The sequence below is a fragment of the Brachyhypopomus gauderio genome, unplaced genomic scaffold (assembly GCF_052324685.1).
Source record: "Brachyhypopomus gauderio isolate BG-103 unplaced genomic scaffold, BGAUD_0.2 sc43, whole genome shotgun sequence".
Lineage (NCBI taxonomy): Eukaryota > Metazoa > Chordata > Actinopteri > Gymnotiformes > Hypopomidae > Brachyhypopomus > Brachyhypopomus gauderio.
The window spans coordinates 1,839,661-1,961,709 of record NW_027506869.1 but is presented as its reverse complement, the minus strand read 5'-3'; the positions used below and the strand labels follow the sequence as shown (position 1 = coordinate 1,961,709).

Here is a 122,049-nt window from a genome sequence, read left to right as displayed (position 1 = left end):
ACTGTAACTGAATTCAGGACATAAATAGAGGTGTTGAAGTGAAAATGTTCTCAAATATGGCCTGTCTGTGAATACACTATAGTTTGTAGTATTTACTATAACATACTATTTAGGAGTGAACTATGACATGTTCATTCCATTACAATGCTTTTGGCTCACAGATGGAATGTATGTAGAGTATTGTGGAGTAAACTGTAATAATTTTAAGGTGGGGTCAAGTTCAAATACAAGCTGTCTCCACACAGCCAAGCAAAATAACACAGTCCTCCTTAAAAGCACCTGATATGAATGCCCTGCATTCTTCTGCACCATACCTCTCTTAGGAAACTGTTAGTCCACATTATCCTTGTAGGATTCGCTCGTCAGCCTCTGATTAAAGTTTGTGTTCAGCCTAACTAATAATATTTAGTTATTTAGAATATTTAGAGAAAGGCCAAACTGTGCACTTACACCTCTCTGTTCATGGCGCCCTTTGAGGAACTATGCAGGTGCTGGTCTCCGGGAGCTACCTGTGAGGACAGTTACCTGGGTGATGGGTGGGACTGTGCCACCTGATGCTCTCTGCCAGTCTGCCGGCACCTGAAGGGTCTTAAAGCCCTCGGTTTCGTTCCATTCAGTGCGGTAGGCCGTCAAAGGCAATTCTGTGAACAGCGAGCCAGTACTTTAGGAAACAAAAGCAGCACTGGTGTTCTGAGACGAGGAAGCAGGGGGAGAGAACTTTTCAGAAGAGAGTATCCTCTACAATGTGTTGGGCCTTCTCAAACCTCACAGCAGCAGACAAACCTCAGAGTATCATATTTTAATTACATAATCTTTCAATGACCGTCAAAATGAAGATGAGCTTTTACTGTGATGCAGACAAACTTCTACATTACAAAGAGGCCAGATTATGAACTTAATGATGAGTCTGAGTGTTTTGTTTCAGGGGTCTGGGTGTGTCCTGAAGGTGCAAAAGTAACTGATAGCCATGACCATTTTCTGATGTCCTTGCTATGACAGAATATAAACAACTCTAAAAGTACCACATTCTTGGCTAAGACATTTTAAGCATGTCTTAAGTTTTTTTGCTCCCTTAAGGCACTGCTAAGATCTGCTGGAAGGCCCTTCTTCACATCTGCTTCTAGGTAAGGACAGTAACCTGAGATGCGCAACAGTAGCCTCCTCTGAATTCTAGCGGTCCGCTAAACCTTACAAATTATTGCTACGTCGTCTCATAACTCCACGGCCGCCCGCTTTTCTTTTTTTTTACCCCCCTTTTCTATCCGCGCTGGCTCGCGAGCTCCAAGGCTGCTCACAGCGCGCGCGCTTTCGTTCCAAAGGGGGACGTCTGTGTTTGATAGAAGCCAGCTGTCGCCAAACTACACCGGGGCCCCCGCGTATTTGCATTGCTAAACAGCCCGTGGAGTGGGCCGAGCAGGGGAAATAGAACATTTGCAATATAAAAAAATATATATATATTTCTTTGCAAGACACTCCCCCTTACTATTGGTCGATGCTCGAAGAGGATTTCTTGCCTGTGGTCTGAAGAACGGCCGGAGCGGGTAACTAAAACCAGGTGTCGACTTTCGGGGGGCGGCAAGGGCGCCACTTTTTGCGCATTGGTCCGAGGAGCAGTTACAATAGGTAGAAAGAAGAATTATCCTTGTTCCTGTTGGAAGGAATTTACAGTCGTTTTTGCATTTTTTTTTCTTGAGGGGAACCACAAGGATCCATAAAAAACATGTCATTTGAAGTACGTGGCTTGAGTTCCTCAGCCTACGAGAGGTTAGTTTATCATTCCGGATCTTTAAAAATGCAATTATTTGATTTCAGTCCCACAATATACTTTATTTCCGTCATGTAATTTATGAATGTTAATGTAATTTTAAAAGGGTATGCTCGATGAACCTGGTCAGTGTCCAACCATAGGATATTCATCTAAATGAATGGAGCATTTTGGTGTGTGACCTGTTGCTGTGGTGGCCTTACTGTACGACGGTGTATGTCCCTCTACAGGATGTTGACAGCTGTGATAGTTTTATTATGCTGCAGTCAGTCTGTAAAAAGTCAGGTAAGTGTGGCCTCGCGCACGTCTCGCGCATGTTGGACCCGTCTCTTTCGCTCTAGTCTGGCACCGTTATGTGTGTGTCGCAACGAGCTTGTTTTCGATGTCCTCAGATTGGTTTTCAAGATTTACATAACTGATTTCGACAGACTGTAACGAGAAATGATTGCAAACTCCACCATTTCACGTTTGTGATTCCACATGCATGCCCCTTGACGCATATTAACGTTTAATGTCGTATCTGGTCCATCTTGTAACGTACTTTTCAATTTCCGCAGAGGTGCACGGAGGGGTTTACCTACGAGCGCCGCGCCAGACAGTGCATCGGTCAGTAGGTCAAAGATTTGAACGCTGAGATGATCGACACACTCAGGTGAAGACATAACGCGTTGCTTCTCTCGTTGCAACGCAGATATTGACGAATGCCGGACGCTGCCAGATCCTTGTCGGGGCGACATGAGATGCGTAAACCAGAACGGAGGTTACCTGTGTCTCCCGCGCACTCTCTACTCTCAGTCCTACGAAAGAGTCGAACAGCCGTCCTACCCCGAAACGTCCTACCCCGAAACATCACTTGGCTTTCCCGAAGTCTTCCCTCCCCAGACTCCCATAGGCCCCGGTCCCGGTCCCGGGCCCGGCCCGAGCTATCCGATAGTGAGTCGGCCCTCCGCTCCTTGCATCCTTGGCTACACACTCGGAGAAGACGGCACGTGCGTAGGTGAGGCATTGCGTCATTGAAGTTCGTGCATTAAAGTTCGTGACGTCGGCAGAAGGGTTGCACAAATACACATCACAGTACTGATCGGCTTTTAAGACGCATTCTCTCAACATATGGTTAGATTTTAGTGATTTGTGCATTCACAGTGTTTAATATGTAGAATAAGCATCAGCATCAGAGTTGTGCTAAACAGTAGTGGCACCATTTCAGCCTCCCCCCTCTCTCTCTCAGCCTTAATGGGAATAAACTACAAACCCAAGGGCAGAAATGTGCCTCCAGGAGGGGTGTAATGCGATACCTGCCCGGCTCGCTGGACGTCTCTCCTCCAGGTTACACGAGGCCGAGCTGTGTTTTTAGCGCGTTTAAGTGGGTCACGTGTGTCTCAGACGACGCGCAGACATCATAAATGGAAGGGCTGTACTTTATTCATATCTGTGGTGGTCTGTGAGTCTACAGCCGAATCGCCTCGACTTAAAGACTTTAGCAGAGTCTAAGCTCGCACTAGCTCGTGTGTTTCCGTGCAGCCGCAGGACGCTGTACATTGAAATGTTTCCATCTTAATTAGACATCATCTAACAGTTATCATATTTGCTGTGGGTTGTTCAGGATAGTTAAAATGCATCTCGTGTTCTTGTATTAAGGAATAGCAGAAACAATTGAAAAATACCACCAGTCGACTAAATTTAATCACATTCATGATGAACACTGGGGTATTATAAAACTTGATCAACATCAGTAAATCACATCTTTTTGTACCTGTTAACTTCTGATTGAAGAAAATGTTTCATTTTGAAACGCCCATTTCCTTGGAATGGAGGGTCTGTCTGCAATATCTCAGGCGGCGGTACGGTTGTCTGGAAATTGTGGCTGGATCTGTGTGACGTATGGCATGACTGATTTCGTTGTAATGGCCAGTGATGGTTTTAAAATGTGTGTTTCGGGGTTCTAAACTATGTGCTGTGTTTTCGTGGCTGAAGGGAGAATCCCTGTCCTGTTCTGTACCTGCTCTCTCTTTCCTGTCTACCATCTTTTCAGGTCACTTTCTCAGGTTTGAAGCCCATTTTTGGAAGGTGTAGCCCACATGCCATAAAAAGGGACACGCACACTCCTTCTCTCATGTGCACACACACACACACACACACACACACACACACACACACACACACACACACACACACACACACACACACACACACACACACACAAACATATATTTCCACAGAAACCCTGTTGGGCCAAAGCTGCATACTCTTGAAGTCAAGTGGAAATGGTTAATAGATGGAAAATGGAGCCAGACGTTCAGCTCAGGCTGGTAGTTGAGTTTTGAGACAGATAATCACCTCTTTTGGGTATTAGTGGGAAATCGTAGGCTTTTTTGGGTCTTTAAGCCTTGTTTGGGTAAGCCGTGAAAGATCCCACACTCAGACACCCGCTATTTCTGCATGTGCTCTTCCTCATGCCAGCTATGAGGTCATGAGATGTTGAAGGACACTTCCCATTGGCACCCGGGCCTTTCCTGAGTGATATGGGGTGGGGCCTTCAACTGTGGGACTTCAGATTTGTGTGTATGTGTGTGTGTGCGTGTTGGCTGTGTGGGTTGAAAGATGCATTTATGGGCCAGAAACAACCCAGACCGCAAGCATGCCATGCCTTATCTGTCAGCCATGGCCCCGTCTATATGTGTGTGTGTGTGTGTGTGTGTGTGTGTGTGTGTGTGTGTGTGTGTGTGTAGCCTATGTGTGTGTGTGTGTGTGTGTGTGTGTGTGTGTGTGTGTGTGTGTGTGTGTGTGTCAGTGTTGCATAGAGTACAAAACTAGGAAAAGGTTCCATTGTTTTCAGTGGTGCTCAGCTACAGAAGACAAAAGCCCAGTTCTGAGTTCCTGAACCCGTCCTGACTGTAGCCCCTGCAAGCCCGCAGTCTGAGAGCAGTGCAGTCTGGGCTTGAGTTCTAGAATTTGCCGAAGATTCGGTCTCGCCGCAGCACCTGCGTGCTCTCCACAGGCCGAGAGCCTCCGTCTCGTTCATTCGGTCTGCGGGAGGTCCGGGGGCGCGCCCGGCTCGCGGGCCGATGATGTCATCGCTGAGGTCGTGAAGCCTGAAGGTTCTCTTTGTGCAGTTTGGGCAGGCCATTTCTCATCAGTGTGTGGCATGAGCTGCTAGCCACCAGGGCAGGAGAGCGCGTGTCGTAGCCCAGGCCAGAGCATCGAGAGACGGGGGCACGCTTCACTTCACCGGCCGCTGGCGGGAAGCCCCTCTTAAATCTCTTAAATCGGAGCGCGTTGAATAAAGCACTCGGAACAAACCGCCTGGTGAAATACTTCAGCGTGCTTGCAAATGCGACTGATAAGGAATCGGTTGTTATGAAACACGTTTATATTAAACCATGCATGACACACCAACCACTCTCTTCTTCCACGATGTGTGTTCTGCCTCGCTGTATACATTCACTCTAGCAACAGTGGTGTAATCTTTAAACATGCGTAGGTGTTGCTTGACTGAACCACCAGGAGGGGAGACCTGCTGCAAAGATGACGGTGTTGTGTAATGGATTCTGATCATTCTTCCTTTAATGATAATCTCTTTATTTTTACATGAGGTAAGCAATGCGTTCAGGGAGGGAGATATGGCCCTTTCTTCTTTAACTCTGACAACAGGCTCTGTGTGGCTGTTCCCAGCTTGCTAACAGCATCACCTAATCGATCTTTAACCTAAACTGTGATTTGGAAGCGAACCAATAACTATATACTCAGTGATGACCTCTCTCTCTCTCTCTCTCTCTCTCTCTCTCTCTCTCTCTCTCTCTCTCTCTCACTCTATCTCTTTCTCTCTCATATTCTTGCTCACTCTCTCTCACTCTGTGTGTGTCTCTCTCACTCCATCTCATTCTGTCTCAATCTCTTGTTTCACCTACCCAAGTGGTCATCCGCTGTCTCAGTTTACCCCCACAGGTCATGAATGTTTACCCCCACAGGACAAGTTTTGTCCTGTGCTCTCTTTAAGTCGGTCTATATAAGGAGGTGAACTGAACCTTTCCGAAAGAGCCCCGCCTCCCCCGCCTGCCCCGCCTCCCCCGCCTGCCCCGCCTCCCCCACCCGCCGCCTCCTCTCTGCACATCTGGCCCCCCCTGTGCCGTGTCCCTTTGGTGCGCATGGGACCCACATGTTTGCCCTCCACCCCTTACTGAAGTGTGCACTCCAAAGTGCTAGCAGGTGTTGCTATTGGAACGCAGCCCAACTGTGGGTCTCCCACGCGCCTCCCCCCCCCCCCCCCTGTGTGTTTAGGTCTGGCACCCAGTGCAACCTGCTATCAGCCACCAGGTCAGCCTGTACAAACAAGAGTAATTATCTACAGTTAACACACACCCCTCCTCTCATACACGAACACACACACACACACACACACATACATACACACGTTTCTTTTTAAATGTGTGACTTCACTGTCTGAGCACCAAATGTGTAGTGGTCTTTTTTTGGGTTTGCTATGCCCACATATGGACATGCGCTGGTTGGGGGGACCCGGTGATAAGAGAAAGAAAAAGCGAGAGAGAGAGAGAGAGAAAGAGGTAGAGAGAAAAAGAGAAAGAGAGGGGGACAGAAAGTTGAAACTCTGGGTCCAAGTTCCATTTTTGGAACTACATTGTGTAAGTGTAGTTCATCCTAACATGACTGGTGCTAATTACAAGGCTGTGTATTCCAAGCCTAGCGAGATTCAACTTTACGAAGCCATAACAATGGTATGTGTGTCCTGTGTTACTGCGCTTGGCCCGAGATCATTGCTGGGGGTTTCGTCCATGCCTGCGAAAAGAACTGTACCTTTGATAGTTAAACACTAGAATCAGTGTTTAGCCGTCTCTGCCCTGTGGTGGTGAATAAGGACGTAAGAGCTAAGGCTGAATCTCTGATAACAACATCACCTCTCCTCTTCCTCTCCTCTCCCAGACATCGACGAGTGTGAGACTGAATCCCACCAGTGCAATCCCACCCAAGTGTGTATAAACACGGCGGGCGGATACACCTGCTCTTGCACCGAGGGCTATTGGCTGGTGGCCGGGCAGTGCCAGGGTGAGTGACCACACCACCACCCAATCAGGGAGCGGTAACATGGACAGAGTTGCTGCCTCTGTCACAGAAACGCTTGTAGAGCTACATGATATATCATTTGTGAACCGTTATCACAATATTGGCCAAAGTGATAATATCGCTGATCATAACCTTTTTAAATTATCAATGAGCATATGGATAAATTTGACCCAACTAATGTACAGTATTTGGATAAGATTAATGTATGTTTAGTCATGTCAGGACTTTTAAGGCAATCACAGTATGTAGTAACATAATCATGATATAATGTTTTTGTCCATACTGAGCAGTTAATGTATACCACAAACCTAGACTGAAGCCACTGAGAGGTTCTGTTCTGTGGATTAATAAACCAGAATTTTGGAGTGACCCATTTTTTTCTTTGGTAGACACATAACAAATTACAGTAAACAAAACATCTTCTAAATAAAAATGTAACTCTAGATAGAAAATTCATAAAAAATAAAAAAATGGTTATTTCTAGGTGTGAGATTTCATGATGTTAAACAGAGCCTCTTTTTCTAGATTACATAAATATGTATATCTCAATAGATAGATAGATAGATAGATAGATAGATAGATAGATAGATAGATTGATTGATTGATTGATTGATTGATTGATTAATTGATTGATTGACCGTAATTCACCAACTCATTCGGGCCTGATTGAGTATGTGAGAAGCATAAAACATTAGAAACATCACCATTAGAAATATCACTTCCTGTCACTTCCTGTCACATCCTGTCACTTCCTGTACTGCTATGGCTGCTGGACTGTTTGCTTTCTCCCATCATTATTTTATGTGATTCTAAATGCCCTCTCGTACAGATATCGATGAGTGTCGCTATGGTTACTGCCAGCAACTGTGTGCCAACCTGCCAGGTTCCTATTCCTGCTCCTGCAATCCAGGATTCAACCTGAATACCGACAGCAGGACGTGCCAAGGTACACACACACACACACACACACACACACACACACGTACATGTACATGTATGTGTGTGCACACTCTCGATATGTTTTTCTTGTTTCCTTATCTAAGACATATTAGTAAAGCTAATTAACACAGATTAGTCATGCTAATCTAACAAATTTGGCTCTAGTTCAGGTGTTCTTGAAGACCTTGACTAGCTAGATAATTTTTTATTGAAATTGTATTCTGCATCTGTCTCTCTCTCTGTCTCTGTCTGTCTGTCTCTCTCTCTCTCTCTCTCTCTCTCTCTCTCTCCCTCTCTCTCTCTGTAGATATAGACGAGTGTGAGACTAACCCCTGCACCCACGGATGTCTGAACTCGTACGGCTCCTTTATGTGCAACTGTGACGAGGGCTTCGAGATCGCTGCTGACGGAACGACCTGCATCGGTGAACAGAGGAGGACGCGGTGAAAAGAAGCGAGAGGAGGAGAGGAGAGAAGAGGAGGAGAAGAGAGGAAAGAGAAGGAGGGGAGAGGAGGATAGAGGAAAGGATGGGAGGAGATGAGATGGGGAGAGGAGTGGAGGAGAGAGGAGCGTAGGGTGAAGGAGGAGACATAGACATAAGAACATAAGGGCCAAGTGGCAGGAGAAGGGAGAGATGGACAGTCTGATTGGAGGAGGGATAGACTGAGATAGACTGGATGAACAGATGAGGATGGAGGGATGAGAGAAGAGAAGAACAGGAAAGATGAAAGAGAAATACTCCTTTGTAAATTAAATTCAGGCGCCTGAAGCTTTAAGATGTCACACATGTGGGTTAGGTCTGTTAGAAACGTGCAAGTGTGTGTGTGTGTGTGTGTGTGTGTGTGTGTGTGTGTGTGTGTGTGTGTGTGTGTGTGTGTGTGTGTGTTCTGAAACCCTGTTCTCTCACGTCAGATCTGGATGAGTGCAGTTTCTCGGACTTCCTGTGCCAGCACACGTGTGTGAACACGCCAGGCTCGTTCTCGTGCACGTGCCCGCCCGGGTACTATGTGTTTGAGGACGGCAGAAGCTGTGAAGGTAGTCCACATATTCATAACACCCTGGAAAGTAAGGGGGCGGGGTTAACTCTCAGTATGACCTCACTGAGTCACTTAAGGACAGCATGGTCTGTATAATTGTGTTGACCTGACGTGCATTACCTGTATGAAGGTGATTGTGCAATGTTAGTAATGTTTTGGAAGAATAGTGTAAAATTCCTCTTGACTGTTTATAAATGTGTGGCAATTCTTATTTGTGTTATGCTGCATGTTTTGTAAGTGTGCAACAATTTATAATTTGGTGCTGTTTTGTCTGTACTGGTTGTTGATGGTGATTCTGATGACGTGAACTTTGACCTGACCCCTGACTAACTGTTGTGTGTTTGATTTTGAAGACCTCAATGAATGTGAGTCTGGTAACAACACGTGTACAACAGCACAAGTGTGTTTCAATTTCCAGGGAGGGTACACCTGCCTGGACCCCCTCATATGTCCTCCCCCCTACATAGACCTGAGCGATAAGTGAGTTAGAGATGAAAACACATCAGGAATGTACATAGAGGGCGTGTGCTACTCAAATAATACTCCAATAACCTCCAATAATACTGAAAATGTCTTACTTTTGGTGGTAGCTCAGTTTTCTCTCTCTCACTCTCTCTCTCTCTCTCTCTCTCTCTGTCAGTCAATGCATGTGCTCAGCAGAGAACCCTCTCTGTCGAGAGAGACCTTTCACAATTCTCTACCGCCACATGGACCTGTCCTCTGGCCGCAGTGTTCCCGCTGATATTTTTCAAATGCAGGCCACCACACGCTACCCAGGGGCCTTCTACATCTTCCAGATCAAATCTGGCAACGAAGGGAGAGAGTTTTACATGCGGGTGAGTTTCGGGAGCACGCAGTTGACCACGACTTTGTTCCACTCCCCCTGAGATTCTAGAAGGTTCTATAATAGGTTGAGGATTACAGAATCTGGAACAAAAAGCCTTTGAACGGTTAATACCAGGCGCAGACTGCATGATAATATTTTTTGTTACTCAGTGGTCACTGCAACAGGTTTTGAGATTATAGTGTCATAACTCCTTGCTGTATCTTGGTTGGGAGACTTGCAACACTACACATTTGTTATAAATCAATCTTCGTTCACTTGCTTACACACATTCGTAGGTAAAGGAATTGTTTTCATTGCTACAGAAATGCTGTGTGATGTCGGAACTTTGTGTTTTAAAAAGAAAAATCGATTGCAGACCTTTTCCTGGGTGTCAGGCACTGGCAAGAAGAAGACTGTATGGCATAAAGAATGAGCTAAAATGTTGTGAACATTATATAAATCTAGCTAGCTACCAGGTTCACTGGATGTCAACAGAAGGTTTTGTGGAGACTTATTTGTATACAAAATGTATTTGGTTTTGGGAATTGCATACACTGCATTAAAACATAAATGAATGTATGATATGTTTTAATATCAGGTTGTTTCACAATCACTGTAAGTGAAACCAAGCTGTTAATCTATCAATTACAACAAAATCTTGACAAAACTGAGATGAATTAATGTAGTTTGACACTGGAATGACACTTGATATAGGTGTACATTTTTCACATTTTATCTACTGTTATATAAGTAACACCCATTTAGAGGTGTGTGTGTGTATGTGTGTATGCAAGTGCCCATGTGTGTGTGGCCAGTAGAGGGAGCCATACACATATGAACAGCTGGAACATTCACCCAGAAATCTCACCTTTGTTTCATAATTCAAATTTACTTTGTGTCTTGTCTGTCCAGTGCACAATAAGCAACATGTGGTCTGGACAGACATTGTATTTCAATAGCTTGACTGCTCCAGAATACCACAATTAAAATATATTGCAACTGATCACTTTCTTTTCTCCACAGCAAACAAGCAATGTCAGTGCCACGCTGGTTTTGGCTCGGCCAATCAGAGGACCCAAGACAGTCGTCCTGGACCTGGAGATGGTCACAGTCAACAATGTCATCAACTTTCGGGGCAGTTCCATCATTCGCCTCACAATATTCGTCTCTGAGTACCCCTTCTAAAGCCCTGCAGATAACCTCTGACCTTCCACTTGTCTGGGCCTCTTACCTCCATCATGGACTTCCTGTTACTGCATTACCCATCAGGCAGCTGTGTTTGTTCATATCTGTTCTACAGTTGTGGACTGTATTGTACACCCTGGCCCCTCAACAGGAATGCGGTGTTGCACCAGTTTGTGCCTTTTACCAAACTGTGCCTTTTTCATAATTGAAGTTAAATAAAGGTTGCCTTTCTTAACCTCCATATCCACTTCATCCACCCACTTACATCCACTCAGAAGGATATTTATGTTTTTTCTTTAGTATTGTGATTTTATGTTTGCATTTGTGTTTGTCTTTTAGGAAATCATTTCCTCGTTCTTAAAGGGGCGTTTCACCACACCATCAGACACCCGATCCATTTGCTCCAGTAAACTAACTGTGAAAGTGAACTTACGTGAAACTTGCATAAAGTTTGCAATTGTGTCAGCTCCCAAATTTTGAATCATGAGTCTGTCAAACTGGAGCCTCTCCTCATGTAGGCCTAGTCAGACCTTTGACCACTGATGAAGGCTGTTTCTGTCATCATCTCCCATCAGCTTGTCCAGTCATGATTCTCCTTTACGTCTTTGTGGTTTACCATCTATCCCATGGATCATATGTTGTGTATCTTTTTTATTTGTTGGTGTAACAAGAGAGCCTGGTCAGTCAAATAAAGATGAACTTGATGACCTGAAAATCTGTTGAATGTGATTTAATCAAATTTTAATCAAATACCTAAAGGCAGGTTAATCTTGTGTTTTCACTTATGTTCTATATTCAAGCTGTCATAGTCCTTCGGCAACTGTAGAAAGTGAGTAATTTGGTAGGGTATTGTTAACATATAATTAGCTCTAATAAGCCTGGCTTCTGAGTATGGAGCCTATTTTAATCACTTGTTTTAATTAGGCCTTCTGGCTAAGTTAGCTAAGCTAGCTAGACAGTTAAATTCATGAGTCGTTCCACAGAAATGAATAACTGAAAAAAAAATCTGAAATCGTCTCTTTCGGGTAAAAAGCAGGGCATTTTCAATGTAACTGAAATATCCGTTGTGGTCAGAATTGCATGTGATTGAATGGTGTGCTGTTTACTTTCTAAAATAAAGATAGTTGCATTACACTGCCAGACCAAATGATCGGTGTGATACAGGTGATTAGTTTCAACAGATAAATAGCCATGCTTTGTAAGCATTAATTCATCAGACATAAAAAAATTCCACTTGCAAGACAAGAACTGTTATCAGATGCAGGTGAAAACATTGCTAGGAAGAATTATACAGTTAGTACTTATTGTAATATAGCAACAGTTTTATTGATGAGTGGGTTATGGCCAAATCATTATATTGAAGCTGTAAAATATATGTTACTAGGTGAAATTAGCATAAGAAGTGCAAATGCTATTTTTGTGTATATTGAAACATTTAGTGTAAATTGCATTAGACTTTATTTGCGTAAAGTGTACGTGGTAACATTTTGCTCACACACACACACACACACACACACACACACACACACACACACACACACACACACACACACACACACAAAAGACAAGAACCCAGCGGACACTATGACCCAGTCCCGGGGCAGAGGTGCATTTGCTGCCGAGAGGCTTCCAACTGCACCTGTAGAAACGGCGCGCACAGCGCGTGCGTTCCACAGACCTGACACCAAAGCAGGTGTAATCGGTCCTCGGGGATGGGATTAATCGATTATTATTGTATCCTGCGATTATTGTGTACGATATTTGCACATTATACATGTTGAACAGACGCTATGACAACCGGTGACTTACTGAAAGTTTTTGTCTGGTGGAAATTCAGGTAACCACAACATATTTAATATTATTAAGTCGTTGGTCTGAGAAAAGTTATGTTTATAGTAGGCCTACATCACTTATGATTATTTATTTTATCAGGATAACCAGCTAAACCTTGGAGAGGAGTTCAAGCATTATTAAGTGAAAAACACCTAAGGGTTGGTTATCTTGAAGTCTTCAGTATGGCAATGGAATGTATTAAAAACTGCTGCAAGATTTTTATGACCAAGGAAGAAGAACCTCGCGTTCAAAGTAAGTCTGAACTCTTACTCCTGATATTGCGGGATGTTCGTAATTAACTTTGCAAAACAACCCAAATGATCGCATATAAAATCTTAACAGGTGTGGGGTGATACTTTTTTGTCTTTTGCTATATCGTGGATCTATGATTGATTCATTTCGCTCGTTGCAGTAATCGAAGCGCGAGTCCCTGAAAAAGTGACGATAGATACCGAAGGTAAGAGAATAGGCGTCTCGGAGGATTACCTCCTCTCCAAACTGCCCCCTGATGGCAAAGATGTCCCATTCGTCCTCCCATCCACCAGACCGTCCTACGTGCAACCCCGAGGGTCTCAGTATAATAATTTTCAGAGCGGGCTACACGGTGAGACAAAATTTTCAAAACCTCTCTCATGTTGAGTATAGATGCAAATATATGCAAAATCAAAAATATATGTCAATTTCCTGAAGGTTCGGCAAGGGTCACATATGCAGAGAGGAAGGCAGAACTTTCTGCTACCAGCCCGGTCGTATATGACCCCAGCGGACACTTTCTCCCTGGTAATGTGACCAGCCATGCGTCCCCAGGGTCCGTGAGACGACCCAATAAGAGAGGCTCTTCTCCCCTCCATGTTTTGGGTAGGTCACTGGTACCTCTTCACACAGCAGGGACTGCTGTCCTACACGTAGCAGCATCCTCTGATCAGAAACTCTCACAGAACCCTTTTGGTTGGGGTTCTAGTTCTAGAACCCTTCACAGAAGCAGGATGGAGCCTGTGCAGTCCAGTTCTAGAACCGGATGGGTTTTTTGTGGACCTCAGACCCCCCCCCCCCCCCCCCCCCCATGTGTCCTTACAACCTCCTGCAAAAGTGCAGGACTTCATTAGATCTTGTTGTAATTAAAGACTTCAGCGTCCTCCAAGGCCAGTTCAAGGACCAGTCCGCCATGATCCTGGCCATGGTGGATCCAAATTCCGAAAGATCCTCCGAAAGATGAGGGTCCGGAAATGATTAAACCATAAAATAAACGCACTCGTTAGGTCCATATGGTGTCTTTTATCATTCCTCTCCTTTATGGCCATTGGTAAAGAGTCTTTTTTTCATAAAGTAAACAGGCAACTCTGTAGATTATGTAACTGGCTAATCTTATATAATTTTCCAGTGGCACCCCGATGCACGCCATTCTCCTCTCAAATATTTACCCTCTGCTTAATGGCCTCCTGTGCTCCATATGGCCATTCCTCAACATAAGTCCACTGTTGTGCGTTATGCATTCTCCTAAACAATAGTCCAGGTCATATTGTTAAGTAAACTATGGTTTGTGCATTTTCTGTGTTCTGCACTGATTAAGGAAATAAAGCCTGCTTGTTGGCATTGGGAACAGTGTTCATCTCATCGATTTGTTATGTAACAGATGTTGGTGGATGCATGAATCACATCTGTCATTGTGCTGTTCACATTCTTTGGGTAGTGCTCAATTTACTCAGATCTCTGGTTGTTTGTTTTGTACTCTTTAAATCAACACTTAACCACATTTTGATGGTTACCTGACGTTTCCAATCGAAACTAAACCCACACTAAACTGTGTCCTAACCACATGGCAGTCAGAAGCAAGCAAAAACAATGTTTGAATTTAGGATGTAACGGATCGGCACTGATATGAAAGCCAGTCAGACCTATTGTGAATGCAGTGCCATGTGGGCATTAGTGCCATGTGGGCACCTTTGTGAACATCAGTATGGGAATTAGTGTGGGTATTGGTGTGGGTATGGGTGTGGGTATTGGTGGGTATGGGTGTGGGTATTGGTGTGGGTATTGGTGTGGGTATTGGTGTGTGTATGGGTGTGGGTATGGATGTGGGTATTGGTGTGGGTATTGGTGTGGGTATTGGTGTGGGTATGGGTATTGGTGTGGGTATGAGTGTGGGTATTGGTGTGGGTATTGGTGGGTATGGGTGTGGGTATTGGTGTGGGTATTGGTGTGGGTATGGGTGTGGGTATTGGTGTGGGTATTGGTGTGGGTATGGGTGTGGGAATGGGTGTGGGAATGGGTGTGGGTATGGGTGTGGGTATTGGTGTGGGTATTGGTGTGGGTATGGGAGTGGGTATTGGTGTGGGTATGGGTTTGGGTATGGGTATGGGTGTGGGTATGGGTTTGGGTATGGGTGTGGGTATTGGTGTGGGTATGGGTGTGGGTATTGGTGCTGATCAGTGTGTTAATCAGTGTGTTAATCAGTGTGTTTCTCTTGTAGCCTTTGATCAGAGCGGGAGACAGAGGCTCTCCTCCTCCATGTTGGATTTGAGTGGCCGTCAAAGTCCCCACTTGCAGGTAAATGCTCACACACACACACATGCACACACAATCACATATATGCACACAAATGCCCACACACATAAACATTCACGCCCAAGCACATACACAGACACACACACGTGCACTTGCACAAATACACTCACATGTGCACACACACAGACCTCTGTACATCTCCACTTCCTCAGTCCACGTCACAAGATTAGCGTCAGTGAACAAAGCCAAATCAAATGACTCCCGTGTACTCAGCTGTTGATTGCGTTGTGTAAAGGTCATCATCTTCTTCTGTACCTTAAAAAATACAGACTGAATAACATTGTTTTAAAAACATGACTTCATAAACAGATGTTTGTGCAGCTAGCATATTGCTTACTTTAAAATCAGATTTGTTTCTCCTAACTGTAAATACCTCACCGACACGTGACTGGCTTGGACTTGTCTCCTTTCTTCTGGCTCTGTTTAGCTGGGAGGGAAGAGACTCTTGACCAGAGTGTATTTGCTTTTAGTGGAGCTGAAGTGACGTTTCCATGCAAGAGGACATTTTGAATGGGGGATAAATTACATGGATGCTGAGCGTTTGATCCAAAGTCAGGTGGTACTGCCCAGGGTGGGGTCTCTTTTCTTTCAGCTTATGTAAATGATATTGGGTAGGTTCGTTGTAGGTACTGATATTTTAGCAAGTCTTCAACAGTGACTTAATGTCTCAGTCCAGGGGCCACACTCAATCTCTCTCTCTCTCTCAAACACACACACATACACACACACACACACACACACACACACACACACACACACACACACACACACAGATGTAAACACAGCTGCTGTACATTGTTTGTAATAGTGGGACGTCCATTATAGTTCTGAAATTGGGCTCTCATACCCAGTCTAAGGGGGTCTGTGATAAAATGTGTCTAGTCAACAGTGTATACAAATGCTCATCTGTGACACAAAGGCTAACACCTACTGTTCCTGAATACAGAGGGAGAGAGAGGGAGAGAGAGAGGTTGAGGAGGGTCATGTGGAAAATGTGTCTCGTGTTACGGTGGTGGTTAGGGTTGTTCATTCATTCATTCGTTCCACCCCCCACATAAACACACACACACACACACACACACGATGCGATGCGTCTGTAGCACCCAGTGTTCAGGCTGGGATGGCACTGCATGTGGCCTTGACCTGAATGGTCCCTCTTGTCAGCAATGAGCAACACTTGGACCAAACAGCGGAAAAAACAACTTCCCATTAAAAGACAAACAGATTTGAACAAATGCAGAGGAATGTGGAAGTCATTTATGAGGCTGCACAGTTGGCAGACAAATGCTGCTTGGTTTTTTCTCTCTGCTCAGGGGTTTACGAGCCCCCCGTGTTGAGACTCCAGCGTTCCTCCTGTCCCCCCCAGTAACGGCCCCCCTGTCTGTGTCCACAGCGCTACGATTCTGTGTCAAGCGTCCCGAGCAGCACGTCCTCTTTGCAGGACTCCTACGGGAGCAGCCGTAGCCTAGGTAACCATTCACTGCAGGACAGCATTCCCGGAAGGTCCCGTTTCAGGAGAATCCTCAGACACTAGTGCACTGGACTTATCTGACAAATCTCTACTTCATTTTACTCCCTATTATTATTATGAACGTGACCTTCTCTTTCCATATACTACACACACATATGTACATACACACACACAGACAGATTTTAAAAATAAACTGTTGGATTAGAAGAGGACAGGTACTGTGCTGTCAGATCACACAGGAGGGTGTCTAAGATAATCCTCAGTCCCAACACTGTCCAACCCCCAACACAAACACACACACACACACACACACACGCTTTTTAGGATACATTTGTAACCTTCCCTTTATGCATCCTCCCTAGCCTGTGTATATTCTTTTCTCATGATGTGTGTGTGTGTGTGTATAGAGTCCATAACACTCTCTGGTGATGAGAGGGAGCGTGAGCTGGGCAAAATGTGTGTGCGGTTGAGCTATCAGGAGCCAGTGGAGCAGGTGTGGATCACCCTGGTGCAGGTAGGATTACAGCCCAGGCCAGTGGAGCCTTCCTGGGACACAACGCACCTTTGTGCCCCCTCTGCCTCCCAGCTCAATGGAGCTTCTGTCCCACAGATGGAAAGAGAAATCTACTGCATCTCTCTCCACTTCATGGTTTTCTCCACTCCCCTTTTTTCATTGTTTTTTTACCTTCTGTTACTCTCCCTCCTTCTCTCTCTTTCCTGCTTACTTAAGTCCCCTGGCTCTTTCATACACACTGAGGCAAAACATACCCATGACTGCATTTGCATTTTTGAATGGAATGACATCTCAACATCTGGCTGCAATGTTTTATTTCTTAATAAAAAAAATATGTTGAATTTTCTATTTCCATTTAATCTCAGTGCCTACACAGTTTTTCCGCTCTTGGCTTCCAGGTTTTATGGTATCTGCTTCTTTCCACTTCCAGGTTGTGCCCCCGTATTCAACATTTTGTCTCCTCTCTCTCTCTCTCTCTCTCTCTCTCTGTCAGTGTAAGGACCTCGGTGTGCACACAGAGGGGGTGGAGCAGCAGAGGGTTGGGGTCAAAGGGATCATTGCCATGGCGAAGCCTGTGCAGTTTAAGACTTCAGTGAAGGAGGCAACCCCAGTGAGTGCAGTTGTAGTACACAGGCTTACATCACCAACAACACTCCAAATATCTCTATCACCAACAACACTCCAAATATCTCTATCACCAACAACACTCCAAATATCTCTCTATCACCAACAACACTCCAAATATCTCTCTATCGCCAACAACGCTCCAAATATCTCTCTATCGCCAACAACACTCCAAATATCTCTCTATCGCCAACAACACTCCAAATATCTCTATCACCAACAACACTCCAAATATCTCTCTATCACCAACAACACTCCAAATATCTCTCTATCGCCAACAACGCTCCAAATATCTCTCTATCACCAACAACACTCCAAATATCTCTCTATCGCCAACAACACTCCAAATATCTCTCTATCGCCAACAACCAGTGGGGAACCGTCAGGGCCCTCTACGCCCTCTCAGAGGGCCTAAAATATTCTTAAAGCATTATATATATAATTATCCAATTTTATTTTATCTACTTACAGTTTGACATTCGACATCTAAACAATTACAAAAATATAAGCAAATAAAATATTCACCCGTGTCTATTCAATCTGTGTTGGAAGGTGAGGGGTTGAGTGGAAGCCTGTGAGCCTGTGTCTCCCCCTATCAGGACTGTGATGCCCGCTGTTCGTTTACAGAGGGCCTGGCAGTTATAATTCAGCGCAATACCAGTTTCAAATGACAGCAAAATTGACCAATCATATCTTCTCTCTTAGTGGGCGGGCTTAACTGTATGATAATTTCCGCCCGCTGTGGCGACGCTAGCTGTCGTTAGCACCATCGCTAGCTAGTTTCGATTCATCCCTTTGACGTCCTCGTGCGCGTTGTTTACATATTCCGCTTCCGAGAACCACGGAGCTGTGAACCTTATTTTGTTTGGAAACTTATTTTGCTTAAGATGTTATCTAGTACAGATATTATTGTTTATTGCGTTTTTAAAGCTGTACTGTCGTCTCAGTTTTTCTTTATTTAGTTTATTAAGAAAGGAAAAAAAAATTTCGGGGGGGAGGGGGGGGGTAGCGGGCCCAAGTTTAAAGGTCACGGTTCGCTACTGCCAACAACACTCCAAATATCTCTATCACCAACAACACTCCAAATATCTCTCTATCACCAACAACACTCCAAATATCTCTCTATCGCCAACAACACTCCAAATATCTCTATCACCAACAACACTCCAAATATCTCTCTATCACCAACAACACTCCAAATATCTCTCTATCACCAACAACACTCCAAATATCTCTCTATCGCCAACAACACTCCAAACATCTCTCTATCGCCAACAACGCTGCAAATATCTCTCTATCGCCAACAACACTCCAAATATCTCTCTATATCTCTCTATATTTCGCACACCACAGATTTGCAGTTTTGTACAGTACACGCTTTAGTACGGACTTCTCCTGACGGTCGCTTTGTGGTAGATCAGTGCTATTACTGCAGTTACAGTAGATGTGCAGGGCTGATCTAAAGGTTGGGTGCTTATACCAGAACACACTGTTCCTGAAAATATGTATATTTAATTTTTCACGTTTTTCATGTAATACTTAGGAATAAGAAGAAAATATGGTTTTACTCAATAGAGTCCCACACAGGATATCCACAAGTCAACAGTGTATACACAAATGCTAACACCTACTGCTCTTGAGTACAGAGAGAGAGGGAGAAAGAGAGAGAGGGAGAGAGGGAGGGTCATGCGTGTTCATGCTCTGGGCGTTTCTCTTGTGTGTCTGCTTTGCTTATCTGATTACATAACGAGTTCCCATTCCGGCCCGACAATCCACCCGTCATTGTTCCAACTCGGAGGGACCGACTGAACAGCGGCGCTAAATTAACTTTATTTGTGTGTCTCCTGGTGAATTCTCGGGCTTGTATTCTACACAGCGATGCTTTTGCTGCATTTCCTGCTAAACCTCGACTGGGTCACGTCACAGAGAAACAGTTCTGCAACTGTTTAGTTCTGCAACCGATTCGTTTTCAGCCACTGAGCTGCACACAGTTGATGTCGCAATCATCTATATCATTTTAATTACAAGGAGACTCCCTCAGAAAACCACAACCCTGGGACACAGGTACCCCATGCCCATCCTACTTGGTATTGCTACAACCGATTGTAAACATGGATGTTTTTGCATCACTTTTGTTTTACATTGTAAAGTTTTATAACTCTTTATAGCACCAAAACAACAACAGCTGTAGATTAGCTAGCCCTATCAGTGGTAACATGAAGCAATATTTCTCCTTCACCTGCAGCTGTCACCCACTGTCATACCAGGGCTCCAGGGGTTAATGGTCTGGATACCTTGTTGGCCAGCAGCTCTTTGCAAAAAAGATCATAAATTCACAGCGTCATTTTCCAGTTGGCCAGTGTGAGGAGGTGAACTCTAGGAGAATGATTCCAACGTGCTCCCTCCTGCTGGCTGTTTTTGGAACACTTTTATTTGTACTCCCATGCTGATGAACAAACTAAGATTTCTGCGCAGGTCCCAGTTAAAGATCGCGGTGACGTTCACACAGGGGGCCACCCACTTGTCCTCCCTGGGCGGATATCACGCACCGAGACCGGAATTTTATTTTTATCTGAGTTCAGGCGATACCGATTGTTTGCGCAGCGTCAAGTACACGTGTGACCGATAGTGGATAACCTACAGCATCGCCATAAATAAAACACGCGGTTGAAGAGTTAAAGCTAGCTTTAACCCTTTAGTCTCCGTGACGGCTCCACGTGTGATTCAACGCGCCCGTGTCCTCTCTCTTCTTCCAGGACGTGGTGTTCATGGAGACGTTCGTCTTCGCCCTGGGCCTGGAGCAGCTGCGGAGTGCCGCCCTCGTCTTGCGCGTGCACACGCACGTCCCGCGGAAGCGCACGCTGGGAGAATGCGCCGTCTCCCTCCGGACGCTCTGCACGCAGGAGACGCAACACTGGCTGGAGCTCCGGACACCCTGCAAATCACGCGTGGGTGGACACAGACACACACACACACACCTGCGCTGGGCCCCTCTCTCCAGCGTGTCCCCGCCCCCCAGGCCAGTCTGCACTCAGATCCCTGCGCTAAACCTCAACAGGCCTCGACTACTTAGTTCAAAGTAGTCTGTTGGCCTGGAAAACATTTTTCAGTCATACATAACATAGGCTTTAAGTCATGCTCGGGTTGACTGTCCTAGACTTTGGCATTTAGATCGTGCCAGTAACGGAGTGAGAACAGGTAACGGAGTGACTACAGGTAACGGAGTGAGGGAGTGAGAGAGTGAGGGAGTGAGAGAAGGGCACGAGGAAAGACGGGGACGAAGACCTCGCAGACATGACCAACGGCAGTCAGAATGTCACCATAGTAATGTGTTGAGCAGAAACACAGTGCACAGTATGACAGCCCCTCTGCCCAGTTTGCTGTTTGGTTGGCATGAAGAGGAACATGGTTTAGGTTAGACATAATGAGGTTTCCACAGTAATTATGCACAACGTTTTCACGATCGTTACTGTCATACAGTTTCTTCGTCTTTTAATGTACATTCCAAGCGTGTGTAAAGATAGCGGTCAGATACTGAGCAAGTAGTTAATGAAGATTACTGGCTCAACGGGAGTGCTCCATCTGTTTTATTGTTTTATGTTTTTATGATGTGATATTGTCCTGTAGATTTATGGCTGTGTATCGTTTGGTAAGTGGTTGTAATACACAGTGCTTCCTGTTCCCGGCACTCACAGATACTGTTAGGTGTTTTTCAGGTTTGTGAGTGTGTATGTGTGTATGTGTGTATTCAGACCCTTCATGTGACAAAAATAAATAGAAAAGAAAAGTAATCATTTTTACCGATCTGGGACAGGAAATGAGACCCCCGACAGTAAACACGAGCCACGCACAATTCAGTAGTGAACGCAGGCCACAGGACCAGACATGGGCCGAAACTGGGTCACACGTCCTGCTTTGTGAAATCAGTGTGTGTGTGTGTGCACTCACAGCAGGGAGAGTGTGTGGGGGTGCCCTGAAAAGCCTGCCCGGGCCGGCCAAGTCCAATCGAATGCAATCACACACAATCTAAACCAATCTAAGGCAGCCTGAATGGAATCAGAATCACTTTATTGGCTGTGCACGCTTACTTACATTTGGTCTTGGTGAAATTGGTGCTTACTGAAAGGGACAAAATAGAAATACATACAGCACACATTTATTGTTGCTGAATGTCTGTAAGAAGAAAGTGGGTTTTCACAAAGCGTTTTATGTTGTGTTTTATGTTTGGCAAACTCCTCCTTGACAAACTAGGAGGGAAGGTGAAGGTTACTTCACCGGAGAGTCATACAGGTCATCCCCTATATAGGTGTATGGGTGCAGAGTGAGACCTGCATCTCACCGAGCTGTGCGTGTTCCAGTGGGTCTCATCCAGCACTCTGCTCGGTTCCTGCAGGTTTCTCATGCTGAGCTCCAGCTCTCCTTGCGTTTCCAACCAGTCAGCAGTCGCATCCAGCTCGGGATCCTCGCCGCCCAGAACCTGCCATCATCATCCTCGCTTCTCACACATGGTCAGTCCTCTCGTTTTATTATAAGAGTCAAAACAGCTGGAAATATTATAACACTGTCATAACTCTCTATACACTGTAACAGATCTTTTTTAGCTTCTTTCAATCAATGAGGGTCAGAGAGGCCTCTAACCAGCTAGTCCATGACTCAGTAGTTATTCAGCTGTCCTGAGGCAGTATGCTACAGTACTCAGTTACCTGCCACAGGTGTGTCAAGAGCTGGGATATGTATCATAATGTGTTAACATAGGGTAGGTCGTGTCTATAGCCGTCTACTGTAGTGTGGAATAGAATTAACGTTCTTTTCCTGGTGACCTCTCTGTCGTGCCCCCCCCCCCACACACACACACACACACACACACACACACACACCCTGCCCTGCCTTGCACCTACCTCACACCCCTGGCCCACTCCCAAGCAGGTTTCTTCGTGAAAGTTGAGATGTTCGGTGACGGCCGCTTCATGTTGAAGAAAAAGACGAAGATTGTGCGGTCGTCGGGTGGCAAAGCCCAGTGGGCGGAGACAGTGTTCATACCAACTACCAATCAAGACCATCACCTTCGACTGTCAGTCAAACTGTATAGCTATGGCTCCATTCGCAGAAAACACCTGCTTGGACAGGTGAGCATGGACCTCGATGCATACACACACACACACACACAGGTGCACAGACAGTTTTTGCTTAACAACAGAGAATTCAAAATTTGACTGAACACTAATATATAATACACCAACATACAGATCAGCATAGTGAAAGTGTGTGTGCCATGAAAATTTTTAAATGCTTCAAAAAGTTACCCCGTTAGATACCCAACATGTGTGTACATGTGCCTGTTCCTAGATCCTCCTCGGTGTTGACAGCCCATCACCAGATGCAGTGGAACAATGGAAAGATTCCATCGAGCACCCAGAGAAAATAGTGACTGCATGGCATAGAGTTTGCCACTCCTAAGAGAGAGGGGAGAGAGAGAGAGAGAGAATCCAGGAGCCAAGCACCTACAGGACACACAACGTCATATTGGTGAACTGTCATATGAGGTTCTAGCTGTAGAATTGTTCATCTTTTCCGTGAATTTCTTGCCTTAATTGACATGTTTTGCTACGTCATTTACATTTAACAGACTGGACAGTCATTGCCAAAAGCCAAACAACAGTGTGTAGTGTACAGAGTGCTTTCTGTGGCTCCTGTAGAAAACACAGCAATTATCTGGTGTTAAAATATTGTGGATGAGGAAGAAACACCCTTCAGCCTTCTGTAAGTGTTGACAATGACAGACTGTAGTTTTCTTCAAAAGAAAGAGAACTTATTTTATTTTAGTTGTTTTTTTCTTCATAGAAAGACACAGTTTGTCCTCTATGGGGCTGTTTTGTAGGACAGAGAAGGCTGACATTCTCAAAACACCTTAGACGTTAAAAGGATTGAACTGTACTCTTGTGCGAAGGAAATCCAATACTTAAATTCAAACATTTTTTTACAAAGAGGATGAGGGAGGGTAAGAGAAAGGGAGAGAGTGAGTGTGTCAGACAAAGAAATGTTTGTTAGCATGACGTGGTACATTGCCCTGTATTTCCTGTAATGTCCGTAAGGAACCTTCTAACTTTTCTTCCTGGTACCCACAATTGGTCACACTAACCTTAAACCTGCCCAGTTTCATCGTCGTATGCTGTATAAAATAGTGCCATAGAACTGTGTTACCTTAATATTATGTAACTAACTAGCATTTTAACGAGTATTTAAAAGCACAAAAGCCTTGTTTGTAGTTTCTGTGGCTGTGTACACAAAGGGTTGATTCATCAAAATCTGGCAACTTGATACATAAAAGTATGGCTCTCATTCATATGTGAGAGTCTAGTCCACTGACCAATTAAACTGATGAATCTCTTGAGTCTGGAACAAACTGATTATTGTTGCCTCCCTGCTCACTGAATTTGTCATCCTTTATGGGAAAATAGTCCCCTATGTCCTCCCAATAGTCATGTGTTTATGCGTCTGACTGGTGGTATATGCACATATGAATTTGGATATTTGCTCTCCAAACATGCAACATGCAGTCTTAGGTTTATAGCAGCTTGGAACAGACAGTACCATTTTCAGACCAACTATTTATAACGTTATGAACACATCAATGCAGCTCACATTGGTGAAAACTCTGCTGCAGTCAGAACTGGTCTTTCACTGTGGTATCTTGCATGCACGCTCTCTCAGAGGTGGGGATTCCAGGTTTCGAAAGTAAAACTCCTTCCCAGGATTTTTACTCAAGCTTGCTGGATTTTCTAATTAGTGCAAGCCAGGTAAAATCTTGGTGAGGACTTTTACTTTCTGAACCTGGAATGTCCACCTCTAGTTTATGTGCTCAGGACTGTGAGGTGAATATTCCATCTCTTACATCTAAATGATGCCTCAGTATAAAGATTCCTGAATGAACCAGAAGTGGTCCCGCTCCCGATAGCCTTTACCTCACATTCCTAAAGTTAAACATCTACTTCCTCACATCCATCCAAACGTTTCCTCGAACGTTTTTGAAATTCTATGAGTACTTGTGTGAGTTTTTTTTTTTTACTTCCTGTACCTGAAGGTAGCATCTTTGATTGAAGAGCTTGTGTCTGCATCCTGGAGGCAGGTTTAAATGACATCACCACTGACGCAGTATGTGTTTGAACAGAGTTAATGGTTACCTTGACAGACACACCTCTCCCACATTCTTTAACTGCAGCTACAACAAATCCCAGCTGATCGGCGTTACTGTGGGAGTGAGTTTTGCTGACTGTACACCAAACAGTTTTTAAGCGATCTCACTATCACAGACAGATTTACGATAGCAGAATAACATCCTGAGTTTGGCAGGAGTTGTGGCACGCTCCTGTTGTCCTGATTGTTTGCTGTAAGGTGGTCAGGACGGTGGTCAGGACAGCTGTCTTCAGTCTGGCCTTTTCTCATCTTGTTGTTCTGCTAAAATCAACCATGTTTAATAACACGAGTTTTTAGGCTTGCCTTGTAAAAATAGTGACATGACACTCAACAACCAATAAGTGAGCTCATTCTCCAACCAATCAGGAAGAGTCAAAATTGGTACAAGGACATCTCTGATTGGTATGAAACAGGGGCTGTGTTCAAATAGCATACTGCATACTACATACTACTTGATTACTGGTTAGGCCCAAAATCAGTAAGCCACATGCAGTTTATGACCAAAATTAATTTTTCCAGTATACAAAAGAGACCTCACTGATGTAATGCTCTGGCCAAATATTCCAGCACACAGCACACTGTGTACATACTGTGGAGACTAGTATGTAGTATACAGTATAACGTGAGTGCAGTATACAGTATGTAGTGGATTATTCATTAGAACATAGCCGTGAAAGAGACTCCAGGAGGTCCAAGAAATATATGGATCTGGTGCACACACAAGGGCAGCTGTGGGAAGCATACACAAGGGAAGTTGTTCAAGTTGGTAAATGATATCCATCCTAACTGCACACTACCGATGGTGCTGAGACATGTCCTGTGGTTGCATGATCACAGTCTGTCACTGCGGCGTCTTCAGATGTCAGACTAGTGTTTTAAAAATCTTTCCAGACCAATTTCAAATGTTAGAAGGTGCTGGACGTAAAGAGCACGAGACAGGCCTCTCCAAAACGAACTGTACGTGTTTTTTTGCATATTTCTTCGAACAAATTATTCTGAATTCTATCTTCCCAGGTCCTGCTTATCGCAGTGACATGCTGAGGTGTGTGTATGCGACACGTGTCCGTTTGTCCGCACGTGTTTTTGTGCTCGCCCACTTGGTCTCGGCGCTTCTAAAGCAACTTCGTCTTTAGTGCCCGATCAAGAGATATCCGTTCACCTGCACACAGACGCGCACTTCTTCATGCCGTACAACTTTGAAAATGATTGATATGTAGTCTAATAACGGTGCTCACGTCTCTACAGATCCATGAGATTGCGCGTGAGAACCGGCCCGTTTCTGCTGCGTTGCTAGGACATTCACAAAAGCTTTGGAAACTACGTGAGATATTTCCACTAACGCGTCTCTTCAGCTTTGCTCCAGTTTACAAATGTTCTCCTGAATGCGCTCGCACACATACAGCTGTGAGCAATAGGGATGAAACGTAGATTTGTGTGTAGAAGAAAGCTTTTAATCAAAAGCGCATTAGGGCCGTGTCCTGGTTAAGCGCTTCGTCTACCGGATCCGAATTCCACCAGACGGTGCGTGCGTGCGTGCGAGCGAGCGTGCGTGCGCCTGCGACTCTAGCAGTGTCCCCGTGAGTTCTCAAACACACACAGATTAGCTCAAATCTCTAGAATATGTCAGATCACTGCTGATATCATACTACTTAAAGAAATGGCAAATCTTTCATAGTCATGCTCACTTCATATTCACATAAATACCACCTATTTATTTCACTTAACCTTAGCGTACTTATTACATTATGAAGTACGCTAAGTGAATCTAACTATTAAAGACCGTAGTCCACGTGTAACTATGTAAGTCAACCCCGTTCATCACTGGTCTGTTTGTGACCTCTGTTGATTTAACTTGATTTGATTTAATTCGAATAGTGAGTGCATATCGCAGAGCTCTTGCGCCCCCTAGCGGTGCCTATAAGCGCAACAGGCTGGTGGGCTCTCCGGGGACTGAAGACATTTAACTAAAATCTTACACCTCGTTAGTTCGTATCGAGATTTAGCCAACCATACTTTAAGGAACAAAGCATGAATTGTGTCGTGTTGGTTAAGTGTACGGGATTTAAGATTTGCGTTACTGTCTTGAGGAGCTGTTCTTGTTTTTAGTAAAAACCTAGTAAAGGTTTTTGTGTGTGAAATTCCTGGCCAAGAAAAAACGGACAGTCAATTGAAACCAGTAATAGCCCCGAAAACTGGAGGACTGTATAAGAATTTTCATATTTTCTAAATCATGCATAAACATTATAGTACCATCTTAATTTCAAATCCATTGTAACTATCAAGTATTTCTATAGGCAAAACTCCATATCCTCTCATTGAGGGCCTGACTAAAGTTACTATCGTTTAGGGTTATCTACAAAAGCACAGCCATCATCACTACGATGAATAGCCGCTTTCATCACACAAGGCCACCATACGTCCATGACTCAGTCCTCTTCGCCGTGATTCACGAGTGTTACCTGCGCCCAAATCCTACTCTAAAACGTCTCCTTTACTGGTTCTAACTAGTCTTGGTCTAGACTTCCCTCCCCCCTTAAATGAGTCAACGTGAGACCCTTGACCCTCTTGCGACTCGCTTCCCAGGTAGAGGCGTGTATCACCTCACCTGCCCAGGTGTTTCCACGCCTCAGGGCGCCAAAATCCGCCGTCAGGGTGTGAACCGGGCGGTGACGCCAGATGCGGCTTATAAAACAGGCGCAAAACGTTCCCAGGGCAGACGAAATTTGACATGGACACGAGCAAGCAGGACAGCTCAATTCTTAAAGAAGGATTTTTGGTGAAGAGGGTAAGTCGCAGACAGGTTCGTTGCTGTGTACAGGTTTAATAGATGCTTTTTAATACCTTCCTTCCTGAATTTAAACATCATGTCTATGTTGTTCTTGTCAGGGCCACGTAGTTCACAACTGGAAGGTCCGGTGGTTCGTTCTTAAAGCAGATAAACTGCTTTATTATCGATATGAAGGGGGGAAACGAGACAACTGTCATCGCGGGACCATACCTTTAACCGGATGTGAGATTACCTGTCCTTACCTGGAATACGACACGAGACCGGTAAGTAAACGTTTCTGTCGTCGGATTAGTGTAAGATTGGGAGTTGGGGCAGTAGCCTATCGCCCGGTCCCTCGTGGATTTTAGTCCTGTCCAAATCTGCCATGTCAGTAATTTTATGGATTTATGGGGTATGGGGGCACTAAGGCGCCGTATTTTTATTTTTTACATTACATTGCACATGTTTTCCATTCCTAAGCTAAATGAATGCTGAATTATTTTTAAAAATCTTAGTCCTGGAATATTAAGGTTTTTTTGTCACACTGCTCAAAAATACACACAGAATGTATGTATTTTGCTAAAGTCCATCAATCAGAGTTATTTATATAATATAATATAATCTGCCTATAATATAATATAATCATTAGATCAGGCAATCATGAATTTCTTCACTTAATTGTCACTAGAATGCCTTATACATCCTACGAATCGGTTATTGTGTGTCTACCTCACATATCCATTTCTGTTCCTGAGTTTGCCTGTGCTCCAATTCACAACTGAAAGGTAACACATGTGCAAAATAAATGACTCTGGACCCTACCTGTACTCCATAATCCGTAATCCATCATTCTCTTGCTAAGGCGTGTCATCATTTATTTAGCTATTTATTCCCGAGGGAGTAACCAGTAACTACGGCATCCCTTCTTGTGGTTTGCTTGCCCCAGATAAAGACAGAGATTACCCATGTAACCAGTAAGAAAACATGGAGGCCACACAAACTAGACCACATGCAGTTCTTCATAACAACGTGTTCCTAATATCTTTATGACAACAACAAAATCTCAGTGCTCAAGGTAAACAGGTTCAACATGAGGTGAACCTTAACACTCTACTGCGGTAGCTGCCCAGGAAGTGTTGTGTGTTTGATTTCACTAGAACTACAGATTGCTTTGTTGTTCCTTATTGGATTAAAGGGGTTTTTACACATGGGGAGATAGAGAGAGAGAGAGAGAGAGAGAGAGAAAGGGATGGAGGGGAAAAGACAGAGTGAGAGTGAGTGAGAGCAGGAGCTGAATGTGTTTGTCATAGTAAACACAACGTGTATCTCCAACACAGCTGGTTCTCAGATTGAAGACCAACACTTCAGAGGATCACTTCCTGGAGGCGTGTTCAAGGGAGGAGCGTGACGAGTGGGCCGCAGTGATTGGTGCAGCAGTGCAGAAGCTCCCCAGTGGCACTAAGACTGTCCCTGCGCCCTCGAGCAGAAGCTCAAAATCACTGCAGCTCCACAACGTCAACCTCAGGTGAGAGGACGTTCGAAGTCACGCCACCGTGTTCCCACAGCAGCAAGATTAAAACAGCTCAAATTTCCTTCTACAAAAACATCAGCCGTGTTTGCTCAGGCTGTGTTTGGCTGTGCACATGTGGCAGTCAGCTGAAAACGCTTACGAGCAGTTTCCAGGTTGTAATCAGTTACGCGTCGTCCGTGTTTGTGTCTCTTCTCCTCAGTCAGGTGGTGGACTCCATGTACGATGTCCACAGTGGTATTAAACTGAGCAGTCACGTGGAACAGGGCTGCACCTACATCAACTGCTTTTCAGGTCTGCAGATATGGCGCTGATAATAATAATAACATTACATAATATTAAATGTAATGAAGCATCTTTCACAAACTAAATACAATATATAACTTTACAATATATTTCACCATCATGTGGTAGAAGAAAATCTTTGTGTGTGCATGTGGGTGGGGGCGCGTGCAGGGTCGACGGTGGTGGACTGGTTGGTGTTCATGCACCTGGCTCTAACGAGGGTGGAGGCTGTGACGCTGGCCTCCGCCCTGCTGGACGAGGGCTGTCTGAGGGCCGTCGGGGTCAGGAGTGTGTTCGCTGAGCACAGCGCCGCCCTGGGAGAGCAGTTCCTCGACGACTCCACCGCACTTTACAGCTTCGTACGTCCCTAGCCACGCATCTCCTCTACTCCCCTCTCTTCTCCTCCCCTCTTCTCCTCTCCTGTGTTCCTCTCCTCCCCTCTCTTCTCCTCTCCTCTCCTCTCCTCTCCTTTTTCTCTCATCTCCTACTGTTCTTTTCTGGCAGAGTCAATTTATTAAAAGCATAAATCGTGGTAATAATTTGTTTTCTAACAAGTCATAAGTCACACTAAACAAAAAATTGATGTGTGTGTGGTGTGTGTGTGTGTGTGTGTGTGTGTGTGTGCGCGCGCACCACCAGGCTGAGAGCTTTAAGAAACGAGGCAGTGTGAAGTCTGAGAAATCTGTGTGTGCTGTGGAAATGAGCGGGAAGGTGCAGAGAAGAGGCTACCTGCTCAAACAGGTAAGGGCAAGGCTCACTTCCGACGCGTAGCAGGGAGCAGAATGTTTCTGAAACAAAGCCCAGACGGGAATTCAGGTTGGGTCACGACTGAGTGGTTACAGCTGACAGCAGCAGGCCTAATTTACTGATTTGCAGTGCTTAATATGAAGGATACGCGCTTGTGCTTTTGCCATCCGTCACTCACATGTGAATGTGTGTGTGTGTGTGTGTGTGTGTGTGTGTGTGTGTGTGTGTGTGTTTCAGGGACACAAGGTTAAAAACTGGAAAGTACGTCTGTTCGTGTTGAGGGCAGATCCGGGCTTCTTGCACTATTATGACCCCAGCAAGGTGAGAGTGAGAGCTTCTGCAGATGTTACAGCTCACCGCACGGATCAGGCGTGTAAAAAAAGTGCACTCATATCTCTTATAGCACCTCGTACGTCTTAGAGATGAGTACACGCCAAACTCTAAAGTAACACCAGAGTACCCAGTGATCTGATCTGGCCTGCAGGTCTAATTCACAGCAAAATCCAGAGCGGTGAATGTTAGTTTAACCTTGTTGGTGATTTAAATATTTCAGATCTTGCTAAGTAGCACTTGAATAAAGCGTACACATAAAAGCAAGAAGCCCAGATTGTATGATTTAGCAAATCTGCTGTGATCTCACTACTGCTAGTCTTGGTTGTGCTGACTTGACACTTTCCTGTGACGACCTGATTCAGGATGACCTCAGTCCAGCAGGTGGGTTCTCCCTACGTGGCTGCCTGGTTTCTTCCCTGGATGATAACGGTGTTCCTTCAGGTTTGTGTGTGTGTGTGTGTGTGTGTGTGTGTGTGAGAGAGAGAGAGAGAGAGAGAGATGAATTAGCATAATTGTGCCATTACAGGTAGATTATCAATACCAAGCAATTAAAATGCAGCATGAATTCTGTTTTTATTGCTTTGGGTTATCATAAAAAAATCTGTCTTAGAATTGCTGTTATGAGAACAGACATGTCCAAATACCTAGACATGATTCAGGTTTGGTTGCCACGGTAGTGGGGTAATATTTGCAGAGTGTTTGCCGAGGGTAAATTCTAACTGTGCCGTTGTCATGTGCAGGTGTGAAGGGCAATGTCCAAGGGAACCTGTTTAAGATCATCACTCAGACAGATAAACATTACTTCATTCAGGCACCCACGAGACAGGAGAAGATGGAGTGGATTGAAGCCATTAAAAGGCACACCTAAAGCACCAGTTTAGCCATTAGCCAAGCCATGATGCAGGGCTAATGATGTTAGCACAACGCTAGGAGAACGCTTCTTTTTTAAGCACTTTTTTGTGTAAATATATTTTTACTATACATATTTATATAAATATCTAATGTTTTACACTGTGCTAAATCTCAGTATTACTAAATTATTTATTGGTTTTCTTTCACTGTCATTTGTAGCTTACTGACACTTTATGTAAGTGACTGAATTTGTGATTTGTGATGTCTCTCAAAGTGTTGGGGGTAACTAGCTTTTCAAAATGAGCTTTTAATAAATGAGCTTAATTTCACTGTCTGCCTTTGTTTTACAAGAATTGTAAAGGAAGTTGTGTCAGACATTATGAACCAATTTCACTCATGTATTACACTCACCAAAATGCCACCTTGTTCCAACGGTGTAAATCAACCAACACGTGAACGATTTGCAAAAATGCCCTTATACTTTTATTGTTTGAATATTGCAAATATAGAGCACGTTGAATCAATTTTTGTCCTTTTTTTTTGCTTCTCCTTAAAGCAGTCAGATCTATGACCTGTGCATTTAACATACAAACAAAATTTCTAATGAACATATTCAAACTGTAATGCAGCATATCTTAACTTCAAAGCCTAGCTAGAATCCCTGTACTCAAATCCTAGAGGGGTGTCTACAATAGATACGCACCACCTTCTTAACTTAAACAATGCCATGCAAGCTATTGTTTGACCAGTCTCTTAAAGAGACTCACTAAAACGATTCAGATGTATGTCTAGGTTTTTCATTCAGTGAGCGAAAGCACAGACACTCATGAAGGCACTTCTCTTGTTATTTGAAAGAGCCACAGTAATGAGTAAATCCAAGGCAGTAATAGTCGATTGGGACTTCACGAACTACATCTACCATTCGTACTGATAGAAATGAATCAATGAAATTAGATCATTTAAAGGATAGCTGAATAATAGTTTGGTTCGTTTAATTAGTGTAATTCTAATTAAAAATGCAGTTTTGCATGTTTATCTGCATCAGGACAAATCAGTCATTTCAAACGTGTTCTAAGAGGCCTGAATATTTGTGACCACTACTGACTGCAGCCAACACGTAAAAACTTGGGGGATGTATGTAAATTTGACTTTGTCATTCATACCTTAGGAGAAGGTAGGCACTGAAAACTGATCAGCCACTCAACTTTAAAACCAGTATGTATTATTCAGAGCACTGCTTCCTGTTCAAACATTTCTGCACATTACTGAGATATTGCCATCAGTGTTTTGCACTTTGACAGTGCTGCTCAGTGTGGAGTGTTCACTGGTGAAAATCGACAATGCAGGTTTAAAAGCAAAATCACTAAGGAAAGAGTTTCTTGAGACACTCACACTGCCACAGCTCAAAGTATAAACACTACACCTCTGCTGTGAGACTTATAAAAACACTGGTGATTATAAGTTAAAAAAGGATGGGTCTATTAATGAATGGGTGTTGTGGCGTTGCTGTGGTATTGCCGTGGTGAGGCTCGCTCTCAGGCGACCTTTGTGAGCTGCAGGTCTCCGAAGACTCGTAAGGAAGTGAGGGACGCCAGCCGGGTCACTCTGTGGGAGAAGCCACACAGCGGCTGGCCGTCCACCAGGATACGGAACTGCTGGTGCTCGCAAACGATCTCCATCTGAGAGAGACAGAGACAGAGGAGAGACAGAGGCAGAGACAGAGGAGAGACAAAGGCAGAGACAGAGGAGAGACAGGAGAGACAGAGGCAGAGACAGAGGCAGAGACAGAGGAGAGACAGAGGAGAGACAGAGGTGGAGACAGAGGAGAGGGGATGAACCCTCACCACAGACCCATAATGCACATGACACTTGAAAGAGTAAGGAGACAGAAAAGCATCTATCCAAGGCAAAATGCACTGGGGGGAGAGAGAGAGAGAGAGAGAGAGAGAGAGAGAGAGAGAGAGAGAGAGAGAGAGAGAGAGAGAGAGAGAGGGAAAGAGAGAGAGAGAGAGAGAAAGAGAGAGTGAAAATGACATACCACATACATTAGACATACCACATACATAAGACACACAAAATAAGATATACCACATATATAAGACAAAAGACATACATAAGTCATACAAAATAAGACATGCAAAGTCATACATTAGCACTGTTGTGCAATCTTGTATAAACTTTGAAAAGAAAAAGGCAAACACAATAACATGGCCCTGCGTGGGTCACAATGACAGGACTCCCTGCACACACACCTGCACACACTGCGGAAACATGGTTCTAGACTACATCAAACACAGAGCCAGTCATGGTTTTTTTTTTTCCAACGGTCTGTTTTTGCAAAGTGCTACATTCGGTGGTTCTTCATCACTTTTTGATATAAACGCAAAATGTAGCACAACTATCTTTGACATCTTGGAGGGGGCCGTAGAGGCTGTGGGACGTGTCCCTACACCTTCCTCTCCGCCAGCCAATGGAAAGCGCCTCTTTACCTTAAATGACTCTCCGGCAGCGAATGGGAAGAAGGAGATTGCGCTTTCTGTGGCTCCCCACTGTCCAGCCAATCGGGAGTTACGGAGCACAGACTTCTGACCGAAGCTCACTGTTAGCTGCAGGCCCACGTCTCCTTCCTCCTTCTCCTCCTCCTCGCTCTCTGCCCGGGATGAGCAGGACAGCGTCACCACCATGCTGCAGGGACAGGCAGAGGGGTCAAAGGTAACTGAAAAAGTCAAAAGCCACTATACGAGGACAGAGAGCACCGATAAATATTAAGCGTTCGTTGAGAAGGTCAAGACAGCACTGTATTTTACTGGATACTGACATTTTATCTTTACACAACAATTGCTCCCTCTGCTGGATATGTAATTTATCTCACACACCAAAAAATAATCATATTGTTATAAGAATTAACAGGGATACAGGAACATCATGTTGTTTTAAGAAATAACGTTTACACCAACATGTCTGTTGTTGCATTCGCAGCATTCAACCAAGATTAAAGAGTTCACACAGACGATGCTGTAGAGGAAAAGACAGCGGGAATGTTTGTGTCATTTAATAGACGGCGGTGAATGAGTTGTCAGGTCACCAGTTCAAAAAACCTAGTGTTCCGTTTAATTCCCAAATAAGGATAAAATTGTAGGCATATCTCTTATAGCATCTGGCCGACCAAGTCTTCACGGGACATGCACTTTTCCCACGCCGCAATGCTGAGACAGTCTGGTCATTTCCAGTTCCCACACTGCGTTTGAGCTGCCACTATCTGTAGTTTAATCGTTTTTTTTGTAAATTTCTGACTCTTTTGTGGTTTTCTACCAGGACTGTTGCCGTTACTCGTCGGCATGCTGACCAGCCCCGCTGAATCAGAATAGTTGGTTGGTCGTGCGGCACAATCAACGCATTGTGTGTGCCGCTCGCGCGTCTCCGGGTGCACGCCCACGGCGTACCGGGCGCGTCTCGAGCGCGATGCACGCCGGGCGACTTAAAAGACGCCAAAAGAGAAACCGCTCAAAGTGCCCGGGACGCCCGGGTCGTACCTCTTCGGCTGTTTGTGAACAATACCCATCACCACCAATCTCATAGATGGACGCAGGCCCCCTTTGATCTCCCCGACGTAGCCCTCATCCTGCAGACAAAGACATAGCGAGACACATGGCACGACAAGACCACCGGTAGATTTTGTGTTCCGTTGCGATCGTTCAAATGCTTTCATGGCCAACATCTATGTGAGCGGACAGGCCAACACGCCATGAATAAAAACGTGAAGGGATAACGGAAGATGTGCCAACCCGGCTAGTTTAATCCTGCGTAAAAAACAAGGTTGATTGATTAGTCTGTCACACTTACAAATCTGTAGTTCAATGGTACAGCTGAACACGGAACAGGCACACGGTGAACACTAGACTATTGGTAATATTTAAACACACTGCTTCAACCTTATGTAAAATTCCTGATTATTTCAATAAAACAACGCGCATGTCTGGACTCATGCACAGGCCGAAATATCTGTAGCCTACTTGTTTTTCCATAAAAATGCATTAGGCTTACTTACATTTCGTATATTTTCCATGTCTGTCATGTTCTTGTCTTGGACCTATTTTTTATTCTACTAAAACCCGGACTGTATGTTTTCTGATACGACACTAGCTGTCATTGAGACGCGCGCGCGTCTATTGGAGTCTAGTCTATTCTAATGGAGCTGCAAACCCCGCCTAGCTGCCTCGCGCCTCTGCGTTTCCCGGGAAACCGCCTCACGCTGACCAGCGGTTTGTGTGACAAAGGTAGACAACGAAGCCCAGGTAGTGATGACAAAGACATCGACGAGGCTTAACCTCACTGAAATAATAATAATAATAATAATAATAATAATAATAATAATAATAATAATAATGTGTATAATTATTTTTTATTCTTATAATTCTTCTTCTTCTTCTTCTTCTTCTTCTTCTTATTATTATTATTATTATTATTATATTATTATTATTATTATTATATTATTATTATTATTATTATTATTATTATTAGTAGTAGTAGTAGTAGTAGTAGTAGTAGTAGGCTAGTAGTTATAAGTTATTATTTAGTTTTCACGTAATGCTCATTTTGTATCTTTTTTGACTTTCAAATAAAACCAAAGTCTGTACGTTACACCTGGGAATAAAAATATTTATTATCATGTATTGTCCCCATCGTTAGTTTAACCTGTGGGACGCAGCTTCCAGACACGTTAGAATTATAACAACACTCTTAGTTTCCTTTTTCACTTTTAACTCAGTCTACCAGCATGCAAATTATCACGGTTGCCCAAACAGTGCTGCTAACATTTATCTAAATGATGAAAATGCTACTGAAATCAGATTAGAGCTGCAATAAAAAACACGAATTTATAGCCGCAGATCTCCAGTCAATGACCTACGTAAACAACAGAGACCCTCCCATAGTGATCTTTACGTGATTCAATATGACACTATATTTCTATATATTTATCCTATATTTAAATATATTTTGTTATATTACATTGTGTAGTTTGTTGTTATGCATTTTTATACTGTTATATATTTCCATTAGAAAATCATCGGTAAACAATGCGAAAAAAATAACCACGTGAACCTTGAACTGTCATTCAGCAAGTCAGCTGACAGGTCACGTGACGCGGCTGTGCGGAAAGACGAAGTCCTCGGCTCTCTGGACGGCGCACGGAACTGGCACTTCTAAGATTAAAATAACTCGTAAAGTAAAATTTTAGCACACTGTTCAGTTTCACTGGAAGACAAGTCACAAATGCTTCTAGAGCTGTTGTATTTCACGGACGCGTAAGCAAATGGCCGTGCTTTTTGGGTTGTTTTTAACCCGAAACTTCGCATTGCGCGGTGGCAGATGAGCTTGTGAGTAGATTTAACACATCAGTGTTGTGAGTGAAACACACTCAAAGTGTCTGATCTTCTGGAGTAATTATCATTAATGCAACCCTGTTCCAGGACATTTGTTTGGAATTCTGTTTATCTGGTGTTTTGGTCTGTGTTGTGGTTAATGTCATTATAATAAGCTGTTTTTACAGAATCTTTTGTGACTCCAGCTGACCAGTATCTACAAATTTCTCAAAATTTAATCGGTTCTTACTCAAATATCGAAAGTTGTTTGTCATATTTGTCATTGAACCTTTGTGGAGGGAGGCAACGACTTGCGGCCAATGCCGACCGTCCCTCTCCAAACTCTCTTAGATTTATGGATAAAACGAGCAGGTCAGATAACACATGATTGCTGAATTCTTATCTGTGTGGATGAAACACTTAAATATATGTCAGAGCTAGAAGTAAAGTGTCCGAGTGTTTGGTGCATAATTTGTTTTCTTCTTATTTCGAGTGGGATGTTTACTCAACATGTGAACTACATGTTTTTCCCCCTTCGCTCTCCTGTAGATCAGAAGCTCTTCTTACCATCTCCAGTGACCAACTCTGGGCAACTGCTAACGGACGCCGTTAACCACCTGTGCAGGTCGATAGTACCGTCATGCACCCATTTGGCCGGGAGGAGCAGAGCTCCAGGGCGGACCTCTTCCGCTTCTTCACGCGGTGTTTGCGCCACGGGGAGTGGGAGATCGCGGCTGCCTGCGTGCGCCAGCTCGGGCAGGCAGCCGAAGTCCTTCCATGGAGCATCGGTGTCATAATCGCAGCTGTCGTTACACACCCTTACCCTCTCCCGTGAGTAATGCCTGATGACAGAAACACTCCCCTGCGGTTGACGAGTCAGGAATCTGTTTACTAAGCACAACAGTTCGTGTTGAAACACTTGTGTTGTTTGCAGTAAAGTATTTTTGTGACTTTTGTTGAGTTGGCATGAGGTAAATCGGTGTGGTTCTGAATGACGCCGCAGGTGGGAAACGGTTGGAAGTCCTCACAGACTAGCGTGGTTCTGGCTGAAGGTCCTTGAGCGGCACTCGGAACACAAGGTAAAGTGCACTCTGGCGTTAGGCTTCACACAGAAGAATGATACCCATCCTGTTGTTTTGAGTGAGGTGAGTCTTATGAATGGGATCTCTCTCTCTCTCTCTCTCTCTCTCTCCATCTGTCTGTCTGGCTTCTCTGTCCAGCAGGTGCCTGTGTCTGTCAGAAGAGAGCTGGCCTTCCTGCTGCTCTTGGAGGAGCTCGGTGAGGAGGTGCCTCTGGCTGTGCTAAAGGTGAGCTTCTCTGGCTAATTACAGCCGTTTAGATGTTCTTTCTTGCCTCACTTGTGTTTCCTGTAGAAGCATTTTAACAAAGCTCACGGTGCATCTAGCCTTCAGTGTGTCAGTTATCAGTGTCTCCTCCGTTTTCATACCATGTTTTCTCCTCATCATGCAGGAGCTTCACCAGGCCTTCCTGGACTCTGAGCTCGTTGAGCAGAAGGTCCCGGCGCGGGCCCTCAGCGCTGTCTCTCTGTCCTGCGTGCGCTCCGTGCTGTCCTGCCGCGGGCCGCGACTGGCCCACGCTCTCCTCGGCTTATTGGGGGGCGGGGAGGTGCGGGGCGGAGAGGACGTCTTCCTGCGGAGGCTGCGGGAGCCGGGGCGGAGCCAGCGCTGGGCGGAGGAAGCGTGCGCCGACCTGGCGCTGCTGCCCTGGGGGGCGGGGCTGTCCTGCGCTCAGCTGGAGGCCCTGTGGGCGGGGCTGTGGGCGGGGCGTCGGGGGCCCCTGACCGAGGAGAGGGTGCTGGGGGCCCTCCTTAGGCCCCGTTGCCAAGCCCTCCTCACCTCCTACTGCTCGTCCGCCGTGCGGCTACTCCGGGACGAGCTGCTGGGGCAAACGCCGCACATCCAGGGTGAGGATGGAGGGGTCAAAGGTTACGCACACGTGAAGGAACATTAGAGATCAGTGAAGTGTGGGTCAGGGCTGCAGTGTGACTGCAAACAAGGCTTTGGGAAGTGTAGTTAAACAGGGGAGGAGGTGTGCAGTGAGACCATGGCATTAAATTAGTACACGTATATTAGTACACGTAGTACACGTAGTACATAAAAGCATGGAGATGCGGTGTACAGGGACATGGTAGACACATTAAGATGTTTGTCCCCTTGTGCACAGTGTCCCAGACCCGGTTTCGCAACACTTAGTCCAGTCAGATGGCGTCTCTGTCGACAAGCACGTGTGGGTTGTAGTTTTTGGGGAAGTGAAAGGAAAGTCGATGATTCTGTTGGCGATGTGTTGACTCAGCTCTGTTCATACATCACACTTCTGTTAATGTGGTCATCGCTGGCATGCACACACACACACACACACACGATTTGGCATGTCACAGTGTAGTCATGCTAACAGTGTGTGTGTGTGTGTGTGTGATTTTCCCCCTTTAAGTGGATTTACCCGAAGCCGAGAAGGCCATGCTTGGCTTGTGCTGCCATGACGACCGGCCGGCGGTTTGGAAAGCCATGTACTTTGAGTGTCTCAGTAGTGGGAAACACTTCCTGGAGCAGGTCTTGGTAAGAGCACCCTCAGAACCTCCATAATGTTCCTGGAGCAGGTCTTGGTAAGAGCACCCTCAGAACCTCCATAATGTTCCTGGAGCAGGTCTTGGTAAGAGCACCCTCAGAACCTCCATAATGTTCCTGGAGCAGGTCTTGGTAAGAGCACCCTCAGAGCCTCCATAATGTTCCTGGAACAGGTCTTGGTAAGCGCACCCTCAGAACCTCCATAATGTTCCTGGAGCAGGTCTTGGTAAGAGCACCCTCAGAGCCTCCATAATGTTCCTGGAGCAGGTCTTGGTAAGCGCACCCTCAGAACCTCCAGAATGTTCCTGGAGCAGGTCTTGGTAAGCGCACCCTCAGAACCACCAGAATGTTCCTGGAGCAGGTCTTGGTAAGAGCACCCTCAGAACTTCCATAATGTTCCTGGAGCAGGTCTTGGTAAGAGCACCCTTACCAGGACCTGCTCCAGAATGCCAGAATGTTCCTGCATATCTGCAGGCCGTCCTCCTCTCCCTGGAACTGCACCTTCATCTTGTCTTTTTAAAAATGTCTTCTCTATGTTTCTGAGGTTAGTTTTTGTGTGTTTGTGTATTGTGGCAACATTTGTGGTTTGGTTGTAGGTCACAGGGCTTAACCTCATAAAGAGGGAGGAGTTCCCTAAACTGGAGGCATTGTTAGGGGCGGAGTTCCAGCCACTTTCCCGCCTTTTGCTGTTGCTAGGCTGGAAGTACTGTCAGAGCCTTGACTCCGCCCAGATGCTACTCAGGGTCCTGCACCAACAACAGGTCAGGGAACTTGACAAATATCATTTGGAATTACATGTGTCTGGCTAAGCGAATCATAAGAAACTCAAATATGTCAGCTTTCAACAAATTCAGATATAAACTACATAAAGTCTTTAACATGTTTCATAAATACAGAATATGTTTAAAATGTTGCCCTCAAGCAACTCTGTCAAAGCTACACATTATTTAATTCTGATATCATATGACACCATGGCGTAAAGCTATATTTACTATCCCACATTTAAATGGGAACTGGACCGTTTTCATCTAGCTGTTGTACTGAGATACCTCAGTCAATACTTAAGAAACTTGTATGCTTTAAAAAGTGGTCTGCAGGATGTGAAACTGAAAGGAACACTCTCTCAGCACAGAAGGCCTGTGGTATTTGGTGACTCATACATGTGGTCTTGGACCACCACACCCACACTCACTCACACCATCCTGTTCTCCACAGACCCAGGCCAACGACTCTGTACTCAGCGAGTTTGCAAACGTTCTGTCTTCTCAGCTGGGGGTTTTGGAATGGTGTGCCAAAAACAACCCGTAAGTACCGCATCTGTAAGCACATCTGCCCCTCACCTGTTCACCCCCTCACCTGTTCACCCCTCACCTGTTCACCTCTCACCTGTTCACCTCTCACCTGTTCACCCCTCGCCTGTTCACCCCTCACCTGTTCACCCCTCGCCTGTTCACCCCTCGCCTGTTCACCCCTCGCCTGTTCACCCCTCACCTGTTCACCCCTCACCTGTTCACCCCTCACCTGTTCACCCCTCACCTGTTCACCCCTCACCTGTTCACCCCTCACCTGTTCACCCCTCACCTGTTCACCTCTCACCTGTTCACCTCTCACCTGTTCACCTCTCACCTGTTCACCCCTCACCTGTTCACCTCTCACCATTACACCCTGCACAATGCTGCTGATACTTACCAAGTGGACTAAGTGAAGGTGTTGTCTGGTGCTTCTGGCCATGTTCAGGCTTATGGTGGCTGTGTGTGTGTGTGTGTGTGTGTGTGTGTGTGTGTGTGTGTGTGTGTGTGTGTGTGTGTGTGTGTGTGTGTGTGTGTGTGTGTGTGTGTGTGTGTGTCAGAGCTGTATGCCACGAGTCCTTGGTGTCTCTGCTTCATGCTCTGGATCACCACTCGGCCCTGTATGTGCTCCACTCTCTCACCCCCCTGGCCCAGTACGAAGAGCAGAGAGTCCTGGAGCTTCTACAGACAGCAGGTACACACACACACACACAAATTCTGCAAACACACATTCTGTTCCCTCACAGTATGTCCCAAAAGGCTTTCAAGAATTCCAGAGCCTCTGGGAAAAATATGTTTCAAAAATATTGAAGAACTAGAAACCCAACAGGACAGATTACTAAATTTTGAAACGTATCAGTCAGTATCTCCTTATTCAGCTTGACAGAGAGTCGACAGAAAAGTACAAGAATAGGTAGTGTTCAAACCCACAGAGTGCAGATGATATAATAAAAACACAAAGATCTTTGAAATCTAAATGAGATTATTTAGATTGGAGGGGTGAGAGTATACACCCCTGAGGTACTCCCGAGGTGGCGGACCGGGCTCTTGTGCTTCTGAAGTGCACACGCTTCATCCAGATCTTCCCCTGCCTAACCCATCACGTATCCTTAGACGTGTTGCCTTTCTCTGCAAGTCGCCGGACGTAACCCATAGACACGCCTCCCTGTTGATGTCCCCTGTGCTGTTGTGCAGGGGATCCGTCTCTAGGGGACAGCCAGTGTGGCCCAGCTCAGCGCAACGTCATCCTGTTCAGGGGCTTCTGTGCCATGAAGTTCGCCATTTACGCCGTGTGTGCGTACGCAGCCCCGTCCGGCGGAGGCCCCGACCCGGTCCGGCCGCAGGAGGAGGGGCGGGCTCCGGAGGGCCAGGTGGAAGGTGGGTGCTGCGAGTTGGGTTTCACGAACAAGGTGTTGGGAGCGGAGCGGCGTACCCGCCCTGGTCTTTTGACCTTTTACCTTTCCTCCCAGGACCCTCGTCCCTGTTCAAGCAGTATCTGTCGGACTGTCAGCTCTTCCTGGAGTCGGTCCCCGCCATGTTTCGCCTGGAACTCCTGGAGAACATCTTCTCCCTCCTCTTCCTGTCCGACTCCGACTTCGTCCGAGAGGCGGAGCGGGACGGAGCCGCCCAGGCCCAGGAGGGCAGAGCAAACGGACACGAGAGGGGTGGAGGGGCGAAGGCGGGGCTAAACGTCCCAGCGGAGGGCGCGGCTGGAGCTGCCGGGCCACCCGGACCCGTCCCGGGCTGCCGGGGCTTCCTGCTGGACGCCCGCGGGGTGGAGGGGGTCCTGCGGCTGCTCAGGGAGAGCCTGGAGGGCGTGTGCACGCTCGCCCACGCCGACGCACACACGCTGGCAGCCGAGGCCCTGCTGGCCGAGAGCCTGGGCTGCTCTGTCGCCGCGGAGACGTTCGCCGCCCGCCTGCAGAGGCTGTCCAAGTGCACGGCCGAGGCACAGTGGAGGCTGCAGGTCGTCACCAGCAACTATGGCAACGGTCGTGGTGAGAAAACCGCACCAACTGTGTGTTGGGGGGGGGGGGGGGGGGGGGGGGTTTCACTAGGGTTATGACTAGTTCACATTAGATGAAGTTCCCAAAAGTGTAGTAATGTGTGTGTGTGTGTAGGTGGGCCTGCTCCACCCTTCCCCGGGGTAAGGTCCTCCTTGCCCGTCAGGCGCAGTAGTAGCAGTGGTGTGTCTGAGAGGAGGAAGAAACGAAGCCATCGTCATCTCCCTGACCGACACGTCACCTCTGAGCGACAGAACGGAGAGATCAGCACCAGCACTTCAGGTGTGTTCACACACACACACACACACACACACACACACCACACACACACACCACACACACACACACACCACACACACCACACACACACACACACATACACACACACACACCACACACACGCACACACACCACACACACCACACACACACACCACACACACACACCACACACACACCACACACACGCACACACCCACACACACACACACACACACACACACACACCACACACACACACGCACAATCACCGCACACACACACACACACACACACACACACCACACACACACACACACACACACACACCAGCTGTGGACTTGTACAGTTATTCATTCCTTAAACGCTACATTCCTTAAATACTACTAACTAGTAATTTCCAATTAGAGTCGTTCAATCAGAACAAACAGAGTGACTTCTCATTAATTTATATATTTTAATTTTAACCAGTGGAGTTCCACTTCAAGCGTGAAATAAAGCAAAATTCTTGGACTTCAGTTCTCAGGGTTCTTGTTAACAGGAAGAGGCGCTGTCCCGTCAGCACTGGCTGGACTGTGGTACCTGGTGTGAAATCTGACTGTGTCTCCTGTGTGCAGATGGTGGTGGGGGCGGAGCCACGGGTGTGTGTGTGGAGCGGAACGTGTGTGTGTGCGGAGGGCCACACAGCTGGCTGATCCCTGCTATGTTCTCGCCACCGGAGTCCCTGCTAGTGTCCTGCATCCGAAGGGGCAACTACGTGGAGGCCCATCAGGTGAGGGCGTGGCCACCTGGGGGCGTGGCCACCTGGGGGCGTGGCCACCTGGGTGTATCGCATGTGACTTCACCTGTCGCTGCTGATGTTTCCTGATGATGTTATTTACTGTATATGGAATCAAATAAAGTATAAAATGTTCTGTAGGTGATGCTCATGTTTGGCTTGGAGAACACACAGTCCTCCTGGGAGCTCCTCTTCATGGACCGCTACTGCGAAGTCCTGACGGAGCTGGCCCAGGTGGAGCAGAAGATAGAGAGCCAGTCGCTCTCTTCATCATCCTCATCCTCAGAGGGGCTGGGCTCTGTCGGGGGGGCGGGGCCTGGGAGAAGCAGAATAGCCAGCAGCAGCAGATCCACGTTACAGAGCATCGGCAACGCGGCCGCAGCAGGTACACACACACACACACACACACACACACACACACACACACCTATAGGCGTGCGTGTGTGGGTTAAGCGCTGGGTCCTTCTCCGTCCTTCATATCCAGGCATGGCGTTCTACTCCATCTCCGACGTGGCCGAGCGGCTGCTGAGCTCGCCCGCCCGTCCTGTGCCCTGCCTGGAGGAGGGCTACTGGCTGGCCCGGCCCGCCCTCGACTCCTCCGGCCTCCTGCGCCCCCTGCTGGAGGAACTGAGCCCCGCGGGCATGGCCGCCTTCGACCTGGCCTGCTGCCAGTGCCAGCTGTGGAAGAGCTCGCGGCAGCTGCTGGAGACGGCCGAGAGGAGACTGCACGCCTCGCTGGAGGGCAGAGGTGGGGGCGGGGCCGTGGGCGGGGCCATGTATGGGTGCACTGAGGCGTGTTGAACATGTGATGAAAGGTCGTTGCCCCTTGACCCCAGGTGTGAGGGTAGACTCCAAGGTTGCCCACTGTGAAGGAGTTAGTGGCTTTCCATCTGTGCTGGAGCGTATCGGCAAGATTCTTAACAGGACAGCTGTCGGCAAAGGACCAGCCAAACCAGGTACACACACACGCGCACACACGCACACACACACGCACACACACATACACACACGCACACACACATACACACACGCACACACACATACACACACGCACACACACGCACATACACAAATAAATGAACAAACTAACATGAACTCACACAAATGACCAGCCAAATCAGGAATGCAAGCAAGGCTATCCTTCAGCTCTCTCTCTCTCTCTCTCTCTCTCTCTCTCCCTCTCCCTCTCCCTCTCCCTCTCCCTCCCTGTGTGTCTGGTCTCCTCCGTCTCCCCCTCTGTCCTCCCATAGACACTAACGGAGAGGAGGGTGTGGTCCAGGCCCCGTTTGGCTGCAGTGCCCAGGAGGTGTTTCTGTGTTGCCACCCGTCCCTGACGGAGGAGGTCATCTCGGGCCGCCTCGCCCTCACCCAGCGCCTGGAGGTCACGCTGGGCACGCTCAGCGCCGCCACGGGCCCAGCGGGTAAGACGTGAGCTCTCAGCCAGCCAAAACGCGCTCCTATTGGACGATCGTCACTTCAGGCTCCCGCCTCTCTGCCGCCCCCTACAGGTGAAGCCCAGTCCAGTTCCGTGCTGGCCGTCCTGCTGGAACAGGCGGCGCTCAGGCCGTCCGAGTTGGACTCCCACCCCATCCGCTCGGCCATGAAACAGCTGCTGCGCTCGCTGGACCAGCTGGACCAGCTGGGCCCGGTCCCGCCGGACGGCGCCCCCTGCAGGCCGGACTACGTGCGCAGCTTCCTGGACTACGTCAACATGCTGGCGAAAGTGCTCGTCTGCAGCCTGGGCTCTGAGGGTGAGGAGCTCGGTTTGTTTGTTTGTTTGTTTGTTTGTAAACACTACTTAATCATGTAATTGAACAATAGTTAACACAGGATACTTTAGTACCTGTATAGCAGCTTGGTAACCCGCTCCGGAGATAGCTGTTTAACAGGTGTGTGTGTGTGTGTGTGTGCAGATCAGAGTGCAGATGTAAAACTGGGGAATCCCCTCCTTGTGCTGGTGCAGCCGCCCTCCCAGCTGATGTCGTACCTGCTGTTTGACAGACAGGTGGCGCCAGACAGGTAAGACACACCTCATTTCATCCACCCACTACAGGCAGAGCTGATGCACTGCATGTGAGCGCCAACCTCAGTGCTGTGTGTGTGTGTGTGTGTGTGTGTGTGTGTGTGTGTGTGTGTGTGTGTGTGTGTGTGTGTGTGTGTGTAGGTTGCTGTCCCTGCTGTGTCAGGAAGGCCTACATGTGAGCGTCCAGCAGGTCATAGTTCAGCGCTGCTGTGAGCCCCTCCCCCTCTGGGACCGCCGCTCTCCGAAGATCACGGGGGCCGGCGTGGGCGGAGCCTTCTGCCCCGCCAGCATCTCCTCCCTCCTGCAGCAACACGCCCAGGAGCGTGGCCCCGCCCTCGAGTTCCCCGACCCCCGCCTCCACGTCCGATCCCGGCTCGGAGTCCGACGCCTCCGTGGAGACCGCGGCCCAGTCACACCCTTCGTCCTCGCCCCCCTCCCTGTCCTCGTCTCCGCCCACCTCCTCCTCCTCCTCCTCCTCCTCTTCCTCGCCCTTCCTCCTCACGCCGTCCGCCATCTCCTTCCTGAAGTCCCGCTCCCCACTGGTGGCGGTGCTGGCGTGCCTCTCCGCCAGCCGGGCCGAGCCCACCCGTCCCGAGGGGTCCTGGCCGGCCCTGTCCGGGTGGACCAGCCTGCCCGCCTACTTCCGCGGCTCCGCCCGCAGGGAGGCGGGGCTCGACGGCGAGCAGATCGCCCGCGAGGCTGAGGTCCTGCTGCGGGACTACCCGGTCCTGAGTGCCTACCTGCGGGACATGGCCTCGCCCTTGCTGGGCACCCGGCCGGGGGCGGAGAGCGACGGAGGTCTGGGGGCGGAGCTGTGCGGCAAGGCAGCGGTGGGGGCGGTGTTCTCCGGGCCGCTGGGGGAGGCGGGTCAGGCGCTGGCTGCTGAGGCCTTCCAGCAGGCCCTGAGCGGCGGGGACCTCCACCGAGCCCTGACGCTGCTGGAGCTCTACGCTCAGGGCTGCAGCCAGCAGGGGGCGCTACGGGACAGACTGCTCGCCTGCGCTGCACTGGAGGGTGAGATACATTAGTGGTGTCCACAAAGTGTTGACCGGCATTCTGACTGAGATCCTCCGCAGTACAGAGTGTGTTCGTGTGTTCGTGTGTTCGTGTGTGTGTTCGTGTGTGTGTGTGTTCGTGTGTGTGTGTGTTCGTGTTCGTGTGTGTGTGTGTGTGTGTGTGTGTGTGTGTGTGTGTGTGTGCGTCCCCAGACCCAGTCTCAGGCCCAGAGCGTCTGATGCGTGTGTGTGACCGGGACTTGCGTGGCCGGGCGGTGTTGCGGGGGTTGGAGCAGTGGCCGCTGGACAGCTGCCTCCACCTGCTACGCTTCTGCCTCTCTGACTCCGCCTCCGTCTCCCCGGACGACGAGTTGACCCTGCAGCTCCGGGTGAAGAAACGCGAGTTGGACATGTACCACGGGGTGAGTCCCGCCTCCCCCGGCCCCGTCTGTGGGCGCGGTGTAGCGGGAGCCCTTTGCCCCGCCCCTTGTCCTCTGCCACTCCCACTCACGCCTCTCTTCTGTGTCATGTAGATGCTGAGCCTGCAACCTCCCCTGCAGTGGGGGGCGTGGCAGGAGTTGAGGGAGGAGTCCCGCAGGAACCCCGAGGCCATGCTGTCTCTGCTGCTACACACACAGGTCCGCACCAGCCACGCCCACGACACACTCGCTCACCACACCAGCAGCAGCAGCTGTGTTGTTATTGTTGGTGTTTTTCTTATTGTGTGTGTGTGTGTGTGTGTGTGTGTGTGTGATCAGGACTTTGAGCTGTGCTCTCAGTGGGTGGAGCTGTATCCTGTCTCAGAACAGTCACGACTGCAGCTACAGACGGAGCATCTGCTCTACCTGCTAGACAAGGCTCAGACAGAGGAAGCCTTCCAGGTGTGTGTGTGTGAGAGAGAGGGTGTGTGTGTGTGAGAGAGGGTGTGTGTGTGTGAGAGAGGGTGTGTGTGTGTGAGAGAGGGTGTGTGTGTGTGAGAGAGGGTGTGTGTGTGTGAGAGAGGGTGTGTGTGTGTGAGAGAGGGTGTGTGTGTGTGTGTGTGTGTGTGTGTGTGTGAGAGAGAGAGGGTGTGTGTGTGTGTGTGTGTGTGTGTGTGTGTGAGAGAGAGAGAGTGTGTGTGTGTGTGTGTGTGTGTGTGTGTGTGTGTGTGTGTGTGTGTGTGTGTGTGTGTGTGTGTGTGAGAGAGGGTGTGTGTGTGTGAGGAGGTGTGTGTCTGTGTTCCGTCTGTGCCGTTACAGATTTTCTCCCGTCTCCCACCCCAGCTCCTGGAAAGCCTCTCTGACTCTCTCGCTCTGGAGGTGAGCGAATGCGCTCTCGATCGGAGGCCCGGATTGGCTGCCTGCCACTTCCTGTCCGACTACCTTACGCTGCACTTTCAGAGCCGAATGACCCCAGCGCGCAGACGACACATAAACGCCCTGCACCTGGGCTCGAAGGTGGGGGGGGTGACTTCTTACATCGTCTCGATTATTTGATTTATTTATACAAACAAAGGACTTTTATCTAATTAGTTTGTGGTGTAACATGCACGACTGTATCAGTAGCTTTTCTTCACACCTCGAACCTGCATGTAGTACATCCTGAGCGTCCGCCCCGTCGAACTGCGCCCGCAGGTGCTGCTGACGCTTCCGGAAGCATCTCGTCCGGATTACTTCCAGCTGCTGGCCGACCCGCTGCTCATGCTGGAGCAGCTGCTGATGAACCTGAAGGTGGACTGGGCCTCGGCCGCCGTGGCCACCCTCCGGAACCTTCTGCCCACCCAGGACGCCGGCATCAGCGGGCAGGAGATCGACGCGCTGCTGGCCGAGTACGCCCACAAGGCCCTGGACTTCCCCTATGCCCCGAGGGAGAGGTCGCGGAGCGGTGAGGGCACGCATTTTATGGTTCTGGTTCTGGGTCTTGTATTGTCTAGTAGGTCAAAGGTCATTAGTTCACCCGCTCATTGACATGTGCCGGTACGTAGCCCCGCCCCCTCTTTCCCTCACTGTGTATACGGAGAATAAAAAGTGCGCGTGCATATGGTGAACGTGAATGTTTTCTCACCGTGCTCGCCTGGTTAAAGGTGATTTGGGTTTGTGTTCAGATTCCATCATCAGCCTGCAGGAGGCGCCACTGCAGTGCCCGGCACTGGATACAGCGCCGCCCTCTCCAAGCCACACGCCGCCTCCCTCAGCAGGTCAGCCCCGCCCACCCACAGCCGCATGCCACTCCCACTACAGGTCACCCACCCCACCCAACCGATATGAAAGTTTCTGGTGTCTCATTCTTCAGAAGTGACTTTGTTTATAGCATGACATGATATTATTTGCCTTGTGGTGTCCCGTCTGACGTTACAACTATGGCCCCCCTGTGTAGGTACTACTCCCATGCACACACCGTCTGGCTCCGCCCAGAGAGGAGACCGGAGCACCAGTGGGAGGAGGCCACGCCCCTCGGCCACCCTGTTCACGCCCCCAGAGAAAACGCCGGACCGCAAAGACTGGATACCCGACCACAAGAAGCACATTTGTATGGTGTGTCAGAGGGAGAGGTTCACCATGGTGAGGATTAGGGGCGGCTCCCCGCGATCTGTCTGTTGTTGGCCACTCCCTGGGGGTGGAGCCTTCTTGGTGGTAGTCAGGAGCCTCTTTCTTTCTCTAACACACCCACCCTTGCTTGTTCCACCTCCATCCCTCCACCCCTCTCTCCACCCTCCTCCACCCCTCCCTCCACCCTCCTCCACCCCTCTCTCCACCCTCCTCCACCCTCTCTCCACCCTCTCTCCACCCTCTCTCCACCCCTCCCTCCACCCCTCCCTCCACCCCTCCCTCCACAGTTCAACAGGCGACACCACTGCAGGCGCTGTGGGAGGCTGGTGTGTCACGCCTGCTCCACCCACAGGATGGCAGTAGAGGGCTCGGAGGAGCCCGTGAGAGTGTGTGACCAGTGTTACAGCTTCTACCACCCCGAGTGAGAGAACACACACACACACACACACACACACACACACACCCTGTGTAAGAGCATTGTAAAAGATCAGTGTAACAACGTAAGGTCTTAAACAGGTATAACTTAAGGGACACCCAGATATTTACGAGCGCTTCTATAGACCACCAGGGGGAGTTTAGTCACTCTGTTATCGTAGTCATAGTCCAGACACACGGCTGGGTTCTGATGCTCTTCTGTTTTGTGTTTTGCTGTTGCAGCTCGGATGACGAGCTGGAGCAGACAGAAGGTATCCCTCTCCATCCCTCTCCACCCGTCTCCACCCACCTCCATCCATTCTGCTCAGTCTCCATAGTTACCAGCATGCTTCCCGCCGGATTTTGTGATATGACACTGATGATAAATCACACACGTGTGCTCTGATGATAAATCACACACGTGTGATCTGATGATAAATCACACACGTGTGATCAGGCTCTTGTCCAACCCCCCCCCCCCCCCCCCCTTTTTTTTTTCCCAGAAGCCGGCAGTCCTGACTCCGTCGACGGAGTTCTCGATGGCGTCCTGGATCTCCCCGAGGTTCCTCAGAAGCAGTACCCGGCTCAGCCCGAACCCGGCAGAGAACCAGCAGCTGCAGAGCGAGTTCTACTATGAGCAGGTGCGGTTGTGCCCCCTGAACCCCCCCCCCCCCCATCATTAACCAATGATCAGATTGTCTTAATAGAAAATGGCCACCACTTGTTTACATTGTCTCTGTGCTTTTTTCTTCTTCCTGTCAGGCCCCCAGTGCCTCCCTTTGTGTGGCAGTCCTCACCCTGCACAGCGACCACGCCGCATGCGGCCATCAGCTGATTGGCCACTGCCGCTCACTGTCCCGGCGACTGACCAATCCCGAGGTGGACGCCCGCCTCCTGACTGACATCATGAGGCAGCTGCTGGTCAGTGCCAAGCTGATGTTCGTGCGGGCGGGACGCAGCCAGGACCTGGTTCTCTGCGACAGGTCAGCCACGACTATACTCCCACACCTCCAGGGTCATGACTATACTCCCACACCTCCAGGGTCACGACTATACACCCACACCTCCAGGGTCACGACTATACTCCCACACCTCCAGGGTCACGACTATACACCCACACCTCCAGGGTCATGACTATACTCCCACACCTCCAGGGTCATGACTATACTCCCACACCTCCAGGGTCACGACTATACTCCCACACCTCTGGGCTCACGACTATACTCCCACACCTCCAGGGTCATGACTATACTCCCACACCTCCAGGGTCATGACTATACTCCCACACCTCCAGGGTCACGACTATACACCCACACCTCCAGGGTCACGACTATACTCCCACACCTCTGGGCTCACGACTATACTCCCACACCTCCAGGGTCATGACTATACTCCCACACCTCCAGGGTCACGACTATACTCCCACACCTCCAGGGTCACGACTATACTCCCACACCTCCAGGGTCATGACTATACTCCCACACCTCCAGGGTCACGACTATACTCCCACACCTCTGGGCTCACGACTATACTCCCACACCTCCAGGGTCATGACTATACTCCCACACCTCCAGGGTCACGACTATACACCCACACCTCCAGGGTCACGACTATACTCCCACACCTCCAGGGTCACGACTATACACCCACACCTCCAGGGTCATGACTATACTCCCACACCTCCAGGGTCATGACTATACTCCCACACCTCCAGGGTCACGACTATACTCCCACACCTCTGGGCTCACGACTATACTCCCACACCTCCAGGGTCATGACTATACTCCCACACCTCCAGGGTCACGACTATACTCCCACACCTCCAGGGTCACGACTATACTCCCACACCTCCAGGGTCATGACTATACTCCCACACCTCCAGGGTCACGACTATACTCCCACACCTCCAGGGTCATGACTATACTCCCACACCTCCAGGGTCACGACTATACACCCACACCTCCAGGGTCATGACTATACACCCACACCTCCAGGGTCACGACTATACTCCCACACCTCCAGGGTCACGACTATACACCCACACCTCCAGGGTCACGACTATACTCCCACACCTCCAGGGTCATGACTATACACCCACACCTCCAGGGTCACGACTATACTCCCACACCTCCAGGGTCACGACTATACACCCACACCTCCAGGGTCACGACTATACTCCCACACCTCCAGGGTCATGACTATACTCCCACACCTCCAGGGTCACGACTATACTCCCACACCTCCAGGGTCACGACTATACTCCCACACCTCCAGGGTCACGACTATACTCCCACACCTCCGGGCTCACGACTATACTCCCACACCTCCAGGGTCGAGAACTATACTCCCACATCTCCGGGCTCACGACTATACTCCCACACCTCCGGGGTCACGAATATACTCCCACACCTCCGGCGTCACGACTATACTCCCACACCTCCGGGGTCGAGAACTATACTCCCACATCTGCGGGCTCACGACTATACTCCCACACCTCCGGGCTCACGACTATACTCCCACACCTCCGGGCTCACGACTATACTCCCACACCTCCGGGCTCACGACTATAGTCCTACACCTCTGGGCTCACGACTATAGTCTTACACCTCTGGGCTCAAGACTATACTCCCACACCCTCCTTTCCTCCTATGAATTCAGCATTTGTAGTATTCTCAGGTTTCAGACATGCGTTTGTATTCTGATTGTTGGGCATTAGATGGTCCAGTAATCATGGACATACACACTTTCCTCCTTTCTATCCTTCTGTCTTTTCTCCCTCTTTCTCCCTCCCCCTCTCCTTCTCCCCACAGCTACATCAGTAAGGTGGATGTGCTGAAGATCCTGGTCAGCGCCAACTACACCTACATCCCGTCCCTGGACGACATCCTGGAGACTGCAGCAGTGACACGGCTGAGGAACCAGCTGCTGGAAGCAGAGTACTACCAGCTGGCCGTGGAGGTGAGGTGGGGGGGGCCCTCCCCTGCTCCCTGGGGCCTTGGGGAATATCCACCCCTCCATGTCTGCCCCCCCCCCCCCCCCCCCCCCCCACACACTACCCCTGCACAATTTACCTCACTGTCAACCAATTGTACTTTGACTTCTTGTAGCACAATTAAACTTTAGCACAAGCAACATGAGAAGCACTGAGACATCCCAGACATTGGAAAATCAGTATGGTGGACTAGCGTAAAGGGTGAAGTTGGGGTTATTGGGTTACAGGGTTGATGAGTCAACTATCTGGTCTCTGCACCAGGTGTCCACCAAGAGCGGCCTGGACCCCAGTGGCGTGTGGCATGCGTGGGGCATGGCGGCGCTGAAGGCCGGTTGTCTGAGCGGCGCCCGTGAGAAGTTCTCCCGGTGCCTGAAGGCTCCAGTGGACCGGAACCAACTGAACCTGGGCCCTCGGCTGCTGCAGGAGGTCGTCCAGCACCTGGAGTCCACCGTACGGCCCACGCTGAGCACGGTAGGGTCGCGGGGGGATATTGGTTCGGCGTTGGGGCGTCCCTCGGGAAAACGAGAGTGTGTGTGTGTGTGTGTGATTTCTGCGAGGATCAAATGATGGCCAACATCAGAGCTAATTCGTTTCCTTGTCTATCTGACTTTTTTCCCTTTGGTGTATATGCTCAGGATGTGGTATTTTTGTGCACGTGCGTGTCCCGGCAGGCGGTCAGCGAGGACATTCTTGCGTCTCTGACGGAGTTGGAGGACGCCCTGCGTGACCCGGTTCCTGCGGACCGCCTGGAGGGCCCGGCTCAGCGCTGCGGCCACTACCAGGAGTGCCTGTACTACCTGCTGACGTACGGGACACACCTGAGCCTCGTCAGCTTCTACCTACGTCACAACCACCTGCGTGACGCTCTCGCACACCTGCTGGCCAAGGTACGACCCCCATACCACAGTGATGAACAACACGGTGCATAATCAGACAATCAGTAATCAGACAGTAGCACGTTAAGATTCATGATCGATTCGTAACAGCAGACGTGAGGGGTGTAATAGCGGCTGGGGTTCAGCGTGCATGCGTCCCGCAGGAGTGTCCCGAGGAGGTGTTTCTGGAGGGTGTCCTGCAGCCGTGCCTGGAGCAGGGTCGTCTGTGGGCCCTGCAGGAGCTGCTCGTGGTCCTGGACCCCTCGCTGGACAGATGGGGGCGCTACCTCCTCGCTGCCTGTCACCAGCTCCAGCGCAAAGGACATTACCACACACTCTACCAGCTCCAGCAGTTCATGATGGTACTGAACACACACACACACACACACACACACACACACACACACACACACTCTACCAGCTCCAGCAGTTCATGATGGTACTGAACACACACACACACACACACACACACACACACACACTCTACCAGCTCCAGCAGTTCATGATGGTACTGAACACACACACACACAAACACACTACCAGCTCCAGCAGTTCATGATGGTACTGAACACACACACACACACACACACACTCTACCAGCTCCAGCAGTTCATGATGGTACTGAACACACACACACACACTCTACCAGCTCCAGCAGTTCATGATGGTACTGAACACACACACACACACACACACACACACACACACACACACACACTCTACCAGCTCCAGCAGTTCATGATGGTACTGAACACACACACACACACACACACACACACACACACACACACACACACTCTACCAGCTCCAGCAGTTCATGATGGTACTGAACACACACACTCTGTGCGTGCAGACCCTCATAGCAGTTGCTGTCGATGCTTTTCTTGTGCGAGCTTATTTTCCAAATACAAAAAGAAAGTTGTGCAATTTAGACTCCACAAAAACTGAAAACATGGCGTATAAGACAAAAAATAATTAATTAAAAATAGTGTATTGGTGCTCACTTGTTTCCTCAATGACTTTGCCGTGCTGTTTTTGTTTTAATGTTTTTAATATTGACTTCTCATTTGGACCTATTATAATCTGATTGACTTCATAGAGATAAAAGAAATTCATAGTGACTCCGTAAAATGACTTGCACACATGCCGATGCGAAATAACACTAACAAAGGATGTTTGACGCTTTTGCTTCCCTTCGGACTCCTCCTTGCGTTTCTATTGGCCGTCCCCACTGTGCATGCTGCGTTCTGATTGGTCTCCCCGCCTGCCTGTGCCCAGGACCACGTGCGTGCCGCCATGACTTGCATCCGGTTCTTTGTGCATGGCGCACGCTCGTACCTGCAGCTGGGAGAGCAGCAGCGCTGGCTGGTGAGGGCCACCGAACACCTGCGCGCCTACCTGCAGCAGAGCCGCCGCAGGACCACGCCCCCCGGACCCGCCCCCTCCCCGGTCCCCGCCTCCTCCGCTTCCTTCAGGAAGAAGATGAGCTCCAGTGACGTGTCCAGGTCAGACGGAAACCGGGTCGACACTCCGAGTCGTCCCCTAGGTCGTGGGCGGGTTCGGTCCTAGCCCGTCCCTGAACGGACTCCTCCTTTTATAACGACTTCCCAAACCAAATTTTAGCAACGTGTGAATAAAGGTGGATTCGTATGTGTGTTCTAGTTGCCGTGGTAACGGGGCCCGTTTTTTTTTTTGTCTGTGTGTTTTATTTTGGGATTGTTTTATCAGACACATGAACACTATTATGCTGCAGCTGGAGGTGACGCGCTTCCTGCATCGTTGTGAAAGCTCCTCCCCCTCTCGATCCGCTGCAAGCCTCGCCCCTGCTGGCAACAGTGCCCCTCCCACTCTCTTTGGAGGAAGCCCTGTGAAGGTGGATGTGGCCTGCAAGGTAACGTGAAAGAAACACTCATTAACTTCACTAAAATCCTCTCATCTGCTTACCATCAGGTAAGACTGAGACTCTCTCCTCCCCCTGTAGGTAATGTTGGGGGGCAAGAACATCGAGGAGGGCTTCGGTATCGCCTATCGAGTCATCCAGGTGAGGTCATAACCCGCCACCCGTCCTCGCTCATATTCAAACACCATTCGCTCGTGCTACTCGTCATGTCTGATTCAGAAGTCTTAACTGATTCCACGGTCGGCTGAATCCCCAATCCCACAATGCCCCAGCTCTTTAGCTCCAACTTCATCATATTGCTCATGTCCCTTTGACTCCTCCCGTTATGCTCTTCCCCACCCTATCGCTGCCCTTCCTACCGTTCCTTGCCCCTCCCTCACTCCTCCCCCTCGCCCCGCCCCCTCGGCCCGTGTGCAGGACTTCCAGCTGGAGTCGCGGGCGGTGTACGTGCGCGTGGGTCAGCGCCTGGTGCTCCAGCGCCAGTACCAAGCCGTGCGGCAGCTGCTCAAGTGTGTCGGAGAGTCGGGCGCGGCCACCAAACAAGACTGTGACGCCATCGTCCTCAGCTGCGTCTCGGCCGCCGAGAAGAGTCCTGCTGATGTGAGTCTGGGCACACACATCAGGCCAGACTGACCTCAGATCAGCGGATGTCACCGATTATGTTTTAAAAACACCAATTTTAGCACGAGAACTGCTCTCGCTTAACATGTCGAACGGACACGTGCTTGTCCATGAAGAGCTAAAAAATTTTCTCTTTAATCAAAGCTTTGTAAAATGGTAAAACATTTTTATAATCAAACAAAGTAGCAATGTTTAAATAATGGACAAGATCAACTATGATTACAGATTAATTACAGATGAACACTCTTACATTTATTAAGCACAACAAATTAGTATGTAATTAATTTCGATGAATGTAATTTGTCCAGGCCAAAGAACTGGAGTCTCTTATTTTGGAGTGCAAAAGCCCCGAGACCAAGGTAACAGCTTCCCAGATATGTGATTCTTATTGCTGATCCTGATGGTACCATCTAAGTGTGACCCAGTATCTTCAGTGCAGTAAGCTCAGAGCTGCGTACCTCCTGTGTGTGTATGTGTGTGTGTGTGTAGATTATGGCGTATCTTCAGTGCAGTAAGCTCACAGCTGCGTACCTCCTGTGTGTGTATATATATATATATGTGTGTGCGTGTGTGTAGATTATGGCGTATCTTCAGTGCAGTAAGCTCAGAGCTGCTTACCTCCTGGCAGTCAAGCTGGACCCGGTGAAGGCAGGTCCTCAGGTCCAGGAAGTCCTCCAGGCTGCTGAGAGCTCAGGTGACTCCATTATGCAGGACATCTGTCGGCAATGGCTCTCTGAACATCAGGAGCAGCTGTCACGGCAACACCACGCCCCCAACAGGTAGCCCACCTCAGCCAATCGACTCTCGCCCCCACTGACTGCTGAGGACTGAAGCTCCGCCCTGCTCTGCTCTGACTGGGTGGAGTAGGTGTGTGTGATGCTGCTTGAGTAATTCCCAGGAAGCCAATCACCAATGTGCCACCCCTGTCATGTGATCAGGTCAGGTGACTTTAGAGCCATATCCATGACAACCCCTTTTACTTTACTACATGGAATAATCCTTGGCCTCAACTTCATTTCCGTGCTTCCTGCTAATTTAAGCTACTCTGGCAGTACGGGATACACACTCGCCTTAAACACACCAGTGTTTAACACGACCAAAAAGTCTACAAAACCAACAGCTAACATGCTCAGCTATTGCAAAGTGGCCTTTGGCGCCCCCTGCTGGAGATGACCCATCACTTTGCTTTAGCCAATACATTGTGAACTTGATCATTCTGTTCCGGGTTACAGTCGTAGGGGCGGAGTCAGGCGGCTCTGCTTGTCCAATCGTGTTGGGCGCAGGGTGCAGGCGGCACTAAACCACAGTCAGATGTACAGTAGCTTTCACAGTCCAGTCCAAACAAGCAGAAGGATCCACTACCGGTCCTGGTTACACATGGTCCTGGAATTAACAGTGTTCTGTGAAGATCAGAAATCACACCCTTCCTGTCTGAGACCAGACCTGCCTAAGTCTTGGAGGGTTGGGCTACCACCGGGTTCACATTCAACCCCAGAGCACTTCGGATCTGTGTGTGTGTGTGTGTGTGTGAGTGAGTGTGTGAGAGAGAGAGACCGACACTTGTAATGCATCAACTGACTTATTTATCAAGATACAAAATATTGATACGTATAACTGATCCTGTGTTCTCAGTCTTAATACAGTATATTTGATGAATACATCTTCAAAGGAGTAAGTGTTATATAGTTTAGGAAATCCCCTCATGTTACCATGACAGTGGACACATTTGCACAGTTATGAAATGATGGTCAAGGCTTCAGTGCACAGTCTGCTATAAAATACACTTTTTTTTACCCATAATCCTCAGTAAAGGGAACCCAACATTTTGAGTATAAGAGCATTTAAAAAACTGAATTTTGGGATGAAATAACACAAACTTGATGAGGAGGGATGATGTGTACAGCACACGAGTCAGAGTCGTGCGTGAAGCGCTCGTGAGAGGTCACGATGCCCTCGCTGTTCTCCTGACACTGCAACGTTACGGGCATTTTTTTTTTGCACTACTGTTCTTAAATGTCTCTGATGTCAAAGGTCATTGTGTGGTTGTGTGTATCTGTGAAGTCGCATTGCCACTTTATTTGATATCTTTGTAATTGTGGTTTCCTTCTTTGTATGAACAGGCCATACTGAGCGTGTGGGTGTAGGTGTGTGTTGTAGCTCTGACCCTTGCTGTAATTCACAGCTTCTCTGAGATGCCTTAACGCTCTGAGAATTCTTAACGCTACAGGGTCTGTTTAGTCCACCACTAGCAGCCTAATGCCTGGGATGTGGGTTCTAGTCACATGATCGTTTTCACTCACTTAATCAGCTGATATGTGGGGGGAAGACAGACATTTTGCTCCACAGATACAGTAATGTCAGGGAATGACAGAAAGGAGATAAGTGAATTAAACCTGTTTACACTGTCTATGCACACAATATAAGCAGGGGCTTAAATAATGCTGTTAGTTTTAATAAACTGACCACTGAACCACTATAAAGATGTTTTTCTTGTGTACGTATAGATGAGTGTACATGTATGAGCATATACAGCAGTATGTACTGTAATGGGGAAAAAAAAAGATATGCCACCCACCTGAATTTTTTTTTGTATGTTTGTCACACTTTCAGATCATCAAACAAATTTAAATGTTCGACAAAGATAACACAAGTAAACACAAAATGCAGTTCTTAAAAAAAAAAGGTTTATCCAAACCTATGTGAAATCACCCCCTAACTAACTGGTGGGGCTAGAACTAAGCATGTGCTTTTACAGTGCCGTGGAGGGATTTTGACCGAATTTTTGCAATTCGGCCACAGTGGAGGGTTTTGGGCATGAATGGCCTCTAAGGTCATGCTACAGCATCTCGGTCAGATTCAGGTCAGGACTTCGACTATGTCACTCCAAAGTCTTCATTTTGTTTATCTTACGCCACTGAGGCAAACTTGCTGGAACATCGTCCAACTGCAGAACCCAAGTGTGCTTCAGCTTGAGGTCATGAAGATGGCTGGACGTTCTCCTTCAGGACTTTTTAGTAGGCTGCAGAATTCATGTTTCTTGCAGGTCCTGAAGCAGCAACATTGCCTCAGACCATCACACCACTGCCATATTGTACTGTCGGTATTATTTTCCTTTTCAGAAATGCTGTTACTTTTATGCCATATATATACATACGCCTTCCAAAATGTGCAACTTTTGTCTTGTCAGTCCAGAGTATTTTCCCAAAGGTCTTGAGGATCATCAAGATGCTTTCTGGCAAAACTGAGATGTGTCCTAGTTATTTTTGCTCAGCACTAATTTCCATCTTTCAAAAATCACTTTTATATGGAATGTTGTGTTTACTTGTGTTATGCAATATCAAAATGTGCTTGATCATTTAAACATTTAAGTGTGACAAACAAAAAAATATATAAGATGTCAGGAGGGGGGGAGCAAACACTTTCACACCACTGAACACAGATATTCTTGTTGGTGTCATTTGGGTGGTGTAATTCCTGCTGGTGGAAAGACCAAAGCAGTCGAAATCCGCACACTGAAAACCTTTAACACTTTAAACGGTGTTCAACTGCGATGAATTCACTCTTTTCCCAGTTCTAACCTTGATTGACCTGAGGGATCTTTTGTTTTTAAGAAAAAACATGGAACCATTACAACCAAGAGTTGTTTTTTCTCCACAATATACATGTAAATATTGCTCTCTCTCTGTGAGTGTAGCGGTAGTAAAAGGCATGTTTGCTTCTGTAGAAAAACATCAGAACTGTCCTTGGCAGCTGCAGTGTGGGCTGTTGCCATGGGAACGACACGAAGCCACATTCACACCTCCAGCGGACAGACAGAGATGAGAGGCGAGACGCGGGCCGTGGCCGGACGGACCCGCGAGCCCGAGTGCGGTTCTGGGGAGAGGCGTCCTGCAGCAGGGTTGGCACATGAGCACAGGGAGGAGTTAGATGGAATGGGTAAGGGGCGGAGCATTGGGTGAGGGGGCGTGTCTAATCAAGGAGATATGGGGGAAAGGGGTGGGTGTAAATGGAACGGTTTGTGATGAGATGACGGACGGGGCTGTGGGTGGGGGCGGGGCTGTGGGTGGGGGCGGGGCTGTGGGTGGGGGGCGGGGAGTGTGGTGCTGGCCTCAGTCCCATTCGATACCCAGGAGCTCACAGCTGACGTCCCACAGTCTCCGGGCGGTCTCCTCACAGCGGCCCTGAGGAGCGACGGAGGCTGGAGCACAGTCACTGGGAGAGAGGAGGACACAAAATGGAGGAGGAATTCGGTCATGTGCTACACTCCTTATAATGTCAAGTCTTCATTTGAGAGAGAAAAAAACACTCAGTGTCTGACTCCGCGTCCTCCAAACCTAGTTCTTGAGGCCGTTCTCACCCTATGGAAGTAGCCTGAGGACTCTTACTGGCTCCGCCCCCCCCAGCCGTAGGGGGCGGGGCACGGACGGGGGCATGCTCTCATGACGCCTCACCTGAAGTGTTTGCCCGAGATGGACTGCAGCTCCTCGGCCGTGGCGCAGTAGATGGTCGTCTGTGCGCCCTCCTGCGGCGTCTTCAGGAACGTCGTGAACAGCGCAAACAGCAGCGACATGGTGGCCGAGTGGCGCGTCAACTCGGACCGCACCGAGCCCGGGTGCACGGAGTTCACCGTCACGTTCGAACCTGGCAGGGGTCAAAAGGTCACGGGGAGGTCAATACCGGCTGGCGAGCGGTTAGCGTCTAGTCCGGTCCTGGCCCCTGCGAGTTATACAGGTTACTCCTACTTCTCCATTCACGCTTATTTCTGTTGGAGATACTGTGGCCTGAAAATCATGGCATTAACTGAGCCCAAACGAGTAGCTACGTAATTTGACCAACCGTCATGCATCACCGGAGCTGTGAATGGGGTGGCTGTGTGTTATAACGCCCTCCGCTGTACCTTGGAGTTTGCGGGCGAGCTGGCGGGTGAAGAGGACATTGGCCAGTTTGCTCTGGCAGTAGGCCAGGCCGCTGTTGTAGCTGCCCTGACTGTGCAGGTCATGGAAGCGTATCCAGCCGAAGTAGTGGGCCAGGGAGGAGACCACCACCACGCGGGCTGGCGCACTGCGTTTTAGCAGGCCAATCAGGAGGTAGGTCAACAGGAAGTGACCTGACGGGAAGGGGATCGACCAATAAGAGGGCTTGGACGAGCACAGGTGCAAAACGGTTTTAGGAAATGAGAGATTTTGAAGATCTCTGAAGTTACAACTTCCTCAACACTTACCGAGGTGATTGACTCCCAGCTGCATTTCAAAGCCATCTGCAGTTTTCATATATGGACACATCATCACTCCTGCATTGTTTATCAAGATGTGGAGGTGATTCACCTCTGAAGAGCAACAGACCACAAGAGAGTGTGTTATAAACACTGTAATACAGGCAATGCCATGAACACATCATAAGAAATGCTGCAAATACATTAAAGTACAAGCAATGCTACCAAAAAAAGATTCCAGTCCACTAATATGAGGGGACCCAACAGAATCCATTGAGCCCACTGATCTAAAATCGGTGTGACGAGTCTGTGAGACGACACTCAGCTATTGCCATGCACTTTGAAATAGTTTTCTTTCAAGCTGAACAGCATCAACGAGGCTTTCAGGGTGCATGAGGGGCTCTTACCTCGTAGGAAGTTCTGAGCAAAGGCCCGGATGGAACAGGTGTCGGCCAGGTCCAACTCGCGCACCTCCACCTGAGCACCGCCCACACGCGTGCGGATCTCCGCTGCCGCCTCTTCGCCCTTCTCCGTGTCCCTGCAGGCCAGGATTACCCGAGCGCCTGCACACACACATATAGTCCTTCTGGTCTCCAGCACAATCGAACACATCTCTTCATTTCAATGTGCTTTGCATATGTAATCATTTTAAAAGGTGCTATAAAGTGCAAAGGGCTTGACAGTGATTAAGGTATTACAGTACAAAAATAAAAACACTGCAAAGGGGAAATAAATTGGGAATAACCAAAACACTGGAGAGAATAAAACGTATTTAAATGCAGAGAATAAATCAAATGATAGCTGAAGACTGGTAAAGAGAAAGAGTTTTGCTGAAGCAGTCCTGTCTCACCCCGGGAGGCCAGATCCAGCGCCGTCTCTTTCCCGATGCCGGTATTGGCGCCGGTAATTAGCACCGTTTTCCCATCCAAGCGCGCGGTGGACAGACACACACCACCCGCCGCATATTTCCTGCGCGCGCGCACAGACACACGCACGCAGCTTTAGGACAGAAACTCACCGCTCGTGGGTTTCTTTGAGTCAGTGAGTTTAACTAATGTATTAGTCAGTCAGTCATTTTAATGACGAGTATTATCTGAGGGTGTAGGTGGGAACTTGCCCATGCAAAGTCGTTTGTTTTAATAAATCAATGTTCTGGACAAAATTCCATATAGCTACTACTTTCCCAACACTTTTTAATCCTTGGAAAACGAAAAGACTGTAAACCACATTAAGAATTTGAGTTATTTTCAGTACTAGCTCAGTTTAAAAGTAACGAACACTCAAATGTTTAGATTGCTACGAAAGATTTGGGGTGTATTTTACCTATTTCAAAGTATAGTCTTAAAATTCTGTGCGTGTTCCTCACATTTAAAATCAAACACTGTTGATTTCCTTGTCATTAGATGGCATGTAAAACCACGCCAAGTGGGCCGACAAGTATTAGGAATAACGTTTCTGCGTTTGCATCTTGACTATTGATAACACAGCCATGAACTGTACACACAGTCTACTGAAGCGCCAGGTATCGCGAGCCACGCATTAATTAAAGCGGCACGGATTTCCTCCAACCAATGAGGCCGCGCACGTACACGATAAACACGCGATAGCCCCGCCTCTGGAGCGATCTGATTGGTCGGCTGCCCAAGCAGCTCATATGCCGTGGAGGCGGTTACCGGAGTCGTCATTCAACATTCACCTATGCGCTCGTGTGACCGGAGAGCCTGCTCAGCCAAGAATTAACGTTTTTAATGTTAATACTTTAACATTAAAACATACGAAGCTGAGAATTAAACGCAGCGGTCGGAGTGTGACCTATTGGTATAAACAAGGCCGAAGTATAAGAGCATAACCGCATATGTGTTCAGAGACTGTACTATACACACCAATGGACATAAACAGCGGTATCTGGAGCATTAAAAGCGCAAAAACTATATTACGACCAGTAGCTTATGTAAAAGGTAAATATGATGTCACGCATGATTGTAGCTCAGTGTCATTAGCCCTACAGCAAGATCAATGCGTGGTTAAGTATAATGAAATCTACCTGATGTGCGTGGACAGCAGTCTTAGGATTAGCGTCACGACTCCAAAACCAGCCACGACAATAACGAGCAGCATCATAACAGATATAAACTCCAGGGTTTGGGGCGTCTGCTAATAAACCCAAACGCCCGCCGCTATAAATTGTGTTAATGAGAGTCTGTTTGGCTGCGCCACCTCCCACCTTCTCTACATCTGTCCCAGTCCCGAGTAATCATGGGATTTGTAGTTTTGGTTCGCTATCGTAGCGCTGCAGAACTACTGACCAAACTAAAGCCATAAATTCTCCTGAATTTTCAGGCTGACCATGTGAGCTGCTTCTGTTCAAATTAAGTGATGTCGCTCTTTGGCAGATTCAGAAATTTGCATCAATATATTAAGATACACCGTTTTAACCATACCATGCATTTCACACACACTTCATACAAAAACGATACGTACGTTCATACATCGAATTTGATCTTATTGCACAAAAATACACAGTCTATAAAAGCCTGCGTCCCAAAAATGAAATACCTGAGTTTACTACAAAACGAAAACTACATAGACCAGAATGCCATAGTGTGCAAAGCATGCGGAGCACGCCTTATAAAATTGTTCTGTATTATTCGGGAAATGTGTAACTGTGGTGATGTTTAATGTATTACAAGTTTAATATATATCACGCCTCGTTATAACTAGCTAAACATGACAAGTAATATTAATGTTTAAAATTTGTTTCTCCTGCCTTGAGCTCCGGCGCCCGTGTGGCCACCTGCGATCACGTGACCTGCGATCACGAGGAAACGTTTCTCCAGGATGTTGTTATTATAGCCACATACTGTTCGCGTCTTGACAGCAGCGTTGTGTCGGTGTTTTTGGAAATATTATTAAAGCAGTTAACGGTCACTTGTAGATACAAAAATGTCATCCGAGGAGTTTGAGAAACTTCACGAGATATACAGGTCACTGTACGACGAGCTGAAAGCGATTCCTGATGGAGCGGCGCGATGTCATGGGGGTAGCTGCACGTTTATTCCTGTCTTCAACATTTCCCACTGTCGCCGACAGTTAATTCTTCTCCACACCTTATTCCCCATACACATTGTTTTAATGCACCCGGCTCCGGTGTAAAGATTACAGTAGATCATGAGATGCATGCTTGAATCCCCGTGAACATGTCCCAGTCCCTTATTCAAGAGGACCTGTTCCGCATCGCTTTGCCAAACCTCGTCCTCTTCTCCTCTCAATCTCCCCTGTTCTAGCACAATAAAGTGTTAATTAGCGGATAACAAGATATACGACCTAAAACAAGGGGAACTTCTGTTAGAAAAATGTAAAACGTTATTGTTTTGTTTTTCTTCTTAGAGGAGAAGAAGAAGTTAATCAGAGTGTTTGATGAACGGATTGGGGAGGCACAAGAAGTAGTAAGTATACTTACAAGATTAGAAGAAGTAGTATTTGTTTTACAAGATTAGAAGTATTTATTTTACAAGATTAGAAGAAGTAGTATTTATATTTGCAAGATTAGAAGGAGTAGTTTTTATATTGCTGTGTTTTATCACCAAAGTTGAGTTAGCTTTTTTTTGACCTGCCAAAAGTCATGTAGGTGCAGGACCTCTGTTATGAATGGACCAGTTCACCACATCCCATAAGTGCTGAATTGGGATCGTGTTGGGTGAACGGGCAGGCCACACAGAGCTCCACAAACAATTCTAACCAGACGGCGCCGGTCACAATGTTTCACCTGTCCACTGTGGGTGGGAATACCTTCTATGAAGTAATTATGGTACACACATGACAATATGGATCGTGCGGAAATGTAAAATTCCGCACAACATCAGAAATAGAATGTCTCATCCGTCTGGCAGCCACCGCCATGTCACGCTCAAACTCCCATAATTCACGTCACCTTGCTACGAGCATGCTGACCCATGTTCAGCCTCACTAACCAGTACCACACCCTACAACATATACAGGTGTGGGTGTTCCCAAGATACACCTCACAGCAAAGTGGTCTGGGTTCGATTCTCGGTCTGGTCCGCTCTTTGTGGAGTTTGCATGTTCTCCCTGTACCTGTGTGGTAGGTAGACATGTGTGGTAGGTTGACCACTCTAAATTGCCCGTAGGTGTGAATGTGTACATGTGTGTTGGCCATGTAGTGGACTGGCGACTTACCCATGGTGTACGCTGCCTTCACCTGATGAGGCTGGGATTGGCTCCAGCCAGCCCCCCTATGACCCCAACTAGCGGGATTAAGCAGTAAAGATGATTGATGGATGGATGAATGGATGGATGTTTCATACATGTACACTTGTGTGACTAATGTTCACTCCTCTTGCATGATATTCAGCTTTCTAGCAGGCAGGCTATGAGTCTATGACAGTGAGTTGTCAGTCAAACATGCTAATTAAAATATTAGGACCACGCCCAGTCTGATTAGCCAATTTGGTTGGTTTTTGAGAAGTGTTTTAGAATACTTATGTTGCTTATTACTGCTGGATTTTTGTAGAATGTTTAAACAATAGCATCATATATATTTAAGACTTTAGAATATATTCCCTGGAAATGTAAGAATTTCTGTGATATCCCTAGAAAATGCTCAACCTTCAGCAGTTCCTTGAGATTCAGTTTGACAGAGAATCCCCGACCACTATTATAAGGAGATTATAAACAATAACTTGGTTTTACAAAGCTTTGATAAAACATGTTCTGTTAGCTGCATTCTTTCTCATTTACCTGGAATCTTAATTTCCCCTAAAAGTGCTTTCCTGTCACTAGAGGGCACCAAAGGCTCATTAAACCTGTAACTGTCATTCAGGGCTTTGTTCTAGTTTCATTTTTACAGCAATATATATTTGAATTTATCAAATGAACCATAACTGCGGACACCAGGTGTTAACTGTTAATTATCATCAAAGACTAATTACTGAAGTTTAACTAGTATTATCTTAGTCTGCCTCTAAGGCAGAGTCTGAAAAAATATGCATTTATTGTAATACTGCTGGTCAGCAATACCACCAAACAAATTCAGTGTATTATTGAGAAGGTTCATCTATATAAAAGGAAATTAGGTATCTAGTCATGGAACTAACTAGACCATGCTGTAGGCATAAACAAAAAAAATTAAAATCAAAATGATAAAAGATTATGGGAATAAAATGGAGAAATGGATCAAACCACCACGCAACAATCTCTTTAACCATGTACAACCAAACAATGACAGACAAAAATCAGAAGGAAAACTGCCTTGGGATTCAGAATACCAGGATTTTTAAAAAGGGAAGTTGGATCTAGATGTTCTGAACTTGCACCAGTGCTGATCCTGTAGACACAGCGGAAGCCTTGTTGGACTGTCTTATTGACTCTGTCCAGTTACCACATGAAGCCGCATCTCTTGGTTCAATGGATGGTATGTGGATTAATGATTTACACATGACCCCCATTGTGAGAACTACACAGAATCATAAGTGCAATTATCTGGCAAAGAATTAATGCAAATAATACTTAAATTATCCATGTAAACCCATAAATGAATACATGTAAATATTGACCAATTTAGAACAGGCAATGCAGACAGTCACATTCACATGAAAAGAGTCCCTATTTCTGGATAAACATTTTCCAAAGCAGCCAAACACACACAAAAAACAATAAATCCTTATAGATTAATTTGTTAATAATAATCTCATTACATAAACAAAAAAAATGGCACTAGTGAAATTCTTATTAATCAAATGTACCTCGTTGGCTGCTGAAAAGAGGTATTTATTGACCTTTATCTTTTATGGCTTGTTTCATTCACTTCTCCCAAACAACTTGATGCCAACACCATTCTTGCGAAATTATAGTAGTGATGTGTATAACTACTAAATTATATTTAGCAAATGAAGACAGAGGTGGCTCAGCAGAGAACCCGATGGTGCTGATTACCACTGTTGGGCCCTGAGAAAGACACTTAACCCTCAATTGATCAAATTGTACTCATTACCATTGTAAGTCCGCCTAATGCCGTAAGTCTGTAAAGAGCTGACTGTGTATAAACCTTCTGCTTCCTGATATCATTTCCTACTTTCTCTTCATCTTAATTAAGTAAATGCCATTTGAAGTGCTTAGCAAGCATAATGAAATGCTGTACGGTGTGCAGCAGCTAAAAGTGTCCCCCCTGCAACCTGCAGCCGCAGGTCTGTTCTGTTCACCACTCCTGTGGCGATAGCACCGAAATACAAGGAAGCCTGACTTGTCAACGTTAGATACATTTCATATTCAGGTCACTGTCCTCTTGTGCCTCTAATGGGTCACATGGTGCAAGTTTTGGGTTTGATGAAGATCACACATTTCACACACTTCACCCGAGGCCATGGATTCACCCTCCACGTGCTCTCTCTGCATCACACAATCTGAACAGTGATGAGATAATCTCATGCATCACAGACTACATAAGTTCCTGTGGACTGTTGGTATCCGATACTGTTCCAGTAACGCGCCATGGGCTACAAGCAACTTAAACATCTCTCCTTAACCACAAAAAAACAGCCTTTGGGACACGAGTCTAGGACGACATGCAGAGTGTTCAAAAAGAGCTCAGACCAAAGATTAACACTGCCAAGAGGACCACAGAGTTAAGATGGAGACCACACTGGAGAAGAAAGAACATGATGTATGGACAGGCTGGAAAGATGTTACAGCCTTCAACCAGCACAGCCTTGGAACATCAGCTGAGGGCAGCTGTGAGTGAATGAGTTAAATCAGTTTATATGAGTTAAACCAGTTTTTATATGGGTTAAACCAGTTTATATGAGTTAAACCAGTTTTTATATGGGTTGACAGTACCATTCCAGCTGTCCTGTGTTAAAGAAGGACATGAGATCAAACGCCTTATTCTATGCTGTTGTGTGCTGGAGCAACAGTATCAACAGAAGAACTCTGAGTGAACTGAGCTGGTGAAGAATATCTGCTGTGGGAACCAAGCTGGAGACTCTGGGTGTTGGAGCAGAACATGAGACTCCCAATAAACCTCTTAGCACTCCATACATCACACCTCCTGCAGAAAATGGGGGAAGACCTGAGGGCCAGATTTGATGGCAAACGTCTGTGAGGACACTACAGATCGCCACTGTCTCACTAGTAGGGACACTACTGGTCTCCACTCTCTCACTAGTAGGGACACTACTGGTCTCCACTCTCTCACTAGTAGGGACACTACTGGTGTCCACTCTCACTAGTTGGGACACTACTGGTCTCCACTCTCTCACTAGTAGGGACATTACTGGTCTCCACTCTCACTAGTAGGGACCCTACTGGTCTCCACTCTGTTGAGCAGCACTACACAGATCAATGTCTGCAGTATTTTAATGTGCGCGGATACACACGGAGCTTCGTTACTTATTGGTGTGACACTTTCACACTGATTGTGCAGTTTAAAGTGAGAGCTGTCATCACTGCTGCTGTTGGACAGTTGGACGCCTCTCGTCTGTGTAGGTTCTGTCCTGTTGATGCCGTTCATGTAGATTCATTATGTACTTTACAGGCAAGACGCATCTTGCTCTTGTAAACTTAGAAATAAGTACTTTTGTAACTCTCCTCTCTACCTCAGACTAATTTGTTTGTCCCTGTTTTTGACTATTTTGTGTCTACTCTTGTATGTTTACTGCTGTGTGATGCTGCAGTGTGGGATCAATAAAATTTCTTATCTCTTCTTATTTTATATTGTCAAGGGAAGATTAGAATCCAGCAGGAACTTAGGAGCATAGAATATTTAACAAGCTCTAGAAATGTGTAATGTTGAGGATTGCAAGCTATCCAAACAGACTTTATGACGCGGAGGGCCTGCAGAGGAATACAAGAAGCTGTAAAATTTGGCTGACGTGTCCATGCAGAAGGCATAAACGTCTCTTTGTTTAAAACTTTAATCCTTTTATTGGTGGTTCAGCTCAGACGTTATGGTTCCCGATATGCACCTGATGACTTATTCATGCGAGTGTTGAAGGATGACTGAAAGGTTGGTTAAGGTCGTGTAAGGTTGGGCCACTTTCTGTCGATATTTTACCACCAATTTTACTGCAATACCAGAAAAAGAAGATGGTTATCGGCAATGGTGTCGGGTTCAGAAGTTGAGTATTATTGGGTTGGTTACATTAAGCTCACTTTGAATGCTCGCGTCCTCTGACGGGTTGTGCTGGAGGGTCCGGTTGTTGGTTTCGAGCGCTGTGTTTCAGGCTTTTCTCGTTGTTCACCTCCACCAGCTTCAGGCGATGGAGCAGGAGTTGGTTGGAGCTCCGTCTTCCTTCAGGAACCCCATGTCCTCCAAAGTCAGGCTGTACCACCGGGACCTCACCAAGTTACAGCGGGACCTGCGTGGCGCGGACGCGGGTCCGGGCCGCTCCGGCCGCCCTCGAGACAGCAGGCACGGCGTCTATGCCGTGGAGAATGAGCACAGCGTGAGTATGCCTCTCCTGGCCTGTAGGGGGAGCTGTTCATAGGCCCGACAATGTAAAGGTTAGTTTAGCTGACCAGCTATTGATCTGTACTGTACTGTACTGTATGGGGTGTTACATTCTGTCCTTTGGTGTCAGGTCAACTTGGTGCTCGTCTATATGCATTACACAACTAACATATGCAACGTCAATTTCAATTCTCATTCATATATTATGTTGTAAGAGTGTGAGCATGGCCTACAGAACTTAAAGTTCATCTTGGAGCTCTGGAGCGTCAACATCACTGCTGGTCAAATCAATCAGCATTTCTTACGCAGGACATTGTTGCATAACAGCATTGTGGGAATTGGTGTCCACACATGGCTGAGTGAGCTGATGGCAGCAGAAAAGCAGAGAAAGCGTGAAGGTCCAACAAACGAGTGATGTGATGTGTCCAAAAGTGTGATGGTCCTACAGACGACCCCAAGTGTGACGGTCCTAGAGACGACCCCAAGTGTGACGGCCCTAAGTGTGACGGCCCTAGAGACGACCCCAAGTGTGACGGCCCTAGAGACGACCCCAAGTGTGACGGCCCTAGAGACGACCCCAAGTGTGACGGCCCTAGAGACGACCCCAAGTGTGACGGTCCTAGAGACGACCCCAAGTGTGATGACCCCAAGTGTGACGGCCCTAGAGACGACCCCAAGTGTGACGGCCCTAGAGACGACCCCAAGTGTGACGGCCCTAGAGACGACCCCAAGTGTGACGGCCCTAGAGACGACCCCAAGTGTGACGGCCCTAGAGACGGCCCCAAGTGTGACGGTCCTAGAGACGGCCCCAAGTGTGACGGTCCTAGAGACGACCCCAAGTGTGACGGTCCTAGAGACGACCCCAAGTGTGACGGTCCTAGAGACGACCCCAAGTGTGACGGTCCTAGAGACGACCCCAAGTGTGACGACCCCAAGTGTGACGACCCCAAGCGTGACGGCCCTAGAGACGACCCCAAGCGTGACGGCCCTAGAGACGACCCCAAGCGTGACGGCCCTAGAGACGACCCCAAGCGTGACGGCCCTAGAGACGACCCCAAGCGTGACGGTCCTAGAGACGACCCTAAGTTTGACAGTACTAGAGACGACCCTAAGGACAAAAAGGGAAGTGAAAATGTCTTGCAGTTGGCAACTGTAGCATTAAGCACAGAGGGAGTGTTTAATTACAGATAACATCTGTCAGTAGTTCTAAGCATCTTGTGAAATTGTTGAAACTGTGCTGCTGGTTTTCGGGTAAAGATGGTGACTTTTGCTATTAAGGGCTCCCAGTTACCAGAAGGGGTGTGGTGCTAAAGCTTAGAAGAAGGATGTACAGGGGGAAGTTAATTGAGAACAAATTATTTTTATTTTCATGCAGAACCACCAAGAAGTTTCACTTACACATTTGGTTTACATTATTTAGCTGAGGACAGCAGAAAACAGGACATGGAAAGAATCTAGAAAAGACACTAAGGTCAGGAGGGAAACCAGCAGACAGAATACAGACTAAAGTTTCACTTACACATTTACATTTTTTCTCACAGAAGTTACTGTATAAAAAACAAAAGCTTTGAGTTTTGAAGCTGTATTCCAGACTTTTCCAAATTATTCAATAAACATTAATACCATGACCTTTACAGCAACCCCAAAGGAAAAATATTTAATTGAGGAGTTTCCTGTGCAGGAAATCCTGTGTTCTTTTTTTTTACAGTTCTGCCTGGATTTCAAGCTTTTCATTTTCACTTAAACTTTTGAATGGTCAAATTCAGTTTTTTTCATAGTGAAATATGTGATTGCATACATGATTCAAACAATTTTAAAAGATAATCAGTGTGAAAATGATTCTTTCGTGCAAGTGCTTTCTTGCGTGCACTGCGTGTCCGTCTGCTGGTCTCCAACATTACAAATGAGCTGATGAGTCGTTCACATGATGCCGTATTGCAGGTCACTCAACAGGACAGTGGTGTGTCATGCAGTGCACAGTGCAGCACGTTGTGCTTCCTGGACGGAGGTGCATGCCACCTTAGCCCTGTGCTGTGTTTGACGCTAATATTCATATTACCAGTGTACAGATTGTAAGGTTCCAGGGTCTCGGGTGTGGCCCTGTTCCTCATCAGTGTGTTCTGGTCGTGTTCAGGCCCAACTGCAGGCCCAGCGCGTCATGCTGCTCCAGGGCACGGAGGCGTTGAGCAGCGCCTCACAGAGCATCGCCAGGAGTCAACGCATCGCCGCTGAGACCGACCAGATCGGCACGGACATCATTGAGGAGCTGGGAGAACAGAGAGAGCAGCTGGACCGGACCAGAGACAGGGTGAGGGACGAGGGTGAGGGACGAGGGTGAGGGACGAGGGTGAGGGACGTGGGTGAGGGACGTGGGTGAGGGACGAGGGTGAGGGACGAGGGTGAGGGACGAGGGTGAGGGACGAGGGTGAGGGACGTGGGACGTGGGTGAGGGACGTGGGACGTGGGTGAGGGACGAGGGTGAGGGACGAGGGTGAGGGACGAGGGTGAGGGACGAGGGTGAGGGACGTGAGTGAGGGACGAGGGTGAGGGACGTGGGTGAGGGACGTGGGTGAGGGACGAGGGTGAGGGACGTGAGTGAGGGACGTGAGTGAGGGACGAGGGTGAGGGACGTGGGTGAGGGACGTGAGTGAGGGACGTGGGTGAGGGACGAGGGTGAGGGACGTGGGTGAGGGACGTGAGTGAGGGACGTGAGTGAGGGACGAGGGTGAGGGACGAGGGTGAGGGACGAGGGTGAGGGACGTGGGTGAGGGACGAGGGTGAGGGACGAGGGTGAGGGACGAGGGTGAGGGACGTGAGTGAGGGACGTGGGTGAGAGACGTGGGTGAGGGACGAGGGTGAGGGACGAGGGTGAGGGACGTGGGTGAGGGACGTGGGTGAGGGACGTGAGTGAGGGACGTGGGTGAGGGACGTGAGTGAGGGACGTGAGTGAGGGACGAGGGTGAGGGACGTGGGTGAGGGACGTGAGTGAGGGACGAGGGTGAGGGACGTGGGTGAGGGACGTGAGTGAGGGACGTGGGTGAGGGACGAGGGTGAGGGACGAGGGTGAGGGACGTGGGTGAGGGACGAGGGTGAGGGACGTGGGTGAGGGACGAGGGTGAGGGACGTGGGTGAGGGACGTGAGTGAGGGACGAGGGTGAGGGACGTGGGTGAGGGACGTGGGTGAGGGACGTGGGTGAGGGACGAGGGTGAGGGACGTGGGTGAGGGACGAGGGTGAGGGACGAGGGTGAGGGACGAGGGTGAGGGACGTGGGTGAGGGACGAGGGTGAGGGACGTGGGTGAGGGACGTGGGTGAGGGACGTGGGTGAGGGACGAGGGTGAGGGACGAGGGTGAGGGACGTGGGTGAGGGACGTGGGTGAGGGACGAGGGTGAGGGACGTGAGTGAGGGACGTGGGTGAGGGACGTGGGTGAGGGACGAGGGTGAGGGACGTGGGTGAGGGACGTGGGTGAGGGACGTGGGTGAGAGACGTGGGTGAGGGACGAGGGTGAGGGACGAGGGTGAGGGACGAGGGTGAGGGACGTGGGTGAGGGACGAGGGTGAGGGACGAGGGTGAGGGACGAGGGTGAGGGACGAGGGTGAGGGACGTGGGTGAGGGACGAGGGTGAGGGACGTGGGTGAGGGACGTGGGTGAGGGACGTGGGTGAGGGACGTGGGTGAGGGACGAGGGTGAGGGACGTGAGTGAGGGATTAGGGTGAGGGACAGACCGATTGAAGGACTAATTAATGGATCTGTTGCTCAGTCCTTGGATGGATACACTACCTAGACATATTGGTAGATCTGTAGCCTGATTGCCAGATGATGATGATGATGATGATGATTCTTCAGATGATATAAAGTGACTCTGTACAGAGTTGCTGAAGAGGCGTGAGGTGTTTTTCCTTCGTGTCATCCCTCCGTTCTCTTCTCCAGCTGGTGCACACTGGAGAGAACCTGAGTCGCAGCAGGAAGATCTTGCGGGCAATGTCGCGACGGTAAGACCCGTCACGCCCCGCCCGGAGGCTCCAGGCATCTCCGCCCACAGCACCATGACTCGCTCTGTAACTTCCTCTCGCTCTGTCCTGGCAGCGTGATGACCAATAAGTTGCTGCTGGGGATCATCATCGTTATGGAGGTGGCCATACTGGGAGCGGTGGTGTACCTCAAGTTCTTCAGACGCTAGGCCACGCCAGCCCACACCAGACAGCTGAATGTGCAACATTATCTCTCTCTCTCTCTCTCTCTCTCTCTCTCTCTCTCTCTCTCTTTCTCTCTCTCTCTCTCTCTCTCTCTCTCTCTCACCGACTTGCTCTGAAGATACAGGATGGGTAGTGAGACAGACTTTTTGGCTATCCATGGCCCAGAGCAGAGAAGCCACACCCCCTGAGCAGAGAAGCCCCACCCCCTGCCCCTGGGCGATGGTGATGCGGGTAAAACCCTGCATCTTTCCTGCATCCGCAGATACCAGGCCAGGCTTCTACTGCCATATGAGGAGTGTTCTCCATATGCTGTGGATGGATTTAAACAAAACTGGCATCTGTCCAGTGTTGACAGCAGCAGGGGAAAGGCGGAGCTAGCAAGCGTCATGTGACCATGTGATGGCTTCCAGAAAGAAGTGGGTAAAAGAATAACACAAAAAGAATGATGAAGATGCGGTTAAAAAGGAACAGACACAGTGAACCTGAACCAGACTCTTAAGTGTTTGCCTTTTTGTACTTGACTAATTTAATAGGTCAGACATCAGTTTAGTTGATCTTTTGAAATGTTTTTTTCTTTTTTACATGAACTATTGAACAGAATCTCTTTGCATTTGTCGTTTATGGCAGTGTGATTATACCATTAAACTAGTTCTCAGACAGGCATGTGTTTACAGAGAACTGATACAGTTGCACAAGACAGGAAGCTGGGAGGTGTGTGTGTGAGTGTGTGTGAGTATGTGTGTGTGTGTGTGGTTATGCATGCATGTTCCTTCCTGTTCAGGAGGGATAAACACCAGTGACCTGCTGTAACCCCACGTGCTCTGGTCTTCTTACTGTTATTTAAAAACTCCTGCGAGTGGCTCAACTCTTTCATAACAAGTGGGCATGGTTTTGTGCTCAGAAGCACTCTGAGGTCATGGGAGGACACTATGGGAAACAATTGATCTGGATCCTGAATAGAACACCTTATCCAACATTTAATCTTTTGTTGAATTCGTTTAGTTCTGTGGCCATGATTGTTCCAAGTTCAATGGACGCGATTTGTGTTTGTGATGTAATATATTCATTCAGTTCACAGATAACTTAGAAAGGTCTTATGTACATAAACTGTGACTTATCACAGTAAAACACTCTAACTGAACAATGTTGGATAAAGAGTAATATTACTATTATGGACAATGGTGGTGGACCTCACTGGGTTTTTCAAAGGCTGATCAGAAATCCCAGCTTTACCCAGACCAATCCAATATTAAATATTATTTTGATCACATATAAACATAAACACAAACCAAAGGCCATTCTTAGAATTATTTATTAGTAATACTAAAAAAATAAATGTATCATTAATTAATTTTGTTTATGGTTTGCACACTTAATTGCTATTATTGTTGCCAAGTAGGACATGAAGTATATAACAGTCTGAAATTAAAACATTCACACAACAATTCTGCTTTTTGTTTTGTAAATGTCATTATGAAAAAAGAAAAAGAAGTTATTTCACAGAACTATACCAGACTATTAAAATGTGTAGACCAGGGCTGCTCTTTACATGCAGTAAGATTCCTGTGAACGAAAACATTTCACCAGAACTGCCAGTTTTACCCACTGGAATGTAATTTTATACTAATCCTTGTACAGTGTTTTCAAAATGTAGCTACTTTATTGTGCACGTTTACGTTTCTGACTGTGTTTGTACCTTTTCAAAGAGAAAATGAATATCGAGATGAATCCGTATGAAGAGCACTCATATGTGACTGGATGATCACTGGTTCATTAGCTCAAGAACATGCTGGTCTGTTCAGCTGAGCTGCCAAGCAGAGGGACTCTGAGTTTGACGACTCCCATCAGAGCCTTTGTGAATGATCTAACAGTCACAGCCACCTCGGTGCCAGGATGTAGGTCGTTTCTCCAGGGTTTAGAGGGAGAGGATGACTACCTGATACTGTTGTAATCTAGATGCTACTACTGTAACGTACGTCATGGAGAAGCTGGTTAAAGACCGTGGGAAGATCGTCAACAGCGCACTGAAGCATGTGGCCTCCATCAACAACATGAACCAGGAGTTGGGGTATGGTTGGAGGCACGGTTGGAGACGAGGCTACCAGGAAAATTCCCGGTGTTTTCCCCAGCACCTTTCTTAAGTGGTGGAGGACTCTTGAGGGAATGAGTCAGCACTTGCACAGGTGGCTAAGACAACCATGTAGTCAGAGCGGCGTCAAGGGGCCACGTGCACCCCGCGTGTCTCCACATACTCAAGATGTGCTGCAGGATAGTGAGTCACGTGACCCAAAGGTCGGGACAGGATATAGTGGGCCGTCTGGAGCTGTGCCTGCTGCAATCAGGTGAGACCTGTGACCAAGCTGAGACTACCATGGGGAAAATCCCAGGTGTGTTCAGGGCTGAGCGTAAGAATGTGGGTTGTTAATGTTAAACGTGTAGCCGACTGTAGGCAGGTGCAGTCATTAGAAATGTTGAAAAACACATATCACGGTGGAGAAGCGGGACTTGTCCTGTTATTGAAAGAAGAACAGACTGAATTTTTTCCATCAAACAATTTATTGTAACAAAAATAGATTTAAGTACACAATTTTGTTAGGAAAATTATTTGCATATTTGTTTAGAAAAAAAATCACTGGCAAATTGATGAGTTGTTAGTAATTATAAAAATAAGAATTCAATCTAATCTAAGAAAACAGTGCAGAAAGAAAAACATTGAAACCATATCTGGTTCAAAAGTGCAAAGTCTTCAAAATGACATTCAGTCAACACGTCATCTGCTGCTAATTTTATGTTCAAAGTAGACAAAGCCGACAAGCAACAGTAATGAACTAATTTATTGATTATTTTTTCCTCTTTTTTTGAGGCAGTTAATGCAGTGGAGGACTGCACCAATACCAGCAGATACATCCAACACGACATCCAAACTTAAATATCCACCGACACTTAACTTCACCATCAACTTCTTAACGATCCATCAGCATATATCTAAACACGCCAGTTTGTGCTTTCTCTCATTTCTGGCTATCAGTAATGTTATGATATAATGGATATCTGTATTGCTTATATTAACAGACAACTTCAATATCAGTATCGGGGACGATATATATATGTATATATATATATATATATATATATATATATATATATATATATATATATATATATATAATGTATCGTTGATGGTATTGTTCAGCCTCTAGTCTTTTCTGTTCATGCTACATTTGAATCTAAGCAACTGTCGCTTTTTTTATTTCAGAGGGTAGCGGGTTCCCTCTCTCAAGGATACAGATTAATAATACCTTTCTATGCAACACATTCTATGCAGTACACATCTTATATTCGTGCAGTATTTGTGTGTAGTTATATACTACTGTGCATTTACTATTGCTAAGGGTTGCTTTTAAATGGTGGAATGCAAAGCGTTTTTTTTTGTTGTTTGTATGTTTGTTTGTTTGTTTGTTTCAAGTCTTCAAGCTGTGCCACTGGAGACGCTCTGAGTCCTCATATGTGGGTCTATTGCAGGATGGCCAGGGCCCCTTCACGAGTCTGTCCCAGTGAAGATGCGATGGCGTCCACCGCTAGGCTGGCCGTGGCCTCCACTGCTTCCTGATTGGCTCCCAGCGACGGGTTCACCTCCACCAGGTCCATCACGGAGAGCAACCCTAAGGACGGAATGCTGACTTATCACACTGTCTCCACAACAACCTTTTAAAACGCCGTAGCTCACACCATCGGCATCTCTTGAGGTTGAATATATGTTTTATGACTTTTAGGTGACAGTTGTAGGGAGATCTCACCTGTGTTATGGATCTCCTCTGTGATGTAGATACCCTCTCTGTAGGTCAGCCCCCCGTTAACGGGGGTGCCCGTGGCGGGGGCCAGAGACGGATCGAACGCATCAATGTCAAAGCTCAGGTGAATGGGACGTTTCTTCCTGTGACAGGTGATTCAAAACAAGGGTGTCACCACTGTTAAAACATTTCCCACTGTTTGTGGCAATATGGGCTAAGACTCCCCACCACTTCACTCCAAAATGCTAATCAAGCCAATCCCAGCCATCAAAGCCCAAGCCCATTTGGAGGTGTTTTCACATGAAAGGAGACCTTCTACTGAAAAGCCAAACATATTTCTTCAGCCTTGACCCAGTTTTTTGAAGCCAAACTGGGTGACGTGAACAGTGTTGAAGGATTTATATGTACCTGCTGTTATTCTGGTAATGCAGTAACGGCTATGACATTTGAGCAGGTTGCGTACCTTGCCAAGAGGTGATCCAGGGTAACTTCCATAACTTTCTGAATCCCAAGTTTGTCAATATCACGCATAGAGAAGCACTGTATTCCCAGGTCTTTGAGGATGACGCTGATGAAGATGGAGAAAGAACGGGAGACATGTCAGGGCAGGACAAAAGCGAAACGACAGTCAAGTGTTGGACTGTTTCCTTCCTCTGGGAGTTTTTCCAGTGTGTTTTTGAAACATATCCAGTTCTTTTAATGACTTGATTTTTATTTTATTGGTTTTTGATTTCTGTTTATTACATTATTATTATTCCAATTATTTCTTGTGGCTACATTTGATCAAGAAGTGCTAAATTACTCAGACATTTTATAGGGGATAATTGCATTTTATCTTAAGATAAGATAAGATAACCTTTATTGATCCCACGAATGGGAAATTCAGTTTCTTAGGTAGTGTCCTTAGTATGATATTTGTAATGAAACTCTATATAATACAGTTACCACCATTTAAGGAACATGAAGTCTTTACGGTATTGCACAACATCCCATGTAACTGTAAGCAACATGCAATGAGTTTCAACTTGTTGTGCTCTTCCCCAATATGTCTGTAAGGGACACTGAAGCAGATGTAAATCTCACAGTGTTTCATATTCCATAGCAAACGAGATTTAACCTACAGCTCAGCGTCCTGTTTTCACTAAGAATGTAATCTGCCACCACCACTTTTCATTAAGAATGAATCACCACCACCACCACTATTGGATATAACCGTCTATAACACGAGGCATCAGTAATGCAGGTTTATTGCAGCATACTGTAACGTAATACGTGTCTGTCCATCTTACCCTCTCAGGAAAGAAATATGCAAAGGCTCTTCAAAATCCTCTTTTACTGCAGAGCCCTTAAATGCAAAAATTTGTTGCCTTTTTTTAGGAATTCAATTTAAAACTTTTTGTTAACTATTTGGCCCTCAGGTAAAAGAATCAAGCGCTAGTTTTATTGATGTCTCACTCTTTTACAAAATGTTTTATCCATCGCGGAGAGGTTCGGGAATGTCGCGAGATGCAAATCCAGCGGCTTTCTAACTGTATGTGATCTTGTCAGAAACCACACTGTGTGTGGACAACGTGGACAACACAGTAACCGGACCTCAGCCAAAACCATGGCTTGAGAAGTTGCTATGGCCTTAAAAAAATAGTATGAAACAACCAATCTGGAAAAAGAACAGTCAACAGTTCATCATGAATTATGGAAGATTTATCAGTGTCTATAACTAAGCAGCATATGCCAAATTATTAGCTGGAAACTCTAAGAGGTAAAATGGCATCTTAATTGTAAACAATATTCTGTGTAAAAAAAAAATGTATTCAAGTTTGAGAACAGGTAATGGTGTGTACACAGCAGTGTTCATTAGTACAGTTCATGTAGTTACAATATGACCGCCTCAGTGTTGACAAGAACGTTGTCTCTCAACAGCTGACCATATAGTCCTATTGCCACTTAAAAAGTAGTTTTGTCCTAATATAGTTATTAGAGCATAAATTTATGTGGAGAACAGTACGTTGGGAATCTTGGTGTCCAAAAAAATAAATATGAGTGTTCTAGTGTTCCAAAAGGATGAATACATGCCCCCCCTGTTTCACTGGTATAGCATTGGTTCAAATGATCGTGGACCTTGAACTAAATATCCATAGCAGTTCAGGTGAGTAGGCGATAAATAGATATACCTATCTGTATCACCTGATATCAGGGTTATTATATTGTCTTAGAATTTTATTCAGCTGAATAAAGTCCTGACGTTGAATAACAGTGTCCTGATTTTAACGGAAGACGTAACAACACACTTACTCGAGCCACGAGAGATGCGCATGGTTCTGGTCTCAGATAAACCAGAGGTGAGGAATCTTGGTGTTATTTTGGACTCTGATCTTGAAATGTTATTTTACAACACTGTTGACGGCACCTTTTCCTTGCGCACCGTTGCCAGAGTTTGGGTTGTCTCACAGTGTGATGTGCTAAGAGGTCGCTTCATGTGTTCATGAGTTTCTCACTTCCTTTGGTGTTGCTGTACTGACACCCAGTTAGGGACAGCTTCGAAACTGATTTCAGATCAGTGTGTGCTCTAGCACCTTTGTTTTGTGGCATATACTTTCTGTTAAGCACTATGAGCTTTGGTCCACATATACACATTTGAGGGTTGTTTCTCTTGTTTTTTCGCAGCACGTCTACCAGAGCTCCCAGAACGATTAGCTGACAGTCGGGAACAAAAAGTGTTTCAGGATGTACATCAGAGGCTGTGTGGACAGATTACGTGTGGTCCATGGAGCAGAGGTCCAAGGGTTGCTCTGAACCGAGACAAATTGCGAGACACTTACTGCTCGCCAGGGTCCACGTCTCTCAGGCCGATGTACACCACGTCTTTGGCAGTGAGACACGGTTTCATCCAGGAGAATCCAGGAATTTCAGGCATCTACAACCAAAGGCCAAATATGATCAGATTACGAGCAAAGCGCTGAAAGAGATTGAAGGTAAACATGCTTCGAGACGTGTTTTTGTGGACTTTCAGTCAAGGGCAGTACAAATGTTGTGTTGGTTAAATAATGAAATACTGACAAAGAACGTTCCTCATATTAGAGGTCTTACACAATCTCACGGTGTACAGAGTCTAAAGGCTTCCTGTCAGCAGATGACACATAATGTTCAGGTTTTTGTGAAGTATGGTATTTAGCTGTCCAATTTAGTCTATTATATAACTCTAACCTCAAAATGACAACATGCTTTTCGTTTGTGGGGGTGTGTACGAGGGCACGTTTGTAGGCTAACATGGGATATTTACAATGACGGGAGCCAAGCAGGGTGAAGTTCAAATGGGAATTTCCAAGAAGTTCCAAGAAGGAATTTAAAGTTTAGGCTGCCAAATACATCCGAGAGGCTTGGCCATTAAAGTGGGTCACCTTGTCTTTTAGCTCTTTGAGCATGAAAGCCACGGACTGGCCATGGAGGTTTCCGGAAGGTGACGTATGGGGAGTGTTGATGTCAGCGTGGGCGTCGACCCAGATCAGACAAAGTTCTGGGCGCTGATTGGCGTGGCCTTTCACTGAGCCAATAGCTAAGCTAGAAGGGGTTGAGACAAAAAAAAAGTCACAATTTTTTTTATGTTGCTTCTCTTTTGTTTGTTGACTGCATTTCAGAGACATCTGCTAAAACAAGTTGTTATTCAGTGGCAGTATCTCTGCATTAAACCTGTTAACTTTATTCAGTGGAAAATGAAATAAATAGAGTCCACCACTACATCCAAATAAATCCTGTCCTTCTCCATCAAAGAGATGGAGAAAATATTTATAATTTTATAATTTTGTTGCGTGAAGATTCAAACTGAAGGCTGTACCAAGGGGCAGCGACTGCTAGACCAGGTGAGGACGTACCTGTGATCTCCTCCAAGCAAGATGGTGGTGTGTCCAGCTCCTACAGCCTTGCTTACTGCCTCTGACACAATCTGATTGGCCCGTCCAACCGTGCGGGGGAAAGGCACGTTCATGAAGTTGCCGTCATTCTCCAGGAGCGGGAAACTCAGATCTCCAAAGTCATGAACAGGGTTTTCTGGAGAAGTGGGCAAAACAGATAAGCACAAAGAAAATGATCTCTGAAAATGAATAACAAAACAAGGTGTTCCGTTGCAGACACCATCAAAAGAAAATAATATACGAACACAATTCATGCACAGTGGAAAAAACTTGCAAAATAACAACTCGAATGAAGTAACTGCAGTGCAATGATAACCAGAACGGCTTGTTTATTGTAGTAATCAGTTATTTTCAGCGACAGCCTTCCTGGCATCCATAAGTGATAAATATCTTCCCAGCTAACTCTGACCAAGCACTCGCAGTGACTGGCATGCAGGGGCAGCTGCTATTCGCTGTCACTCTCGGGGACGCCTGACTGTGCGTTTTCCACCCACCCCGCTTTCCCCAGAGGTCCCTGCTCAAGTTCCTTGGCACCCCTGCCACCCATCCTCCACAAATGTGCAAACAGCTGATAACTGTGGAGGAATTCGTGGTGAACTGGTTGTACTTGGCGGGGTGCGCCAGCGTGAGGTAAACCTCAAAGAGGCACACGCGAGTATCGCTGTGCACGTGTGGTATAGCAACTGGGGGAGGAACTGGGAACCGGTCTGCGTTACCCATTCGACCGCAAACCAATGATGGCAGCTCGGCCTCGGGTCATGTGCCGGCGGGGACATGTGTTTCAGTAATCCAAATTAGCTGTGTGAACGCATGTCACGACTGACATGCCATGACAAAGACAGCACAGGGATGGAAGGCTGTGCAGAATAAACACAACCTCGGCTGCAATCTAACAGCCGTATACTTGCAAACCGCAGCAAAACAGGAAGTGGGTGATCAGAGTTTCTGGTAAGGCTGACGAGACTACTGTGGTCTCGCAGCATGAGAAACAAACACTACTGCGACGTGTCAGCATGAGAAACATCAGCTGGTTTAGTAATGAGAGGATTGCTTTCGTTTTGTACTAAGTACTCAGATGCCATCTAAAGGAACCACACTGTTCCGATTCTTGTTGCATTACTGCAACATTCAGCGTTGCAACGTGTATCTAAATGTTATATCTGCAGTGAGGCAAATTTGGATGTCCATATTATGAACTGTATGAAATTACATATGATTTGGATTCTTGGAGCCTTCTGCTGACGCCAGTCCCCGTGTCATATATGGTTAAAGTATTTTCAAGGCTCCTCATATTGGCCTGCTTAATCTTGGGTGAAGTAGTTCTTCCTCACACCATCGCGTTTTTAACGTCAGACTTACAACTCTACGTCACACCCTCCCCCCCTCACCAGTATTACGCTAAATGCAGCATTACACAGGATTTACGTCAGAGAGAGCGTTTGTTCTCCTCGCCTCTCAGAAAAAAATATCTTGCAGGAATGCAGATAGTTCACATTCAAGGATTCCATCCTGCAGATAGGCTGAAGATAGTCTGGCCTATCGGATTACGGGGCAGACGACGATTATAGGACACCTAACCACGACGCAATATTTATCCCTTTACCAGCTGATCATGCTCCCGCAAACGAGAACATCTTTAATTCGCGCATTCAGCAAGGCTTCGGGTTCGCAATCATGTGTGACAGCAATAATAATTAAGAGCATGGTAAGTTAAACAAGCAATATTTTTTTAAAAGGATGTTTTATCGACGCAGTACGTTGTTATCGAGAGCAGCAACGTAACTAGACATGCATTTCCTGAAGGAAATACATAGTGCTTGAAAAGAGATGCAAGTCTCTGTGTGTGTGTGTGTGTGTGTGTGTGTGCCTGTTTGGAGTTGGTATAGGACAGAGGTAGGTAAGTGTGTGTGTGTGTGTGTGTGAGGTAGGTGTGTGTGTGTGTGAGGTAGGTGTGTGTGTGTGAGAGGTAGGTGTGTGTGTGTGTGTGTGTGAGGTAGGTGTGTGTGTGTGTGTGTTTGTGTGAGGTGTGTGTGTGTGTTTGTGTGTGAGGTAGGTGTGTGTTTGTGTGTGTGTGTTTTGTGTGTGTGTGTGAGGTAGGTGTGTGTGTGTTTTGTGTGTGTGAGGTAGGTGTGTGTGTGTGAGATCTGCCCCATCTGCCCCATTTGCCCCTCTACCTTATCTGCCCCTCTGCTCCATCTGCCCCTCTGCTCTATCTGCCCCTTCTGCTCCATCTGCCCCTTCTGCTCCATCTGCCCCTTCTGCTCTATCTGCCCTATCTGCCCCTCTGCTCCATCTGCCCCATCTGCCCCCTCTACTCCATCTACCCCATCTGCGCCATCTGGGTATGAGAGATGTATGTATGTGTGTGTGACTGTGTGGAGTGGGTATGAGAGATGCATGCGTGTGCGCGTGTGTGTGTGGGGGAGGGGGAGAGACATTCAAATAATAACTGTGACTCTCACTGAGTGAAAAAGCCTTGTTTTAGTGATTTGCACCCTCCGAACAAACGGTCGTAGTTCAGGACCCATTTAACTTATGTCAGGAATGTCACCTGATAGCCATTAAGGACTCAGCTGTTCCTCATCACCACGCCCACATTCCAGGCATTCATATACACCGTCATCACAACACCTCGTCGCGAAGTATTGCCAACCATGTTGCATACCGAGCGTTATCATACCCTGCTGTTTCTCCTGTGTACCGACCTCTGCTTGTTCCCTCGACCCCGTCTTCTGCCTAGCCCTCAGGTACCGTACGGACTCTGCCTTCCCGTTACGACCCCGGACCGGATAGACCACTCTCAACAAACGGCATTAGATCAACTCCGTTTATGCATTAACATCTCGCATTCTCTGGTTGTATCTATCTGCCAAATAAAGAGCACTGTGCTTTTGCATAAGGATCCCTCTCTGTCTCTTCTTAACGTTACAACTTATCGCTTCACCGAAGAGATTGTGTGAGAGAGGACCCCTTGCTGATGATTTTGATATATTTTGGTGTGGTTTGACCCTAAAATGACTGATTTATGACAAGTTAAACACACACAAAAATCTCAACAAAGCTGATTCTGATTCTCATACATTTATATGGGGGCCAATGGGGCAGTTTTCTGTGTCTGGTGCCAAACAAATGCTCATAACTCTAAAACTAATTGATCAAATGATTAGATATCTCGGCGTGCCAGAAAGGACAAGTTTCTCTCCCATTTAAAATTTAAATGGAGCTTCTAGGTCAAGGTGTCAGGATTTTACAGCAGTTTATCCACGAGAGTTTTGATCATTTTTCTTGCCAGCACACACTCTAACTGGCTGTTAAGATTTGAATTTCTGAACATTCCACCATTCATTTTAATAGGGCTTTTTTCATTTTTAATCTCAATTCTATTAAAATCTATAACTCTAATCGACTCCAAAAACGGATAGCACACCACACAGAGCCGAGACCTTCGAAACGCAGTTCGAACGGAGTCTGTACGTTAAGCGGTTCGGGCCGCATTAATCGCAGAAATTTGGAGAAGAACAATAATAAGAAGAAGTATGAGGAATATCAATATAGTGCTTTTCAAGCACTATAATTAGAGCGGCCGCGAGGGGCAGCGCGTGCACGCTGAAAGCTGAGCATCAGACCGGCGCGAGCGCTTCTACCCGACGGCATCTGCCGCTCAGCTGGGGCGCCGCGAGTTATCGGACAGTAATCGGAGATAACCAGGATTTCACTTATAATAATCACTTATAATACTTTCACTTATAATACCGACCCTGTCAAAGGAAAGGCCCTTAAAGTTACTTTTACGTTTTTAAAGAAAGTCACATGTAGAATGGCGAAGCTGCCCGTTCGTGGTCCAGCTCGCGGATGGCGCCCCTCGCGGCTGGAGCGGTGATTACATATGAGAGGCAGACGTCGACGGCTTTCTACTCCACGTGCTATATACATTCGAGCTATTATTACTGTTAATGTCACATAGCTTTCTGCTAAAGTCTGAGTTAATAGCTTAAAGCTAGTTGGCTAACTGGAATCAGTCAAAAAGTCATAAACTAGGCGTTTCTATTTCAACACATCCTACAAATCGCACTTCCGGCTATAACAGCCGAGTCACCGATGCGCAGGGAGATGTTATCTGATGCCTGTTATCCAGTGGCGGTTCTCACCACCTAATGAGGCGTCACACATCATTTTTGTGAATGGCACTAAGCTCTTGAGTGAGAATATGCCCCCCAACAGACCTACTGGTCCTAGTCTACCCCCCAGTTCAGATGGTCTAGTTTCTGAAAGATGTGCGACAGTCAAGTGGCACCTGCCAACACACCCCTTATGTTCTTTTTTAAAGATATCTCACATTGCAAACGTTTAGGTGATTTACATAGCTTATTTTTAAGTAATAATTTCATTTTCTAGTTTTAGACCCAATCTAGCGAAACAATAGCACAGGATTGAATGGATTTCTGCTGCTATTGCATCATCTCTGTACATCGCACTGTATGGTACTGTAGTCAGAATGCTGCTGCCGCACTGGGAAGGAAAAGGAACTGCCTCATATTAAGCAACACCCTACTGCTTAAAAAACAGCCTAAAGTTGCATCAACAGTAAAAGGTCAGCGGTTGGCGCTCAGATCCCTTTGCAGACGCCCGAGTCAACAACTTTTTTAACGCTCTGAATTTATTTAGTGATTTAAAATCAACTCATCAACCTGTCATCCCTAATCTCTACAGATCATGCGGGCGCAACAAAAACAACAGTGCACCAGTGTCTCGGAATGCGTCTCTGACGCCTACCCGTCTAGTCAGACACGCCCGTCCTCTATCAACATTGTATTAGATAAAAACATTAAAAGTGGATACATTTACTACAACCACGTGAATATTTAAACGCATTTTGAGGCCATGTCCGTGTCCTCAGTGTAACTTCGGAGATCTGCATGACGCAACGAGACTTCCTTTCTCGTGCAAGTTGATGTGAGCTAAGATGGAGGCGACGTCTGGATTTATTCTAGGAGAAAAAAATATTTGAAGACAAATGTACTTACCACGATTAGCCAGTCTCTCCACGAGAGCCGCATCTCTGATGGCCTGGGGTCCCCGCTCCACGCCTCCTCGTTTCTGAGAAGCAAACACGGACAAGCCATCACATCACCGCGCATGACGCAACCGTGAATACCAAACGTCTCTTAACGTCTCGAAATAACGCAAAGAAGGACCAAACGATGTTGAGGTTATTTGCAAATTGCATTTTCCTCACCTGCCCTTTGGAAAACGGAGCACCTAAAATCGCCACAGATTGCAAACGGTTCTGTTGACAAGAGTTCAGTGTGGAGCGGAGAAAGCGGGCCACCGTACTTTTCAGTGCCATGTTTGTTTAACTTAGAAAAACCTAAGAAATCACAGTGCCAGGATAGACTACAATAGCCCTTCTGTGTCCAGTTCTCCTCTTTTCAAACGGATAATGAAAGTATGCGCGGAGGCAGGACTTTTATCTTTCTTTCATCTCATGCATATTCATGAGCTCCCGAATTTGGCGCACCGGACCCCGTACGTTTCGCGTGACGGTCACTCTAACGGTCAGTCCGAAACCAAAACGACTCACCAGAACTAGCCCGAAATTCAATAACTGTCTCTAACATTTATGATGTGGCTATAGATGAGCTGTTGTAAACAGCATTTTATATCTTGGGCTGACATGCTGGTCAGATGGGATGACACACCTTCGCTCGCACCAATGGGAGGCGCGTGTGTGTGGGTTTGTTCTGAGGGGCCGTGCTGCACCGGCGGGGGCGCCTCTCACTCCGGGAGCTTCTCGGCTGGAAATTTCCGTTACTTCTTGCCACAGTTAACGGGCGCAGTTTCGTTTTGTGTCACCGTTAAATGAAACCGCACTTCTGAGGCTGAGAGATGTTTACGTGCTGTGTGTTTATTTATTTTAATACTTTTCAGCCTTCCGAGAAATGGTGCTGATAATGAGAAACGGTCTGCTGGCTTATGGTCTACGTAATGCGCTCTTCCAAAGTTACATAATTCCCAGGGATACAAATGAATAGATTTTTTATTAACTTGTATTATAATCGGGAATAATACGAAAGCCCTTCAATATGAAATCGGCTTACAGCAAAATCTGTAGGTTACAACTGGACTGATGAGTATTTCACGAAGCAAGTTTTAATAAAATCATGTTTTGTCAAGAAATCTTGGAAAAACTGGTCATAACACAAATGCTGATTATGTTATTAACATCATGTAAGCCGTTGCTGTAAAATACTGTTGTGTAAAGACACTGCGCCATTAACAGTGTTGTTATCACTTTCGGTTTGAGGAACAAGGGCACTGTGTCCTGATGAAGAACGGAGATGCATCAAGAACATCTGTGCTTTCTTTCTCTCTCTCTCTCTCTCTCTCTCTCTGTAAATAAACGTGTGGTTTGTTTAAAGATTTGAATATACACATTAGGTTAATTAATGAGAATGAGAAGTGTCGGGGAGTCTGATTCAAGAAAACTTAGCGGCCAGTTAAAATCTATGAGTTATCCGCAGCAACGCCAGCTGAACCATCCGTACTGGAAAATCTAAGAATACAACCTTAATGACGGAACTCACGTAGTGCCTATTCTATTCTATTCTATTCTATTCTATTCTATTCTATTCTATTCTATTCTATTCTATTCTATTTTGTTCTATTCTATTGTAAGTGCAATGCTTCCAAACTACAATGAGGGTGATAATAGTGATTATTATGAACAAGATGATGACGATGACGAAGATTATTATCATCACCACCATGACCAACATCAAAAACATTTACAGGTCAGGTTTTCCATGGTCTGCGCAGCTTTTGAAAATATTTGGCAGATTGTCCTTTTGCGCCACCATGTGGCAAAGGCCTGTCATAGTCGGTTGTCTAAATCAGCTGAAATAAATCCCGTGTGCTCTTTGGTTTGCTTTCATCCACCTCCCCACCCTCCGCCCTGTCTGGAACTGCTTCACTTGTGTCTTTTTTCTCTCTGACTTATTTCTCTCTTGTAAATAAAGCCACCCGTGACTACATCCTGCATTTTGTCTGGTCATCGTTACGGGCAACGCCTGCACCGCCAGCATCAGCTGACCAACGCAGAACACAGTGTGGTCGGTTAGTGCGATGATATCAGCTGTTTTGAAAACACTCTGGCACCACAAATGCCTTGAACTCTTGCTGCTCCTGTTTTGATCAGTAATAGGAAGAAAGGGGCTTTTTCAACATAATAAACATAAATAATAAATAAACAATAAACATGCCTGGTCTGCCCCTTGTGGCCTGTCCCAGCCTCCCCACCAGGGCTGCTGCTGCCACGACAATGATGGAACTGGTCCAGATAACAAATATGCTCTAGCAAATTAATTTGGCTCATCTGAGCAGGATTTTAAAAGTCCACGATGATACCTTGCTTACTCTCCAGCCAGGTGTAGCTCAGAAGACCCACTTTATGTTCAGAGCACGTAGACAGCTGGGTGAAGACCTGAATTTGGAGACCTGGGATTGTAGACCTGGATTTGAAGACCTGGATTTGAAAACCTGGATTTGAAACCTGGGATTGAAGACCTGGGTTTGAAGACCTGAGATGATAGATCTGGGTTTGAAGACCAGGGAATGAAGACTTGGGTTTGAAGACCTGGGTTTGAAGACCTGGGATTGTAGACCTGGGTTTGAAGACCTGGGATTGTAGATCTGGGTTTGAAGACCTGGCATTGTAGACCTGGGTTTGAAGACCTGGGAATGAAGACCTGGGTCTGAAGACCTGGGATTGTAGACCTGGGAATGAAGACCTGGGTTTGAAGACCTGGGATTGTAGACCTGGGTTTGAAGACCTGGATTTGGACACTGCAGAGAGATAAACAAATACAGATCTGTGCATAACTGTAGAGATAAATGGACACAGATATGTGCTTAAGTAGATATAGAGGGACATTGAACTATATTTAAATGAAAATATATGTAAAATATGATGTGGTGTGTGTGTTTTCAGTCCTTATGGAACACAGTCCACAGTGAAAGAGGGGAGATGAAGGAGTGAGACAGCAGTGAAAGAGGGGAGATGAAGGAGTGAGAGAGAAAAACGAGAGAGCAAAAGATGAGACACAGTGACAGCAAGAGGAAAAGAGAGATGGAGAGGCAGAGTAGGGGAGGAGGTATAGCAAAGTAGGACAGTAAAGACAGAAGCAGACCTGTGTGTGTGTGTGTGTGAGACTGTACAAGCCGTTTCTTTGGCCTCATGAATAAAACATGTTTGTGTTTAGGTTTGAAAGGTGTACGCAGCTTCTCCAGGTGCTGCTGTTCCTGGAGTACACAGGAACACACACACACACACACACACACACACACACCCATACTATACACGCACTCACACACACACTCACACACGCACACACACACGCACACACATTCGGCTCTTTCACGTGGCGATCCAGTTCAGCAGTGTGGGACCTGTGATTACCACACTGCTGCAGCAATGCAGTCAAAAGAGAAAGTGCTACTTTGTAAACACCAGCTAAAGGCATTTTTAGGCCACTTTTCGATTACTCAACCACTAAGATACAGGAATTCATCAAATGCTTTAGTTCAAGGAGAGGGCGCTTCGAATTAGTCTGAGAAAGTCTTCTTCACCGGGGGCTTCCGCTTCACTGATGTAGCTGCCTGCTGTGTGCCAGATCTGGGTGGTGTGTGACGAAACGTGTGAGTGTGTCTCCTGCAGCAACAGGAGTCGTGCACAGAAGAGGAGAGAGGGAGGAATGATGAGGAGGAGATATGCAGAATCAGGAGGACCGGAAGACAGAAACAGGCCACCAGGAGCTCTGTGGAGTCTTTGCCATTTCCATGGGTTAGCCAACACTGGAGCCCCCTCGTTTTGGACACATTTACAGTTGTTTTTTACATTTACAGTTGTTTTTTACAGTTGTTTTTTACATTTACAGTTGTTCGTTTGTCTAATCTGTAGTCACATTTTCAAAACTCTAAACACAGTAAACACAACATCAGTCTTCAGTGGCTATACAATTAGTACAATTAATGTTGTTTTTGTACAAAATGCAGTCATTTTACATGTTTCTATAATGCTTACATTTTCTATACACACAAGGTTATCCAATAACAAAATTCTGGATCATTTTTGTCTTTTTTACAAATGCTTGTACACAGCATGTAAAAAATGAAAACCTAAGGTTCAAAACCTTATATATTGGATAAAATGCAAAGTTCTACAAAACAAAGGCAGCTGAAAAGCTATTACTGTAATACGCATGTTTTGCACATATAGATCAATGAAATAAAATGAAGTACAGTAATGTACCGGGTCAGAGAGGAGCAAATATAACAATTTGTCCTGCAATCTCAAGTGCTGGTTTGGTCCTTCACAAATGCCAGATTGGTCCCTATAACAGTGACCTTACTGATTCCTTTTTTGTCTAATCTACATTCCATATAGTACCTAACAGTAAATATCACTCATTGTGTAGACAGTATGTTGCCAAAAATGCACACATTTGAAAAAAAAAGTCCAAATGAAGCGGATTACAGTAAAAATGAACTGACTAAGGAAACAACAGATGTTACTGTAAAATGTTTGTTGTTTGCTGTGAGAGAGTAAAATATTACATGTTACTGTTACATTACTGTTTCTGTATTGCCATCAAATGTTAGTTTTTGACAGTGATTGTGCAGTGATTTACTATGTTAATCTCGAATAGAGAATCTGTGCTAGTGTTTGAAAGAATGATTGGATACTGAACCAGGTTTGCTATGTTTTAACAAAATTGGTGTAGAGTTGGTATTTAGTTATTGCAGGGTTGCAACTACTTACTTTACTTACTTACTTACTTTAGCGCTATCTAAATTTATTTGATTTGATTTGATTTACTTTCAGAGGTGTATGCAAACATACTATCGGCGGCCCCGGTTGCGAACGTAAATTGTTGACGGGGGGGTTGCGAACGTAAGTTGTTGACGGGGGGGGGGGGGGGGGGGGGTGTTGAACCTAAGATGGACACAAATTAAAATGTAAATGTGCCATATTTAGGGTTCACACACACAGTGTGGGAACCCTATTGTAATTGCTGGTATTTTTCTTATTTTTAGGGTTCACACACATAGTGTGGGAACCCTATTGTAATTGCTCGAGTTTTTCTTATTAGGGTTCACACACACAGTGTGGGAACCCTATTGTAATTGCTGGTATTAGGGTTCACACACACATAGTGTGGGAACCCTATTGTAATTGTTAGGATTTTTAGGGTTCACACACACATAGTGTGGGAACCCTATTGTAATTGCTGGTATTTTTCTTATTTTTCTTATTCTTTTGCCCATTTTTTGACATAAAATGCATCGTGCAGCCTAGACCGTAATGCCTAGAAAACCCAATCTTGGCAAAAAGGTTCAGTTACCTCCAAGGACCAGATTCCCATACAGGGACCCCAAATTGGCCTGATGGTGGCGCTATAGCAGACCATATTGACTTTTTGTCCATATCTCCTACACCGTAGGTCCTAGAATCAAAATTCCAGTTCCTATGCATTCCTTGACTAAATCCAATAGGACAATTAATATACAACCATTAAGCTCCGCCCACTTAGATTTCGAGTTAATTTGCATAATGTGCAAAATCACACACATCTTTGAGCGCGAACTAGTCCCTGGATTTTTCACATACGTGCACATATGTGGTATCAAAACGTTCAGAAGAGTCTGAACTTTAAAATGTATCCAACAAAAATGCTAATTTCTTCACTACCTAGTCAGTATAAGCCAATCAAATGAGGGGGCGTAAATTCAATAGTAAATTTTGCACATATGGAACTCTAACTTAAGAAAACTTGCATGTAATGAGATGGCACTTCACAGACAGCTTCCGTGTGAGGGTCTGGGGCAGCTCGCAGTGGTTGCCATACCTCACCTGCTAGGGGGCGCTATAACATGCAAAAATTTGCCCCATGCACTCAGATTGGCCGATCCACATGAAACTTGACAGACATCATCTATGGGCCTCTGGAAACCAGGTCCTAAAGCAGACATGCCATACTTCCAAAATGGCTGACGTAATCGGCCAATCAGTGATCGGCACACGTTTGACAGGCTTACCATTGGTCGATCTGCACGAAACCTCTTGGGTGTGAACAAGTGCACGCCCCCTATGACATAATCCAGCCGGGTGTCGATTGGCCACTGGGGGGCGCTATTGCAAAAAAAGCAAGTGTATCCCCTACATAATTCCACTTGGGAACATGCAATTGGACTCTTTTGATTCCTTGCAGTAGTGCGAACAACTTTCCCATTACATGTCCTATTAAAAAATGCACAGTTTATTTACAGTTAATAATAGTTTGAAATCATCATTTTTCATACTCCTCCTAGGATTTTCATACTATCATGTCAAGCAAAGTCTTATAATACTCTACAGAGTGTGAAATCAAAAAACAATCCAAAGATTTTGAATTTGAGGACACTTATACCTGCTAAATATTTTTTTAATGGACAGCATCGATACATATAATATTCATATTCTTAAAGCTCTTTCATATTTTACCCAATTCTGACCAAAATGCACAAGCCCATTCAGAATCCCATCCTGAACAAATTTGTCAAGTTTCATCTAAATCGGTTATCGTATGGCTCTACAGTGCAGTATTATATACAATGCATAAGAATGCATGTAAAGTCCCTCTGTCACCTTCTCCTTCTCACACGCACGCAAGCTGAAACTCACACTCTCAGTCTCTCTCACACTCTCACCCACATTCCCCCTCCCATCTCTGTGCCCTAAGTAAGTATAGTTTCTATGTATACTTATGTATGTATGTATTAGTATATGTTGTCATAGTTTCAGTACATACACTACCACACACACACACACACACACACACACACACACACACACACACACACTTCTACCTAAATGTATGTATAGTTTGTATGCATATCTGTCCAGTCATAACAGTCATGTCAGTCCAGTCATGTCAGTCATTTCAGTCCAGTCATATCAGTCATGTCAGTCCAGTCATGTCAGACATAAGTCATGTCAGTCATATCAGTCATGTCATTACAGTCATGCCAGTCATGTCACTCATTCCAGTTATGTCAGTCATATCAGTCATATTACTTTTGTTCATCATGCCAGTGATGTCATTTCAGTCATATCAGTTATGTCAGTCATGCCAGTCATGTCAGTCATGTAATGCCAGGCTTTGCAGACTACATTCATACTTTGAATACACGGGCAGTCATGTTAGGCGTGCAAGGTGTGCAAGGAGTGAATTAACAAAGCATAGTCTCTGGCACCCTCAATCTCTCTCTGTCTGTAATATACAGGCCCAATCATGTATAGACACAATATAGGCCTTCCTATATTGTTCACATAGATGCAGCCCTAGCCAGATGTGCTATTTCTGTGTCTCCCTTTCTGACACACGCAGATGTCATCACACACTATCTGTAGAGCACACACTGGCCAAACCCAAACAGCTTCTTTTCACTTTTAGGTCTAAAGGACCTTTTGGGCTTCCTTTTGCCTATTGAGGCCAAAATATGCCTATTTGTGTGTGAACCCGCCAATCGCCGCTTGCGGCTATATTTCTTTCTTATTATTCTTTGTCCCATTTTTTGACCTAAAACATATTGTGCAGCCTAGACCGTAATGCCTAGAAACCCCAAACTTGGCAAAAAGGTTCAGTTAACTCCAAGGACCAGATTCCCATACAGGGACCCAAATTGGCCTGATGGTGGCGCTATAGCGGACCATATTGACGTTTTGTCCATATCTCCTACACCGTAGGTCCTAGAACCAAAATTCCAGTTCCTATACATTCCTTGACTAAATTCAATAGGACAATTAATATACAACCATTAAGCTCCGCCCACTTAGATTTCGAGTTAATTTGCATAATGTGCAAAATCACACACATCTTTGAGCGCGAACTAGTCCCTGGATTTTTCACATACATGCACATATGTGGTATCAAAACGTTCAGAAGAGTCTGAACTTTAAAATGTATCCAACAAAAATGCTAATTTCTTCACTACCTAGTCAGTATAAGCCAATCAAATGAGGGGGCGTAAATTCAATAGTAAATTTTGCACATATGGAGCTCTAACTTAAGAAAACTTGCATGTAATGAGATGGCACTTCACAGACAGCTTCCCTGTGAGGGTCTGGGGCAGCTCGCAGAGGTTGCCATACCTCACCTGCTAGGGGGCGCTATAACATGCAAAAATTTGCCCCATGCACTCAGATTGGCCGATCCACATGAAACTTGGCAGACATCATCTATGGGCTTCTGGAAACCAGGTCCTAAAGCAGACATGCCATACTTCCAAAATGGCTGACGTAATCGGCCAATCAGTGATCGGCACGCGTTTGACAGGCTTACAATTTGTCGATCTGCACGAAACCTCTTGGGTGTGGACAAGTGCACGCCCCCTATGACATAATCCAGCCGGGTGTCGATTGGCCACTGGGGGGCGCTATTGCAAAAAAAGCAAGTGTATCCCCTACATAATTCCACTTGGGAACATGCAATTGGACTCTTTTGATTCCTTGCAGTAGTGCGAACAACTTTCCCATTACATGTCCTATTAAAAAATGCACAGTTTATTTACAGTTAATAATAGTTTGAAATCATCACTTTTCATACTCCTCCTAGGATTTTCATACTATCATGTCAAGCAAAGTCTTATAATACTCTACAGAGTGTGAAATCAAAAAACAATCCAAAGATTTTGGATTTGAGGACACTTATACCTGCTAAATATTTTTTTTATGGACAGCATCGATACATATAATATTCATATTCTTAAAGCTCTTTCATATTTTACCCAATTCTGACCAAAATGCACAAGCCCATTCAGAATCCCATCCTGAACAAATTTGTCAAGTTTAATCTAAATCGGTTATCGTATGGCTCTACAGTGCAGTATTATATACAATGCATAAGAATGCATGTAAAGTCCCTCTGTCACCTTCTCCTTCTCACACGCACGCAGCCTGAAACTCACACTCTCAGTCTCTCTCACACTCTCACCCACATTCCCCCTCCCATCTCTGTGCCCTAAGTAAACATTGCTCTGGCTACCTAGATCTCTCTGTGTCTATGAACCAGGCACACACACATACAGGCGCAAGCAGGCCTTCCTATAGCATTCACAATGACACTTCCCTAGCCATACCCACCCATATCTCAGTGACTAACACATGCTCATACAAACTGATATTTGGCTTCTTTTTTGTCTCTCTCTCTCACACAAACACACAGACACACACACCTTTATACCTATATGTATGTATAGTTTCTATGTATATTTATGTATGTATGTATTAGTATATGTTGTCATAGTTTGAATACATATACTACCACACACACACACACACACACACACACACACACACACTTCTACCTAAATGTATGTATAGTTTGTATGCATATCTATAGTATATGTATAGTATATGTCAGTCATACCAGTGATGTCAGTCATATCAGACATGCCAGTCCAGTCATGTCAGTTATATCAGTCATGTTCTGCCAGTCATGTAAGTCATGTCATGCCAATCATTTCAGTCCAGTCATATCAGTCCTATCAGTCATGTCAGTCAAATCTTCAAATCATTAGTCATGCCAGTTATGTCAGTCATATCAGTCATGTTAATTTTGTTCGTCATGCCAGAGATGTCATTCCAGTCATGCCAGTCATATCAGTTATGTCAGTAATGCCAGTCATGTCAGTCATGCCAGGCTTTGCAGACTACATTCATACTTTGAATACACAGGCAGTCATGTTAGGCGTGCTACGTGTGCAAGGAGTGAAATAACAAAGCATAGTCTCTGGCTCCCTCAATCTCTCTCTGTCAGTAATATAGAGGCCCAATCATGTATAGACAAGTGCAGGCCTTCCTATACTGTTCACATAGATGCAGCTCTAGCCAGATGTGCTATTTTTGTGTCTCCCTTTCTGACACACGCAGATGTCATCACACTCTACATCTGTAGAGCACACACTGGCCAAACCCAAACAGCTTTTTTTTCACTTTTAGGTCTAAAGGACCTTTTGGGCTTCCTTTTGCCTATTGAGGCCAAAATGCCTATTGGTGTGTGAACCCGCCAATCGCCGCTTGCGGCTATATTTAGGGGTCCAAGCACCACCGGTGCTGGAACCCTATTGTTTTTGTTCCGATTTTTATTATTATTATTATTATTATTAGGGGTCCAAGCACCACCGGTGCTGGAACCCTATTGTAATTGTTCCGATTTTTAGGGTTCACACACATAGTGTGGGAACCCTATTGTAATTGCTCGAGTTTTTCTTCTTATTATTATTATTTTTCAGGCTGTAAAACGCATACTGCAGCCTAGACCGTAAGGCCCAGAAACACCAAACTTGTCAGACAGGTGCACCAGAGGTGCAATGAGGGAAACCCAGACAATGACCCACATTGGCCTGATGGTGGCGCTATAGCGCAGCATTTTGCGTTTTGGTCCATATCTCCTACACCGTAGGTCATAGAAACGAAATTCCACTTCTGATGGATTCCTTGGATCAAACCAAACAAAAAAGCCTCTAGGACCCTTTAGCTCCGCCCACTTAGATTTCGAGTTAATTTGCATAATGTGCAAAATCACACACATATTTGAGCGCGAACTAGTCCCTGGATTTTTCACATACATGCACATATGTGGTATCAAAACGTTCAGAAGAGTCTGAACTTTAAAATGTATCCAACAAAAATGCTAATTTCTTCACTACCTAGTCAGTATAAGCCAATCAAATGAGGGGGCGTAAATTCAATAGTAAATTTTGCGCATATGGAGCTCTAACTTAAGAAAACTTGCATGTAATGAGATGGCACTTCACAGACAGCTTCCCTGTGAGGGTCTGGGGCAGCTTGCAGAGGTTGCCATACCTCACCTGCTAGGGGGCGCTATAACATGCAAAAATTTGCCCCATGCACTCAGATTGGCCGATCCACATGAAACTTGGCAGACATCATCTATGGGCCTCTGGGAACCAGGTCCTAGAGCAGACATGCCATACTTCCAAAATGGCTGACGTAATCGGCCAATCAGTGATCGGCACGCGTTTGACAGGCTTACCATTGGTCGATCTGCACGAAACCTCTTGGGTGTGGACAAGTGCACGCCCCCTATGACATAATCCAGCCGGGTGTCGATTGGCCACTGGGGGGCGCTATTGCAAAAAAAGCAAGTGTATCCCCTACATAATTCCACTTGGGAACATGCAATTGGACTCTTTTGATTCCTTGCAGTAGTGCGAACAACTTTCCCATTACATGTCCTATTAAAAAATGCACAGTTTATTTACAGTTAATAATAGTTTGAAATCATCACTTTTCATACTCCTCCTAGGATTTTCATACTATCATGTCAAGCAAAGTCTTATAATACTCTACAGAGTGTGAAATCAAAAAACAATCCAAAGATTTTGGATTTGAGGACACTTATACCTGCTAAATATTTTTTTAATGGACAGCATCGATACATATAATATTCATATTCTTAAAGCTCTTTCATATTTTATCCAATTCTGACCAAAATGCACAAGCCCATTCAGAATCCCATCCTCAACAAATTTGTCAAGTTTCATCTAAATCGGTTATCGTATGGCTCTACAGTGCAGTATTATATACAATGCATAAAAATGCATGTAAAGTCCCTCTGTCACCTTCTCCTTCTCACACGCACGCAAGCTGAAACTCACACTCTCAGTCTCTCTCACACTCTCACCCACATTCCCCCTCCCATCTCTGTGCCCTAAGTAAACATTGCTCTGGCTACCTAGATCTCTCTGTGTCTATTAACCAGGCACACACACATACAGGCGCAAGCAGGCCTTCCTATAGCATTCACAATGACACTTCCCTAGCCATACCCACCCATATCTCAGTGACTAACACATGCTCATACAAACTGATATTTGGCTTCTTTTTTGTCTCTCTCTCACACAAACACACAGACACACACACCTTTATACCTATATGTATGTATAGTTTCTATGTATACTTATGTATGTATGTATTAGTATATGTTGTCATAGTTTGAGTACATACACTACCACACACACACACACACACACACACACTTCTACCTAAATGTATGTATAGTTTGTATGCATATCTGTCCAGTCATAACAGTCATGTCAGTCCAGTCATGTCAGTCATTTCAGTCCAGTCATTTCAGTCCAGTCATTTCAGTCCAGTCATATCAGTCATGTCAGTCATATCAGTCATGTCATTACAGTCATGCCAGTCATGTCACTCATTCCAGTTATGTCAGTCATATCAGTCATATTACTTTTGTTCATCATGCCAGTGATCAATCAATCAATCAATCAAATTTTATTTATATAGCGCTTTTTACAACAGTTGTTGTCACAAAGCAGCTTTACAAGTGCCGAGTCCTAGCCCCCAGTGAGCAAGCCAAGGGCGACAGTGGCAAGGAAAAACTCCCTAGTCCCTAGTGATGTCATTTCAGTCATGCCAGTCATATCAGTTATGTCAGTCATGCCAGTCATGCCAGTCATGTCAGTCATGTAATGCCAGGCTTTGCAGACTACATTCATACTTTGAATACACGGGCAGTCATGTTAGGCGTGCAAGGTGTGCAAGGAGTGAATTAACAAAGCATAGTCTCTGGTTCCCTCAATCTCTCTCTGTCTGTAATATACAGGCCCAATCATGTATAGACAAATGCAGGCCTTCCTATATTGTTCACATAGATGCAGCCCTAGCCAGATGTGCTATTTCTGTGTCTCCCTTTCTGACACACGCAGATGTCATCACACTCTATCTGTAGAGCACACACTGGCCAAACCCAAACAGCTTCTTTTCACTTTTAGGTCTAAAGGACCTTTTGGGCTTCCTTTTGCCTATTGAGGCCAAAATATGCCTATTTTTTTCTTATTCTTTTGCCCATTTTTTGACATAAAATGCATCGTGCAGCCTAGACCGTAATGCCTAGAAAACCTAATCTTGGCAAAAAGGTTCAGTTACCTCCAAGGACCAGATTCCCATACAGGGACCCCAAATTGGCCTGATGGTGGCGCTATAGCAGACCATATTGACTTTTTGTCCATATCTCCTACACCGTAGGTCCTAGAACCAAAATTCCAGTTCCTATGCATTCCTTGACTAAATTCAATAGGACAATTAATATACAACCATTAAGCTCCGCCCACTTAGATTTCGAGTTAATTTGCATAATGTGCAAAATCACACACATCTTTGAGCGCAAACTAGTCCCTGGATTTTTCACATACGTGCACATATGTGGTATCAAAACGTTCAGAAGAGTCTGAACTTTAAAATGTATCCAACAAAAATGCTAATTTCTTCACTACCTAGTCAGTATAAGCCAATCAAATGAGGGGGCGTAAATTCAATAGTAAATTTTGCACAAATGGAACTCTAACTTAAGAAAACTTGCATGTAATGAGATGGCACTTCACAGACAGCTTCCGTGTGAGGGTCTGGGGCAGCTCGCAGTGGTTGCCATACCTCACCTGCTAGGGGGCGCTATAACATGCAAAAATTTGCCCCATGCACTCAGATTGGCCGATCCACATGAAACTTGACAGACATCATCTATGGGCCTCTGGAAACCAGGTCCTAAAGCAGACATGCCATACTTCCAAAATGGCTGACGTAATCGGCCAATCAGTGATCGGCACGCGTTTGACAGGCTTACCATTGGTCGATCTGCACGAAACCTCTTGGGTGTGGACAAGTGCACGCCCCCTATGACATAATCCAGCCGGGTGTCGATTGGCCACTGGGGGGCGCTATTGCAAAAAAAGCAAGTGTATCCCCTACATAATTCCACTTGGGAACATGCAATTGGACTCTTTTGATTCCTTGCAGTAGTGCGAACAACTTTCCCATTACATGTCCTATTAAAAAATGCACAGTTTATTTACAGTTAATAATAGTTTGAAATCATCACTTTTCATACTCCTCCTAGGATTTTCATACTATCATGTCAAGCAAAGTCTTATAATACTCTACAGAGTGTGAAATCAAAAAACAATCCAAAGATTTTGGATTTGAGGACACTTATACCTGCTAAATATTTTTTTAATGGACAGCATCGATACATATAATATTCATATTCTTAAAGCTCTTTCATATTTTACCCAATTCTGACCAAAATGCACAAGCCCATTCACAATCCCATCCTGAACAAATTTGTCAAGTTTCATCTAAATCGGTTATCGTATGGCTCTACAGTGCAGTATTATATACAATGCATAAGAATGCATGTAAAGTCCCTCTGTCACCTTCTCCTTCTCACACGCACGCAAGCTGAAACTCACACTCTCAGTCTCTCTCACACTCTCACCCACATTCCCCCTCCCATCTCTGTGCCCTAAGTAAACATTGCTCTGGCTACCTAGATCTCTCTGTGTCTATTAACCAGGCACACACACATACAGGCACAAGCAGGCCTTCCTATAGCATTCACAATTGACACTTCCCTAGCCATACCCACCCATATCTCAGTGACTAACACATGCTTATACAAACTGATATTTGGCTTCTTTTTTGTCTCTCTCTCACACAAACACACAGACACACACACCTTTATACCTATATGTATGTATAGTTTCTATGTATACTTATGTATGTATGTATTAGTATATGTTGTCATAGTTTGAATACATATACTACCACACACACACACACACACACACACACACACACACACACTTCTACCTAAATGTATGTATAGTTTGTATGCATATCTATAGTATATGTATAGTATATATGTCAGTCATACCAGTGATGTCAGTCATATCAGACATGCCAGTCCAGTCATGTCAGTTATATCAGTCATGTCAGTGATGCCAGTCATGTTCTGCCAGTCATGTAAGTCATGTCAGTCATATCAGTCATGTCAGTCCAGTCATGTCAGTCAAATCTTCAAATCATTACAGTCATGCCAGTTATGTCAGTCATATCAGTCATGTTAATTTTGTTCGTCATGCCAGTGATGTCATTCCAGTCATGCCAGTCATATCAGTTATGTCAGTAATGCCAGTCATGTCAGTCATGCCAGGCTTTGCAGACTACATTCATACTTTGAATACACAGGCAGTCATGTTAGGCGTGCTACGTGTACAAGGAGTGAATTAACTAAGCATAGTCTCTGGCTCCCTCAATCTCTCTCTGTCAGTAATATACAGGCCCAATCATGTATAGACAAGTGCAGGCCTTCCTATACTGTTCACATAGATGCAGCCATAGCCAGATGTGCTATTTTTGTGTCTCCCTTTCTGACACACACAGATGTCATCACACTCTACATCTGTAGAGCACACACTGGCCAAACCCAAACAGCTTTTTTTTCACTTTTAGGTCTAAAGGACCTTTTGGGCTTCCTTTTGCCTATTGAGGCCAAAATGCCTATTGGTGTGTGAACCCGCCAATCGCCGCTTGCGGCTATATTTATTATTATTATTATTATTATTATTTTTTTTCTGCCTTAAAACGCATCGTACAGCCTAAACCGTAAGACCTACAGACTTCTCCTTTGGCCAACTTGTAGTACTCCTCTCCGCTACTCAGGCGCAACACGCCAGCCCGATACGACCATAGGTGGCGCTATAGCGCACAAAAACGCATGAAAAAGTTTAAACTGGTGTTTCTCCTAAACCGTATGTCCTAGAGACAAAATGTAAACTTCATCTGATCAGGCATGTGCTCATCTAAAAAAAGTTCCATTGAAGCCATATGCTCCGCCCCTTACATGTCGAGCTAATTTGCATAATATGCAAATTTGCACACATTTTTGAGCGCGTACTAGTCCCTGGATTTTTCACATACATGCACATATGTGATATCCAGGCGCTCAGAAGAGTCTGAACTTTAATTATTATGGAGCCAAAGTGCACATTTCTGCACATGGGCGTGGCCACATGCATCACAAGTCAAGCGTAGAAAATTCCTTCGCCAAAAATCCACATATTCTGCTATATCTCAGGCATTCTTTCACGTATTCATACCAAATTTCACACACATGTACCTACTGGGTGTCTAGACCTGCACATGCATTTTGGCAGACATGCACATCTAGGTGGCGCTATAACGGCCAAAAAACTCTCCTGCCCACACCGATTGGCCAAATAACTCCAAACTTGGTACGCATCATCTATATGCACCTATGACACAGGTCCTTGACCTGCACCATCATATGTCCAATATGGCCGCCGCTATCGACCAATCAGCTTTCAGTACACCTTTCACAAGCTTTTCATATGCCAATTTTTTTTCTGCCTTAAAACGCGTTGTGCAGCCCAAACCGTAAGACCTACAGACTTCTCCTTTGGCCAACTTGTAGTACTCCTCTCCGCTACTCAGGCGCAACACGCCAGCCCGATACGACCATAGGTGGCGCTATAGCGCACACAAACGCATGAAAAAGTTTACACAGGTGTTTCTCCTACACCGTATGTCCTAGACACAAAATTCAAACTGCATCTGATCAGGCATGAGCTCATCTAAAAAAAGTTCCATTGAAGCCATATGCTCCGCCTCTTACATGTCGAGCTAATTTGCATAATATGCCAATTTGCACACATTTTTGAGCGCGTACTAGTCCCTGGATTTTTCACATACATGCACATTTGTGGTATCCAGGCGCTCACAAGAGTCTGAACTTTAATTGTTATGGAGCCAAAGTGCACATTTCTGCACATGGGCGTGGCCACATGCATCACAAGTCAAGCGTAGAAAATTCCTTCGCCAAAAATCCACATATTCTGCTGTATCTCAGCCATACTTTCATGTATTCACTCCAAATTTCACACACATGTACCTATTGGGTGTCTAGACCGGCACATACATTTTGGCAGACATGCACACCTAGGTGGCGCTATAACGGCCAAAAAACTCTCCTGCCCACACCGATTGGCCAAATAACTCCAAACTTGGTACGCATCATCTATATGCACCTATGACACAGGTCCTTGACCTGCACCATCAAATGTCCAATATGGCCGCCGCTATCGACCAATCAGCTTTCAGTTCACATTTCACAAGCTTATCATAAGCCAATCAACATGAAACTCACATATTATGTTCATCTACACACCCTCTAAGACATACTCAAGTATGACGGGAATTGCACCACTAGGTGGCGCTATACTAGAATTTCCTGAATTACCCCTACATCTTTCTTACACATGCACACACATGCAATGGCCTACCTATAGGTTTCATATACACATTGCTTCACCCATACCTACCCAGTGATTACACACACATGCTTACGCATCTCAGGCGTGCCAGATGGTGCCCATACCCTGTGCTTGGACCCCGTAATTGCCGCTTGCGGCTATATTTATTAGGGGTCCAAGCACTGAAGGTGCTGGAACCCTATTGTAATTGTTCCGATTATTATTATTATTCTTCTTTTTCTGCCCTAAAACGCGTTGTGCAGACCAAACCGTAAAACCTACAGACTTCTCCTTTGGCCAACTTGTAGTACTCCTCTCCGCTACTCAGGCGCAACACGCCAGCCCGATACGACCATAGGTGGCGCTATAGAGCGCAAAAAATTGTCACGCCTACACCGTATGTCATAAACAAAAAATTCCAATTGCATCTGATCAGTCATCTTCCATTCTACAAAAAATACATTTGAACCCATAAGCTCCGCCCCTTACATGTCGAGCTAATTTGCATAATATGCAAATTTGCACACATTTTTGAGCGCGTACTAGTCCCTGGATTTTTCACATACATGCACATATGTGGTATCAAAACGTTCAGAAGAGTCTGAACTTTAATTATTATGGAGCCAAAGTGCACATTTCTGCACATGGGCGTGGCCACATGCATCACAAGTCAAGCGTAGAAAATTCCTTCGCCAAAAATCCACATATTCTGCTATATCTCAGGCATTCTTTCACGTATTCATACCAAATTTCACATACATGTACCTATTGGGTGTCTAGACCGGCACATGCATTTTGGCAGACATGCACACCTAGGTGGCGCTATAACGGCCAAAAAACTCTCCTGCCCACACCGATTGGCCAAATAACTCCAAACTTGGTACGCATCATCTATATGCACCTATGACACAGGTCCTTGACCTGCACCATCATATGTCCAATATGGCCGCCGCTATGGACCAATCAGCTTTCAGTTCACATTTCACAAGCTTATCATAAGCCAATCAACATGAAACTCACATATTATGTTCATCTACACACCCTCTAAGACATACTCAAGTATGACGGGAATTGCACCACTAGGTGGCGCTATACTAGAATTTCCTGAATTACCCCTACATCTTTCTTACACATGCACACACATGCAATGGCCTACCTATAGGTTTCATATACACATTGCTTCACCCATACCTACCCAGTGATTACACACACATGCATACGCATCTCAGGCGTGCCAGATGGTGCCCATACCCTGTGCTTGGACCCCGTAATTGCCGCTTGCGGCTATATTTATTATTATTATTATTTTTTTTTTTTTTCTGCCTTAAAACGCATCGTGCAGCCTAAACCGTAAGACCTACAGACTTCTCCTTTGGCCAACTTGTAGTACTCCTCTCCGCTACTCAGGCGCAACACGCCAGCCCGATACGACCCTAGGTGGCGCTATAGCGCACACAAACGCATGAAAAAGTTTACACAGGTGTTTCTCCTACACCGTATGTCCTAGAGACAAAATGTAAACTGCATATGATCAGGCATGAGCTCATCTAAATAAAGTTCCATTGAAGCCATATGCTCCGCCCCTTACATGTCGAGCTAATTTGCATAATATGCAAATTTGCACAAATTTTTGAGCGCGTACTAGTCCCTGGATTTTTCACATACATGCACATATGTGGTATCCAGGCGCTCACAAGAGTCTGAACTTTAATTGTTATGGAGCCAAAGTGCACATTTCTGCACATGGGCGTGGCCACATGCATCACAAGTCAAGCGTAGAAAATTCCTTCGCCAAAAATCCACATATTCTGCTGTATCTCAGGCATACTTTCATGTATTCACTCCAAATTTCACACACATGTACCTATTGGGTGTCTAGACCGGCACATACATTTTGGAAGACATGCACACCTAGGTGGCGCTATAACGGCCAAAAAACTCTCCTGCCCACACCGATTGGCCAAATAACTCCAAACTTGGTACGCATCATCTATATGCACCTATGACACAGGTCCTTGACCTGCACCATCATATGTCCAATATGGCCGCCGCTATCGACCAATCAGCTTTCAGTACACCTTTCACAAGCTTTTCATATGCCAATTTTTTTTCTGCCTTAAAACGCGTTGTGCAGCCTAAACCGTAAGACCTACAGACTTCTCCTTTGGCCAACTTGTAGTACTCCTCTCTGCTACTCAGGTGCAACACGCCAGCACGATCCGCCCATAGGTGGCGCTACAGCGCACACAAACGCATGAAAAAGTTTACACAGGTGTTTCTCCTACACCGTATGTCCTAGAGATAAAATTCAAACTGCATCTGATCAGGCATGAGCTCATCTAAAAAAAGTTCCATTGAAGCCATATGCTCCGCCCCTTACATGTCGAGCTAATTTGCATAATATGCAAATTTGCACACATTTTTGAGCGCGTACTAGTCCCTGGATTTTTCACATACATGCACATATGTGGTATCCAGGCGCTCACAAGAGTCTGAACTTTAATTGTTATGGAGCCAAAGTGCACATTTCTGCACATGGGCGTGGCCACATGCATCACAAGTCAAGCGTAGAAAATTCCTTCGCCAAAAATCCACATATTCTGCTGTATCTCAGGCATACTTTCATGTATTCACTCCAAATTTCACACACATGTACCTATTGGGTGTCTAGACCGGCACATACATTTTGGCAGACATGCACACCTAGGTGGCGCTATAACGGCCAAAAAACTCTCCTGCCCACACCGATTGGCCAAATAACTCCAAACTTGGTACGCATCATCTATATGCACCTATGACACAGGTCCTTGACCTGCACCATCATATGTCCAATATGGCCGCCACTATCGACCAATCAGCTTTCAGTTCACATTTCACAAGCTTATCATATGCCAATCAACATGAAACTCACATATTATGTTCATCTACACACCCTCTAAGACATACTCAAGTATGACGGGAATTGCACCACTAGGTGGCGCTATACTAGAATTTCCTGAATTACCCCTACATCTTTCTTACACATACACACACATGCAATGGCCTACCTATAGGTTTCATATACACATTGCTTCACCCATACCTACCCAGTGATTACACACACATGCTTACGCATCTCAGGCGTGCCAGATGGTGCCCATACCCTGTGCTTGGACCCCGTAATTGCCGCTTGCGGCTATATTTAGGGGTCCAAGCACCACCGGTGCTGGAACCCTATTGTAATTGTTCTGATTATTATTATTATTAGGGTTCACACACACAGTGTGGGAACCCTATTGTAATTGCTGGTATTTTTCTTATTTTTCTTATTCTTTTGCCCATTTTTTGACATAAAATGCATCGTGCAGCCTAGACCGTAATGCCTAGAAAACCCAATCTTGGCAAAAAAGTTCAGTTAACTCCAAGGACCAGATTCCCATACAGGGACCCAAATTGGCCTGATGGTGGCGCTATAGCAGAGCATATTGACTTTTTGTCCATATCTCCTACACCGTAGGTCCTAGAACCAAAATTCCAGTTCCTATGCATTCCTTGACTAAATTCAATAGGACAATTAATATACAACCATTAAGCTCCGCCCACTTAGATTTCGAGTTAATTTGCATAATGTGCAAAATCACACACATCTTTGAGCGCGAACTAGTCCCTGGATTTTTCACAGACATGCACATATGTGGTATCAAAACGTTCAGAAAAGTCTGAACTTTAAAATGTATCCAACAAAAATGCTAATTTCTTCACTACCTAGTCAGTATAAGCCAATCAAATGAGGGGGCGTAAATTCAATAGTAAATTTTGCACATATGGAGCTCTAACTTAAGAAAACTTGCATGTAATGAGATGGCACTTCACAGACAGCTTCCGTGTGAGGGTCTGGGGCAGCTCGCAGAGGTTGCCATACCTCACCTGCTAGGGGGCGCTATAACATGCAAAAATTTGCCCCATGCACTCAGATTGGCCGATCCACATGAAACTTGACAGACATCATCTATGGGCCTCTGGAAACCAGGTCCTAAAGCAGACATGCCATACTTCCAAAATGGCTGACGTAATCGGCCAATCAGTGATCGGCACGCGTTTGACAGGCTTACCATTGGTCGATCTGCACGAAACCTCTTGGGTGTGGACAAGTGCACGCCCCCTATGACATAATCCAGCCGGGTGTCGATTGGCCACTGGGGGGCGCTATTGCAAAAAAAGCAAGTGTATCCCCTACATAATTCCACTTGGGAACATGCAATTGGACTCTTTTGATTCCTTGCAGTAGTGCGAACAGCTTTTCTATTACATGTCCTATTAAAAAATGCACAGTTTATTTACAGTTAATAATAGTTTGAAATCATCACTTTTCATACTCCTCCTAGGATTTTCATACTATCATGTCAAGCAAAGTCTTATAATACTCTACAGAGTGTGAAATCAAAAAACAATCCAAAGATTTTGGATTTGAGGACACTTATACCTGCTAAATATTTTTTTAAATGGACAGCATCGATACATATAATATTCATATTCTTAAAGCTCTTTCATATTTTACCCAATTCTGACCAAAATGCACAAGCCCATTCAGAATCCCATCCTGAACAAATTTGTCAAGTTTCATCTAAATCGGTTATCGTATGGCTCTACAGTGCAGTATTATATACAATGCATAAGAATGCATGTAAAGTCCCTCTGTCACCTTCTCCTTCTCACACGCACGCAAGCTGAAACTCACACTCTCAGTCTCTCTCACACTCTTACCCACATTCCCCCTCCCATCTCTGTGCCCTAAGTAAACATTGCTCTGGCTACCTAGATCTCTCTGTGTCTATTAACCAGGCACACACACATACAGGCGCAAGCAGGCCTTCCTATAGCATTCACAATGACACTTCCCTAGCCATACCCACCCATATCTCAGTGACTAACACATGCTCATACAAACTGATATTTGGCTTCTTTTTTGTCTCTCTCTCACACAAACACACAGACACACACACCTTTATACCTATATGTATGCATAGTTTCTATGTATACTTATGTATGTATGTATTAGTATATGTTGTCATAGTTTGAGTACATACACTACCACACACACACACACACACACACACACACTTCTACCTAAATGTATGTATAGTTTGTATGCATATCTGTCCAGTCATAACAGTCATGTCAGTCCAGTCATTTCAGTCCAGTCATATCAGTCCAGTCATATCAGTCATGTCAGTCCAGTCATGTCAGACATAAGTCATGTCAGTCATATCAGTCATGTCATTACAGTCATGCCAGTCATGTCACTCATTCCAGTTATGTCAGTCATATCAGTCATATTACTTTTGTTCATCATGCCAGTGATGTCATTTCAGTCATGCCAGTCATATCAGTTATGTCAGCCATGCCAGTCATGTCAGTCATGTAATGCCAGGCTTTGCAGACTACATTCATACTTTGAATACACGGGCAGTCATGTTAGGCGTGCAAGGTGTGCAAGGAGTGAATTAACAAAGCATAGTCTCTGGCACCCTCAATCTCTCTCTGTCTGTAATATACAGGCCCAATCATGTATAGACACATGCAGGCCTTCCTATATTGTTCACATAGATGCAGCCCTAGCCAGATGTGCTATTTCTGTGTCTCCCTTTCTGACACACGCAGATGTCATCACACACTATCTGTAGAGCACACACTGGCCAAACCCAAACAGCTTCTTTTCACTTTTAGGTCTAAAGGACCTTTTGGGCTTCCTTTTGCCTATTGAGGTCAAAATATGCCTATTTGTGTGTGAACCCGCCAATCGCCGCTTGCGGCTATATTTAGGGTTCACACACGTAGTGTGGGAAACCTATTGTAATTGTCGGGTTTTTTCTTTCTTATTATTAGGGTTCACACACACATAGTGTGGGAACCCTATTGTAATTGTTAGCGTTTTTCTTATTATTATTATTCTTTTGCCCATTTTGCTGTCTATAAATGATACTGCAGCCTAAACCGTAAGGCCTAGACACACCAAACTTGCCAAACTTGTTCTCTAGGTCAAAAGGACCACACTCACTTATAGGGACCCACATCGGCCTGATGGTGGCGCTATAGCACACTATGTGACATTTTGGCCCATATCTCCCATACCATAAGTCATAGAAACAAAATTCCACTTCCTATGCATTCCTTGGCTCAATTCAATAGGACATTTCATATACAACTATGAAGCTCCGCCTACTTAGATTTTTTGCTAATTTGCATAATATGCAAAACCTACTTTTGCCTACTACTCCTTGGTTTTTCATCTGATCACCACAACCTTGGTATCAAACTACTCAGAAGAATCTCATTATCAAAACCTATCGCCAACATTGTGACATTTCCATACAGCCTGGCTGTCACATGTCAATCAATAGCTCTGAGGCGTGGCCAAATTTACTTCAGCAGCTATATCTCAACAATGCTTTGACCAATCTTCATGAAAATTTATCAGTTGTTAGGACACATGACTCGGAGGTCACAGGTCAAAGCAGGCCACGATTGTCCAATAGGGGGCGCTATAACATGGGAAAAACTGTTTCTCAGAAACCATTAGTCACATCAAGCCAAAACTTTACAGGCATCATCATGGGGTCAAGTGGTATCAAGACACACAATGATGACCTCATCACTCAAAAAACATGGCCGCCATAAGCCAATTAATTTTAATTTTAATTAATTGGCCATTTGACCTACTTACCATAGGTACATACACATGAAACTGACATGGTATGTTCATGTACACACCCTCTAAGACATACCTATGTTGGAAGGGAATTGCACCACTAGGTGGCGCTATACTAGAAAATCCAGAATTTCTCCTACATATTTTCACTTATCAAGTAATGCTTGCACTCATATGATTGTATGCAGAATTCCTAGCAACTTTGTAATTACATGTGCTTTGCAAAAATGTACCACTTTTTCACTATTATCAAATATATATAACTTGCCATTTTCATACTAGTCCTAGCATTTTAACTCCATCACCTTAAATCACACCTTGTAATACTCAGCAGACTCTGAAATGCTAAGATTAGCGAAAAAATCCTAAGTTTTTGACAAATTAATATTTTTCATATGCATCACAATGCTACCATCATAACACATCAAATTCCCAGTTCAATAACTACGCCATAGTATGTCTGATTGTTATGGAAATTGAAATCCACATTCACATGACCATTGTGGTGCGATGTGCCAATTTTGAGCCAAATCCGTCCACAAACAGCTCTACAGTGAATATTTTCATTTTCCATACAAAGCAGTGGAGGGAGGCATACACAGCTGCTAAGCCACACACGCACGTGCCTTTCTCACACACTCTGCCCCCCCCTCCTCCACTCCCCTCACACTCCCCCATGCTTCCAACACTTTACAACCCATGGGCTCTACCTCCCCCCCCTCTCTTTCACATGCACTTACAAAAACACAGGCCTCTGTAGCTTTCACACTGCCCTTGCCATACCTACCCATTTCTCTATGAGTAACCCAGATACAAACACACAAACTGACGTTTAGCTTCTGTTTTTGAAAACACACTCTCTCTCTCTCTCTCACACACACACACACACACACACACACCTACTTATAGGTTTAACATACACACTGCCCTAGCCATGTATACCCATTACTCTTTGACTAAAACACACACACACACACACACACACACACACACACACACACACACACACACACACTTCTACCTAAATGTATGTATAGTTTGTATGCATATTTATAGTATATGTATAGTATATGTCAGTCATGCCAGCAATGTCAGTCGTATCAGTCATATCAGGCATGCCATGCCAGTCATTTCAGTCCAGTCATATCAGTCATATCAGTCATGTCAGTCATATAAGTCAAATAATCAAATCATTACAGTCATGCCAGTTATGTCAGTCAAATCAGTCATGTTAGTCCACATTCATACTTTGAATACACGGACAGTCATGTTAGGCATGCAAGATGTGCAAGGAGTGAATTAACAAAGCATAGTCTCTGGCTCCCTCAATCTCTCTCTGTCGGTAATATACAGGCCCAATTATGTATAGACACATGCAGGCCTTCCTATACTGTTCACATAGATGCAGCCCTAGCCAGATGTGCTATTTCTGTGTCTCATTTTCTGACACAAGCAGATGTCAGTCATGTCAGTCCAGTCATGTCAGACATAAGTCGTGTCAGTCATATCAGTCATGTCATGCCAGTCATGTCACTCATGTCATTACAGTCATGCTAGTCATGTCACTCATTCCAGTCATGCCAGTTGTCAGTCATATCAGTCATGTTATTTTTGTTCATGATGCCAGTGAAGTCATTCCAGTCATATCAGTTATGTCAGTCATGCCAGTCATGTCAGTCATGTTATGGCAGGCTTTGCAGACTACATTCATACTTTGAATACACGGACAGTCATGTTAGGCGTGCAAGGAGTGAATTAACAAAGCATAGTCTCTGGCTCCCTGAATCTCTGTCGGTAATATACAGTCCCAATCATGTATGGACACATGCAGGCCTTCCTATATTGTTCACATAGATGCAGCCCTAGCCAGATGTGCTGTTTCTGTGTCTCCCTTTCTGACACATGCAGATGTCATCACACACTATCTGTAGAGCACACACTGGCCAAACCCAAACAGCTTCTTTTCACTTTTATTTTCCAATATCTTTCACACTGTAGGGCCTAGAAACAAAATTCTACTTCTGTTGCATTCCTTGGATCAAGCCAATATGTACTGCTTAAATCAAAAAACACACAAACACACATACACACAAAGCTACTCACAGCATGTGATTTACTTCTGATCTGAATCATTTTGCCAATTTTTTGGGCTTTTTTGCCTTTTTCGTGTGTGAACCCGCAATTGCCGCTTGCGGCTATATTTATTATTATTATTATTTTTCTCCGCATAAAACGCATACTGCAGCCTAGACCGTAAGGCCCAGAGACACCAAACTTGGCAGAATGGTGTAGTCTCTTTGCGAGACCGTGCCAAAGCACAGAGACCCACATTGGCCTGATGGTGGCGCTATAGCGCACCATTTTGCGTTTTGGTCCATATCTCCCAAACCGTAGGGCCTAGACACAAAATTCCACTTCAGGTGCATTCCTTGGCTCAAACCAAACAAAAAAGCCTCAAGAACCATTAAGCTCCGCCTACTTAGATTTTTTGCTAATTTGCATAATATGCAAAACCTACTTTTTTATACTAGTCCCTGGTTTTTCATCGGATCACCACAACCTTGGTGTCAAAATATTCAGGAGAATCTCATTATCAAAGTTGCTTAAAAACATTTTGAGATTTGCATACAGTCTGGTTGTCACATGTCAATCAATAGCTCCAAGGCGTGGTCAAATTTACTTAAACAGCCATATCTCAGCAACGCTTTGACGGATCTTCATAAAATTTTAACCGTTGTTAGGGCACATGACTCCGAGGCCATAGGTCAAAGCTGGCCACGATTGTCCAATAGGGGGCGCTATAACATGGGAAAAACTGTATCTCAGAAACCATTAGTCACATCAAGCCAAAACTTTACAGGCATCATCAGGGGCCCAAGTGATATCAAGACACACAATGATGACATCATCACTCAAAAAACATGGCTGCCATGAGCCAATTAATTTTTATTTGAATTAATTGGCCATTTGACAGACTTACCATTGGCCAAACAACATGAAACCTTACCACTGTGCTTATCTCAGGACTATGTGTCATGCTGTGCAGTTTTAAAACATTTGGCCACAAGGTGGCGCTATTTGTGAAAATCATGCATAACTCCTCCAAATTTTCACTTAGGAACATGCAACTTGTTTCTTTTTATTCCTTGCAGTAGACCTGACAACTTTGCAATTACAAGTCCTATAAAAAAATGCATACTTTTGTCACATTCATCTATAGTTTGAAAATAGCTATTTACAAACTAGTCATAGGAATTTGATCCAATTATGGAAAAATTGATATGAGCATAATCAGTAGACTCTGTAGGTAAAAACTGATCAAAAAAATAATGGATTTTTATTTATCTGATTGGTCCATTTTCCCATTATATCATTGTGGCCATGCCATATATGACCTATATTGCTATAACTCATAAACCATGTATGCAATCAACTCCCAATTTGAAAGGCTTTTATATCCTGAAGTCCTTGTGAGGTATGCCAAGTTTGGTTCAAATTGGCCTGTCGGGGGCGCTACACTACCCAAAAACCTAAAAAAACATAAAAACTCATGCTGCAATCTTGTTATGCAGAATACAGACAAGTAATTGGTCTTGTATGATCCAGATCAATAAGTTCTATAACATTGCAATTGCATCTTATAACAAAAAGTGCACTGCCTGACCAGAAATGAACCTTTTAATTCACCAAAATGTCATTGCATTACTGATATTAATGAGATATCAGTATGATGGTACTTGGGCTCCATCTAGTGGCAATTATAATTGCTTAGATAATAATCTAAAACTGTAACTACAGCCTACGGCATACATCCTACAACCATGAAACTTGGCAGAAAGCTGTAGTCTCTTTGCAAGACCAAGCACAAATACAGAGACCCATATTGGCCTGATGGTGGCGCTATAGCGCAGCATTTTGCGTTTTGGTCCATATCTCCCACACCGTAGGTCCTAGAAACAAAATTCCACTTCAGGTGCATTCCTTGGCTCCAGACAAACAAAAAAGCCTCAAGAACCATTAAGCTCCGCCTACTTAGATTTTTTGCTAATTTGCATAATATGCAAAACCTACTTTTTTATACTAGTCCCTGGTTTTTCATCGGATCACCACAATCTTGGTGTCAAAATATTCAGGAGAATCTCATTATCAAAGTTGCTTAAAAACATTTTGAGATTTGCATACAGTCTGGTTGTCACATGTCAATCCATAGCTTTGAGGCGTGGCCAAATTTACTTAAACAGCTATATCTCAGCAACGCTTTGACCAATCTTCATAAAAATGTATCAGTTGTTAGAGCACATGACTCAGAGGTCACAGGTCAAAGCTGGCCACGATTGTCCAATAGGGGGCACTATAACATGGAAAAAACTGTTTCTCAAAAACTATTAGTCACATCAAGACAAAACTTTACATGCATCATCAGGGGCCCAAGTGGTATCAAGGCACACATTGATGACATCATCTCTCAAAAAACATGGCCACCATTCACCAATTAATTGGTTTAGGCCATTTCACAGGCTTAACATAAGTACATACACATGAAACAGATATGGTATGTTCATCTACACACCCTCTAAGACATCTGAATCATTTTGGCAATATCTCCCACACTGTAGGGCCTAAGCAGAGAACTGCTAAACCACGCACGCTGGCCATTCTCACACACGCTGAGTGCCCTCCCTTCCTCCACTCCCTCCAGACTCCCCCGTCCTTCGAACAACCCAAGGGCGATGCCTCCACCCCTCTCTCTTTCACATGCACTCACAAAAACACAGGCCTCTAAAAAATAAAACGCCAATACACATTATTTTGATTATTTTGGGCCTTTAGTGCCTCAATTGAACCTTTTTTTGCACATTGATGTAATTATGCCTTTTTCCCACTGAAACAGCTTCTTTTCACTTTCAGGTCTAAAGGACCTTATGGGCTTCTTTTTGCCTACAGAGCCCAAGAGGCCTATTTGTGTGTGAACCCGCAATTGCCGCTTGCGGCTATATTTCTTATTATTATTTTTCTCCGCATAAAACGCATACTGCAGCCTAGACCGTAAGGCCCAGGTAGACCAAAATTGGCAGACTGGTGTAGTCTGTTTGCGGGACCGTGCTAAAGTACAGACACCCAAATTGGCCTGATGGTGGCGCTATAGCGCAGCATTTTGCGTTTGGGTTCATATCTCCCACCCCGTAGGTCCTAGAAACAAAATTCCACTTCAGGTGCATTCCTTGGCTCCAGACAAACAAAAAAGCCTCAAGAACCATTAAGCTCCGCCTACTTAGATTTTTTGCTAATTTGCATAATATGCAAAACCTACTTTTTTATACTAGTCCCTGGTTTTTCATCTGCTCACCACAATCTTGGTGTCAAAACATTCACAAGAATCTCATTATCAAGGAATATCAACAAAACTGTGACATTGGTATACAGTCTGGTTGTCACATGTCAATCAATAGCTCTGAGGCGTGGCCAAATTGACTTCAGCAGCTATATCTCAGCAATGCTTTGACCAATCTTCATGAAAATTTATCAGTTGTTAGAGCACATGATTCAAAGGTCACAGGTCAAAGCTGGCCACGATTGTCCAATAGGGGGCGCTATAACATGGGAAAAACTGTATCTCAGAAACCGTTGGTCACATCGAGCCAAAACTTTACACGCATCATCAGGGGCCCAAGTGGTATCAAGGCACACATGGATGACATCATCACTCAAAAAACATGGCCGCCATGAGCTAATTAATTTTTATTTGAATTAATTGGCCATTTGACAGACTTACCATAGGTACATACACATGAAACTGACATGGTATGTTCATGTACACACCCTCTAAGACATACTCATGTTAGAAGGGAATTGCACCACTAGGTGGCGCTATACTAGAAAATCCAGAATTTCTCCTACATATTTTCACTTATCAAGAAATGCTTGCACTCATATGATTGTATGCAGAATTCCTAGCAACTTTCTAATTACATGTGCTTTGCAAAAATGTACCACTTTTTCACTATTATCAAATATATATAACTTGTCATTTTCATACTAGTCCTAGCATTTTAACTCCATCACCTTTAAATCACACCTTGTAATACTCAGCAGACTCTGAAATGCTAAGATTAGGGAGAAAATCCTAAGGTTTTCACAAATTAATATTTTTCATATGCATCACAATGCTACCATCGTAACACATCAAATTCACAGTTCAATAACTACGCCATAGTATGTCTGATTGTTATGAAAATTGACATCCACATTCACATGACCATTGTGGTGTGATGTGCCAATTTTGAGCCAAATCCGTCCACAAACAGCTCTACAGTGAATATTTTCATTTTCCATACTGAGCTGTGCAGTGAGAAGACGAGAGCTGCTCAGCCCACACGCACGTGCCATTCTCACACACGCTGCCCCCCTCCTCCACTCCCCCATCCTTCTAACATTTTACAACTCTTGGGCTCTCCCTCCTCCCTCTCTCTCTTTCACATGCACTCACAAAAACAAAGGCCTCTCTGGCCTATAGGTTTTACATACACACTAATTCTAGCCATTACTACCAATTACCCAGTGACTAATATACAGATATTTAGCCTCTTTTTTCCACACACCCTCACACAGGACTTCCTATATGCTTCATATATACATTTCTCTTGCCATTTCCAACACACTAACTGATATTTAGCTTCATTTTTCCATCCACACTCTCAACTCATGCCCTCTATACATCCTGAAATGACATAAGAGAGGACAGAGATATGTAATTCACATTTCACACACAACCTCTATATAACTGCATGCTTTACTTATCATCAAAGTCTTGTTAGATACACATTCCTAGTGGCCTCCCTACTATGGGCACAACAGTGAGAACATGTCAGAGTAGGGATGAGAACATCATGAACAGGCAAAGATAAGAATATTTGTGTTATTTTATTGTATAGTAAGCCATTACTCTTTGGTTTGTTTGAGATTCACATGTGACATATTTTGTCAGCTAAATGAAAAGGGTTAAAGAGTGGTGTTTACATGTGGGGCATTAACCAGAGCTCTCCTGCTGCTATGTTCACAACATCAGTCAAATTCAGCCAAAGGTATATTTATTTGACTAGGCCCCTGGGTCAGTGTGTCAGTACTTTTAACCTAATCTCAGCATTTGATTTAGTTGTATTGTCTGAATCATTTTGCTAATATCTTCCACACTGTATGGCCTAGAAACAAAATTGTACTTCAGCTGTATTCCTTTGCTCAAGCCAACCAAAAAAGCCTCAAGAAGCCCTTACTGCATACATGAAAAAACACACAAACACACACATACAAAGCTAATCACAGCATTTGATTAACTTCTATGATCTGAATCATTTTGCCAATACATTTTGTTTTGATCTTTTGGGCCTTTATTGCCTCAGTTGAATAAGACACGCACGTTTGCCATTCTCACACACGCTGCCCCCCTCCTCCACTCCCCCATGCTTCTAACACTTTACAACCCTTGGGCTCTCCCTCCTCCCTCTCTCTCTTTCACATGCACTCACAAAAACAAAGGCCTCTCTGGCCTATAGGTTTCACATACACACTAATTCTAGCCATTACTACCAATTACCCAGTGACTAATATACAGATATTTAGCCTCTTTTTTCCACACGCCCTCACATAGGACTTCCTATATGCTTCATATATACATTTCTCTAGCCATTTCCAACACACTAACTGATATTTAGCTTCATTTTTCCATCCACACTCAACACATGCCCTCTATACATCCTGAAATGACATAAGAGAGGACAGACACATGTAATTCACATTTCACACACAACCTCTAAATAACTGCATGCTTTACTTATCATCAAAGTCTTGTTAGATACACATTCCTAGTGGCCTCCCTACTATGGGCACAACAGTGAGAACATGTCAGAGTAGGGATGAGAACATCATGAACAGGCAAAGATAAGAATATTTGTGTTATTTTATTGTATAGTAAGCCATTACTCTTTGGTTTGTTTGAGATTCACATGTGACAGATTTTGTCAGCTAAATGAAAAGGGTTAAAGAGTGGGGTTTACATGTGGGGCATTAACAAGAGCTCTCCTGCTGCTATGTTCACAACTTCTGACAAATTCAGCCAAAGGTATATTTATTTGACTAGGCCCCTGGGTCAGTGTGTCAGTGCTTTTAACCTAATCTCAGCATTTGATTTAGTTGTATGGTCTGAATCATTTTGTTTAATATCTTCCACACTGTATGGCCTAGAAACAAAATTCTACTTCAGCTGTATTCCTTTGCTCAAGCCAACCAAAAAAGCCTCAAGAAGCCCTTACTGCATACATGAAAAAACACACAAACACACACATACAAAGCTAATCACAGCATTTGATTAACTTCTATGATCTGAATCATTTTGCCAATACATTTTGTTTTGATCTTTTGGGCCTTTATTGCCTCAGTTGAATAAGACACGCACGTTTGCCATTCTCACACACGCTGCCCCCCTCCTCCACTCCCCCATGCTTCTAACACTTTACAACCCTTGGGCTCTCCCTCCTCCCTCTCTCTCTTTCACATGCACTCACAAAAACAAAGGCCTCTCTGGCCTATAGGTTTCACATACACACTAATTCTAGCCATTACTACCAATTACCCAGTGACTAATATACAGATATTTAGCCTCTTTTTTCCACACGCCCTCACATAGGACTTCCTATATGCTTCATATATACATTTCTCTAGCCATTTCCAACACACTAACTGATATTTAGCTTCATTTTTCCATCCACACTCAACACATGCCCTCTATACATCCTGAAATGACATAAGAGAGGACAGACACATGTAATTCACATTTCACACACAACCTCTAAATAACTGCATGCTTTACTTATCATCAAAGTCTTGTTAGATACACATTCCTAGTGGCCTCCCTACTATGGGCACAACAGTGAGAACATGTCAGAGTAGGGATGAGAACATCATGAACAGGCAAAGATAAGAATATTTGTGTTATTTTATTGTATAGTAAGCCATTACTCTTTGGTTTGTTTGAGATTCACATGTGACAGATTTTGTCAGCTAAATGAAAAGGGTTAAAGAGTGGGGTTTACATGTGGGGCATTAACAAGAGCTCTCCTGCTGCTATGTTCACAACTTCTGACAAATTCAGCCAAAGGTATATTTATTTGACTAGGCCCCTGGGTCAGTGTGTCAGTGCTTTTAACCTAATCTCAGCATTTGATTTAGTTGTATGGTCTGAATCATTTTGTTTAATATCTTCCACACTGTATGGCCTAGAAACAAAATTCTACTTCAGCTGTATTCCTTTGCTCAAGCCAACCAAAAAAGCCTCAAGAAGCCCTTACTGCATACATGAAAAAACACACAAACACACACATACAAAGCTAATCACAGCATTTGATTAACTTCTATGATCTGAATCATTTTGCCATGACATTTTGTTTTGATCTTTTGGGCCTTTATTGCCCCAGTTGAATATTTTTTTGCAAATTACTTTATCTGTCCATTTTTTAGACTGAAGTAGCTTCATATCACTTGTTGGTCTAAAAGACCCTTTGGGCTTTTGTGCCTTTTTTTGTGTGAACCCGCCAATCGCCGCTTGCGGCTATATTTATTATTATTATTATTCTTTTTCTCCGCTAAAACGCGTCGTGCAGCCTAAACCGTAAGTCCTACAGACTTCTCCTTTGGCCAACTTGTAGTACTCCTCTCCGCTACTCAGGCGCAACACGCCAGCCCGATCCGACCATAGGTGGCGCTATAGCGCACAAAATCGCATGAAAAAGTTTACACAGGTGTTTCTCCTACACCGTATGTCCTAGAGATAAAATTCAAACTGCATCTGATCAGGCATGAGCTCATCTAAAAAAAGTTCCATTGAAGCTATATGCTCCGCCCCTTACATGTCGAGCTAATTTGCATAATATGCAAATACGCACACATTTTTGAGCGCGTACTAGTCCCTGGATTTTTCACATACATGCACATATGTGATATCCAGGCGCTCAGAAGAGTCTGAACTTTAATTATTATGGAGCCAAAGTGCACATTTCTGCACATGGGCGTGGCCACATGCATCACAAGTCAAGCGTAGAAAATTCCTTCGCCAAAAATCCACATATTCTGCTATATCTCAGGCATTCTTTCACGTATTCATACCAAATTTCACACACATGTACCTACTGGGTGTCTAGACCTGCACATGCATTTTGGCAGACATGCACATCTAGGTGGCGCTATAACGGCCAAAAAACTCTCCTGCCCACACCGATTGGCCAAATAACTCCAAACTTGGTACGCATCATCAATATGCACCTATGACACAGGTCCTTGACCTGCACCATCATATGTCCAATATGGCCGCCGCTATCGACCAATCAGCTTTCAGTACACCTTTCACAAGCTTTTCATATGCCAATTTTTTTTCTGCCTTATAACTCGTTGTGCAGCCTAAACCGTAAGACCTACAGACTTCTCCTTTGGCCAACTTGTAGTACTCCTCTCCGCTACTCAGGTGCAACACGCCAGCCCGATCCGACCATAGGTGGCGCTATTGCGCACAAAAACGCATGAAAAAGTTTAAACTGGTGTTTCTCCTAAACCGTATGTCCTAGAGACAAAATGTAAACTTCACCTGATCAGGCATGTGCTCATCTAAAAAAAGTTCCATTGAAGCCATATGCTCCGCCCCTTACATGTCGAGCTAATTTGCATAATATGCAAATTTGCACACATTTTTGAGCGCGTACTAGTCCCTGGATTTTTCACATACATGCACATATGTGGTATCCAGGCGCTCACAAGAGTCTGAACTTTAATTGTTATGGAGCCAAAGTGCACATTTCTGCACATGGGCGTGGCCACATGCATCACAAGTCAAGCGTAGAAAATTTCTTCGCCAAAAATCCACATATTCTGCTGTATCTCAGGCATACTTTCATGTATTCACTCCAAATTTCACACACATGTACCTATTGGGTGTCTAGACCGGTACATACATTTTGGCAGACATGCACACCTAGGTGGCGCTATAACGGCCAAAAAACTCACCTGCCCACACCTATTGGCCAAATAACTCCAAACTTGGTACGCATCATCTATATGCACCTATGACACAGGTCCTTGACCTGCACCATCATATGTCCAATATGGCCGCCGCTATCGACCAATCAGCTTTCAGTTCACATTTCACAAGCTTATCATATGCCAATCAACATGAAACTCACATATTATGTTCATCTACACACTCTCTAAGACATACTCAAGTATGACGGGAATTGCACCACTAGGTGGCGCTATACTAGAATTTCCTGAATTACCCCTACATCTTTCTTACACATGCACACACATGCAATGGCATACCTATAGGTTTCATATACACATTGCTTCACCCATACCTACCCAGTGATTACACACACATGCTTACGCATCTCAG

General features: G+C 45.6%; 8 protein-coding genes across 9 annotated transcripts; 5 read left to right on the top strand and 3 right to left on the bottom strand.

Moving 5' to 3' along the window:
- The first annotated feature begins 1,341 nt into the window (after positions 1-1,341).
- Positions 1,342-11,546, top strand: fbln5 (fibulin 5). Its single transcript, XM_076985735.1, has 11 exons — positions 1,342-1,764; positions 1,996-2,050; positions 2,323-2,371; positions 2,457-2,762; positions 6,704-6,826; positions 7,674-7,790; positions 8,091-8,207; positions 8,696-8,818; positions 9,174-9,300; positions 9,461-9,656; positions 10,670-11,546. The coding sequence occupies exons 1-11, from the start codon at positions 1,721-1,723 to the stop codon at positions 10,829-10,831; spliced, it is 1,419 nt and encodes a 472-aa protein (XP_076841850.1). The 5' UTR covers positions 1,342-1,720; the 3' UTR covers positions 10,832-11,546.
- A 915-nt stretch (positions 11,547-12,461) lies between these two features.
- On the top strand, positions 12,462-24,229 carry tc2n (tandem C2 domains, nuclear). Its single transcript, XM_076985788.1, has 12 exons — positions 12,462-12,668; positions 12,764-12,916; positions 13,077-13,268; positions 13,355-13,522; positions 15,135-15,211; positions 16,623-16,698; positions 17,108-17,214; positions 17,708-17,824; positions 20,595-20,786; positions 22,232-22,346; positions 22,765-22,964; positions 23,185-24,229. The coding sequence occupies exons 2-12, from the start codon at positions 12,847-12,849 to the stop codon at positions 23,293-23,295; spliced, it is 1,425 nt and encodes a 474-aa protein (XP_076841903.1). The 5' UTR covers positions 12,462-12,668; positions 12,764-12,846; the 3' UTR covers positions 23,296-24,229.
- A 3,410-nt stretch (positions 24,230-27,639) lies between these two features.
- On the top strand, positions 27,640-32,068 carry plek2 (pleckstrin 2). 2 transcript variants are annotated; one of them, XM_076985753.1, is made up of 9 exons: positions 27,640-27,817; positions 27,919-28,083; positions 29,137-29,324; positions 29,530-29,621; positions 29,784-29,971; positions 30,252-30,353; positions 30,597-30,680; positions 31,055-31,073; positions 31,433-32,068. In XM_076985753.1, the coding sequence occupies exons 1-9, from the start codon at positions 27,761-27,763 to the stop codon at positions 31,558-31,560; spliced, it is 1,023 nt and encodes a 340-aa protein (XP_076841868.1). In that variant the 5' UTR covers positions 27,640-27,760; the 3' UTR covers positions 31,561-32,068. The 2 variants fall into 2 exon arrangements, with proteins under 2 accessions (XP_076841868.1, XP_076841867.1); XM_076985752.1 differs by having other exon boundaries at positions 27,644-27,817; positions 31,055-31,133.
- On the bottom strand, positions 32,015-35,761 carry LOC143485990 (galectin-related protein A). Its single transcript, XM_076985754.1, has 4 exons — positions 35,593-35,761; positions 35,078-35,166; positions 34,034-34,229; positions 32,015-33,223 (listed from the first exon to the last, which is right to left on the bottom strand). The coding sequence occupies exons 1-4, from the start codon at positions 35,617-35,619 to the stop codon at positions 33,080-33,082; spliced, it is 456 nt and encodes a 151-aa protein (XP_076841869.1). The 5' UTR covers positions 35,620-35,761; the 3' UTR covers positions 32,015-33,079.
- Positions 35,762-36,694: 933 nt separating this feature from the next.
- On the top strand, positions 36,695-58,926 carry zfyve26 (zinc finger, FYVE domain containing 26). Its single transcript, XM_076985635.1, is given in 43 exon segments — positions 36,695-36,922; positions 37,457-37,738; positions 37,911-37,986; positions 38,131-38,214; positions 38,378-38,831; positions 39,359-39,483; positions 40,089-40,253; positions 40,708-40,796; positions 41,342-41,475; positions 41,976-42,158; positions 42,251-42,778; positions 42,902-43,066; positions 43,659-43,813; positions 43,961-44,204; positions 44,304-44,567; positions 44,656-44,775; positions 45,070-45,240; positions 45,328-45,570; positions 45,733-45,838; positions 45,984-46,191; positions 46,193-46,856; positions 47,051-47,259; positions 47,371-47,475; positions 47,596-47,718; positions 48,100-48,273; positions 48,451-48,700; positions 48,921-49,013; positions 49,193-49,377; positions 49,653-49,786; positions 50,023-50,051; positions 50,286-50,359; positions 50,361-50,420; positions 50,542-50,762; positions 52,590-52,737; positions 53,033-53,242; positions 53,443-53,658; positions 53,811-54,008; positions 54,925-55,151; positions 55,375-55,537; positions 55,628-55,687; positions 55,964-56,146; positions 56,476-56,526; positions 56,744-58,926. Coding segments are annotated over 42 exon segments (7,689 nt in total). The 5' UTR covers positions 36,695-36,922; positions 37,457-37,547; the 3' UTR covers positions 56,951-58,926.
- Positions 58,927-59,408: 482 nt separating this feature from the next.
- rdh12 (retinol dehydrogenase 12) lies at positions 59,409-63,611 on the bottom strand. Its single transcript, XM_076985633.1, has 7 exons — positions 63,424-63,611; positions 62,230-62,348; positions 61,787-61,942; positions 61,389-61,493; positions 61,065-61,274; positions 60,619-60,808; positions 59,409-60,379 (listed from the first exon to the last, which is right to left on the bottom strand). The coding sequence occupies exons 1-7, from the start codon at positions 63,498-63,500 to the stop codon at positions 60,277-60,279; spliced, it is 960 nt and encodes a 319-aa protein (XP_076841748.1). The 5' UTR covers positions 63,501-63,611; the 3' UTR covers positions 59,409-60,276.
- Positions 63,612-64,187: 576 nt separating this feature from the next.
- vti1b (vesicle transport through interaction with t-SNAREs 1B) lies at positions 64,188-76,397 on the top strand. The gene is made up of 6 exons (XM_076985634.1): positions 64,188-64,419; positions 64,767-64,825; positions 69,644-69,838; positions 71,978-72,151; positions 73,775-73,836; positions 73,931-76,397. Exons 1-6 carry the CDS (start codon positions 64,323-64,325, stop codon positions 74,022-74,024), a joined length of 681 nt encoding a protein of 226 aa, XP_076841749.1. The 5' UTR covers positions 64,188-64,322; the 3' UTR covers positions 74,025-76,397.
- A 1,084-nt stretch (positions 76,398-77,481) lies between these two features.
- Positions 77,482-87,369, bottom strand: arg2 (arginase 2). Its single transcript, XM_076985631.1, has 8 exons — positions 86,976-87,369; positions 86,764-86,836; positions 81,701-81,875; positions 81,230-81,389; positions 80,651-80,745; positions 78,295-78,399; positions 77,838-77,974; positions 77,482-77,702 (listed from the first exon to the last, which is right to left on the bottom strand). Exons 1-8 carry the CDS (start codon positions 87,084-87,086, stop codon positions 77,554-77,556), a joined length of 1,005 nt encoding a protein of 334 aa, XP_076841746.1. The 5' UTR covers positions 87,087-87,369; the 3' UTR covers positions 77,482-77,553.
- Positions 87,370-122,049: the final 34,680 nt, after the last annotated feature.

Bases quoted from the DNA above. Each gene is read 5' to 3' on its own strand.
- fbln5 (XM_076985735.1), top strand. From the start codon at position 1,721: ATGTCATTTGAAGTACGTGGCTTGAGTTCCTCAGCCTACGAGAG. The intron at 6,827-7,673 runs GTGAGTGACCAC...CCTCTCGTACAG, and splicing joins GGTGGCCGGGCAGTGCCAGG to ATATCGATGAGTGTCGCTAT. The intron at 8,208-8,695 runs GTGAACAGAGGA...CTCTCACGTCAG, and splicing joins TGACGGAACGACCTGCATCG to ATCTGGATGAGTGCAGTTTC.
- rdh12 (XM_076985633.1), bottom strand. From the start codon at position 63,500: ATGATGCTGCTCGTTATTGTCGTGGCTGGTTTTGGAGTCGTGACGCTA. The intron at 60,809-61,064 runs GTACAGCGGAGG...GACCCCTGCCAG, and splicing joins GCTCGCCCGCAAACTCCAAG to GTTCGAACGTGACGGTGAAC. The intron at 60,380-60,618 runs GTGAGGCGTCAT...CCTCTCTCCCAG, and splicing joins ATCTCGGGCAAACACTTCAG to TGACTGTGCTCCAGCCTCCG.
- arg2 (XM_076985631.1), bottom strand. From the start codon at position 87,086: ATGGCACTGAAAAGTACGGTGGCCCGCTTTCTCCGCTCCACACTGAAC. The intron at 81,390-81,700 runs GTACGTCCTCAC...AACCCCTTCTAG, and splicing joins TTGCTTGGAGGAGATCACAG to CTTAGCTATTGGCTCAGTGA. The intron at 78,400-80,650 runs GTAAGTGTCTCG...CATCTTCATCAG, and splicing joins GACGTGGACCCTGGCGAGCA to CGTCATCCTCAAAGACCTGG.
- LOC143485990 (XM_076985754.1), bottom strand. From the start codon at position 35,619: ATGACAGACATGGAAAATATACGAAAT. The intron at 34,230-35,077 runs GTACGACCCGGG...CTGTCCCTGCAG, and splicing joins GTTCACAAACAGCCGAAGAG to CATGGTGGTGACGCTGTCCT. The intron at 33,224-34,033 runs GTAAAGAGGCGC...TGTCTCTCTCAG, and splicing joins CTGCCGGAGAGTCATTTAAG to ATGGAGATCGTTTGCGAGCA.
- tc2n (XM_076985788.1), top strand. From the start codon at position 12,847: ATGGCAATGGAATGTATTAAAAACTGCTGCAAGATTTTTATGACCAAG. The intron at 13,523-15,134 runs GTAGGTCACTGG...TTTCTCTTGTAG, and splicing joins TTCTCCCCTCCATGTTTTGG to CCTTTGATCAGAGCGGGAGA. The intron at 17,825-20,594 runs GTGAGTGCAGTT...CTCTTCTTCCAG, and splicing joins CAGTGAAGGAGGCAACCCCA to GACGTGGTGTTCATGGAGAC.
- vti1b (XM_076985634.1), top strand. From the start codon at position 64,323: ATGTCATCCGAGGAGTTTGAGAAACTTCACGAGATATACAGGTCACTG. The intron at 69,839-71,977 runs GTGAGTATGCCT...GGTCGTGTTCAG, and splicing joins CCGTGGAGAATGAGCACAGC to GCCCAACTGCAGGCCCAGCG. The intron at 73,837-73,930 runs GTAAGACCCGTC...CTGTCCTGGCAG, and splicing joins TTGCGGGCAATGTCGCGACG to CGTGATGACCAATAAGTTGC.
- plek2 (XM_076985752.1), top strand. From the start codon at position 27,761: ATGGACACGAGCAAGCAGGACAGCTCAATTCTTAAAGAAGGATTTTTG. The intron at 27,818-27,918 runs GTAAGTCGCAGA...TGTTCTTGTCAG, and splicing joins AAGGATTTTTGGTGAAGAGG to GGCCACGTAGTTCACAACTG. The intron at 29,622-29,783 runs GTCTGCAGATAT...GGGCGCGTGCAG, and splicing joins CTACATCAACTGCTTTTCAG to GGTCGACGGTGGTGGACTGG.